This window comes from Hemitrygon akajei, unplaced genomic scaffold (assembly GCF_048418815.1).
Source record: "Hemitrygon akajei unplaced genomic scaffold, sHemAka1.3 Scf000104, whole genome shotgun sequence".
In the NCBI taxonomy this organism is placed as follows: Eukaryota; Metazoa; Chordata; class Chondrichthyes; order Myliobatiformes; family Dasyatidae; genus Hemitrygon; species Hemitrygon akajei.
Genome location: NW_027331990.1, coordinates 2,363,566 through 2,507,744, shown reverse-complemented (window position 1 = coordinate 2,507,744; position 144,179 = coordinate 2,363,566). Strand labels below are relative to the sequence as shown.

Genomic DNA, 144,179 nt, shown 5'->3' with positions numbered 1-144,179 from the left:
AAAAGCATCGTCACCCACCGCCAGGCACTCAGGCCTGCAGCAAAGCATCAAGAAAGACACAACCTTGCAGTACCCCTAACACTACTAGTTCACCCACTATTCAACCTACCAGAAAAGTGTCTTGCGTCGCTTCTTCCGAGATCTGTGTCCAAAGGCCTTGGGTCTCTGGGCACACAGCCAGCAGCCAGCTCGCTACGTATGATCTTGCGTCTCCAACGACGCATCAGGAGGCGGCGGCGGCACCGGCCTTTCATCGGCTCAGCTCCAGGGCCACTGAAATCCGGAACCCTGAATATACGCTACTCTTACAGGCCACATCTCTTGTTTATCGAAATGCGGCCGGTCGTGAGGCCACGAGGGCAGATCCCATTTCCGCCAAGACCCGAAGTCAGCTTGTAACCCCAGGTCCGGGTCTTCAAAAGAACCTTGAAATGGGAAAAAGGGAGATATAAAAAATAGAAATAAAGCTGTTTCCGAAAATGCAGCAAAACATTCGCCGTTGGGGCCAATGGTCTTCCTTAGATTCACCCATGGATGTGAGCTGAAACCGCGAGCGGACGGGCGTTGATGTTTGACGAATTTCACACTTGATCAGTGCCACGCAACGAGATGTAGTCAGGACATTTGGTCCGTTGTCCAGCACGCTATGGAACCTGAGTCATTGTGCTAAATGTCTGTTACGCTCTTACCGAGTTGTGGAGAGTTCTGCTTGTGCGTGTGAGGGGCGAATAGGGGGATGCGTTCGGGTTTCTAAATTTTGTTCTGCCTCTCATCCTTTGGCGTACGATTCTGTTACCGTGGTTGTCTGCGAAGAACAAGAATTTGATGCTCATTTCCCTTCGATTTTACTCGTTGATTTTTTTTCCTGTTACATTAAACTAAGAATAATCACTCGATGCAATACATAGATTGTGCAATTAATCACCTTGTTTCGATGTCACTCCTCTTGTCTCAATAACAATCGGGATTCCTGATAGATTGGTGCAAGCTGTTACAGAGGGCATGATATGGAACCGAACACTACAAAAGACACGACGACCTGGTGTGAATTACATTTTTCATGGTCAATGTCAGAATAATCCTGCATGGAGACATTATCATGATATTTGGCTCTTCTTTGAATTTAATGTGAGTAACCGCTGAAGTAACGAGGTTTACAATGGAAATGATGTGCGTGAGCATGTTTCCGATTTGTTCAGTGATATCTGTGGGGGAATATTGATCGAGATCTGAATTCCTGGGGAAGAATGGGATAAAATGTTTCTCAGATGCTGTCAGATTAAGTAACATGACGGTGCCCGATAGAGTGAAGAGCAATATTATCTATTGTTTTCTGCTCACAATGTCCAGGTCACGAGAAGTCACATTCCGGTAATTCCGCAGCTCTTTTTTGCGATGTTCTGGCCTAAACTTCATCCTTTACAAGGAAATATTAAAACAAATGCACAAAAATACCAAAGATAACTTTTAGACGCGGTACCGCGGCAAATTAAGTTCAGAATATGTCACGCAGATTAATTTCAAAACCCCATGAAATATTCCGAATTATTGACAGAGTTTGAAATACATCAAAGAAGGAATGTTCTCCAAGGATATCAGCGTCTGACTTTCTGTTGTAAGGATCGTCACATTTCTTGCTGTGGTAAGTAAATGATTAATGAGCCTTTAGTAATCAATGTCTTCCTTCGTACAGCTTCTTGGATCAATTATTCATGAGTAAGTTCTAACGGACCCATCTCAACCACAATCTTTGTTCACTCATGAGACCAATCCGCTTCAACCAGTGTTTTTCGGCTTTTGCATACGTTTTCCTTGTTGCAAAAGGCTTTTAATTCCGCTTGTCCGTTTTGCTTTGGCTTCCGGTGTTATACTGTTGTATTATTTTGTGATCTGTTATGGAAGTTATTGCTCCGCGCTGAATCCGCTCCGCTGCTGTGATTTTGGCTCAGGCCTCCTCTACATTTCCTGACAGATTAAACGGCAATCATGTTAAATAGAGAAGACATCTTTCCGTTTATATTATAGCCACTCTTGAAATGACGTTCATTATATTCCATGAAATGACATGAAATTTTAACCCTTAATTTGAACAGTAGCGGAGCCAAATCTGTAAGGATAAATGCTCCTGATATTAGATATTTTGGAATGACACACAAAACATCACAAAACATGTATGAAAGCGTACCATGGCAGATGTTATCACGCCGAGGAAAATCGTAATTAAAGGAAGAACGCTATATGTCGTGTTTTTTTTTATTACGATCTTTTAAAGGAAAGAGGAAATTTGTCAAAAATCACATTCGTGTTTACCTGTTATGTCTAAAAATGGGTAACAAAAGCCTGTGGCAGGAACACATACTGGCGTTAGCATAAATGTGCTTTGGTGCGTTTAGCTGTTGGCAAGTATTCAATTGGTCAGATCACGGAATGGCCGATAGATATTCTTTAAAATCTATCTTTCCCTGATTTACTTTCTGTGGATAATGAGTAAATTGCATGCCATCCTGAGAAATTTGCACTTTACGGAGTTCAACTCTTCTGCGGTGAGTTAATTCATGCAGCTGTTGAATCAGAAAAGAAAAATAAATGTTTTTTAAAATATTTTCTTTACAACTAAACCCGTACATGTCCGCACACTACAGTTGTACAAAAAGTTCCGGAGTATGGAACCTGATGCTGCTTCCTTGGATGCAAAGATGTAGGGTGAGAGGACCGGTTTTAGCCAGACGTATCTGTCCCGTGCTTCGACCTGACCTTGTAAATATTGACAAGCAAAATAGTTGTAAACATTGTATTTGCACAATTTGCTCTCCATGAAAGATGACAGAAATCCAATTACAGCAAGTGCACGAAATCTGAAATAAAGCACAACTCAGGTACAGAATCCCAGAAGGTATTAATGTTCCAATTCCTAAAGTAAACATTCTTAGCGAACAGATATAGAAACGGAGACCCAAGCGGATACTACCAACTAAGATATCCTCATTTGCTTCGCGTTGGACTTTATACCGTTAAAGCCTTCCTATCTATTGACTGTCTAATTACATTTTAAATGTTGCGAAAGTGTTTACCTCAAACACTTCCTCGGTACCGCTTTCCATAAACATACTCACTTAATTGGTCGAAGTGGTCCCTCCACATCCTATTAATTCTCTCTCGCCACTTTCATGTACATCGTGCACTAAATAAGTATCACATCTGATCTTTAGCAGAGCACAATGACTCCCTGTTAATGACAGGGAGTTTCTTTTAAGCGGGTAATATGAAGTAAATGTATATTGTGCAAAAACAAACAAGGAAATCTGCAAAATAATTATGATTACGACCGGAATTATATGAGAATGTAGGAACCTGCACCAAATTTCAAGCGTGTGAGGATGGTTGATCAGGATTTTCATTTGGAGTTATCTAAGGACGCAGGGCTATTTACTTGCTAGAAAGTGTTGCTCTGCCAACTCTGCTACAAAATTCCAAAAGGTATCTTTCCGGTGAATACAATTACTGTCATTGCACCTTCCGGAACACATATACATACATTACATTTTTACCGCTTAAAAACATTCCCGGTCATTAACAGAGATTCATTGTGCTCTGACAAAGATCAGATTTGACACGTATTTAGTACACGTTGTACATGCTTTTGAAAGTTATTATTTATCAATATGTCTCAAATTAGCAGCTTCAATTTCGTGACAAAATAAAATCTCAAAGACATTCATTATAAAATGTAATAAACAGTTAGCCCGCTGGTGGCGTAGTGGCATCAGTGCTGGACTTCGGGGCGAGACGGCCCGAGTTGAATCCAGCCGACACGCATGCACGCTCTCCATCTTTGCTGGGTTAAGACAGCTGTTGATCTCTTAAAAAAAACTCACCCGGCCAAAGGCAGTGGCAATCCACTGTTGAAACTTGCCTCGTACACAGTTTCCCAATACGGCAGAGCGGCGTGGAAGGAAATCGTTCGCTAACTGGAAAATTCCAGATGTGACATATCTTTCGTAATATGAAGTTACTGTATATGTGTTCCTGAAGATGGGAAACCCACGATATACACTGAGCCGTTAGTTGGAGTTGATGATATTCAATAAATGTTTGCGATTTTTAGTGGAACAGTGCAAAATCAGCATTTTCAGCGTGAGAATGGCAGGAGAGACGCCATCTGGAATATTGTAGCTTGGTTGGCAGAACTACACTTTCTGGCAAGTAAATAGACCTGCGTCCTTAGACAACTCCAATTGAACATCCAAATCTACCATCCTCACAAGCTTGAAATTTCGTGCAGTTTCCTGCATTCTCAGTGAATTAAGATAGTAATTATCATTATTTTGCCGTTTTCATTGTTTGATTTTGCAACCATTTGCCTCACCTTTGATCGACTAAACGATATTATCACCCTGAAATAATTATCACCGGATGAATATTTCTTGATATCAATGTCTCACTTTCTGGAGAATTTACCTTCCTCCAGCGTCATAGACACATAGAAAACCTACAGGACAATACAAAGTCTTCGTCCTTCAATGCTGTGCAGAACATGTCCTTACCTTGGAAATTACCTGGAGTTACATATCACTCTATATTTCTCTAAGCTCCATGTACATGTCCAGGAATCTCTGAAAACACCCTACCGTATCAGCGTCCACCACCGTTGCCGGCAGCCCATTCCATGCAATCGCCATCACGGTGGAAAAGAAAAACTTACCGCTGACATCTCCTCTGTACCTACTGCCAAGCACCTTAAAACTGGGCCCTCTCGTGCTAGCCAATTCAGTCCTGGGAAAAAGCATCTGGCTATCCACATGATCACTATTCCATACACGTCGATCAGATCACCGCTCTTCCTCAGCCGCTCCACAGAAAAAAAGGCCGCGTTCATTCAACCTATTCTCTTCAGGCATGCTCCCTAATCCAGGTAACATCTTTGTAAATCTCCTCTGCACATTTTCTATGGTTTCCACATCCTTCTTATAGCTGGAGTAAAAAAAAAGATCTTCATGTTGTTACCTAACACACCTTCAGCACTCCTCCTCCGTAGCTTCCTCCGTCTCCAACGGGGATATAATTCCCTACAAGGCCCGCAGCCCGTTCTGCAGGTTCTGCGGGTATCACGTCACTCCCTTGTCCACTATCCTTCCCGACTAATCTCTTCCCTTGCACTTATCGGTGCGTTACATGTGCCCTACCTGCAACTACACTTGCTCCCTCATTCCAGATTGTTTAGACCCAATATACAGTAGATTCCGGTACTGCATTGTGGAACACTATCGCTTCACATTCACCCTCTAAAATCCATGCTTATTGACATTGGCGAATGAATGTGTAAACATTCCCCAGGGTTCCTATCCAGACGGATCTGCGGCCGGTCTATCAGAATTGAGCCCAGTGAATCCCAGGTAGATTGGCAAAATTAGTTTGAAACTGCCTTGCAGAAGGATTAATAGATTAACATTGGAGATCTGCTCTGTGATTTGCCTTCTACCATGTCCTACTTTGTGTCCACGGATGACACGGAACAAGAGTATGATGGAATATTCCACACTTAAATCTTCAGCAAGTCAAGAGGAATGTTGATTCCATCCAGTGAAGGACCGCGCTTCATCACATTTCACTCTGCAGTGTGAACCGTGTTCAGTGCTCGTCCAGGCAGCACCTCCAGTTTCTGAGCATTGACCACATTTGCCGGGAAACATCACCACCTCAGAGTTCCCGTGAGAGTCAGAAACCTGCTTTGCCGAGAAATACATCTCCGTCCGTCACTGTTCTTCACCCCGTCTTCCCGTTCGCGACTTGAAAGGCTGCAATCCTAAAAATCATTGCCATCGGAGGCGCAACTGGAGACAGATAACAAATGACACCTTGGTAAGAATACAAATATCGCAGAAATCAACAAATTAAAACTTGATACGAGCGTTGATGTATTGATGAATGAAACGGATGTATTGATTACTGGCGGAGTAGGGATTGAAGTGAATTGCTGTCGCAACAAATGGCAGCTGTTTCCGAACTACTGATAAAAAACAATTTAAAACAAAAGGTGAATCAGACGGTGAGGACAGCGCAGTCAGCGCAATCGTATTCAAAGTGTGAAAGTGGAAAAGCGTTTGATCAGCACTGAGATCGTCTAAAATAAGCCGAGAGCCACGCATCAGTTAGAGTTCCACAATGGATACAGAGTGGTGAGTCAGCCCACGGTGATAATAACAGTCCCGCACATCGCACATCGATACCAGTTCCACAATGGATACAGAGTGGTGAGTCAGCCCACGGTGATAATAACAGTCCCGCACATCGCACATCGATACCAGTTCCACAAAGGATACAGAGAGGCGAGTCATCCCCCAGTGAGCCGTGGGCCGCACATCGACACCAGTTGCCCTGTGCAGGAAGGCACAGAGTCGACTGTACTTCCTTAGATGGTTGGCGTCATTCAATGTCTGTAGTGAGATGCTGAAGATGTTCTATAGGTCAGTTGTGGAGAGCGCCCTCTTCTTTGTGGTGGCGTGTTGGGGAGGAAGCATTAAGAAGAGGGACGCCTCACGTCTTAATAAGCTGGTAAGGAAGGCGGGCTCTGTCGTGGGCAAAGTACTGGAGAGTTTAACATCGGTAGCTGAGCGAAGGGCGCTGAGTAGGCTACGGTCAATTATGGAAAACTCTGAACATCCTGTAGATAGCACCATCCAGAGACAGAGAAGCAGTTTCAGCGACAGGTTACTATCGATGCAATGCCCCTCAGACAGGATGAAGAGGTCAATACTCCCCAATGCCATTAGGCTTTACAATTCAACCGCCAGGACTTAAGAACTTTTTAAAAGCTATTGTTAATGCTTTTTGAGTAAATGATTTAGATGCATATCATATTTTTTTTACTGAGTTAAGTATTGTATGTAATTAGTTTTGCTACAACAAGTGTATGGGACATTGGAAAAAAGGTTGAATTTCCCCATGGGGATGAATAAAGTATCTATCTATCTATCTATCTATCTATCTATCTATCTATCTATCTATCTATCTATCTATCTATCTATCTATCTATCTATCTATCTATCTATCAGTTACACGATAGATACACACGTGAGGCTTTCTCCAGGCAACCGAGGGCTACACATTAGTACAAGTTCCACACTGGATGTAGAATGGTGAGACCTTGTTCTTCCAATAAGCCGCGGACCGCCCATCGGTCCGAGTTCCACTAAAGACACGGAGAAGTTTCTAACACAAAAGCAGAAGAAAATGGGATTGAAATGTGAGTTTGAACACACCCTCTGTTCTGCACATACGAAACTGGCGTCGAGGTGGATAATGAGAAGGCACTGAATGGAGAAATGGAACAGAGATAGTCATGGTCACCGATTATTACTGCAGAGAAATAGGCTCTTCGGTGCATCTCGCTCATCCCTCTATGATCTTCCGCTGTGCCCTATTTATCTGCATCCTCCGCTCTCTCTCATCCACGTACCGACACAACCTTAACTGAAATGATACAATTGAATCCGAATCTACCAGTTAGGCTTGCAGTTCCTTCCACACGCGCTCGACCCTCGGAGTGAGTAACTACATAGACTTCCGGCATATTTTAACGTTCTCCCCAGGCCCATGAGCTCTAGTTGTTGATTCACTCAGAGGACAGAATAGGGCACATAGAAATTTACAGCATATTAACGGCCCTACGGCAATTCTGTGCCGTATATGTAACCCACTCTAGAATCTCCCTAGACTTTCCAGAGCGCCTCTCTCTCTATTTTTGTAAGCTCCATGTACCTGTTTAAAAGGCTTTTTAAAGACCCAATTTTATCCGTTTTTACCACCTCCGCCGGCAGTGCATTCCTTGCACACACCACTCTCTTTGTGAAAAACTTACCCCTGGTATGGTCTCTGGATGTATGTCCAAGCACCTTAAAACTCTACCCCCTTGTGTTAGCCACTTCAGACCTGACGAAATAAAAAGAATGTCTGCTTATGCACATGATCAATGTCTCTCATCATCCTATACACCTTTTTCAGGTCACCTCTCATCCTCCGTTACGACATGGAGAAAAGGCCAAGTACACACAGCCTGTTCAGCTAACGTACGCCCTCCACTCCAGGAAACATCCTTGTAACATCCAGGAAACTTGCACTGTCTCTCTAGTATCCACACACCCTCTCTATAGTGTTTGTATTATTGACCTTGGATGGGGAAAATCTGCCTGCATTCACCATATTTATCTCCGGAACTCCTCCTTGCAAATTGTTGAAGCTTGTTGATATTTCAAAACTGTTAGTAGGTGGCCAGAGGAGCCCACGATATTCTGTCTGTGGCCTTACCAATGTGTTGTGCAGAATCAACATAACGTCTAAACTCGAGTACACAGTGATCTGATTGTGAAGGCCAATAGGATCAGAGCTCAATAGGAGCCGAACTGCCCGTGACGCCGATTTGCTGTAATTATCGATCTCTACCGCCAGGTCTCTTTTTTAAATGCAGCGCACTACAGTCTACATATTCAATATGTGCTTCGAAACCTGTTGTACCTTTCTGCACAACGCAGATCATCTCACACTTTTGTGCGTTAAATGCCACCTGCTTTTTTTCAGCCAATTTCCTAGCCAGTCACATCAAACTACAAGCTTGGATAGAGTTCCTGGCTGAAACAATGCTCCCAACCTAGGAGTTGTCATAAAATTATTCTGATTCTGATATCTACATCGACATCTAAGTCATTAGCATACATGATAAATAACAACCGGACTAACACCAATCCGTGCTGCAGACTTGTCAGAATCAAAGGATCAACCATCGACTCTCTGCTATTCCAGAAAAGAACCTTCATCAAACCGTCATGAAGCCGTATCTAAATTCGCTTGGGTGTATAACTTCTTCTTAGAAAGGGCCCTGGCATATTACTCTCGATCTCTTTGATGATTGTTACAGGATGATTGTCTACGTTAGAACCAACACTTATCAGAAAATCTCCCATTTCGGCAGCTGACGTCAGATGTCTTGGAAAGTACATTGGCAACGTTCATATTATCTTTTGTTTAAAAGTTAACAACTTGTAACATCCCTTGGGGATACGAATTCATGTCAGGGTAATAGAGTCAGAAAAACACTTTTATTAACAGTTTTTGTAGCTGCTTGTCCCTCATGCGACAGATATCATAACCACACTAATTGCCTCAGTGGGATTGCTCTCACTTATATATAACTCTGTAACACCAGTGAGCAGTTGGATCGTTCCGTACAACTGAGCGCTGCCTCTGACGGAATATGGGATATCCAGCGATTTACTACATCGCCAGCGTTTTCTATCCTGCAATTGTAGCGATCGGTATCCCTGGTAAGGTACTGGAGCTGGTCACTCAGTGTATGGTCTCGTCGTAATTTTGCTTTTGTTCCGCTGCACCGTTTAGACTTTTACTGAGCACAGATACTAATTTCGTCTGAAATTTGTTTCCAGAATTGAAGACTCAAGCACATGATAGCTTCTTAATCAGATTCCATATCTTTTCTGCTTTATGCCTATTATTTCGTTTTGTCAATTGCGTTGGTGCTGATATTGCCATAGTTCTATAGTTTCACTTGCTCGGCTTTCTGAGCTGACAGGGGTCGCTTTTCCTGATCCAAAGTTGTTTCAACTGACCGGCCCGTCGATTAAACACAGCCACTAAATTATAAATTATGCATTAATTCTCATGATTTAACTACAATTATTCCCATCAGTTACTTCACCTCAAATAATGGAAATGGTGTTGCATATGGAACGATCGACCTTCACTGGTACGTGAGACGTGAAAATCAGAAGCCCGGCTCCAATCTATCGGAAAGTCGCCAACCCATTGCTAATTCTGTCTATTATTGTCCAGCCAGAGTGCACGGGCACAATCCGCACAAATTAGATTTCTTGTTTTCACTGCCAAAAATAAAACATACCATTGGAAAAAAATGGTGGGACTTCAGACAAATGCAGCTAACGATAATTCTGTATTGTTATTTTTATCATTCTCCAAATTTCTTGCAGTTAATTTGATAGCGATTGTGATCCTACCACGGGGAAAATGCGGACTGTCCAAATGCATCACCCGTTACCTGGTTGGAATGGCAACAGCGGATCTGATGGTGATTATCGTTCATGCTTTACTGGAACAGAGCAACAATATCTACATTTATTCTAGATCTCTGCTCATCACTCCTGTATGCGCTCTGATACTTACATTATTTGCTATCACGAGGGACTGGTCTGTTTGGTTTACGGTCAGTTTTACCTTCGATCGTTTCATCGCAATATCTTGTCGAAAGCTCGGGGAAAGATACTGCACTGAGAGAACAGCAACGGTGGTTATGGTGACCGTGGTTATACTGAGTTGCGGAAAATGTATCCCGTATTACTTTGCCCTTGAACCTTACGTCATTATTGACAACATAGGGTGGCGTTGCGCCTTCTCACAAGAATACGCTACTTTACCCGTGTGGAAAGGATACGAAATGTTGGATAGCATTGTTACACCTGTGCTACCAATCGGCATAATTCTTGTCTTCAATGGGTTAACAGTCAGACATATAATTGCGGCAAATAGAGTCCGCAGAGGGCTTCGGAAGAGCAGCAATAGTACGAAAGATACCGAGGTAGAAAACCGCAGAAAATCGATGATGTTATTGTTTGTAATTTCTACTAATTTCATATTACTTTGGATGCCCTATGTAGTCCATTCTCTGAAATGGCAAGCAAAAAATTACTTTTACCAGGACAGATATTTGAGTTCCCCGGTATATGTGCTACAGCAATGTGGGTTCATGTTGCAAACTCTCAGTGTGTGCACCAACACTTGTATCTATACACTGACCCAGAGGAAATTCAGACAAGAGCTGAGGAATGGAATGAAGTTTGTGCTCACGTTAAATGGTCATCTGTGTAGAAAATTGTGTCATAATTGTTATTCAGCGGAGTTTTAGATTACATCAGTAGGTTTGGCAAAATGTCATAAAATCAAACAATCATTTATCTGGTCATCCTGAAATGAATGATTTCCAAACTATCGCAGAGACTTCACAATCATCCTGGAAACGGTACCGCAGAATAAAAGGCAGGACCAGCAGGCTGCAGGACAACTCCATCAACCAGGCTACCAAACTGATTAACTCACGCTGATTTGTGTGTTTTTTTCTATGTTACATTGACTGTTATATTTATTATAAATTATTATAAATTACTGTGAGTGTAAATTACACATTTAGACGGCGACATAACCTAAAGGTTTTTATTCCTCATGTATGCGAAGAATGTAGGATATTAAGTCAATTTAATTACAAGGGGCGGAATGACCTCCGGACATCTCGGGCTTCCGATGTTTCAAAATGCTCATAGTCGGGTAAAAGAGAATAAAGGGAAAACGTTTTAAATACAGAGACAGTGCGATAGTATCACAACTGCAGAAAGGGAGGACATTGTGATGGGATTGTATGTTAATAGACGGTGAGCAGAACTCAGAAATAAGAAGTGAACTGTTACGTTCCCCAGTAACCGGGTGGGTTTCCAGCAAAGATAGATGGATGTACCGAAGTCTGATGCTACTATTTTCAAACGTTTTTATTTATAAAGGGGCACAAATGTATGGTTAATACAAAACATTCAGATCATATACGTCGTCAGCACTCAATCTAAAGCACAGGTATAGTAATAATCAATCAGAAATAAGCTCTACAGTTGTCTAGGGGTAATGGAGATATATATTGTTTACTGGATATTTGCGGTCTTTTTGCGGTCACTGCAGTTCCACCAGCCGCCGTCGGTTGTGGTGTCGCGTTGGTGCACTTTTGTTAGAAAGAGAGAGAGAGCATGAAGCATTTACCCGACAGGTTTTCCAACCTGTAGGAGGTAGTCGGAAGTCTCGTTGGGGGAATGGACTCTCATCTGTGGCTTCCCCTGTAGCTAGGCCGTCTTCCGTGGTGAAGTCGCCAATCCCAGGCAAGGGAAGGACGCACACGAACCCCACCACCGGCTGTCGCTCTCCAAAACGCAGTCGCAGCAATTCTCGCGTATCTTCTGGTGCGTCTGAGGCCCCGCCTCGGCAGCCCACCTTTTTATCTGGACTGGCAGGGTTGTAGATGTCCATCAGGGTAGGGGGGCGAGGCAATCCTTCCCCCATCACCCATCTCACATTGCCCTGAGATTTTGCACGTAGGCCAATTCCTTATCCCACAAAGGTGTCTCCCAAGACAATGGCTATGTCCGAGGCTTTTGTCTTGTTGAGCGGCCAACCCACATTCCAGACCGTAAGGCTCTCTCTCTCTGGCGATTCTCCCAAAGGAGGGGGCTGAGGACATAACAGAACAAAGACTCGTTTGAGAGTATTCTGTACAGAGATCTCATCACAATACGAAAACAACACACAGAGACAGTGACAGATCGGGAGATAGATTTTGCACAGATGTAACACGGCTGTTGTCACAGGCAACCTCAGGGGAACTTCCTCTGGTTAATAGATTTAGACGTGACAAAGTTTGTCAGTTGTGTCCAGGAAGGAGTCCTGGCACAATAAACGGGCAGGCGGTCGAGCGAACAATCCATCCTAGAACTATTACTGGAAAGTGAAATGTGTCCGTTAACAGATCTCTCCGCGGGTCAGTATTTCAGAACGATAGAGCACAGCTATTCCACATTTACTAATACCTTCCACAAGGATAGTATATTTCCCAGTGAGTGCAACATTGATGAAAGTGGATACAGCGAAAGAGGGCAGTTGCACTGGGACATGCAGACGCTTAGAATTAAGAGCTGCATATTGGGAAATATTTGATTTGTGCTTAATGTGCTCCTACAGAACTACAAATAAAGGAGCCCTTCGACACATCAGACCGTTTGAAGGGCTTCGGACGACATTACAGATATATTATATTAGTCCCATACCGCCCACTCAAGGAGGTTACAGATATACTCTGGTACTAATAGATACTCTTACGAAGTTTCCCTGGTTTCCCAGTTACCACAAACACAGCAAAGCCCTCTGCAAAAATACATTTAGTAAAGTAATTGCTCTTGCTGGGGACTATCCCGGAGTATCAATTCCACTTGCTGGGGTCTATCCCGGAGTATCAATTCCACTTGCTGGGGACTATCCTAGTGTATCAATTCCACTTGCTGGGGACTATCCCGGAGTATCAATTCCACTTGCTGGGGTCTATCCCGGAGTATCAATTCCACTTGCTGGGGACTAGACCGGAGTATCAATTCCACTTGCTGGGGTCTATCCCGGAGTATCAATTCCACTTGCTGGGGACTATCCCGGAGTATCAATTCCACCTGCTGGGGTCTATCCCGGAGTAACAATTCCACTTGCTGGGGACTATCCCGGAGTATCAATTCCACTTGCTGGGGACTATCCCGGAGTATCAATTCCACTTGCTGGGGTCTATCTCGGAGTATCAATTCCACTTGCTGGGGACTAGACCGAAGCAACGAAACGGATTAAGGCACATATATCACAACTCACATAATGGAGGATGTCATGGCTCTTTTAGGGATCTAACAGAGATTTCATAAACACTGTTAACCACAGTCAAGAGAAAGTGTAGAAGGATGAACCAAACATTGAAAAAATATGATTGCAAAAGTGGTGGAACATCATGGAACAACGTGGCTTGTAGCTTTGCCTTTTGCCTTGATGATAATATGGAATACATTAGCCTATTCAACAGGTTACTCACCTTATAAACATTACTGAAAGAGACATAAAATGTTTGTGGATTAAATTTGTTAGACAGGAAATCGATGGGATTTTGTCAGGAAAGTGGGTACAAAAATGAGAGAAATTGTGAAAGAGGCCAATTATGTGGCAATCCACAAAAACTGGGAGATGAAACAACAGAGCCTACTTTGAGTCACAGGTCAGTCTGGATTCTAAATTCTTCAGGACAAAGCGTGATGATTAGAATACAGCAACCTTCTCTTTTTTTAAATCGAAGCTTTTGCGGAGTCTAGGAAATTATAGGCAAAACAAGTACATCAGTGGACAAAGTACAAACCGTGGGTGGTACCATATCAACGAGCTGAAATTTCTGGTGGAGATGTACATGATAGCACTGATCTGGGTGAGTTGAGGATGGGAAAAGTGTTCCAAGAAGACTGGGGCAGGTCCTATCAATGGCGTAATTGTCAGTTCCCTCGCCCTGAGAGCAGGGCCGTTCGTCAAAAAAATCGAAGGGAAAGGAAATTATCCGAGAGCCTGTTCCCCCTTTTCCGAAACAGAATTGGGTGAGTAGAAATGAATGCCTTGAGTCCAAAGTGAGTCCGTATTCGATGGTCTAGAAAGAAAAATAGAAATAATTTAAGATTTTCACTGAAAATAAGAACAGATATCACCCTTGTATTTTACTGGTTTCATTCAATATGATGAGAATGTTGTATTTTGTTGTGATGTCATTAACCATGATTGGGCCAGAGTCAGTTTGTTCTAGGAATAGTATGGCGGACATTTATGTTAATAGTGATAACATTGTTTGGAAAACACTCAGTAAACCCAAAAGAAATCCTCACAACAGACACGGGTGATACGAATTAACAAAAGAGAAACAGAGGATTGAAATATGTTTTATACAAATGTAATGTAGGAGAACTTCCACACCCAACGCACTGATACCGATGAATACCTGTGGGAATATGTGGCCACCAATCCCTCACTTGGTGCAGACTGGACACCTGTTGTGGAGGCGGCCACAGAAATAATCCATCACTGGACGGAACACACTAAACTAATAAATACACATTTGCTTTCTGGTAAAGCGAACAAAGTGTTCAGCTGCCCAGGGTTTTAAGGTACGTTTAGTAATTGTAGGACAGATGTTCAAAAGTATCCGTGGATAAGAACAGTAACACACGCTGTTGTAATACTATTTTATGTACCGTCATAGATGATTGCTCAATGCATATCAAACGAGAAGATGGAAGGCAGAACTAATGGAAAATAAAAGCGGATAATTATTTCAGGAAATAAAGAGAATGCGGTCAGTATAAATTCGGTGAATTTAGTTCGTAAACGTTAATATTTCATACAGAATGTAACCACTCCACACCTACTGGGGTTCCGTAGGAGTCCTCTGGGCATCCAACCGCATGAATGGGGGATAGTGATTCCAAGATAAATATCTTTGGATGAAGAAGAGGCAGATGTTGGCCAGATGAAACTACAGTGTAATCAAGGACGGAGGAAGCAAACAAACAGGTTGTCTTTGCTTTCCAAAGATTTGGTTGTCTCTGAATTGATTCTTGCTCTGGGATTATGCAAATTGAGCAATTTAACGTGGACGCAAGAAGCTTCGTATAATGACTTGCTAATCCCAAGACCATTCTCAGACAAGTAGTTATTTAATCAAAGCAACTGCGTGAGTTCACAAGGAATTTAAGTTAATGTCTGCTAAATCTGAGACCGTTCTCACAGGAATAGCTATGTAAACTGCCAGACCTACAAAAGAGGCAACCTGTAATCTCATTAGACTCTGTCTGTTGCCCCCACTTAGCTGGTTTAGACCAGTCAGAGTTAAACCAATTATAAATTGGAAAGGCAGGAGTGGGCAGAGTCATGACACAGTGTTGGCTTTAGCCCTGTACAATGACCAGTGAGAAGGTGATCTAAATAGCTCAGGTGACCGGGAGTCAATGGGATGCAGGTCCACATGATGAGAAACACTATAAGAGCCAGGAACTCCAAATACACCTGGACGATAACCCTTCAGCAACGAGAGTCCAAACATCTCCGAAGCGGAGAAGCCCACGGACACTTGGAGATTGGGAGCACAAGGAATGTCTGGCCAGCGTAAAGTGCTTTTCCCAGTAGGGAAAACTGCTGGGGACTCGGTTCATTCCTTCTGTAACCCCACTGGTTACGCCTTCTGACATTGAAAAGGGCCCATTAATTCCGTCTCTCTGCCTTTAACCAGCTAATCAGTTTTGACTCCACAAAAGTGCATTACCCACAATCCAATGTGCTTATCAGAAAATATTTTACATATCACCCACACCACATTCATCTTCCCAATTTTCCATCTGTTTATCCTTTACAGAACCTAGCTTATTCTGCCAACGCTATTGTTGCTGCTCATCCAGCCCCGTGGGTGGGGATGTGGGGTCTGGGTCTGTGTGTCTGCCTGTAGCACCCTGTGTACAGAAAACAATGAACGATTCACTGTCTGTCTTTCAGTGTATTGAAAATGTGTGTCTGCATCTTGGGCTCAGTGTGGGACAGAATGAGTCTGCTGTCTGTGAGTATGGAAATGATGAGCTGCCGGTCATCTTCTGCTCTGTGACACAACTTGTGTGTGAGAGAGGAGCGGCTGCCCTCAACCTTGTCCCTTGACAGGAGGGGAAATCGGATTTGAATGAACTCTTTCTCTGTGGGTAGGAGAGAAAAACTGGGTCGATGAGGGAGAGGTAAAATTCAGATGGCCGGTACGCGCGCGCTCGCACTCACACACACACACACACACACACACACACACACACACACACACACACACACACACACACACACACACAGAGTCACATATCGATAGTCACTTATCTGTCAGTGCGTCTGACGCTTGTCATTCATTTCCAGCCATTCTACATGTATTCATATTACAATTTATAGTACTGTTTTTATTACTCTCCGGTCTGCAATTCGATCGTGGACTGAAACATTTATTCTCTATTTTAATGTGACCTCTGGCAGATTGGAAATGCTGAAAATATTGGAGGATTTCAGTAGAGATTCTCCAGCACGATCTATGTGTAGCTTGGATTTCCAGTATCTGCAGAGTTTTTTTGTGTGTGTGTTCCCCACATGGGCTCGTGTGTGGCCAGGAGGGAGTTGAAGTACAGAAGGACAGTTAAAATGGGAAACCGCGGGGCAGATATGTAGGATCGGTCTATCGGTGTTGGTGAACACTGTTTATAGCTGTATAATTAGTGAACAAACAAACTGAAATATGTAAATGCGGCCGCTCCTTGACAAAGCTTTGTCTTTGTGTTTGGAGCCCTGCCGTTATTTCCAGCAGATGAATCACTGCTGCTGTCGTGCCCAAGTATTGTGATGCATTTGCCTTTAATCGGCCCAATATTTACATCGGAGCTAATAGTGCTGAACTAAAGTGCTTGGTCAAGTAACTGTAACCAAGCAAATTATTCAGAGGTGCAACCATATCTCTGGAACTTTTGAATAAATCAAAGACGGTTGATTGCATCAGCTGAGAGTGTCTGCTGGATCTGTGAATTCAGGAGTAACAAAATTCATATATTCTCACTGTAATGGCATATCCGGTCATATTGCTAATACAGGAAGTTTACTATTCTTTTATTTTAGTCTTTGGAATTCTCGGTTAAGCCACAGTGTCAGCTGCCCTTGGTGGGAATTTATGTTAAATCCAATGTTGTGATAACTTCTGTTGCTGATTTCCACTGTTACCTGTCCAGCCCCCACCGGGGATGTTGATTCAAGGATCTGCATCGAAATCAGACTGATGCAGTAATTTAGCGAATCAACCTGGGCCTGTGTGTTGGTCTGTCGGTCTGCGTGTGCCTGTGTGTTAGTGTTCGCGTACATATGTGCATGGCTGTGAGTGGCCAGCAGTGGGTTGAAGGCCTGAAGGAGAGTTCAAAATGGGAAAGCGCAGGTGCAGAATGTCAGATAAGTTGGTGTCGGTGATTTTGGTTTAGAAATGAATAATTAGTCAACAAAAATCTGGAATCTGTAAATATGGCTGCTCCGTGACAAAGCTCATTCGCTGTCATTAGAGCTCCGGCATTGTTTGCACCAGATGAGTTACTGCTGCGGTAATGCCCAAGAATTTTGATGCATTTGTCTTCAATCGGCCCAATATGTACATCGGAGGCAATGGTGTTGAACTAAAGCGCTTTTTCAACTAACTGTAGCTTTGTCAGGCATATCATCACGTCTCTGCAGACTTATCCTCTGCATAACTCAGGGTCGTTTTGAACGCATCAGCTTAGAGTGTTTGCCGGAGCTGTGAATTTAGGAGTCATAGAAGTCACAGATTCTCACTGAAATGGAGTATCCAGTCATTTATCGGATACAAAAAGTTTACTATCCTTTTATTTCAGGCTTTATAATTCCTTGTAAGCCATGGTGTCAGCTGCCCCTGATGGGAATTGAAATTTGGTTCCAATGTTGTGATCGCTTCTGCCGCTGCTATCCACTGTCACCTGGTCAGTCCCAGTGTTCTGCATTTCAGGAATGGAATGGAAATACCATTCAAAGTGGATTATGGGATCTGTATCGGAAACAAACTGCTGCAGGAATTTAACGATTCGGCTAACGTCTGTGGAATTCAGTGGATTAGGCAGCGTTCCTTCAGATGTTTGTGATCAATCATGGGATGTTCGGGACTCCGTGCTTTTGGTCCTGTAGCAGCTACACTGTATTTATGATTATTCTGTTAGCACAGCTCGCCGAGTTTGTACCAATTGTTTGTCTGTGTTTGTATGTGAGCGGTTCTCTGAGTTGGGTGTAACACTGAAACCATCGATTGGTAGTAACAAGTGAACAAATGTGAGCAGTTCCATGTTGTAACATGAAACTTGTGGATTTTCAATGAAAGTGTCTGTTGTGACTAAATGTGAACCAGTTGATGGGCAGCACAATGAAGCTGTTGCAGAGCCACGTGCTGCTTCATATTTATCAATACTGGGAATTGTATTATGTTACATCTACATCTGACACGGTTACAGACATCTGACTACCGAGCTTGCTGCTGGCCGTAGAATTCCTCTCCTCTGCTTTCCTGAAATAAATTCCGTGGGGGGCGTCATGTCTGTCTTATGGTTCTACATTTTGCATGTGTTAACAGTATAGCTGGTAGTGTGCGCAGTAAGGCTGAATTTGTACTAGTCTGTTCCGTTTCCTGCGCCCGCTCTCTGCAAAGTCCTTCCCATGTGTGCCGCTGCTGCAGAGAATGGCAGCTCACCCGGAAGGCGTTATGTTGACGGGACATATGTAAACCGTTTGAATATCCTGTGCCTATAGAATCGGTAAGTGGATGAAAATACAAATAGTCTGTCGATGGAGAAACAAGATTTATTTCAGGTTGACCCTCTCTCCTCATTTAATTCACATTACTGCCAATCCAGTTGCCCTTACAGCCGCTTACTGTCACCGTCCGGTGCGTTACCTTCCAAAGCTTCCCAAAGAATGCATCTCTTCAACTGCTTTTAAATAATGTTATTGTACATGACTACACCTTTCCTGACTGTTCATTGCCTACGAATGCCATTTTCATTGAATGTTATCCAAATTTAAGGGAAAAAAACTGAATGTATTCATCCTGTCGATACTCCTCGTTATCTTAGACAGATCCATATGTTGACCGTTCTTTCAGCTCCGCTTCAAACAATAATATTCTTGCTGTCCAACTTCTCTCTCCCTGGAATTCTTTATCCCCTAGTAACATGTTAATAGATCACTCCTGCACTGCATTCAGCGTAATACCATTTTATTCTATGGCTGGCCGGGTATTACTGAACACACCAGTCCAAGTACAGCCTTACTTGATGTTGCACTGCCGCTTTTAGGGAACAATAGACTTTTACTTCCCCTGTTCTACTGCAATCGCCAGGGACAAACCGTTTATAGTGGATATTCCTCATTGATTGACTCTCCCAACTGCATCTCCGCCTCATCCGAATTGAGCCGCATTCCACACTCCTCGGCCCACTTACAGAGCCGATCCACATTTCTATGGAATTCGGTATCACTATATAACCTGTCCACTATATAACCTGTATTGGTAACAGCCATACCTGTAAAATGTCGGACAATGTCTTGTATTTTGTTTTCCGACCCCCGATTCAGAAGACAGAAAACAATAAACCAAGTATAAATACCTGAGTCATATCATTAGTCAGTCCCTTTAGTCCGAAAAAAAATCTTTCCATCACCCTCTCCCCTGTACTTTGAAGCCAATTATATATCAATTCAGCCAATTTGCATGCCAGCTAACTATTGAGAATAACTTACCCTCTGGAAGGTCTCCACATGTATCGGACACGCCCACCGATCTGCCCTCGTTGAACGGTAGACCGCGACGACTAGTCCTGAGCAGCTCTGGTGAATTACAACGCAGCGGGCAGCTTGTCTGTATGGACTCCAGGCGTGCAACTTGTGCTCCATACTGAGCCTCTCTCTCACGCTTCAACATCAAGGCATTTGCCAGATTTCCCTGAGAGTATGGTTCGGTCAGGGCACACATACGACCTGTGCACATGAGCATCATTGATTACCGCTAATCCATCCTTTTGTATCTGATAGGCTCACGGAACAGCCCTCCGATTTCGAGTTACTCCGGGCTCTCCACCCCCGTCTCTCCCGTCACCTGGTGATCAGCCTCACTGCTGAGTTGTTGACCGACTTGCCAGACCACCGGCCCACAATCTCAGCTGAGTTCATCTGCTAAAACCTTAGAGACGAATTAAACCCTGGAGCTCAGCCAGTTCCCAGAGGAAAATCAGGACTTAGCCAATGCCTTCAGTAAATGGAAACCCAGTACCTTGCCTCCTCCCTGACAATACGCTGCGCGATGGACTGCTCAGCCAACGCGCTACTGCACAGCTTTATTCGCCCATAACTCTCAGAATGGTCCTCCCTTCATTAGACCGGATCTACGGAGTGTGTAACAATGGATCTCCATCACAGCTTTATTCGCCCATACTACTCCGCAGCGGGCACCGGAGCGGGTGTAAAACACCTCAGAATGGTCCACCCTTCACTAGACCGGATCTACAGGCTGTGTACAATGGGTCTGCATCTGCCAGTTGATGTGTGGAAGAGGGTGACCATAACGCCAGTGGTCACTACGAATGTCTGGAGATGACCTTCCGACTTCCCAACAATCCAGCTGTTTTCAAAACCTCCATGAACGAGATGCCTCTCGCCACAGGTAGTTTCTCGTTTGATTATAATCTGCAAACCAACGGTCGGTCATTAAGAACAAATCAGCACATGAACAAGATTGTGCGCTGTTTTGCCGACGAACCAACATTAAAGTTGTACTTTCTCTGACCCGGGCTAGCTCACGGTGTACACAGCTCCTCTGCAACGGGTATGTGGCCTTTTGCTATCTTCATGGTTACCAATCCCGGCATCCCCTGCGAAGGTGTCTAAGGTGGAAGACCCGGTGGTCAAAGATCTGCCTCTCCAACTGCCTGAAGAGGGCACGGTGGACTGTCCGGACTTCCAACCGCACCTACTGCCACCATGCCAACCCTCTTCGGCGCCCAGCCAGACTACTGAAAACTGGGGAACATGTATGAATGTCCACAGCTGAAATTTGTTCATACATGGTAATTTCAAAATATGGATGTCTTAGGAATATATTTCAATGAATGGCGAAGCTAGCCGGGACGTCATCACTTTGATCGGTTGAAGCTGTAGAAGCAAGAATATTATCACTATGGTTAACGATAGTCAGTAGGATTAGTAATGGTGCTATTCGACTGGGTAACGGTGATATCATTTAGCTCAGTGATAGTTTAAGGGAAGTAGTGAAAACATCAACGTGGTCAGTGACATTTTAGTAAAGCACTGACAACTCTGCTTATAGAACGGAAGTGTCTCTACGAACTATACAAACAATTGTGTAATCGTTCTGAAGTTTTAGCATTACAGTCAATGTGTCTGCTGTCGTCCAATCCAATTCTAGGCATTGTCTCTCCTGTAGCTGAGACACATGACCGTGTGTGCGCGGAATGGAACATTCGTGCACATTCAATCGGCTGTGTTTCACATTACTGCCCATCTAAGTTTTTATGAAGACCTCTTTATTCTGTTCCTTGCAATGTTTTGTCTCATTCTAGCAAAATGCAGACATTATTTCAATTTTTTTTTTGGAAACAGAAGCTCCTCATGTTATTTTGCATACATTTATAATTGGAAATATCCCGTAGTTCTGAAAGTGCCGAAATATAACGGGTTAACTGCATCTCATTTTGACAGTAATTAATCTGATCAGTGAAGTGCAATAATTATCGCTTGCTGTTTTCACACTGTCCAAATGAAAGAAAAAACAACACGCATACACATTTATTCGCAGCATTCAGCACATTTTTTTATTCAATAGTTATGTATGTTAAACGTAGGTTTACGTGTGCACAGGGCATTTTAACAGTTATATTCATTATTTCATTCCTGGCATGAGATATCAGAGAAAAAAAAACATGACAGTTGTGTAAAGCTGTAAATTATGATGGATCTCCATTCTTATGTTCCCCGATGGGTTCCATTATCTGAACCTAGGGAACACAAACTGCATCTATTTTCGCCATTGAGGTTCTTACCGTGATCCACTGAACGATGTCTGGATTTATTTTCGTGTGAATGGCTAAATAAAAGAGTATAAACACAGGCATATAAGTATCGCCGAATTGCATATAGATGTACGAACATAAAAATGTGCCCGTGCCTCGAAATATCCAATGTGATGATAAAAGATGGGTTTATATTTCTCCTTAACCAGCGGGTGACTTCTGAGATCAATATGAAATCATCAATAATAGCCAAGGTTCCATTCGTCTCTCTTCCACTGCTGTTTCGGTCAGTTGCTCGTACATTGTCCGATAATCTGAGACTTTCTCTGCTGTATGCCCCCAATTTTGAAGCAGTCCCGATATTTTTTTTCTGATCCAGCTGTCTACATTGACAACCAATCACTGTTATAGATAATAAATAACAACGGGAGTGACCGTCGTCCCTCCTGCACACTAGTCACAGACAAAAAATCAATCATCCTCTCTCTGCTAATCCGGTGTTGTACCGTGACAACCAGAACAGCGAACAATAACCTAAGTGTGACATAACCAATGATATGCAACATTGCAATATAACATCCCAGCTCTGAAATTCTATGCAGTCTCTCCAATGACAAAACATTCTTACTGAGATATGGAGCCCAGAACTGTTGCCAATACTCCAAATGTGGTCTGGCTAGGGCCTCATTGAAGTCTCAGCATTATCTCCTTGCTTTTCTATTCCATTACCCTTGAAATAAATGCCATCATTGCATTTGCCTTCTTTATCACAGACTAAATCTGTAAAGTAACCTTTTGGGAGTGTTGTACGAGGATTCTCTGCACCTCTGACGTATGAACCTTCTCCCCATTTAGATAATTGTCTGCACTATTGTTCCTTTTGCCGAAATGAATTATCCTACACTTGCCAATATTGTATTCCATCTGCCACTTTTTTGCCCATTCTTCCAATTTGTCTAAGTCCTGCTACAATCGCATTGCTTCCTCAGCACTACCCACCCCTCCACCTATTTTCGTAACATTCAGCAAATTTTGTCACAAAACAATCAATTCCATTATCTAAATTATTGACAAACAATGTCCCCTGAGGATCACCACTAGTCACCGATAGCCAACAAGAAAAGGTCCCTTTTATTTCCACTCGATGCCTCCTGCCTGTCATCCATTCAGCTATCCATGCTCCATGCCAGTATCTTTCCTGTAACTCCATGGGATTTTATCTTGTTCAGCATCCTCATGTAAGATACCTTATCAAATGCCTTCTGAAAATTTTCTAAGCATCAAATCATCGAGCTGACTCAAAGAAGAAGAATAAAACCTTCAGTAGGATTTTGATTTTGTGAAAAATCGATGACAGAAATGCAGGGAAGATCTAAATTGGGAGAACACAGAAAGCAGGGCGTGACGGGCGAGTGTGCGGAGAGTAGAGCCAAAGCATCATAATTCTCATGCCAATGGAAGTGTAGTAGACGGCTATATAATCGTGTATTCTGTAAACACATTCTAAGCATGGGAGTCGGGAATGTGAAAGATTTTTGTTGTTCTGGTTCGAGGCTGGAAAAACGTGACACTTCCTGCATTGCGAGTAAGAACAGTTAATTTACAGAAATAAAAAAAAAACATCCAGAATAATTTAGATAAAATTAGCAAGGCATTTATCGGATTCCCACATGGATGGTCAGTAGGAAAAGTTCAGGGGCTTGACATTTTGGATGAGGTGGCAAATTGCCATCGATATCGGATTCGCGGGATAAACCAGCAAGTTGTATAAGGTGGTTTGACCCTCTGACTGGAGATCAGTGACTAGCGGGGTGCAGGGTTTGGTGCGGGGTGCATTGTTGCCTATTACCAATATCAAAATTTTGTTTATAGTTCGTCAAATAGTTATTATTTTGTTTTGTTTCATCAACAGGTTATTTGCAAATGCTTTGGTCTGTAGTCATTAAATTGGGTTAGTAACTCTGTAGTCAGAGGCTTTCTGCTGAACACACTGCACAAACTTGGCCACTCAGCCAATCGACCTTCATGGATTCACGGCTCTCGCTCTGCAATGCCGCCTGCCGCTTTCTGTAACTAGTCACACCTCAGCCTCCCGCTGTTCGTTGTGTATCAAAGTACTGAAAACATCAAAGTATGTGTTTCTACACGACATTTTGGAGATCAGGTCGAAACGCCCACAATGGACCCTGTCAGAAAGAGAAAACAACTTGCATTCCTGGGCAATGACAGGTTTTGGAGACAGAACACATGTTGGTTCAACAGCTTGTCGCACCGTTGCTTTGAATCCGTAACTACGGGTGAGAGATAATTTATTAATCTTGACATAAATTGTGGAGAATTTCAAACGTGCAGGCAGGAAACAATGGAAACACAAACGCCTCCACCACCATAAGTGAGTTACAAAAGAGTAAATGACATCTTGATCACTGACCCGAAACACATACCATGAATTGCTTGGAAATAAAGACCCGAAATAATGTAAGCATCAGATGTTGAACAGTTATCACTTTAATTCACCAAGAATGCTTTATCTCCATGTGGATATATTTTCAAGCGTTTATTAATTCCAAACGGCAGCGTGGGATATTTAGTAGATATGAGGGAGAGGGCAGTTTCGCTGTTCTCTGAGACTCACAGAACACTCTCTGTGCAAGCTGCTGCCTGTCGGCAGGGCCGATTCCGACGTGCAGACATTCCTCAGAAGCGGCGAGCAGCTTCTCTGTTGAAGACAGATCCAAACAGCTCGACATTCCGCGCTCAGCTTCAACCGTGAAAGAAGCTTGCTTAATATTGCATCTAAATAGTTCCTTTACAGAAAAAAATGACACACAGAAATCACGAAGATATAAACATAAAGTTGTCCGCGTCTGCAATCCCGGTGTCCACGTCTGACAGTTGTTATCAGACTCTGCGAGTTTCCAGTATTTTATTTTGCATCGAACAACCTCATCTGAAGTTTTAATATATATTTATTTGGGATTTAATTAAATAATTCGAACAGCGGAATTCTCAACTGCGACGTTATGAACACTAAAATATCACAGTCATTCTGTCTTTTGAGTGGTCAGTTATTGTGTGTGTGTGTGTGTGTGTGTGTGTGTGTGTGAGAGAGAGAGAGAGAGAGAGAGAGAGAGAGAGAGAGCGAGAGAGAGAGAGAGAGAGAGAGAGAGAGAGAGAGAGAGAGCGAGAGAGAGAGAGAGAGAGAGAGAGAGAGAGAGCGAGAGAGAGAGAGAGAGAGCAGACGAGAGAGAGATCGGAGACGGGCCCTTCCCCTTCCGAAATTTCCGTTATCACTATTAATGCGAAAGGTTCTTCAGCACGGACTTAGTAGATACAAACAACAGAATGTTTGAGATTGAAGTTAACGAATTCGTGTTGTTTAAAATCCATTTGTCAATAATTAATCTGTTAACTCGAACATTTCAGAGCTCTTTTAATCCATGAACTCTCCTCCCAATTGCCCCAACCCCCCAGCAAATAAGAGCCGAACCCCGCTGTATACGTTCACTATTCTGGAGAATTACAGACAACACCTGATTCGGATGTTGAACCGGACCAAACTCAGACCGCTGTGCTCCTTCCACTCAGAGATAACTGTCTGAGCTGCGGCTCTCGAGACTATTCGGTGATAAACTCTCCGTCACTCATTCGAGATACAGTAGTCCGAATGAGCCGTGTAAATATAGATGGCCGCAGTTCATGACTAATAAACTCTCACCGGAACATGTCTGGCAGCAGAAGGAGAGTGGACTAGGGCAAGTAATGAAGGAAACACAAACAGGAACATCAACTCTGCGTTAACCTTCCCTCGAGGTGCCAAGTAGATTATGTCTGGATTTCCCTCCTTACTCTTACAATTTACTCTTACCTCTTACCTCACAATTTCCCTCCTTACTCTTCCATCACAACCAACGAGGTGGATGTTCTCCTCTTAAATCAGCAAATCCCCGCCTGCTGATTTGATCCAGCTTGGGTTCTGGAAGTTTCTGGGCTCCACACTGTGTCGGAACGGGGTCCTGCGGCGCAGGACGATTTTCAGCTGCAGCATCGCGCCCCTGTCCCAGTACAGGGTGTCCCTTTTCTGCTGAAATCTAAGCAAACACGTTCACAATTTACCCCCACAGCAACATTAAGAGGTTATTGACATTCCCTCTGGGCAGCTGTTGACACAAGAAGCCCCGACGGCTGTGGTTAACAGTGGGCTTCATGCCATAAGTAGCTTTTCTTGATGCACACCCCATCGGAAACAGTCGTCTACTCCATTTTGCCAGAAGTTTTCACGAGGGAAGGATTAGTGGCCTGGTTGAAAATCGGCACCATCGATCCACGGTCACAAATACTTACGATGTTAAGAGTGGCTCCAAATGAAATACAGATGAACTGACTGAAAATTGTCACTGAAATGAAATTGACCGACAGGTCGGTAATGACGTTCCGTTTCATATTGATCAGTAGGGCGTAAGTGGGATGCTGATTTAAAATTGGGAGCCGGGTATGGATTAATTTCCCGTTTCAAACTGATCACCAAGGAGGGAGTGTCAAATTGATTGAAAATTGTTATCAGGGGGGCAGTGTCACCTTATTGGTCCAGATCCCACTGCAATCTCTGAAAGTCCTCTTCTCTTTCCTCTACACGCTTTAAGTTCGTGTAATCCGCAAGAGTGGCGATCTAGCCAACCTGGTCTCGTATCCAATTCACTGTCTCACTTTAAATGCCAAGCGACTGAACTTCCTTGACCGACTTCCCATGGGACAAAATCTCAACCAGAAGCTTGTGGATTGTCCACTGCCTTGGCATTAAACGTTTTGATTAACATTGTCGAAATATTATATAAGAATGGTTAAACACGACCTGCCCCGCTCAAAGCTATGCGACTATTCCTGATCAATCTTTCACTATACAAACGTTATATATTCGGCCTCTCAGAATGCCTTGCAATGAGGTTCATTGCAATTATTTTTGTTAGTATCAGTTTCGCTGACCTACCACTTCCTGGTTCATTTTGAGAGACCAACATATTTCAAATTGCCTAATGGGATATGGTTTGTTGAAGGTTTTCTGTAAAGTTATCTTAATTAGTACAGAGATGTTCCAACGAGAGAATGTGCAGTACTTGGTCTGCCAGTAGGGAAAGAGACAGAGCAGGTAGCGGAAGTTTGTGCAAAGGAAAACTGTGGTAACAATGCCTTTAGTTTCAAAAGAAATACGTACACATAAAGATAGGTCTGCTCCGCGGTTTTGAATTCTAAATTGGAGGAAGTCCGATGTCGATGGTATCAGAAAGGAACATGCAAGTAGGAATTGTGGCAGCCTGTTTTCTGGCAAAAGTCTATTTGGCAGCTGGCAGGCCTTCAAAAGTAAAATTCTGAGAGTACAAAGATCATAGGTGCCTGCCAGAATATGAGGTAATGTTAACAGGTGTAGGGCACTTTGTTCTTAAGAGATATTGAGACCTCTGCGAAGAAGCAAAAGGAGATGCTTAGCAGATCCAGACAAGTAGGACCAAATGAGGTATTTATGGACCATGGGAAATTCAGGAGAATACTTAAAAAATAAATCAGGCTGCTAAAAGAAGTCATGAGGTTACCTTAGAAAACGTGGTTAAAAAACAAGCCAAAGGTATTCTACGGATATAATAAGAGCACAAGGTTAGCCCGGGACAAAATTGGTTCTTTGGAATATTAGATGGCATTACCTGTGGGAAACTGAATGGAATGATGAAGAACTAAATACATTTTGATGCGGTAATTACTCAGGAGACAGGCACGGATTATTAAAGTCAGGCAAAGCGACATCAACCTCGTGGACTGTGTAGAGATTACAGAGGAGGAGATGTACGCAAAGTAGTGTGCATTACGGTTGACAGCGTGTTACTACGGACCTGAAGGAAGCGAATGCAAACATTTCGGCGTCCCAGCAGCGATATTTACATCATCCTTAGTGACAGATCAGGTAGGAGAGGATTGGAGGACAGCCAATGTTGCTCTTGTGTTCAACCAAGTGTCTAAAAATACCCCATGATATTATAGGCCACTGAGCCTGATATCAGTAGCGCGAAATCTTTGAGTGTATTATGAAGCGATCCGACATGTAACTATTTCATTAATCATAGACAGATTACGGATTAAAGGCATGGTCCACTGAGTAGTAGGACATGTCCTATTAATCAGTCCTGCGCCTGCAGTTATTTGTCATCTACGTTACCGACCTGCATCACAATGTGGTCAACTGGACAGCAGAGTTGCGGATAACTCCAAGATGGGGGTGTAGTAGATAATGAGGAAGGCTATCAAGGCTTGCAACGGGATCTGGATCGAGTAGAACAAGCGGATAAAAAAGGTAGATGAAATCTAGTGCAGATATGTGCGAGGTGGTGCACATAGTTAGGACCAACCGAGCTAAATCTTAAACAATGAACTGTTGGGAGTGTATTAGAACAAATGGAGCTGGGAATAGAGTTCGGGAATTCATGGTAGGGTGCCGTCACAAGAAGATGAGAATGCATTTGGCACATTGTCCTTCATAAGACATGCTAGTGAATAGAGATGGAATGTTATGTATAAGTTCTGTAGATATTGGTACGATATTGGTGAGGCGTAATTTGGAGTTTCGTGTACAATTTTCTTCACCTACCTACCTGGGATAGATGAAAATAACATTGAGCGATTAAAGATAAAATTTGCAAGGATGTTGCCGGGCCTGAAAGATCAGAGTTATAAAGGAATTTGGAACAGATTAAGACTTTATTCCTTGAAAGGGCAAGCACTGAGGGGATCTGATCGTGGTATACCAAATTATTAGCTCAAATGCAAGCGGTTTTCCAGGAATGTAGGATGGGACTACAAAAAGCAGTCATGGGTTAAGGTTGAAATGTAAGTAGCTTAAGTGAATGACGAAGGTAAATATCTTTACCTAGAGGGTTGTGAGCGTGTGGTACAAGTTGATAGCACAGCTGATGCATGGAAGCGATTTCAACCTTTAAGAGAATGTTGTATGGCCTAATGGATGGTTGGGATATGGAGAGCAGTGGTGCCGTTCCAGTTCGATGGAGAAGTCATTGTAAATGGTTCGGCACGGACTGCATGGGCCGCTCAGTCTGTTCCTGTGTTGTACTTTTCTATATCTCTGACTCTGTGAATCTATTTGCTATCCTCCAATCTTCAGATGCATCATCTATCGCAAAGCACTTAATTTTCTCTGCTAAGGCCCGCAAATATTCTGCATTTGCCATCCACAGAGTCCAGGGGATATCTTGGCAGGAACTGGAGATTTATCCACCCTCAGAAATGGCCTACTTCTCTGTAAAGTAGATAGGACTTACGGCTTTACTTCTGCATGTTCCCACTTTTAATTTTATGACCGCCTCCCGTGATCTTCCACATTTATTTTGTGTCCACACATAGATTACTATTCGGAACTTCCACAGGACCAATCTTGTACCTTGAAACCCTTTTACTCTGATCATATTTATAGAATCCTCGTGGGATATCCTTTATACTGTCTGCTAGGAAAATAATATATTTATTTTTTCTGCTCTCTAGATACATTGCTCTTGAATAACTTAAACTACATAAGTACCTCAACTGCTCCTTCCTCCCTTCCTTCCCATACAACTTTTGTTCCTTAAGCAGTGCCTCAATATTTCTTGAGAATGAAGGCTCGCTAAACCTCATCCAATTTCCTTTTATTCTGACAGTGACATACTGGCTTTGCACTCTCTATATTTCTCTTTTGAAGACCTCCCACTTTCCAAGTATACCTTTGCCAGAAAACAATCTGTTCAAATCCACATTTGCCGGTTCTTTTGTTCATCATGCAAATTGCCTTTTCTGCAGTCCTGGGGGCCACAATGTCTTTTCCCATAGATACTGTGAAATTAAAATGAATTATGTACAGTGGATCCAAAGTATTGCCCTAAAGAAATTTATTTCACCAAACCTGTCTTACTCGCTAATAGGAGATCTAGAATAACACAGTCTCTGGATGGGACTTCTCTGCACTGACGAAGGAAATCTTCCTGAACGCAGTCGACTAACTGTATGCCTTTTGTGGTCTAGGAGTCCCAGTCAATATATAGAGATTAAATTACCAACTATAACCTCATGTGTCTCACAACATGCTGCGATTTTTCTTCAAATGCGTTCCATCTAAACCTCATGGACTTCTCTATACAGCCTCTCCCACCTCTCCCATTTCTATCCCTCCTCTCTCTATCTCCACACCCCCTTCGGTCCCAGCTCTTTCCCCTTTCTCTACCTCTATCGCATCGTCTGCGACCTTTTGTCTCATACTCTCTCTTCTCTTCTCTCTTCGCTCTACCTCGTCGACTTTGCCTATGTCTACACCTCTCTCACTGTCCTCCATCCCTTACAAAATCTCCCTCCCTCTTCCTCTCCATAATCTTACCGTCTCGCTCTCCATTCCTCACCCTCCACTCTCAATGTTCAACTTCTTCTCATCCACAGCACTCCAACGCATTCCCTACCCACCACTACCCTGGATCCTCGCCATCACTATCACTTTCCAACTCGACCACTCCCTCACACTCAAACTCACATGCATCCTCCTGCGTCCGTATACCCAACATCTCTTCCCCCGTTCACACTGACTCTCAATCATATTGGTCCTTCTGCATTGCACTACAGCACACTCTCCCCGTGTCAGTCAGCCTCCCCCTCCCAGCCACTTCCATGCCCTCAGATTCGTTTTACATTCGACCTCCACATCCTCGCGCGCGCTCTCCCCTCACCCTTCCCTTTCACTTCTCCTCGCCACCAACCTCACTCTCCACTTTCCCTAAACCTCAACTTCAGAATTTCTCTCATCCTCATTCTCCCCATCATCCCTCACACTGACGCTCCCTTATATCAACAACATTTTAAAGGTAAATGGCGATTGTATCTGGGAAAAGTTGGAGCTTGAATACCATGAGCAATCTTATTTATTTTGAGAAGTGTCTTTGCTGAGAATGCAATGAGCTGGTTTATTTAGAAGAGTCAGGAAAATTCTCTTTAAAGCCCCTCCAGATGTTTCGAGTCTAATTTAAATATAAATTGACCCTTGGTTATGTTCTTCAATACAGGTTCAAGTGGTAATTTGCTGCAGCAGAAATGGTTGAATACAAGATTAAAGCGACTATGTTCACATCTGAACGTCAGTGTTTTCTCGAACCGATTAGACTTGTCTTTTTTACAGGACGGCCTCTCCCTGTTCTGTGGAATTTGCCGGGGCAGGCAGCCAGTTACACACAAACCCTGAGCTCCGACTATCACAGAAAAACAACAACCCGCAGCTTCGAAATCAGTCAACAATCTGGCAGCGTCACGCTTCATTTCCAGCCCATGAAAGCTATCGGCCTCCAACATCGGCTGTTCACTTTCCATGAACGAATGCAGCCTGATCAAATGAATTCTTGCAGCTTTTTGTGTATTTCATGTTTACGAAATGTTCGAGAAGGCGCGTATGAGGCAGGGAGTGGGCAAAGAAACGACTTGAACACATCGACAGTGTCAGAATATTTGTGGGGAATTGAGATGAGAATAACTCAGCTACTGATATTTAATTCATATCTTTGTTTCAAAGCACCCAATATCACTGTTTTGTCTCAGTGATCAATAAGTTGTCAACGAATAGGTTCAATGGGTACATTTACTGTCAGAGATTTGTTTACAATATACTTCCTGAATTTATATTTTTTTCTTCGCAAACATTCACCGAACACAGATTACTGTCTCAAAGAATGACAGTAAAATGTTAGAAACCAGCTCCCCCCTCCCACGCATAAGCAGCAGCAATCCTCACGAGCAAAAAAGCATCTGCAACTTCTACCGAGCATTCAAGCGTTTAGCAAATTATCAATAAAGCTACATACTTGCAGTATCCCGAAAACTACTCGTTCGCAGAGTATTTCTATATAACACAGGCTTTCTCCCCCTGCATAATAAAGGAAGGAACGGTGTCCCTGTTTCGCAGCGGGAGGGGAGACGTAGCAAAACAACTCGTCGATTGATGGTGTTAAAATCTGTTGCGTTGTGAAATATGTATTTTTATAAAATTCTGTGAGTATTTGAAAATTCTCACAATGGCCAACTGAAGCAAATGTTCCATTACGTTCAAGGACCATTTGCTGATTGGAGTTGGGGTGAAGAGCTGTAAGGAGATAGACGTGCCGAATGCGGGATGAAAGCGCACATATTTCAAGCTAAGTTTTAATCAGCTTATTGTATGGAGTAGCAGGTATGAGGGGCCGAGTGGCTTACTACGCAGTAGCATGTTCAGAAATGTCCAGGACAATTGAATTAATGTAAATCGATCAGATGAACGCTCGCGAAGGCACACGAGTATTTTTCTTTGATTGAACGTAGCAGCCTCTGGGTGCAAATATTTCCTTCATCTCCCCCATTGAACTGTTTCTCCCACTATACAAATACAAATAAATTGTCCTGAATCGTGAAGCTCTTGGAAAATCTTTGAACAAAGTTTTTCACATGTGCTGTGGGGGTAAATTGCGTGACGTGTTTGTTTTGATTTCAGCAGAAAGACGAACCCCGGAACCGGGAGAGTTGTGCAATATTTGAGGCGGATCTCTTCCAGCGCCGGGAAGTCCCGTTCCCACACCGGGTGGAGCTTAGAACCTGCAGAACCAATCAAATCAGCAACCTGGGATCCGCTGAGCCAGAGCCCCGCCCTGTTGGTTCTGTTTGATCAGCAAGGAGGAAAAGTGTGAGATCGACACGGAAATACAGACAGACCCTACGCGAACGCGGGGGAAGGTTAACGCAGCGTCTGTTATTCCTGTCTGTGATTCCTCCATTTACTCCACTCCCCTCTCCTTCCGCTGCCGGTGAGGGTGTGTTGGACCTGAACTGACCCGGGTCCGCACTGCACTCCGACCTGCTTCAACAAGCGTGGTAAGTGTTGTCTCCGATAATCCCGAATCAGATGACCGTTTACAGCTTATTCCACGATCGGGAGAATTTAATAAAGACGGGAGCTCTGAACTGTTCATTACCGAATTTATTATTGATCAAATAGATTAAAAGAAACGACGTCGTTTCCTTCACTCGCACTCTGCAGTTGGTTTCTACAGTCAGTGAAGAAGAACTTCCCTAAACCATAGTGATATTCGAAATGCCCCATGTTTTACGGGCCGGTCTCCCATTTCTCTCTCTCTCTCTCTCTCTCTCTCTCTCTCTCTCTCTCTCTCTCTCTCTCTCTCTCTCTCTCTCTCTCTCTCTCTCTCTCTCTCTCTCTCTCTCTCTCTCTCTCCTCTCTCTCTCTCTCTCTCTCTCTCTCTCTCTCTCTCTCTCTCTCTCTCTCTCTCTCTCTCTCTCCTCTCTCTCTTCTCATCCCTTTCTCTCTCTCTCTCTCTTTAATTCTCTCTCTTGTCTCAATCACTCATTATCGCGCACACACAGTCACATGAATGACTTCAAACTGACTACAAACTGACCACAGAATTACAGCGACCATGATATTTTACTGTTGGAACTTCGCAGTTGAAAGTGCCGTTGAAGGTGAGTGCGGAATCTCGAACCATTTGGATTTACTTTCAGCAGAGAAGCTGCTCGTTGCTCTGAGGAATGTCTGCATGTCGGAATCGGCCCTGCAGACAGGCAGCAGCTTGCACAGAGATAGTGTTCTGTGACTCTGACAAAACAGCGAAACTGCCCCGCTCCCTCATATCTGTTAAATATCCACCAATACATTCTTGGTGAATTAAGGTGATAATAGGTCTGGTAATTCATAGCATTTCGGGTCTTTATTTCCGATAACCCCCCGTGGCATGAGATTCGGGTCTGTAATCAAGAAGTCATTGCTCTCCTGTTACCCACTTCGGGCGGTGCTGGCCGTTGCTTTACTGTAGTTTCCTACCTGCACGGTCAATAGTTTCCACAATGTATGTCAAGATTAAAAACAATCTTCCAACCACTGGTTCCGGTTTAAAGCCATCGTGCGACAAGCTGTGCAGCCAACATGTGTTCCGTCTCCGAAACTTGTCATTGCCCAGGAATGCATGTTGTTTGCTCTTTGTGCCAGTGTTTATTGCGGGTGTTTCGAACTGATCTCCTCAATGTCTTGTAGAATACTGGGATTCTGTTCAGGATCTCAATACACAACAAACAGCGATGGTGGGATTGACCAGTTACATAAAGTGGTAAGCGGCATTGCAGAGCGAATCCACTTTCTTGGCAATATATAAACACGAAAGACTTTGACTACAGAACACCTATAAACCAATTTAATGAGTACGGATCAAAGCATTTGCAAATAACCTGTCGATGACAAAAAATATTGTACTGAGCAAATCATCCTGATTTGTTGATATCGGTTATAAGCAACAATGGACCTTACACTGACCCCGCTCTGCTCTCCTTGTCCACCCCCATCCATACACTGCTGTCTGTATGTTCTTAATTTTACGTTTTCTCTTCGTTTCCCTCACTGGCTGTTCACAAAATCGAAAAACAACTTAAGATTTTTATTCTTCTTCTGAGTATCAGCTGGATGTTTTGCAGAAATTTTTCCAAGTTCTTCCAGCTTTCCATATGGAAGCTTCAATTTTCTTTTCTTTATTCCGGATGAACATTTAAGTCTTCCCGAATAGCGGTTACGGAAGCGAGAATGCAAAATGACAGGATGCATGGGCACAGAAGAGGAAGAGTCCATCATGAAACGAATACCTAAGACCCGCCTGCCCTCACCCCTCTAGAGTGGGGATTATTGGTTCAGAAGCACTAGCCAGATGCTGGGAAGTGACGGTGGGTCAACGATTTCCGGGGACAGGGGGAAGGGGTAATATAGGTTAGATGTTCACCCTTCTTTTTCCCGATTATTCTTAGACGTTGCAGTGAAGGTCATCTCTGGACGTTTTCCATCTGTCAGAACATAAATCTGTGAGAAGGTTGTAACATCTTAAATTATATGCAAAAATATTTCAAAACAAATGTATAGACAAACATGAAAGGATTTTATTTGCACTGCCGTAGGCTGAATCTGACAATGAAAGTTATGAAATGGGGATGGAAATAGTGGAGTTGTGTGTTGGCCAGTGGCCATTGACTGAGCTCAGAGGCTCATGTCTCCGGGACATGAGCAGCGTTTCAAGGAGAGCAGAGCGGGATCAGTACAGGGTCCATTTTTGCTTGTAACCTATATCAACAATCAGAATGATTTGCTGTTATCTGCAGCAGCGTCCGGAATTCAAGTGTCCTTTCCGAGCAGTAGGAGCGAGTATGCTTTGAAAAGCCTGAGATGTGATTTTGAACAGATCCCCAAACAGGCAGTGTCCTGATTCCGGCTATGTGCAGAGTGAAATGAAGGAGATGTCTTACCATCACTGACGAGCGGAGCAGTGCCTCCCGGTGGCATTCTTCTCTAAATCTGTCTGAGTGATGGGGATGTGGTCTTTGTCATTGGGGAAAACAGAAGAACAAAACCATATCGTCTTTATCCCACCCAAACGACGACAGGATCAGGCAGAGTACTGTGCTCTTCATCTTGATGAGGTTAAACGCTGAGACTCGGTTGACGATCACGCAACAAACAGTGCGGCTAAGTTAATCTCTGGTGGGTTGGCAGACTACGTGTCGTCGTAAGTCACGCCCAGTTGTGCTCAGGTCGCAGAGGGTCGTGGTAATGTGGTCACAGGTAAAATTTCCGAAATTTCTGCTCACACTAACAACAAGGTGGTAGCTGTGAGTGAGTGGTAGAAAACATGAAAGAAGGATAACAGTAAGCATGTCTGCTTTGGTGCCGAATGCAGAATCATTACTAACTGAAGAGAGATCTGCCGATGGTGATGTCCAGATTGCGGAGCTGTGCCACCACAAACAAAAAAGAGACTGAAGACCATCCTGGGGTCTCAAATCACGAACTCACTGCCAAAATGTTTTTTTTTTTAATTCCCAGGCAGCCTGATTACTGAAGTGAGAAAGGTTCGTTCCAATTTTGCTCGGCGTTTTTTTTTTGCCGATGCAACCGGAACTTTATATACAGTATGTGGTGAAGTGTGTCTTTTTGTGGCAGCAGTTCAGAACAAAGACAGAAGAATCGCAATAAATAAAAAGAGATGGGTGGGTGGATACACGAGGAAATCTGCAGATGCCGGAAATTCAAACAACACACACAAAATGCTGGTGGAACGCAGCAGGACAGGCAGCTTCTCCTTATAAATGCTGCCTGGCCTGCTGTGTTCCACTAGCATTTTGTGTGTGTAGGGTGGGTGGATAGATTGATTGATAGATAGATGGATAGATGTATAGATAGATGCATACATACATAGATGAATGGATAGATAGATAGATGGATAGATAGATAGATAGATAGATAGATATATAGATAGATAGATAGATAGATAGATAGATAGATAGATAGATAGATAGATAGATAGATAGATAGATAGATAGATAGATACATACATACATACATAGATGAATGGATAGATAGATAGATGGATAGATGTATAGATAGATGCATACATACATAGATGAATGGACAGATAGATAGATGGAGAGTTCTCCAGTTGCCAGGGACACAGCAGGCTGGACTAAGTGTTTCGGATCATGCTTCTGCTCTGTCATCTGGAGGTGATGTTGTCCAGCTGACTCCGGGTGAGCTATATTACCACTGACATCTCAAGCAACGCGGTTTGCTTTGTTGCAACGGTATTGTGTGAAGACAGGAACTCTGTAAATTGGAATAAATAAATATTTCGGCCAGACTCCAGATGTGTAAAGAGGAAGTGGTGACATTTTCATTCCAGTAACCTTCACTGGTCCTGAGGCGAGATGGAAAAACAATTAGTTTGGGTACTGTAGAATGTGGGACACCATTGTAGGAAGATACTGAATTTCTCTTTTCAGGTGAAAGTCGATTACCACATTCTTTTATCTCATATACAGAGATTCTGTGAAAAGCGTGTTATGAACCACACAATGAGTCTCTTCCTCCCGCAATTTTCTCCCCTCCCGTTTCCTCGCCCATCCTTTTCCTCTTCTTCTAGGCCTTCTCTCTCGCCGTCCTTCCTTCGCTTTCCCCACTGAACAGTTTGGATTTATTTTCCTAGTACGGAGGAGATTGTATAAGGTATTCTACCTGATGGAGAGAATGGATAACGCAGACACTGGGAATCGATTCCGATGTATAAGATTTTTCAAATAGAACACACTATAGATTTAAGGTGGGGAGTGAGAGTTTCAGCAGAATTGTGGAGTGTTCATCTTCAGCCAGTTGTGTTGCTGGAAGAAGGGCTGACGGCTGTACAACTCTGTAAATGGTCCTAAGGCACTGGCAAGTGCTAAATGGTGACTGATCCTGTTTCCTGCAGGGTGAAGATGCTGCCTGTCTACTTACTGATTGCCTCGCTTGTCATTGGGGCTGACTCGAGTGAAAGGTAAGGACTGAGCGAAGTTCCATCCGTCACTCTGTCCCAATAACTTGCCCAGCTCCACTTCCTGTCGCAGCTGTACCTAGACCCGCATCTTATCCTTGCCCTGCTTTGCTCTCCAGCACGGCATCGGTCATCAAACCAGCCTCCTTGCAAACAACCTGCCCCCCATGTACCCGGTTCACCCCACTGTATCCCTGTTACACTTGTGTTTTATTTTTTTGTTCACCGAGTCCATGACCTGCGCCGGCTCACTTCTGATGATCCACGGTCCTCTGAAGTCTGAGGGATGTCTGATTCAGGTGTTGGAACTGAGCTGTTTATTTCTCTCAATGTGTTTCTGCTTTCAGTCATTGTCTGGGGTCTGATGTCCTGTGTACCACTGCGGATTATCAGGTAATGAGATCACGAATATCACTGCCCCCCCCCCCTCCTACAGACAGAGCCACCCTCTCTCCTTCAGTCGTATCAGTTCATCTATCCCATAACCCGTTTCCAGTCGTGTATCAGAACTCAGCGTCTTCATTTGTGCCTCCAATTACCAGTCAGTGCCTGGCACAAATCACATTCTTCAGGAACAGCCATGAGCAGCTTCCTTCTCGTCACGCAGCATCAGGAACTAGGGTGAATAGCATCGATCCTTTGCCACTGGGTCTGAACACAAATACACCTTACCCCTCATACTGGGGTTTCAGCAGCAACTGAAGGACTACAGGCAATTACCTCCAACATTAGCCAGGGAGGGAAGGTGTGAAGAGCAAAGTAAAAAGTATAGGTAGTTTGTCCAGTCTTTGGAAAGGGTACAGAAGAGCTATAGTAGGATGTTCACTGGATAACATGAGAATAGGAGGATATGCACATAGTTTAGTGAGTGGGACTTAATTCACAGCCAATTAATAACGAATTAACCTTGTTCCACCCTCTCCGCCCGGCTCTGAGCCTCACACCACCGTTCCCCTCTTCCAACTCAGTAGAATAACAACACCATCGTCTATCAACAGCTCCGTCGTTACAAAGAATCCGTCTGGGTTGGAACACACGTGGATGTCAGCATCAGCCCCAAGGTTGACACTTTCATGCAGCTCCTAATCAGCTATACAAGAGGGGAAAACTCTGCAGGTAGGTGGGGAGCGGGGATGGGGTGGGATATCAAGAAGGAAGCGGTGAGTGTCACGGCCCTATTGTAGGGGAGCTGCCCGTTCTGCGACTGCAACATTTCAGAGCCACTCAGTCTGTGTCTCTGCATGCGTCTTCCTCTCGAGAAGAGCCCGGCCAGTCCTGTCGAAATGAAGATGAAACAGAATGGTTACAGACAGTTCATCAATCAGTTGAAAACAGCGGCGGGATTACCAGAAGGAACAGAGTGTTTGCAGTCCAGAGGGCTGATCCACAAACCCTGGTGAATTCAGGTTTAGTAGTAGCATCACATTCCAAGGTAGGGTTTGTGAATGTGGAAAGCATATGGGGATCAGATAATTAGACTGGATCGAAAACACAGCCGAGAGTAGCTGTCAGTTTAATGAAGAGAAAATTACACCATCATCAACCTGAAAAATACAGAAAGCTACAGACCCTCCGGCGCATGATGCTGTGCCGAAATTTTAACTACACTGACATCAATTTAATCCTTTCCTCCTACACAGCCCTTCGTTTAAGCTGTCGTCCCTGTGCCCATCCCGGAGTTTGTTCAATGTCCCTAAAGTATCTGACACTTTCTACGCCATAGGAAGCGCGTTCCACGTACTCACCACACTCTGTATGTAACTCTGCATCCAAGGTATGTGTTCCTCCAATCTCACTCCGGTTCTGCTTCTTTGTGTTAGTCCTTTCTAAGATGGGTAAAAGTCCAAGTGGTCTTTCTTCTTCTTGAGCCCACTGTCCCATACTGGGACACAGGCAACTGACAGGAGCACGGAGAGTTCTTTATCCTTGACTAGACATTCAAACTGTCCCCATGAGAGAGATGATTTATTATACATCCCTAACCCATTCTCCTGCTTTTACCACACTGGCTATTCAAAAATCCACCAACCTCCGCTTTCAATATACTCAATGACTTGGATTCCTAGTACGGGAAACATCATCGTCTCGTCCACTCTATCAAGTCCTTTCAATATTCGATATCGTTCAATCAGATAACCCCTTATTCTTCTGAACTCCAACGAGTACAGGCGTAGATCAATCAGATTCTGGTCATTTGTTAAGCCCTTCATGCCCTGAATCATTATTGTGAAGCTCTCCTGTACCGACTCCAATACCAGCACACCATTCCTGAGATAAGGAGCTCCGCACTGCTCACAGTACCCCAGGTGAGGCCTGACCAATGTCTTCTCCTGCCTGGAACACTGTTTTCTCGTCCCGTAGAAATGGATGCTCTAGGACACTACCTATTGGAGACGTTCTCCCCCTCTGAATTTTGAAATTGCACCGTTTTTTTTGAAAATATACTTCGGATTTATTCTTTCTACTAAAGTGCATGTACACGCATTGCCTATGCAACATTCCATCTGCCACTTGTTTACTCATTCTCCCAAACTGCATAAGTCCTCCGGTCGTTCAGCTTTCTGAGTAGCTTCTTGCAATAGCAACTGTACTCATTTATTTTCTCCCAAAGTCATTCCTCACCCAGAAAAAAATTCAGTGATCCAAGAACCTGAAGCCCCTGCACCAGCTTCTCAGCCACACAAATATCTGGCAAATCATCTTTCATCGATCCGCACTGGCGCGTTGGACAGTTTGCAATACAGAAATTGCTATCCTGCGTCCCAGCATTCTGCCTAGCTCTCTAAATTCTCTCTTCAGCACCTCTTTGCATTGCCTTCTACGTCATTGGCATATATAAGTGCCAAGGTAGTTCGCTGCTCTCCTTCCTTCTCCAAAATAACACCGAAGCGATCCCATACGTCTCTTACCCTTGTACCCGAGAGGCAACGATCCATTCGGGTGTCTCGTTCACGTCCAGCGAATCTCCTGACTGCCCCTCCGACTATTGAATCCTGATCCACAGCCTTTTCTCCCTCTTTCCCTTCTGCACACGGACACATGCTTAGTGCCAGTAACCACATGTCCGTGCATTCTCCTGGGAGGTAATCTCCCATAAGGTGCGATGCGAAACTTTAACTCACAATGAACAGGGATCAGAAGGTAAATGCGCCAGAAATTCAACAATCCAATTCATTGGAGTATAAAGCAAAAAGAAACGATCCTAACATAGTTCCAATTGGAACACCATCAGACATCGGCAGCCAAAAAGAAATGGCTCCTTTTATTCCCTTTCATTTCGTCTTAGCAAACAGTCACTGCTTTAACCATGGTAGAATCTTTCCTGTAATACCACGGGATCGTAGCTTGAAAACCAGCCTTGTGAGTGGCAACTTGATAAAGTGCTGCCTAAAATCCAGGTACACTGCATCATCGGATTTACATTTTTCAATCCAGGTTATTATATATTTTTTAATGCAAATTACCATAGTGTCAAGAATATTAGATGGTTAAATTCGTAGCTCAAGGATGAGAGTGGGAGAACTGGTCTGAAATCATGGGAAATTGGGAATGGAAGTAGCCATAGCAGTGTGATGGGCTGAACCTGGACCGTATGAATCACATAACTAGGGCTGTGGACAGGACCTTAAATTAATCTGTAGAGAAGTGATTCTAGAAATGCGGATAAAGTAAAAGGAAAAAGGACCTTGGTGACAAAACGCATTGATGAAGTTAGAGCAGTAGATGTAGTGTATACGGTTTTCAGCAAGGCATTTGACAAGATACGCCATTCAAAGCCTATTGAGAAAATAAGGAAAATAACGCTTATTTAGGAAGTAAAGAGACATGGGATCCAAGGGGACATTGCCTTGTGGATCCAGAACTGACTTGCCCATATAAAGCAAAGAGTGGTTGTAGACGGGTTATATTCTACATAGAGATTGGTGACTAGTGGTGTGCCTCAGGGCTCTGATCTGCGACCTCTGCTCTTCGTGATTTTTATAAATGAGTTGGAAGAGGAAGGGGAGGGATAGTTTGGACAACTTGCTGATGACACAGACGTTAATGGTGTGGGATAGTGTGGAGGTTTGTCAGATGTTATAGCGGGACACTGATAGAATGCAAAACTTAGCTGAGAAGTGGCAGATTGAGTTCAACCTATAGGACATTCAAAGCTGCTACGCAGATTATCTCTGGTTAAGAAATCATACGGTGCATTGACATTCATCAATCGTGAGATTGAGTTTAGGAGCAGAGAGGTAATCTTGCACACGGATGATAAATTAAACGTAGGGCAGTGTAGGATGAAAGGGTTAAATTGATCTCAGTGTCGGTGGAATGTCGGCACAACATCGTGCGCCGGCGGGTCAGTACCGTTCTGTACTTTTCAGGTCGACGATAGTGTAACTTTCCCTTCAGGAAACTTATATCGAGCCCTGTCGATAGAGGAGAACAGATGGGCATTATTTTCCATGCGTTGCAGAAGGCGTTTGATACATGAGAGCGGGATGCAGATTGTTGGGAGTGATATATTAGGATGGATAGAGGATTGGTTAACTCAGAGAAAGCAGAGTCAGGATACATAGGTGTTACATAGGCGAGATTCTCCTTTGTCTATCCTAATAACTTTTTAAATACTTATGCAAATTGGCAGACCATCAAGAATATTAGAGAGTTAAATGCGTAACTCAATTTTCAGTGTGGGAGTAGTAGGATTGAATTCATGGGAATTTGGCAACAGTTCTTGGGAAGGAGGGAGCTGTACCTGAACCGTGATCGGCCCTGAATCCTAGGGGATCACATAACTAGGGCTGTGGACATGAGTCTAAACTAAATTCTAGGATAATGGTATCGTTAGTTTGAATAAGCATGGATAAAGTGAAAAAGTGTGGATAAACATAATGACATGTAAATGATAAAAAACAGAAATTTAAGAGTTGAGTGAGAAAAAGTCAAGCACAAAAGTGTAAAGGTTTGCAAGATTTTAAAAGCACAATGAGTGTAAGGGCACTTCATTTGAATGTGGCTATAGGTTCATCGAAACTTCTGCAGAACTCAGCAGGTTTGGTAAGAATGTCTGTGGTGTGTTGGTCTTCCTTGTCTGGCGTCGTCGCAGAAACAACAGGAATGTTTTTGTGAAATTATTTTTAAAAATCACCTGAATGGTATATAATGCGGTGGTCTATGTGGGAGTGGATAGTTAGGTTGATCTTAAAGTAGGTCATAGTGCATTCAGAAAATGGTAGGATGGAGTTCCTCCTTCGCTTTCTATTGAAACTCCTGTTTCCGTTTCCAGTGAGAAGTATAAATCTTTTTAACTTTCTTCATCACCCCTAGGATTGAGGATCCAAAGCAATGGACAATTTCTCATTTCATTCACCGGAGATGGAGAGATTACAATGTATTTGTTGGTTCCCGAAGAACTTTGGGAAAACCCTCCAACACCAACAAGCCCACAAGTGAGTACTAGCTGGAACCTGAGCGGTCATTATATTTTGATTGACCCGCAGGCCGAGGGCGAAATGTGGTCGGGAACTAGATGGGGAGGCCTGCTCAATGGGGTGCTGGTTACATTTTTGTCTGCCTTTCAGCTATTGAAGCTGGAGACATGCTCAGGAGGGAGGAATGCTGGCTTCGACGAATATGTGGGATATTTAGGACCAGAGTATGTAGATGTTTTTCAGGACGCGGGAAACACTGCTCCCTGTGATGCTTTTGATGTTCAATATTAAAGGAGAGGGTTTTAGTGTACTGAAATGCAAACAATAAAGTACGTCGAATTCAGCACAGTTTCCTCAAGGGAAAATTACACCCTGCAAAGTAGTTCGGATTCCTTGAGGACACAACAGACAGGATTGACAAAGGCGAGTCAGTCGTTGATAAATGAATGTATCTGAATCAGAACCTGAGACCGCACTAGGGTCAGTGGATGTGGCAAATCAGGAAGTTGGAGGCACTGGCGGACGGGATAAAGGTGAAAGCATGTTTCATTTGGGAATTCTCGGGATCAGGAAGGGACTGCAAGGGAACGTGTCGCCCGTCAGGAGAGTAGGGTGAGTTTAAGCAAAACCGGGAGGTCATCTCAGATATGACCTTACACCTGAGTGAATAGTCGGACAGGACCGATAAATGGTCGTGTATCGTATTTTTCCTGTTTCAATTTCTAAGGTGTATCTATCCTGCAGGCGTTTATAACTCGTTTCCCGACAATGGACGTGCTCTCCAGGAGGATTCGGTGGAATGCCATGACCCAGGCAAATGACTTCAATCGCACGCTCACTGAGCAGAATGCCAAATTCAACAACTCCTTCTTCTTCATGTCTTTCTGCAAAGGGTAGGTAACACACCGAGGCGTGTAGTTGAGTCTGCTGCGCAGCCAGTGCCTACCGGGGCATAGCAATGTCTCTCCTCGCCGTTTGCCAGGAGGGAGAGTACCTGCATTCTGGTCGCAGACTACGACTCTGATGGCGAATCCTTGTGGATTTGTTATAGTCATGGAGAATTGTATTCCATCTTTCTGCTTCTCAAATTTTCCTTGCAGACTTCTGAAAAAAAGCGTGCTGACTTCAATTCTTTTTATTCGATGCGTCAAAATAATTCTAAATGTCAGCCTCAGAAAAATTTTGCCAGCAACTTAGTTAGACGAAATGACACTGAAATATTGCTCATAAAACGAGATGATGAAGGAGGTTTTGGGCCAAGTGGCTCATCGGGTCTGTTGACAGTTAATAATGTCTGATTCATTATCTCCCTCAACCCCATTCCACTGTCTTCTCCCTATAAACTTTGATAACTTTGCTAAACGAGATCGTATCAACATTCACTTTAAAGGTCCACAAGAACATGGAGTCCACGTCCATGTATAGCAGTGAATTCTTTGGATTCACCATCCTCTGGCTGAAGAGATGATTCGTCATCTCGAAACTAATGGGATGTCCCTCTATTCTTAAGTTTGCACTCTAGTCCAGTCTATGTCGGCAGTTCAGCAAATCCCTGCTCATTGTTCTAACCTCCTGCGAGTACAGGGGCAGTCCCATGCAACGCTCCTCTGAGGATAACGCTTGCATTTCCGATAGCATTCTTGTGATTGTCCTCCTGAACATCGCCAACGCCAACGCACACTATGCAGTGTAAGGAGTCTACCGCTGCTAGCAGTACACTGAATGTATTGTGATCAGTGAGTCATAAATCCTCAGCATTACCTCTTTACGTTAGCATTTTAATCCTCCCGAATTGAATGCTGACACTGCATTTGCCATCCTTGCTGTCAACAGACCCTACATGTTAACCATCAGGGAATCCTGCACGAAGATACCAGCATCCATTGGCACATCTTATTAATGGATTTTCACACGGTTGAGGAAGTTGTTTGCACCTTTATTCATTCTTCAAATGTGCATGGCCATCCATTTCCTAAAACTGTATTCCATCTGACAAATCGTTGCCTCATTTCCAAATCCATTTTGGTACTTGTGAATTTCTCCGACTTCCTCAAACTTCGGCAGCAGCCGCCCCACCACCAACCACCCTTCTCACTAACCTTGGTATCGTTTGCAAAGGTGGACACAAAGTCAGACATTCCGTATTCCAAATCATTTACATATTACGTGAAAAGTCCCGATGGCAACACCGATTCCTAAGGAACAGTTCGATAAGCCTCTGGCGAATCAGATAAATCCCCGTTTGTCCAGCTCTTTCCCTCCTGTCACCGGTCTCATGTAGGAGACATTGGTAACCTGAAAATATACCTTCAGGCATGGACCAGGGCTTATGTACCTTCAGGTACGTCAGCCTCCCGATCCACCTCCAGTCTATTCAGCTTCCCGATCTACCTTTTCGTCCTTTTCCTTTCCCGATGTAACTTCAGACGATTTAGCCTCCCGATCTATGTTTACACCTTTGTTTCCGGATCTACCTGTGTCATATCTTCCTGATGACTTGATTTCACTTTTTACCAGTAGAGCATTACCATCCCCTTTGCCTTCCTGCCTACACTTTCGATACAATATGTATCCTTTTGACATTAAGTTACCAGTACAGTCAATCTTTTTTTTTGCCATGGTTGAGTGATGCCTGCAAAAACATACTCGCCATTCTGGAACTGTGCTTCAAATTCATCGACCTTACAAAGTACACCTTGGGTATTAAAAAAACGCACCCTCAGTCCTCTAGTCACCCTTTTCAATTTCACATTGCTGCTAATACTGTTAACTGCAAATTTTTTCTATTATCAGACTCTCCTTGCTAGCCGCCTCACTATACATCGCCTCTGTTTTAAAACCAACTGCCACGGGTTTGGCGCTATCAAACGGTTCTCATCACCCTGCTGAATTAATTTAAACATACATGTATCCGCAAGCACTTTGGATTCCTTCGGTCTCCGGGTGTAACAGTCCCTGTTGTACAGGTCATGTCTTCCCCGGAAGATATCTCAATGATCCATAACTCTTGCCAATGCCCGTGCACCCGATAGTCAGTCAGGCATCGACCTGTAATTACATTCTATTCTTACCTTCATTGGTACGTGGAATAGGCCGCAATCCGGCGATTATTATCCTTGAAGTCCTCTTTATCTGCGTTCTACCTAATTCCCTAAAACCCCTCTTTATGACCTCACCACTTCGCCTACCTATGTCATTGGTGCCAATATGCAGCAGGACTTCTGGCTGCTAATCATTGACCTTAGAAACATTGAAAATTTACAGCACGACACCAGCCCTTCGACTCACAATGCTCTGCCGAACATGTCCTTATTTTAGAAATATCTAGGCTACCCTACCGTCGTCTATTTTTCTAACCTCCTTGTACCGATCCAGGAGTCTCATAAAAGACCCCATTGTTTTCGCCTCCACTACCACCGTCAGCAGCCCATTCCACGCACTCACCACTCTCTGCATAAAAAAACGTAACCCCGGCATCTTTCTGCACATACTTCCAAGCACCTTAAAACTGTACCTCTCGTGTTAGCCATTTCTGCCCTCGGGAAAAGAAAGCCTCCGACAATGCACATGATCAATGCAACTCATCATCTTTTACTCCTCTATCAGGTCACATCGCATCCTCTGTCGCTTCAAAGAGAAAAGGCCGCGTTCACTCAATCTATTCTCATAAGGCATGCACACAGATCCAGGCAACATCCTTCTAAATCTCCTCTGCACTCTTTATATGGTTTCCATATCATTCCATTAGTGAGGTGATGATAACTGAGCACAGCACTCCAAGTGGGGTCTGACCAGGGTCCTATATAGCTGCAACATGACCTTTCGGCTCTTGAACTCAATCCCACAGGTTACGAAGGTGAACCTTGTTACCCACAGAGTCAACCTGAGCAGCAGCTTTGAGTGCCCTGTGGGCTCGGATCCCAAGATGCTGGATGGATGGGTGGGATCCTTAGTTATACCAAGCGCCCTGCATATGCATCACTCCTGATAGGTTCCCCAGATGAATATTAGCGATTTCCGTATGAACCTCTTAGCCGTTCTTACTGTCAGTTGTAGTGACTCCAGGGCCAATTCTCCTCTGCTCCTATGCCAGATGGAGAAACAATTGTCAAGATGTTCGCAGTCGTACTCCTTTAATTTGCAGTTCAGATGGGGTTGGGAGCTTGGCTTGCCCCAGTCTATTTCGGATTGAAGTTGCAGCTGTATTTCCCTGTTCAGGTGTTATTAATTCACCAGGTGAGGTCATCGCTAATGTGAACTCCAAGAAACATCATTAATGAGTAAACGCGAGGAAATCTGCAGATGCTGGAAATTCAAACAACAACACACACAAAATGCTGGTGGAACACAGCAGGTCAGGCAGCATCTATAAGGAGAAGCGCTGTCGACGTTTCGGGCCGAGACCCTTCGTCAAAGGCACTTCTCCTTATAGATGCTGCCTGACCTACTGTGTTTGACCAGCATTTTGTGTGTGTTGTTCATTAATGAGTACTCATGTTAACAAACAAAATTATTCTCAATTTGAGAATTCTTGGGAGAGGCGTGTTACAGGGGGAAGGCAAAAGCGGTGTACCTCTCCCAGAATTCTGTGCACTCTGCTCAGAAGGCTCCGGAGCAATAGTCGGAGGATTTACTGGAACTTTGCGAGTGTTTGAAGCCGACATGGCAGGAAAATGGGAACCAGTATAATAGAGCTGAGACGGAGTCAGCAGGTTTTGAAGTAAATGATGAGTGTAACATGAATATAAGAAAAGACACGCCAATGGTTGCGTACAAATGGAGACCGAATAAGCAGCTAAATTGTACCTCACAGGGATAATTCAAAACAGCAAAAAATGCCGGACTGGACGTAATGTAATTGAACGGACATAGTATTTTGAACAAGGTAGACGAACTCATGGCGCAATTAGAAATTAGTCGGTATGATATAGGGGACGCCGCTGAGGCATGGCTAGCAGAAGGCCGTAGTTCAGAGATCAGTATCGAAGGATACTCTTTGCACAAATTGACAAACAGGAAGGCATAGGCGGTGGTGTGGCTCTATTGGTAAGAGATGGAATTACATCTCTAAGAAGAGAATAACGACAAAAGATTTTGAATCTTTGTGGGTGGAGTTAACGAAATAGTAGCGTAAAATACCAGTTAATAAAACTAATAATAGTAGCAAAGGAGTTGGGATAAGATTGCAAAGGAGCTGAAAAAGGCATACAATAATGGTAATGTGGGAATTTAATATGCAAGGGTTTGGCGAAATTAGTTGGTGTCGGATCGCAAGTGATGACATTTGTTGAATGCCTATGAGAGGGCTTCTTAGGGCAGTTTGCTCTCTAGGCAATTAGGCGAAGGCTATCTCAGATTGGATGTTGTGTTTTAACGAACATCTTATTCGAGCGCTTAACGTATAGGATTCCTTAGGAGGCTGTGATCAGAACATGATTGAATTCGGACTGAAATTGGAAAGGGAGAAGCATAACTCACATGTATCAGTATCGCAATGGAATAAAGTGAGTTACGGAGGCATGATGCACGAGCTTGCTCAGGTGGATTGGAGGGGCATACGGGTGGTGATGACGGTAGAGCAGAGATAGCTGAAGTTTCAGGGAATAATGTATAAGGCACAGAATAGTCATGTCCCACAGATGAGGATGTTCTCAAGTGGCAAAAGATATGCTCTGCATGGAAGCCCTGCTAATGAGAAGTTGGCTGATTGGAAAGCGTATGAAATCCAAATAAATGGCAAGAAAACAAGCTATAAGGAGCGAAAAATGGAATATTAGAGCATAATCTGAAGCTGGGATACTAGAATTCCTTTCTTGTTATATAAAGATTAAAAGTGTGTTGAGAGTTAACACTGCACCACAGGAAATGATGCGAGTGAGGTAGCAGTGGGCAAAAAGAAATCGCAGATGAACGTAATGTGTACTTTGCAGTATGCCAGATGTCCATGAGGATTAGGCAGCAGGCATGATTGCGGTGCGCATTACAGAGAAACAAGTGCCAGGGAAACTTAAAGGACTTAAGCTGGGCCAGATGGACTAAATGCCGGTCCTGAGAGAAGGTGCGAAAGAGATATGGTCATGATCATACTTGAATCACTTGATTCTGACATGGTGCCGGGAGACTGGAAGATTGCAAACGTCACTCCACTCTTTAAGAAGGGAGAAAAAAAAGGAAAGTAAAGGGAAGGTAAACTGGTGTTGGTGGATGGGAAAAGGGTTGGTATAGATTATTAATGATGCGATTTCGAGGTCTTGGAGACCAATGATAAAGTCAGCATGGATTCTATGAAAGCAAATATTAATTGAAAAATCTGTTAGAGCTCCAAGAGAAAGTAACAAACAGGGTGGGCAAAAGATAAATACTGGATGTCATTAACTGGATAAGATGCCACAAGATAAATTAACAGTGGACAACAAAGATTTTGCTTCCTGAATAAACTTTAGGTGTATCTTATGAATTTGCAGTTTATCATCTTGAAAATCACCATGACATTTCCCTATCACGCACCATTATTTTTTTTGCTTATTATTTCAATTCATAATTCAAGTCAATTAAAATCTTGCCTACATTGTAAACTGGAAAGTGTCCTATCTTGTCCAGGCATGCTTGGGCATCCTTAGGCAGGGCAAGTTTTAGGAGTAATTATTGTGTTCTGGACTGTAAGGACAGAATTTGCTATCATCAGGCACAAAGGTTTTTATGAATGATTTTGATATTTGAGACAGATGCTTCCGAGAATAACTGATGCAAATGTTACGGAAAGCGTTTTTATTGGTGCACAAATCAAGCAGGTCATCAACAATATTTCTAGTGGGAATGGAGAAAATCACATGGCAGGCATTCAAGAAAATTGTTTTTTTTTTCTCGACATCTACAGAGCACCAAACGACATGCAGCTGGTTGAAAGCATGTTTCAAGCATACAAAACCATGAACTGCAACAGGTCACTAAAGATTCATTTTCTGCATTGCCATTTATACTTCTTCCCTGCAAATCTTGGTGCTGTTAGTGACGAGCATGGTGAAAGTTTTCACCAGGACATTGCGGTCATGGAGAAAAGATACCAGGGCAACTGGAATCCATCAATGCTGGCGGATTATTGTTGGACACTTAAGGGAGAAATTCCTACGTTGAACAAGCATAGTGAAATTATATTTGTGTTCATCTACAAGCTGTCTTTCACAAACAAAAAAAAATTCTGAGGAATCAACACTTTTGCAAAATATTTGTTGTGCTGTGTGACCTGTGGCGTTCCAGGAAAGACGCTGGCATGAATAGCTGAATGGCGGGAGGCAGCGACTAGGAATAAAAGGGAACATTTTACTGCTGCTATTCACGCTGTTGTCCATGACTTCAATCGTTGAATTGAATGCTTCGTGGCAACGTTTGGGGATGATACGAGGACAGGTAAAGGGGTAGGTAGTGCTGAGGAAGAAAGGCGATTGAAGCAGGACGTATGCAGATTGGAATAATGGGAAAACAATATGACAGATGGAATACAGTGTTGGGTAATGCATGATAATGCATTTTGCAATCCGTGTGTACATTTAAGGTACAAGTTGAACGGTTCCTGATCGGGCGGGACACTAAAGGGTATGGCAAGAAGGCAGCTGTATAGGGTTTAGTGGGATCAGGAAACAGCCATTATGGAATGACAGAGAATCGTTGGACGACTTGGCTTAATAATTTCCTAAGTCGTATGGCATTCTGGCCTTATGGGACCTTGGTCTATTTAATCCGCAGAGGATTATGGTTTGACCGCACTTTTCTAAATTTTGTAATTGTGCCTTACAGCGGATCTCTTATTGTCTCCTCATCTTAAAAAAACTTCCCTCCCAGGGTCCATTTCTTGTCCGTCTTATTCGCACAAAGTGCGTTATTGAGATCTCACATGATCGTCCACAGCTAGCTTTTTAATCCAGTCCATGTGCTCAGCCTTTTTCCATGTTTCATCGCTCACCCGAGATCTGGTCCGGCTCTGAACTCTCATCTCTGTCCCCGCCCATCGCAGTTCTGCGTCGCTCAGCATCCCGCTTTGCTGGCAGGTCCTCTAATTCTTTGTTAACTTCCTATTCTTCAAACTCATCCCTTTTCAAGTTGAACCGATTTGACGTTCTGACAACGAGTCAGAACAGAGGGACGCTGTGTCAGGATCGGGAAATTGTTCACAGGATAGAATAATGAGCCGGGTAGCAGATGCGTTCCAAGTAACTGAGATATAATTATTTATATTTTCCCCACAGGAAGGTCAGACGCAGCATACATGGACATGAAATGGATTTTGCAATGCAGGGGTAAGTGAAAGTTGAAGACTGAGTCTGTGCGCGGGGTGATACGTTAACCAAAGTTTCGCTATACGCGTTGGGTACTCAAACTGATGAACAGGTCGGATGCGCTCAGCTAACACCATGCGACCGTAGCTCGTTAAACTGCTTCATGTGCGGCGCCTTGTGAAAGCCTTTCTGAAAATCTAAGGACACAGCAACAATTGACTTTACTTTCCTTTCAGCTGGGAATGAGCCAGCGATTTCAGAAGTAGATGATATGTGTGAAAAATTCCTGTAAGGGAGCATAGATCAATGATTGAGAACAAATACAGACAAAGAGATAAATTCTACTGCAAAATTCAAAGTGGTGAAGAGTACAACACTGAAGGGGATGTATTTAAATACGCTCAGCATTCAGAGTAAGATGGATGAACTCGTGTTGCAATGACGTCGTGGTCAGTCCCAACTCTTACTTCAGAATGCAGTTCATTGACTTCAGTTCAGCATTCAATACTGTGATCCCCTCCAAGCTGATCGCCAAACTTCGCCAGCTTGGTATCAGCTCATCCCTCTGCAATTAGACCTCGGACTTTCTAACAGACCCGAATTTGATAAGTTAGATAATCTCTCCTCGTCCACTCTCATCCTGAATACTAGCGTTCCTCAAGGCTGTGTGCTAAGCCCTCCTCTGTGCTCCCTTTTCAACTATGACTGCGTTCCAGTACATGATTAAAATTCTGTATTCAATTTCGCAGACGTCACCACGGTGGTTGCCCTGATCACAGGGACAAGGTACAACACCCGGCTGCGTGCTGTGCCGAGAGGAACCTGGCCCTTAACACCCAGAAGACCAAGGAGATCATTATGAACTTCGGGCATGCTAGGAGCCACACATGCCCCCATCGGCATTAACGGAGCTGTAATGGAGCGGGTATCAACCATCAAATTATTTGCTGTCTACATTTCCGAGGATCCTATCTGGTCACTGAACTCCTCCATCCTCTGATCAAAAAGGCGCAACAGCTCCTTTATTTCCTGAGGAACATCAAAAAAGTTCACCTCCGTCCCAGGTTACTGACGGTCATTTAACGATGTACTACTGAGAGCATACTCACCAACTGCATCTCAGTGTGATATGGCAGTTGTCCAACCTCGGACCGTAAAGCACTGAGCTTGTGGTTAAAACAGCCTAACGAATTAACGGCACCCAATTGACCGCCATTGAGAACATCTACCATAAACGCTGCCTCGGCAGGGCGAAACGCAGTATTAATGATGCATCTCACACTAAGCATGGACTTCGTACTTTCCTCACATCCAATGGGTGCTAGAGGAGCCCCTGCTCCACAACCAGCAGGCTCAGGAAGAGTTTCTCCCCGAGGCAGTGACCCTGCTGAAACTCACATCACACCGCTAAACAGTTTTGCACCCATATCGTACTGTCTTAGCACTTTTATATTTGTGTGTTGTAGCACTTATTTTAATTCGCAGTTATTTATTAAATAACACTATTCTTTTGAACTTCTGGTTAGAAACTAATTGCTAGAAACTCTGTTTTTTTTAATCTGATGTATCTACCTGACTGAATACACATCTCGGTTTACTCACTGCTATTTGCTGATTGGTCACTCCTTGAATCTGAAAAGAACTGCCAGAAATCATTACAATCAAAATGTCGATGTCTCTGAATGAACTAAATATTTTCACGCATCCCTGATGTGAATTGTCCACGTAGTACAGCAGTACAGAGATTAGTACCCTGGTGCTCCTATTTGTTGGCTTTCTACAGAACTCACGAAAATTCCCTTCAAAACTCCCTCACCTTGTCTATCTATCTCGTTGATGCCAACGTACACCAGGAAGTGTGCTTGCTTACCCTCGCCTGGGGACCCAAAGACCCGATCTGAGGTATTCCTGAGCCTGGCAGTAGTCAGACAACACACCATCCCGGTATCTCGATCATGTACACAGAATTCCTTCTCTTTCCATTTCAATATCGAATCTCCTATTAGCACTACAGACCTTCTCACCTCTCTGCTCTTCTGAGTCACAGCACCAATTCTGTCTCAAAGGCCCGGTGACTGTGCGACCGCATGGTTGACCGCCCCCCTCAGAAATTTCTAACGTTGTACCTACTACTTACTACTGAGGGCAATGGCCACAGGTGTACTCTGCCTTGGCTGTGAATTCCTGTTACTTTTCCTGAGTGTCACACTGTCACTGCCTCCTGCAATATGGATCTGCCTAGCCCCCTGTAGTTTGTATCCATTATCTCCACATTCTTCCATATTAGTTGAGGAACATCCCCTGCTTCTCCAGTTCCTTAACACGGGGAGGCTGGGAGTCTTCTAGACCTTCCGCACCACAAAAACAGTACAAAACACTGTCCCTAGAGCAATCCTCGCTAGTGAACGAGAGATGGAGAAAGAAGAGCACAATAACCATATGACCAAATAACAATTACAGCACGGAAAAAGGCCATCTCGGCCCTTCTGGTCCGTGCTGAAACCTTACTCTCATCTAGTTCCAATGGCCTGCACTCAGCCCATAACTCTCCATTTTTTTCTGTCCATATACCTATCCAAATTCACTTTAAATGACAATACCGAACCTGCCTCTACCGCTTCTACTGGAAGCTCGTTCCACACAACTACCAATCTCTGAGTAAGAATTTTCCTCTCATGTTACCCTTAAACTTTTGCCCCCTAACTCTCAACTCATGTCCTCTTGTTTGAACCTACCCTACTCTCAATGAGAAAACCCTATCCACGTCAAATCTATCTATCACCTTCATAATTTTAAATAATTCTATCAAATCACCCCACTCAGCCTTCTACGCTCCGAAGAATAAAGACCTAACTTGTTCAACCTTTCCCTGTAACTTAGGTGCTGAAACCCCGGCAACATTCTAGTAAATCTTCTCTATACTCTCTCCATTTTGTTGATATCTTTCCTATAATTCGGTGACCAGAACTGTACACAATGCTCCAAATTCGGCCTTACCAATGCCCTGTACAATTTTAACATTACATCCGAACTCCTATACTCAATGATTTGATTTATAAAGGCCAGCATACCAAAAGCTTTCTTCACCATCCTATCCACATGAGATTCCACCTTCAGGGAACTATGCCCCATTATTCCTAGATCACTCTGTTCTAATGCATTATTCAATGCCCTACCATTTACCATGTATGTCCTATTTGGATTATTCCTACCAAAATGTAGCACCCCACACTTATCAGCATTAAACTTCATCTGCCATCGTTCAGCCCACTCTTCTAACTGGCCAAAATCTCACAGCAAGCTTTGAAAACCTACTTCATTATCCACAACGCCACCTAGCTTAGTATCATCTGCCTACTTACTAATCCAATTTACCACCCTATCATCCAGATCATTAAGGTATATGACAAACAACATTGGACCCAGTACAGATCCCTGAGGCACACCACTGGTCACCGGCCTCCAACCTGTAAAACAGTTATTCACCACTACTCTCTGGCATCTCCCATCCAGCCACTGTTGAATCCATTTTACTACTTCAATATTAATACCCAATGATTGAAACTTCCTAACTAACCATCCGTGCGGAACTGTGTCAAAGGCCTTACTGAAGTCCATACAGACAACATTCACTGCTTTACCCTTGTCACATTCCTCGTAAACTCTTCAAAAAATTCAATAAGATTTGCCAAACATGACCTTCCACGCACAAATCCATCCTCACTGTTCCTAATCAGACTCTGTCTATCCAGATACTTATATATATCAACTCTAAGATAGTTTCAATTAATTTACCCACCACCGACGTCAAACTGACAGGCCCATAATGCTATGTTTACTCTTAGAACCTTTTTTAAGCAATGGAACCACATGAGCAATACGCCAATACTCGGGCACCATCCCGGTTTCGAATGACATTTTTTATATTTCTGTCAGAGCCCCCGCTATACTACACTAAATTCCCTCAAGGTCCTAGGGAATATCCTGTCAGAATCTGGAGATTTATCAACTTTAATATTCCATAAAAGCGCAAGTACTTCCTTCTCTTTAATCGTCATAGTTTCCATAACTTCCCTACTTGGTTCTCTTATCTTACACAATTCAATATCCTTCTGCTTAGTGAATACCAAAGAAAAGAAATTGTTCAAAATCTCCCTCATCTCTTTTGGCTGCACACATAGCTGTCCACTCTGATTCTCTAAAGGACCAATGTTATCCTTCCCTATCCTTTTGCTATTAATATAACTGTAGAAACCCTTCGGATTTATTTTCACCTTACTTGCCAAAGCAACCTCGTATCTTCTTTTAGATATTCTAATTTCTTTCTTAAGCTTCTTCTTAAATTCTTTATATTCCCCAAGCTCCTCATTTACTCCATGCTGCCTATATATATATTGTAGTTATCTCTCTTTTCCCTAACCAAGTTTCCAATATCCCTTGAAAAGCATGGCTTTCTCAAACATTTAACCTTTCCTTTCAACCTAACAGAAACATAAAGTTTCTGTACCCTCAAAACTTCACCTTTAAATGACCTCTATTTCTCTATTATATCCTTCCCATAAAACAAATTATCCCAATCCATTCCTTCTAAATCCTTTCTCATCTACTCAAAGTTAGACTTTTTGCAATCAAAAATCTCAACCCTGGGTCCAGTCCTATTCATCTGATAATTATATTGAAACTAAATGGCATTGAGATCACTGGACCCGACGTGATCCTCAATACATACTTCTGTCACCTGACCTATTTCATTCCCTAACGGAAGATCCAAAACTGCCCCTTCTCTAGTCGGTACTTCTATGTATTGCTGCAAAAAAAAAAACTAGCCTGCACACATTTTACAAACTCCAAACCATCCATCCCTTTTACAGTATGGGCGTTCCAGTCTACGTGTGGAAAATTAAAATCTCCCACAATCACAACCCTGTGCTTACTACAAATATCGGCTATCTCCTTGCAAATTTGCTCCTCCAATTCCCGTTCCCCATTAGGTGGTCTATAATACACCCCTATAAGTGTTACTACACCTCTCCCATTCCTCCATTCCACCCAAATATTTTACCTAGACGAGCCCTCTGATCTATCCTACCAAAGAATCGCTATAATATTTTCTCTGACAAGCAACGCAACACCGCCTCCTGTTGTCCCTACGATTCTATCACGCCTGAAGCAGCGAAATCCAAGAATATTTAGTTGCCAATCACACCTCGCCTGCAACCATGTTTCACTAATAGCTACAACATCATATTTCCGGGCATTAATCCATGCTCTAAGTTCATACACCTTTCTTACAATACTCCTGGCATTAAAGTAAATGTATTTAACAAATTCTCCGCCTCCTCCTCTCTGTTTGTCTCGAACAGTAGAAAGAAATTTACTGTCTTCTTTTTCTTCCTTATCCCATACATCTGTTCCTACACTCTGGTTCCACTCAACACCGCCCCCCCCCCCCCCCCAACACCGGGATCTAGTTTGAATGCACTGGAGCCTATCTAGCAAACCTACCGGCAGGAATATTTGTCCCCCTCCAGTTCAGATGTAAACCGTCTCGTAGGAATAGGTCCCAGCTTCGCTGGAAAACTGCCCAATTATTTATCAGTCTGAAGCCCTCCCTTCTGCAACATGTCTCAAGTCATGTGTTGATCTGCACTATCTTACTATTTCTAAACCGGCCTGCACGTGGCACTAGTAGCAATCCTGAGATTGCTATCCTGGAGGTGCTGTCCCTTAACTTGGCACCTAGCTCCCTAAACTCACCTTTCAGGACCTCCTCACTCTTCCTACTCACGGCATTGGTCCCTACATGGACCACAACATCCGGCTCTTCACCCTCACTCTTGAGAATACTGAGAACTCGGTCCGAGATATCGCGGACCCTGGCACCAGAGATGCAACAGACCATCCGGGATTCTCGATCTCTTCCACAGAACTTCCTATCTGTCGCCCTAACTATGGAATCCGCTATCAGTCCTGCTCTCCTCTTTCCCTCCTTCCCTTCTGAGCTGAGGGTCCAGTCTCGGTGCCAGAGACGCAACCACTGCAACTTGCTCCTGGTAGGCCGTCCCCAGCAACAGTATCCAAAGCGGTATAGTTATTATTGACGGTAACGGCCACAAGTGTGCTCTCTTCATTCTGACCATTCCCCTTCCCTCTCCTGACAGTCACCTGTCTCCTGACTCCTAGGGTTGTCTATCTCCCTGAAACTCCTGTCTATTTCTGCCTCTACCTCCCGAATGATCCGAAGTTCATCCAGCTCCAGCTCCAGATCCCTAACACGGTTTGTCAGGAGCTGCAGCTGGATGCACCTTTTGCAGGTGTAGTCATCAGGGACAGCTGTGCTCGCCCTGACTTCCCACATACTACAATGATAAAGTTGACAAATGTTTTTAGCTCGCCAAAGCTTCATGATCTTAGACAGGCGCACTCTAAAGGGATTTCCGCGAAAACGGGGCGTGAATTTTCCGCTATTTCTGTTGAGTCGCTCTCTGTTGATTGGTCGCCGCACAACCCATTAGTTTCAGATGCTGGTCAAGGTACTGGTGTCATCCACAGTGAAGACAGATGCAAAATACCTATTGCGCTCATCCATCCATCATTTTCCTGACTCGCATTCAAACCTCTCCAGCAGAATTTATAGTTGTGTCGTCTCACCTGTCGTTTGTTGTTTCCATATCTTTAAAGCTGTTGTTTCAGGGTCCTTTTGCTGTTCGACTTAATCGCACAAAGCGCTGCACTGAGATTTCACGTGATCTCCACAGCTATGAACTTAGCCTTCTGCCCTGTTTAATAACTCACCCGAGATCGGACAGAGCTTTGACATCGTCTCTCTGCACCGTGCCCACCGCAGTTCTTCGTCCCTGAGACACGCGCTTTGCTGACAGGTCCACTGTTTCCTTGTTTTCTTCACATTCTGCTAACTCACTCGCTTTCGCACTAACCTGCTCAAAGGTTCTGGATAACGAAGATATAATTATTTCTACTTTGCCTACAGGTCCGGCGGACGCGCGACAACTGCATCTCCAAGAGCTTCTCGCCGTGGCAGGTGAGTGGAAATGGAAGGCTGTGACTGTGCCCGAGGTGAAACAAAAGTGTTGGTGTATCGCGTGGGTGCTCAAACTTACGGTTTGGTCGAGAGCACGCTGGTAATGCCATGCAAATTAGCTCCTTAAATGGCTTCAACCGTGGCACCTTGTTAAAGCGTTTCTGACAGTCGAAGAAAACAACATTTGGCTTTTCTTTGCGTTCAGATTTCCTAGAGCTGTTCGGTGAGTTTAAAATATTATGGCAGAGATAAGGGATCGAGTATGATACAATTGATGATGAGTCAGCAGATTTACAAGTAGAGGATGCGTGTCACATGCTGTAAGTGAGGGCAAATCAAGATTGGTTACAAATGCAGACAAAGCAAAGAATTAAATTCTACCATCGAGACAAAATTCAATGGGCGAAGAATGTAGGACTGAAGCTATCGCATTTAGATCCGCGCAGCATTCAGAATTAAGTGAACGAATTTATCGTGCAATCAGAGATTTCTCGCTATGTCGTCGTGGGCATCACTGAGTAGTGTCTGAAAGAAGGTCATAGTTGAGAGCTTAGTATCTTCGGATATACTTTGTATCATAATGGCAGATAGGAAGGCATATGCGGTGGCGTGACTGTCGCTAAAAGAAAGCATTATAAATTTAAAAAGAACCACATGTGCAGTACCTTGTTAAAATCTTTCTGAAAATCTAAGGAATGAATATCAATTGACTTTCTCAGATTTTCGAGAGTTGTTGGCAGTGGCTTAAGCATTGTCCAAGTCGCATGCCATTTTGGGCAATGACACCCATCCACTCCATAATGTACTGGTTAGGCACAGGAGTACATTCAGCCAGAGACTTATTCAACTGAGATGTAACACTGAGCGACATAGGAAGTTATTCCTTCCTGTGGACACTTAACTTAATAACTCCTCCCTCGGAGTATCAGAGACCCTGAGACAATAGGCTGCTCCTGGACTAATTTCCACTTGGCAAGATTAACTAATTATTATTATTTAATTATTTATGGTTTTATATTGCTATATTTCTACACTTTTCTTGGTTGGTGTGGCTGTAACAAAACCCAGTTCCCCTCGGGATCAATAAAGAATGTCTGTCCGTCTATCTGTTTGTCTGTCTGTAATATGGCTGAGGAATGTGAGCAAGTATGATACAGCTGAATACGAGTCAGCTGGTTTACAATTAGATGCTATGTGTAACATGTACATGCCTTTAATGAAGGAAAAAAAATCAGCGTGGTTTCTGTGAAAGGAACTCTTGCCTGAAAAATCTGTAGGTTTCTTCGAGGAAACAACCAGTAACGTGATAATAGGAGAGATGGTGGATATCATTTACCTGGATTTTCAGAAGACGCTGGAGAACGTGCCACAAGCGATGCTGCTTAACAAGTTTTAATCCTATAGCGTTACAGGAAATTTACAATCATGGGTTGCGGGTTCACTGACAGGCTGGACGCAGAGAATAGGATTAAAATAGGCCTTTCCTGATTGCCTTCCCGTAACTAGTGGTGTTACTCAGTGGTCAGTATTGGGACGTCTACTTTTCACATTGTCTGTCCATGACATAGATAAAGGAACTGTTGGCTTTGTGGTAATGTTTGCGGATAATACGAAGACGGCTAAAGGGGTGGATAGTTCTGAGGAAGTTTAGAGATTGCAGCATGACATATGCAAACTGAACGACTTTGAAAAAATGTGACAGAAAGTAAACAGTGTTGGGCAATGAACGATAACGCATTCTGGTTAAAGGATCAATAATGTGGACTCTTATCTAAATGGGGAACGTAAACATTCATGCAGAGAAACTTAGGATACCTCGTACAAATTTCCCAAAAGGTTAATTTACAGGTTAAGTCTGGGGTATGGAAAGCAAATGCAGTGGTGCCATTTATTTTAATAGGAATAGAATACAAAAGCAAAGACAAAAGGCCGACCCTGTTTAAGGCACTGGTAAGCCGTACTTGCAGATTTTTCAACAGTTTTGGGCCCCTTTTCTCAGAAAGGACGTGTTGTCATTGGAGAGAGTTAAGTGAAAATACATGAGAATAATTCCGGGACTGATGGAGTTAACATATCAGGAGCGTTTGACTCCTTTAGAGCTCCAAACCAGTAGTTGCGATCGATCATGTCATCATTCTCCTGTATGAGACGAAGGTCGTCGGTCTGTTCCTTTGTCTTCATTTGCGATGCTGGACGTCTGGCCGACTTCCCACTTTACACCCGTGTACAGAACACTATTTCTGTAGCGATTCTCACCTAAACAATATGCCCTAATGAATGAAGAATGGACAAATAAGTACAGAGAGATCAACTTACAAGACGATATGCCTCACCAAACCCTGATCTCGCCTAAGCCTGAAAGCCGAACCCTCTCCCAAAACAGGTCTTCTTGGCCCCTTTGTAATGAATTCCACTTTCTGAATGGTCGCTCCTCAATTCAGAAACAAAAAAAAAAACAGACAAAAGAAAACAGAAACTTTCCATCAAAATCTGGATCGCCGCCTAATGAAAAAAGAACTCTTTTACTGCACTCCGATGTGGAATGGTCAACTCAGAGATAACTCGCTGGAAACTCTGTTCACTTTTTTTTAATCTTCTGCGCGTTCCTGACAGAAAAGTATCTCTGTTCACGCATAGTCACTTGCTGATTGGTTACTCCATGAATTCAGAAGATCTGCCGCCAAACCATACTCTCGATCGTTCTGCTTATGGACTGGCTCTTTTCACGCACCTCTGGTGTGGATTGTCCACGTGGTACAGCAATCCGGTGATTACTGCCCTGGAGGCCCAGTTTGTCCAATTTCTATCAAGCTCGTCAAATCACTCTGCAGGCCTTCCTCACCTTAACTATCGACAACATTGGTACAAATATACTGCAAGGCATGGCTGCTTGGTGATCTCTCGGACCCGATCTGAGGCACTCCTGATCCTGGCAACAGGCAGACAACCTCCTCTGGCTATGCAGTCCCTTATCAAGACAGCGGTCATCTTTACCTCTCTGCTCTTTGAGCCACAGCACCAGTCTCAGTGCAAGAGACCAGGTGTCTGTGTCTCCCCGTCATTGATCGTCCTCCACAACAGCTTCTAAAGTTGTACTCATAATTGTGCGAAATTGCCAAAGGTCCTTGCTGTGCATTTCCTTTGCTTTACTTGACAATCACACAGCTACGATCTACTGCAAACTAGCTCCCTATTGCTCCTATCTGTCACCTCTTCATTGTCCCGAATGCGTGGAAGATCATCAGCTGCTTTTCGATTTATTTCATACTTTCTTTCAGAAGATGCAACTCGGTGCAGTAATTGTAGATTTATCTATCGAAGATGGAGAAGTCTTCTGGATCTCCCGCATCGAAAACAGGTTATATAACATTGACCCTGGAACAGTTATCGCCAGCACATAGGGAACGGAGATATAAGAACTCAATGATAAAAAAAGCCAGACACTTTTACCTCGCCTAAGCCGGCCGATCTTAGATTGGCGCACTCTCAAGCCTGGCATACTCAAATTAATTGCCTGTACACATGCAATTGAATTTTCCGCCTTATCTAACGAATCCCTCTCTGTAGATTGGCTGCCGCACTCATCATCGTACTTGAATGTTAGCCAAATTACTGGCGTCTTCCGCAGTGATGGTCAATGTAAATACTAATGGCGCTCACCCACCATGTCCCTGAACCCCATTCAAACCCCTCCAGCATCATGCTCAATTTATAGTTATTCCTTCTAGACTCTGGAATATGGTTGTTCAATTTATAATTGTTCCTTCTAGACTATTGCATATGGTTGTTCAATTTATAGTTGTTCCTTCTAGACTCTTGCATATGGTTGTTCAATTTATAGTTGTTCCTTCTAGACTTTTGCATATGCTTGTTCAATTTATAGTTGTTCCTTCTAGACTCTTGCATATGGCTGTTCAATTTATAGTTGTTCCTTCTAGACTCTTGCATATGGTTGTTCAATTTATATTTGTTCCTTCTAGACTCTTGCATATGGTTGTTCAATTTATAATTGTTCCTTCTAGACTATTGCATATGGTTGTTTAATTTATAATTGTTCCTTCTAGACTATTGCATATGGTTGTTCAATTTATAATTGTTCCTTCTAGACTCTTGTATATGGTTGTTCAATTTATAATTGTTCCTTGTAGACTCTTGCATATGGCTGTTCAATTTATAGTTGTTCCTTCTAGACTCTTGCATATGGTTGTTCAATTTATAGTTGTTCATTCTAGACTCTTGCATATGGTGGTTCAATTTATAGTTGTTCCTTCTAGACTAATGCATATGGTTGTACAATTTATAATTGTTCCTTCTAGACTATTGCAAATGGTTGTTCAATATATAATTGTTCCTTCTAGACTCTTGCATATGGTTGTCAATTTATAATTGTCCCTTCTAGACTCTTGCATAAGGTTGTTCAATTTATAGTTGTTCCTTCTAGACTCTTGCATATGGTTGTTCAATTAATAGTTGTTCCTTCTAGACTCTTGCATATGGTTGTTAAATTTATAATTGTTCCTTCTAGACTCTTGCATATGGTTGTTCAATTTATAATTGTTCCTTCTAGACTCTTGAATATGGTTGTTCAATTTATAGTTGTTCCTTCTAGACTCTTGCATATGGTTGTTCAATTAATAAGTGTTCCTTCTAGACTCTTTCATATGGTTGTTCAATTTATAATTGTTCCTTCTAGACTCTTGCATATGGTTGTCCAATTTATAATTGTTCCTTCTAGACTCTTGCATATGGTTGTTCAATTTATAATTGTTCCTTCTAGACTCTTGCATATGGTTGTCCAATTTATAGTTGTTCCTTCTAGACTCTTGCATATGGTTGTTCAATTTATAATTGTTCCTTCTAGACACTTGCATGTGGTTGTTCAATTTAAAGTTGATCCTTCTAGACTATTGCTTATGGTTGTTCAATTTATAATTGTTCCTTCTAGACTCTTGCATATGGTTGTTGAATTAATAGTTGTTCCTTCTAGACACTTGCATATGGTTTTTCAATTTATAATTGTTCCTTCTAGACTCTTGCATATGGTTGTTCAATTTATAGTTGTTCCTTCTAGACTCTTGCATATGGTTGTTCAATTTATAATTGTTCCTTCTAGACTATTGCATATGGTTGTTCAATTTATAATTGTTCCTTCTAGACTATTGCATATGGTTGTTCAATTTATAATTGTTCCTTCTAGACTATTGCATATGGTTGTTCAATTTATAGTTGTTCCTTCTAGACTTTTGCATATGGTTGTTCAATTTATAATTGTTCCTTCTGGACTCTTGCATATGGTTGTTCAATTTATAGTTGTTCCTTCTGGACTCTTGCATATGGTTGTTCAATTTATAGTTGTTCGTTCTAGACTCTTGCATATGGTTGTTCAATTTATAGTTGTTCCTTCTAGACTCTTGCATATGGTTGTTCAATTTATAGTTGTTCGTTCTAGACTCTTGCATATGGTTGTTCAATGCATAGTTGTTCCTTCTAGACTCTTGCATATGGTTGTTCAATTTATAGTTGTTCCTTCTAGACTCTTGCATATGGTTGTTCAATTTATAATTGTCCCTTCTAGACTCTTGCATATGGTTGTTCAATTTATAGTTGTTCCTTCTAGACTCTTGCATATGGTTGTTCAATTTATAGTTGTTCCTTCTAGACACTTGCATATGGTTGTTCAATTTATAATTGTACCTTCTAGACTCTTGCATATGGTTGTTCAACTTATAGTTGTTCCTTCTAGACTCTTGCATATGGTTGTTCAATTTATAATTGTTCCTTCTAGACTCTTGCATATGGTTTTTCAATTTATAGCTCTTCGTTCTAGACTCTTGCATGTGGTTGTTCAATTTATAATTGTTCCTTCGAGACTATTGCATATGGTTGTTCAATTTATAATTGTTCCTTCTAGACTATTGCATATGGTTGTTCAATTTATAGTTGTTCCTTCTAGACTTTTGCATATGGTTGTTCAATTTATAATTGTTCCTTCTAGACTCTTGCATATGGTTGTTCAATTTATAATTGTTCCTTCTAGACTCTTTCATATGGTTGTTCAATTTATAATTGTTCCTTCTAGACTCTTGCATATGGTTGTTCAATTTATAGTTCCTCGTTCTAGACTCTTGCATATGGTTGTCCAATGTATAATTGTTCCTTCTAGACTCTTGCATATGGTTGTTCAATTTATAATTGTTCCTTCTAGACTCTTGCATATGGTTGTCCAATTTATAGTTGTTCCTTCTAGACTCTTGCATATTGTTGTTCAATTTATAATTGTTCCTTCTAGACTCTTGCATATGGTTGTTCAATTTATAATTGTTCCTTCTAGACTCTTGCATATGGTTGTTCAATTAATAGTTGTTCCTTCTAGACTCTTGCATATGGTTGTTCAATTTATAATTGTTCCTTCTAGACACTTGCATATGGTTGTCCAATTTATAGTTGTTCCTTCTAGACTCTTGCATATGGTTGTTCAATTTATAATTGTTCCTTCTAGACACTTGCATGTGGTTGTTCAATTTAAAGTTGATCCTTCTAGACTCTTGCATATGGTTGTTCAATTAATAGTTGTTCCTTCTAGACTATTGCATATGGTTGTTCAATTTATAGTTTTTCCTTCTAGACTTTTGCATATGGTTGTTCAATTTATAATTGTTCCTTCTAGACTCTTGCATATGGTTGTTCAATTTATAATTGTTCCTTCTAGACTCTTGCATATGGTTGTTCAATTTATAATTGTTCCTTCTAGACTCTTGCATATGGTTGTTCAATTTATAATTGTTCCTTCTAGACTCTTGCATATGGTTGTTCAATTTATAGTTTTTCCTTCTAGACACTTGCATATGGTTGTTCAATTTATAGTTGTTCCTTCTAGACTCTTGCATATGGTTGTTCAATTTATAGTTTTTCCTTCTAGACTCTTGCATATGGTTGTTCAATTTATAGTTGTTCCTTCTAGACTCTTGCATATGGTTGTTCAATTTATAGTTGTTCCTTCTAGACTCTTGCATATGGTTGTTCAATTTATAATTGTTCCTTCTAGACTCTTGCATATTGTTGTTCAATTTATAGTTGTTTGTTCTAGACTCTTGCATATGGTTTTTCAGTTTATAATTGTTCGTTCTAGACTCTTGCACATGGTTGTTCAATTTATAGTTGTTCCTTCTAGACTAATGCTTCTTGTTTCCTTATCTAAAAATCTGTTCTTCTAGGATCCCTGTGTTGTCCGTATTAATTGTACAAAGTGAGCTCATGAGGTCTCACGTCGTCACCCACGGCCAGGACTTCAGCTGATTTCACATGCTCAGCCTTTTGCCCTACTTAATAACTCACCCGAGCTTTGGCCCAGCTCTCGGCTCCCCTCGCTGCTCGCTGACCGTCACAGTTCTGCATCGCTGAGCATTCCGCTTTGCTGGCAGGTCCTCTAAACCTCTGTTTATTTCAGATTCTTCAAACAGATCCCTTTTCAAATTAACCTGCTCGAATGTTTTGACAACGAATGAGAAATGTGGTACGCTCTGACAGGACTGGGAAATGGACGAAAGGGTGGTTTAAGAAGCTGGGAGCTGATTACGTGTTACTGAGAAAGATTTTTCTATTTTCCCCCCACAGGAAACACAGATGCAGAGCATCTTCATCTCAGGGACGTTGTCAAAAGCCCTCGTAAGTAGAACTCGAAGACCAGGTCTGTGCACGTGGCGATTAAAGTTTTGCCGTATCGGGTGGCTGCTCCAACTGACGGACGGGTCGGAAACGCTTCGGTAACACTATGCGATCCTAGCTCGTTAACCAGCTTCGTGCGGCACGTTGTTGTCCTTAATAAGTTCCCTCATAAGCTGCAGCACGGTGCACCTGGTGTAGATTTGTTTATTCGAGAGGATGGACGACGTCTAGACCTCCCGCATTGCAAAAACACCGCCGCTGTAACAATTGTCGCTAACAGACGAGGAATGGAGAAATAAGATCAAGTGATAAAGTTGCCGATAACTTTCCACCGCCTACGCTTGAGGATCTTGGACTGGCGCACTCTAAAGCCTAACACGCACAAGTGCATTTCCGCGACACATGCGCTTGAATTTTCCGCTTTCCCAATGAATCCCTCTCTGCCTCTGGGTGTCCTCACAACACATTTCCCTTGAGATGTTGCTCAGATAACTGGTGTCTTCCACAGTGAAGAAAGATTCAAAGTGCCTGTTGCGCTTATCCATCATTTCCCTGAGTATCATTCAAACTTCTCCAGCGTCACGTTCAATGTGTAACTGTGCCTTAAAACCTATCGCTTATTCTTTCCATATCTTCAAATGTGTTTTTCCAGGGCCCCTTTGTTGTCCACCTTAGTTGTACAAAGTGCGCTGTTGAGATCTCACGTGATCATCTATTGCCAGCTCTTCAACCCACTTCATGTGCTCAGCCTTTAACCCTGTTTAGTACCTCAGCGGAGATGTGGTGCAGAATTGAGCTCCGTCTCTGCACTGGGGCGGTCGCGGTTCTGCGTCGCTATACATCCAACTTTGCTGACAGGCCCAGTCATTCGTTGTTTTCATCACATTCTTCAATCTCATCCCTTTTCGAAATGATCTGTTGGAACGTTCTGATTAAAGTTAAAAACAGTGCACAGTGAGAGGACCGGGAACAAGTTCAAAGGTTGGGTTAATGAGCCGCGAAGCAGGTAGGTTCCAGATTAATAGATATCATTGTTTCTATTTTGCTCACAGGAATACCTACCTCAATCCATTTGCAGGGGTCGCAGTTTTTCAACTTGAGGGGTAAGTGGAAATTGAAGACTGACAGTTTTGCTGTATAGAGTGGGTGTTCAAACTAATGGTAGGGTCGGGTGTGCTCCGTTAACACAAAATCATCTTAGCTCGTTAAGCCGCCTCATCTATGGAACTTTGTGAAAACCTTTCAGAAAATCTAATAAAACATTAATGGATTTTTCTTTACGTCCGATTTACTAAAGCAGTTGGGCGTGGTTAAGATAAAATGGCAGAGATAAGAGATCCAGTATGATACAGTTGATGAAGGGCCAGCAAGTTTATAAGCAGATGATGTGAGTAAGATGCCTGTAGCGAAGGACAAGGGCAGACAGAGCAAAGAGATCAGTTCTACGGCAGAGGTGAATTTCAAATGGCGAGGAATGCAGGGCTGACCCTGCCGCATTTAGATGCGTGCAGCATTTAGAATGGAATGGACCGACAATTTGACACTGACGTCATGGGCATCACTGAGTACCGGCTGAAAGACGGTCTAATGTGGGAGCTTAACATCTAAGGATATCCTTTTTTGTCAACAGCACATGCAGGAAGGCACATGCGTTGGGATGGCTCTGCTGGTAACAGATGATATAACATCTGTAGAAAGATGTTAGGGTCAGAGAATGTGGAATCTTTGTAGGTGGAGTTAGGAAATTCTACGAATAAATACACATGTGAATAATATATAGAAGTCAGAATAATAGAGAACATGTGTGTATTACTTTGCAAAGGGAGCTGGGAAAGCGCATGTAGGAAGGAACTCGTGAGTTAAATAGGACAGATTCAGGCAGAAAAGGGAGGCTGCCAAGCGGAGCAGTCATCCAAGGGGCGTTCATCGGTCGAAGTGATCTCAGGCAGAACGGTGGGGAATTGGCTCATTCGGGATTCGTCGACAACGGGTCGAAGTGAGGTATGTAAACTCTGAGGAAGAGAAACAGGATATATGTCTGTGAGGCCGGTGTTCTGTACTGGGTGTGAGATGTGGGAAATCCGGGAGACACCCAGCCTGCCGGACGACTACATGCACATCAGGTGAGTCGAGTTGCTGCTCTTTAGGGACCGAATTCGGGTACTAGACAGGTAGCTCGATGACCTTCGTCCTGTCAAGTAAAGTGATGAGGTGCAGACAGGTGTTATAGGCAAACCAGGATATGACGAGCTCCCTACAGCTCTTATCTGTCACCTCCTCATTCTCCCTTATGAGTTCAAGATAATCAACTGCCTCTCCAGATCGTTCAAACGTTCTCACAGAAGCGGCAGCACGGTGCAGCAGGTGCAGATTTGATTCTCCATAAAGGTGGACGCCATGTAGACCTCCCGCATCGCAATCTCAGTAGAAAACACCGCCTCCGGAGCAATTGGCACTGCCAGATGAGAAATGGAGAAGTACAAACACAGTGATAAAGTTGTTACCTCCCTTATCTCTGAGGAACTGAGACAGGCGCACTCAAAAACTTAGCACATTAAAAGGCACTGCCGCGAAGCTGCAACTGAACTTTCCGCCGTTCCTGTTGAATCCCTCTCCGTTGACTGGACCCTTCACGACACGCATGCCTCTGCATGTTGGTCAAATTACTGGTATTTCCACCGTGAAGACAGATGCAAACTACGTATTCCGCTCATCCATCCACCATCATTTCCCTGAATTCCATTCAAAGCTCTCCAGCACAATTTGCAAAAGCCCATTGTTTTTGTCTCCGTATTTTCAATTCTGTTCTTTTGATGTCCACCTTAATCTCACAAAGTGCTCTGCTGAGATCTCACGTGACTTCCACATCCAGATCTTCAACCCAGTTCATGTGCTCAGCCTTTCGCCCCGTTTCATAACTCACCCGAGATCGGCCCCCGCTCTGATCTCCCCTCCCTGCACCGAGCCCGTCCCAGTTCTGCGTCGCTCAGCATCCCGCTTTGCTGGCACGTCCGCTGATTCTTTGTCTTTTTGTTCACATTGTTCAAAGTCATTCACTTTGGCACTAACGTTCTGACGTGAGAACAAAGTGACGCTCTCTTATGATCGGGAAATGGTTAAAATTATGGTTTAATGAGACGGGAAGCAGATGAGTTCCGGATTACGGAGATATAAGTATTTCTATTTTGTCCACAGGGCCGACGAACATACCACAACTGCACCTCCGATGCCTACTCGCCTTGACAGGTAAATGGAAATCGAAGACAGTGATTATGCGCGGGACGAAAAATGAACCAGAAGTGCTGCTGTATCGCGCGGGTGGTGTCGGGAGCGCTCTCGTAATACCATGTAATTTAGCTCGTTAAGCAATCACATATATGTCAACTTGTTAAAGGGTTTCCAAAAGCCGAAGAAAACAACAATTGACTTTTCTCGTTGGTCAGAATTACTGGAGCTGTTGGGCGTGGTTAAACGAATATGGCAGTTCTCAGGGATTGAGTATGATACGATTGATGTCGAGCCCGCAGTAGAGGATGTGTGCATTATGCTTGTAAGGGAGGACAAGTCAATGATTGATTACAAATGCCGACAGAGCAAAGAGTTAAATTCTACCACAGAAACAATGTTCAAAGGGCGAAAAATTCAGGATTGAAGATTCCCCATGTAGATCCATGCAGCCTTCAGAATGAAGAAGAGGAACTCGTGGTGCAACCAGAATCTGGTCGCTATAACGTCGTGGGCGTCATTGAGTAGCGGCTGAAAGAAGGCCACAGTAGAGAGCTCAGTATCTATGGATATACTTTGTATTTAAAGGAAAGACGGGAAGGCGTATGCAGTGGCGTGGCTCTGTTGATATCAGAGGACATTAATTATTTAGAAGGATGTGAGAGAGTAAGTGGATACTTTGTAGGTGGAGTTAGGAATCTGTAAGAGTAAAAAATATATTTGTGCTCGGGCTTACTCAAGGAAAGTTATCTTGGACTGGATTTTCTGTAACAACTCAGGTTTTACTCGGAAGCGCAAGGTAAATGAACCCCAAGGACACAGTGATTTTATTATGATTGTATTATACGTCAATTTCAGAGGAAAAAATATAACTCACATGTAGCAGTATTGCAATAGAATGAAGGGATGTAGAGGGGCATGAGAGAGGTGCTTGCCCAGGTGGATTGGAGGGGAATATCGGAGCGGTTAATGGCAGACCTGAAATGAATAAAAATTATAGTCGTACCTCAGAAGACGCAGGACACATATGAACCACAGAAGGAGAGATACACAAGTGGCCAGGATGGCAACTAATGGACGATAAGGACTGCATGAAAGCTAAAGAAAGGGCAGTTAAGGTAGCAAAAGTGAGAAGACAGTTGGAGGATTAGGATGCTTTTATATGTTTTTAAAAAATATAAAATCTATGTGAAAGGATATGTTGACATATGAGAGTAAACTAGCAAATACGATATAGCCCGGATAGTAAAAGTCGTTTGTTCAATATTTTTTTTAAGTTATATAAAAAAATGGAATTTAGAGTTGATATTGGAACACTGGAAAATGATGCGGGTGCGGAAGTAATCGGGGCAAAGAAATCGCCGGTGTCCAACAGGTATACTGCATCTTTCTTCATCGTGGAAGACACAAGCAGTGCACCAGAGATCTGTGAATAATCGGGAGCATGCGTGAGTCGAGTTGCTATCAGAAAGGAACAGGTGCCATGGAACCTGCAGGTATTTAAGTAGTGTAATTCACTTTACCCAGATGTACTACAGACCAGAGTCATGACAGAGATTCTACACTGATTTTCCGAATGCGTTTGTTAAGGTGCCAAAATGAGGCTGCTTAACTAGATAATCTCCTATAATGTTACAGGAAAGATACAATTAAATGATAACGGAATGGCTGACAGGCTGGAAACAGAGATTATGAATAAAACAGGCCTTTCAGAGCATTGAGTACACGAGTTGGGATGTACAACTCCTATAAATTGTACAAGGCATTGGTAAGGACGAATTTGGAGTATTGTGTACAATTCTGGTCCCCGAATTATCGGAAAGATGTCAACAAAATAGAGAGAGTACAGGGAAGATTTACCAGAATGTTACCTGGGTTTCAGCACCTAAGTTACAGAGAAAGGTTGACAAGTTAGGTCTTTATTATTTGGAGCGCTGAAGGTTGAGGGGGCCGTGGATAGGTTTCATTTTTCCATTGAGAGTAGGGGATATTCAAAGAAAGCATTGAGTTGAGAGTAAGGGGACAAAAGTTTAGGGGTAACACGAGGGGGAATTTCTTTACTCAGTGAGTGGCAGCTGTGTGGAACGAGCTCCTGGTGGAAGTGGTAGAGGTAGGTTCCATTTTGTCATTAAAAAATTGATTAGTATATGGACAGGAAAGGATTGGAAGGTTATGGGCTGAGTGCAGGTAAGTGGGACTAGGTGACAGTAAGCGTTCGGCACGGAATAGGAAGGCCGAGTTGGCCTGTTTACGTGCTGTAAATGTTATATGGTTATATGATTATATGGTGGGCTTCCGGATGGGGTAGATTCGGAGCGAGGGTCCAAAGGATAGCGACGATTGGTGGAGGCCGATTTTGAACAGTTGTCCTATGAGGGAGCTGTAACTTGACGCACAGACTGTTTAATACGATATATAAATATATATATATATATATTTTTTAAATTTCGTTTCTCTACTAACCAGATAGTCAAAGGAAAAGTTATCAGGCTTAATTGTTTAGACGCATATTGTGTATTGTCTGTTATTTCGGGGTACTGATTGGTAACAGGGGACAGATCCTGCAGCATCCACCCAAAGGAGAGTTCTTAAGTTTGGCCAGGCCGGGCGGTATCAGCCCCTCTATTAAGCCGCTAGGCGAAGCGAGATTTACAAGTGTGGGGGCTCGTCTTGGATTGACTCCATTGAATGCGTTGATTACCCTGAGCAATGAACGAGTGGCGCAGGTATTTGTACTCCGGATGAATTGTTAATTCCGCTGTTATTACCCTTAAGGTTGCGATTCTCAGTGGAGGTTTGATGAAAAAGCGGGCGCAGGTGTCGTTGTAATGCAGACCAACGCTGAGTTAGCTGGGGGCGGGTTCTGTCATTTCTGAGGAGTGCGGGGAAAGAGTGTTCGGATTTGGAATGTTGAAATAGACCACGTCCCACGTGAAGTATAAGAATATCCGCCCTTAATTCTCTGAAGAATAAATGGAGAAATCAAATTTAAAGACCCGGCTGTGGCAGGTTCCGCCTATACACTGGATTAACGCCCACTCCTGAGATGAGGGCGGAAGGGACTCTCAGTTATTAGATGAGTGGCAGTGCAGGATGATGAATGGTTGAATGATTGAATGGGCGGGCCGCTGACGCTGTAAGAGCCGTCAGGTTAAATTATGCCGTAATGACAGCTGTCAATTGTCTGCAAGCACTGGACCATGCTTTTGGTCCGACTGGAGGCCCACTGGAGCTCATGGTGTGGTTTCAAAACATGCGTCAGGAGAAGGGAGAGAAGCGTTCTGATTTTATTTTTCTTCTAGAGAGGCAGCTAAATTGCTTGCGGCGCAGAGGGGTCATTCGGGAGGCTGAGTTGGATGAGTTAAGAATGGACCAGATAGTCAGGGGCACCCAGTCCTATGGCCTGATTTCGTGGCGTCTCCTGCATCTTTTGTTGAACTGATCAGAGAGGTACAGAAAGAGGAGAACGCGGCGAAGGCGCGGGAGGACTCAGTCAGCAGTGTACACTCCTCGTTAGTAGTCCCCTGCGGTGAAGTGACCACAGATACCCTACACCGGGGAGCCGTTGAGGAGATTGTGGGAGAGTTGAGAACGGAGATACGTCGCCTGTAATCAGCGGGTGTGACCCCGCCCCCATTAGTTGCAGCTGACGGGGGCGGATTCCCCAAGGGGTCGAACAATGCAGGTGTCACGCCAGAAGGAGAGTGAGCCCCCAGGTACCTCAGCAGGGACAGCCGTACGGAAAACTTAGAGGAGACACTGAGAGGGAGCGGCCTAGTATCTCTAGGGAACACCTATCCGGCAATGTAACAAGACTCCCCAAAGCAACAGATCCTATTCCCGAAGGCTTAGTGGTTCCACGCTCCAGTGTGTCACTGTGGATAGAGAGTAATTACGATAAAGCCATACTCGAAACCAGGTCGCAGGTCACGTTTCTGTACCGTTCGTTTTACAACCGGTATCTGACGCACATACCCTTGACACCATTGGACGCACTGGAGATTTGAAGACACAGTGCTGTTGATCATCCATACGACGGTTATTTGTCAGTGAAACTGGAGGCTGATGTGGGAGTGTCTGGGGTTCTTGATACAGTGGTCCTGTTTTGTCCGGAACCTGTTGAGAAGGGCGGCGTTTCAATACTGGTACGGACCAACACACCTCTAGTAGACCCGGTATTTCGAGCTGCTTTTGAGGAAGTGTGTGGCAGCATTGGTCTGGATACCTAATTTAAGCAAGGGACTGTGTGGTTCAGCCAGTCGAAGCTAATAGTGGTACCGCCTGGGGAAGAACAGAGAGTGATGGGGACCCCCACATTTCCCGGAGTGATTGAGAGCGAAACCCTCTTTGTGGATGTTCCGGAAGATCACGAGGGGAAGTCCGGATTTCCTGCTTAGGTATTGGTGAGGTCCGAACTTCTGAAGCTCTCGATTGTACAGGCAAGCAGGATGGCAGTGATTTTCAGGAACACTACGAATAGGGAGGTCAGCTTGCAGCTGGTGATGTCCCTGGCGCATTTTATTCCCGGTGACGGTAATGTCTAGTGTCACTGTCAGGCACGCCGGGGAGGGACTATTGGAAAAGGGGTGGGTGGAGTTGATCGCTGAGTCAATCAACTCGGGAGAATGCCCGGTACCGCCGGGTTAAGGAAAGGAGTCTGGTAGAGAAGATGTTGAAGATGAAAGGTGTCTTTTCCATTGGCCAGTGTGATGTGGGTCGTTCCAAGAGCACTGCACACACTCTGCGGGTGACCGAGGACACGCCTTTTAGAGAGAGGTCGCGGCGACTGGACCCTGCAGACGTGGAAGACGTGCGGCAGCATTTGTGTAAACTGAAGGAAGCTGGGATCATCACTGATTCCCGAAGCCCCAAGACGCCCCAGTAGCAGTGGCCCAGAAGAAGAACGGGAAGGTACGCATGAGTGTGAACTATAGGACTCCGAACACTGCACCGTCCGTGACCAGTATACAGTCCCGAGTGTCGAAGAGGTGCGAGGTGGTTTAGTGTGCTCGATTTGAGTAGTGGATATTACCAGATCCCGATGGCTGATGACGTCATTTATATGTCCCCTGGGATTCTTCCAGTTCGAAAGGATGCCCCACGGCATATTGGGAGCCCTTGTAAACTTCCAGCGGTTCATGGAGAAGACTGAGGGGATATGAACTGGTTTGAGGTGTTGGTGTATTTGGATGACCTCATAGTATTTGGATTCAGCTTGGAAGAACATGAAGCGAGGCTGCTGAAGGTTCTTGGCCGCCTGAAAGCTGAAGGGTTAAAACTTTACCTGGACAAGTGCCGGTTCTGCTAAACGTCTGGTAACTATGTCTGAAACAACCTCACGGAATGGAGCAGCGACAGACCCGGCAAAGATAGAAGCGGTGACCATTTGGGCAAGGGCTCAGGCTGTGAACGCTCTGCGCTCGTTCTTCGGGTTCTGTGGAAAAATATCGGAGATTCGTGAAGGGAGACGCCAAAGTGAGTCACACATTGACTCAGCTTCTGTGTGGTTACCCTCCCGTGGGGAGAGCGAAAAATTGAAAGCAGCCCTTTGCACAGAGGTGGGATGTAAACTGTGAGGAGCCCTTTCTGTCGCTGAAGGAGCAGCTGACACAGGCGCCGGTGCTGGCTTTTGCAGAACCCCGATTGCCGTATGTACTGCACACATATGATGGTCAAGAGGTTTTTTTAGGGTGCATGAGGGAGTGGACAGTGACGGAGAGTGGGAGAGCATTCCTGACCCTGGGGTGAAGGCCGCGTGTCAGTTTGCAATAACCATGAAGGATAGGGAACAGAAAGACAGGATCGTGCGGTGAATCATCTGGCAGCTTCTGATAACGCCATTCCCCAGGTTTACTGTTATCTGACTGCTCTGAAGACAAATCAGCTGCCGGAATTGAGTTCTGCTGAACGAAATGTACTGGGCATTTGCACTATTTGGTCAGTGGTCGAAAAGAGAGACATGGCTCAGGCTGTGAAGACGAAACACGCTTCGGTGCCTCCATGACTGAAAGAACGCCCTCATTTGGAGTTGAAGAAAAGATACCAGTTCAGGTCATCCCCGGGCCGACTGAATGAAATCAAGCCGTGCATTCGCAGCAGACGAATTTTTCTTTACGTCCGATTTACTAAAGCAGTCGGGCGTGGTTAAGATAAAATGGCAGAGATAAGAGATCCAGTATGATACAGTTGATGAAGGGCCAGCAAGTTTAGAAGCAGATGATGTGGGTAAGATGCCTGTAGCGAAGGACAAGGGCAGACAGAGCAAAGAGATCAGTTCTACCGCAGAGGTGAATTTCAAATGGCGAGGATTGCAGGACTGACCCTGCCGCATTTAGATGCGTGCAGCATTTGGAATGGAATGGACCGACAATTAGACACTGACGTCATGGGCGTCACTGAGTACCGGCTGAAAGACGGCCGAATGTGGGAGCTTAACATCTAAGGATATCCTTTTTTGTCAACAGCACATGCAGGAAGGCACATGCGTTGGGATGGCTCTGCTGGTAACAGATGATATAACATTTGTAGAAAGATGTTAGGGTCAGAGAATGTGGAATCTTTGTAGGTGGAGTGGGAAATTCTACGAATAAATACACATGTGAATAATATATAGAAGTCAGAATAATAGAGAACATGTGTATATTACTTTGCAAAGGGAGCTCAGAAAGCGCATGTAGGAAGGAAATCGTGAGTTAAATAGGAGGGCAGATTCAGGCAGATAAGGGAGACTGCCAAGCGGAACAGTCATCAATGGAGAGTTCATCGGTCGAAGTGATCTCAGGCAGAACGGTAGGGCATTGGTTCATTCGGGATTCGTCGACAACGGGCCGAAGTGAGGTATGTAAACTCTGAGGAAGAGAAACAGGATATATGTCTGTGAGGCCGGTGTTCTGTACTGGGTGTGAGATGTGGGAAATCCGGGAGACACCCAGCCTGCTGGACGACTACATGCACATCAGGTGAGTCGAGCCGCTGCTCTTTAGGGACCGAATTCGGGTACTAGACAGGTAGCTCGATGACCTTCGTCCTGTCAAGTAAAGTGATGAGGTGCAGACAGGTGTTATAGGCAAACCAGGATATGACGAGCTCCCTACAGCTCTTATCTGTCACCTCCTCATTCTCCCTTATGAGTTGAAGATAATCAACTGCTTCTCCAGATCGTTCAAACGTTCTCACAGAAGCGGCAGCACGGTGCAGCAGGTGCAGATCTGATTATCCGTAAAGATGGACGCCATGTAGACCTCTCGCATCGCAAACGCAGTAGCAAACACCGCCTCCGGAGCAATTGGCACTGTAAGATGAGAAATGGAGAAGTACGAGCACAATGATAAAGTTGTTACCTCCCTTAAGTCTGAGGAACTGAGACAGGCGCATTCTAAAACTTAGCACACTAAAAGGCACTGCCGCGAAGCTGCAACTGAACTTTCCGCCATTTCTGTTGAATCCCTCTCCGTTGACTGGACCCGTCACGACACGCATGCCTCTGCATGTTGGTCAAATTACTGGTATCTTCCACAGTGAAGACAGATGCAAACTACTTATTCCGCTCATCCATCCATCCATCATTTCCCTGAACTCCATTCAAAGCTCTCCAGCACAATTTGCAATAGCCCATTATTTTTGACTCCGTATTTTCAATTCTGTTCTTTTGATGTCCACCTTAATCTCACAAAGTGCTCTGCTGAGATCTCACGTGACTTCCACATCCAGATCTTAAACCCAGTTCATGTGCTCAGCCTTTCGCCCCGTTTCATAACTCACCCGAGATCGACCCCCGCTCTGATCTCCCCTCCCTGCACCGAGCCCGTCCCAGTTCTGCGTCGCTCAGCATCCCGCTTTGCTGGCACGTCCGCTGATTCTTTGTCTTTTTGTTCACATTGTTCAAAGTCATTCACTTTGGCACTAACGTTCTGACGTGAGAACAAAGTGACGCTCTCTTATGATCGGGAAATGGTTCAAATTATGGTTTAATGAGACGGGAAGCAGATGAGTTCCGGATTACGGAGATATAAGTATTTCTATTTTGTCCACAGGGCCGACGAACATACCACAACTGCACCTCCGGTGCCTACTCGCCTTGACAGGTAAATGGAAATCGAAGACAGTGATTATGCGCGGGACGAAAAATGAACCAGAAGTGCTGCTGTATCGCGCGGGTGGTGTCGGGAGTGCTCTCGTAATACCATGTAATTTAGCTCGTTAAGCAATCACATATGTGTCAACTTGTTAAAGGGTTTCCGAAAGCCGAAGAAAACAACAATTGACTTTTCTCGTTGGTCAGATTTACTGGAGCTGTTGGGCGTGATTAAACGAATATGGCAGTTCTCAGGGATTGAGTATGATACGATTGATGTCGAGCCCGCAGTAGAGGATGTGTGCATTATGCTTGTAAGGGAGGACAAGTCAATGATTGATTACAAATGCCGACAGAGCAAAGAGTTAAATTCTACCACAGAAACAATGTTCAAAGGACGAAGAATTCAGGATTGAAGATTCCCCATGTAGATCCAGGCAGCCTTCAGAATGAAGAAGAGGAACTCGTGGTGCAACCAGAATCTGGTCGCTATAACGTCGTGGGCGTCATTGAGTAGCGGCTGAAAGAAGGCCACAGTAGAGAGCTCAGTATCTATGGATATACTTTGTATTTAAAGGAAAGACGGGAAGGCGTATGCAGTGGCGTGGCTCTGTTGATATCAGAGGACATTAATTATTTAGAAGGATGTGAGAGAGTAAGTGGATACTTTGTAGGTGGAGTTAGGAATCTGTAAGAGTAAAAAATATATTTGTGCTCGGGCTTACTCAAGGAAAGTTATCTTGGACTGGATTTTCTGTAACAACTCAGGTTTTACTCGGAAGCGTAAGGTAAATGAACCCCAAGGACACAGTGATTGTATTATGATTGTATTATACGTCAATTTCAGAGGAAGAAATATAACTCACATGTAGCAGTATTGCAATAGAATAAAGGGATGTAGAGGGGCATGAGAGAGGTGCTTGCCCAGGTGGATTGGAGGGGAATATCGGAGCGGTTAATGGCAGACCTGAAATGAATAAAAATTATAGTCGTACCTCAGAAGACGCAGGACACATATGAACCACAGAAGGAGAGATTCACAAGTGGCCAGGATGGCAACTAATGGACGATAAGGACTGCATGAAAGCTAAAGAAAGGGCAGTTAAGGTAGCAAAAGTGAGAAGACAGTTGGAGGATTAGAATGCTTTTATATGTTTTTAAAAAATATAAAATCTATGTGAAAGGATATGTTGACATATGAGAGTAAACTAGCAAATACGATATAGCCCGGATAGTAAAAGTCGTTTGTTTAATATTTTGTTAAGTTATATAAAAAAATGGATTTTAGAGTTTATATTGGAACACTGGAAAATGATGCGGGTGCGGAAGTAATCGGGGCAAAGAAATCGCCGGTGTCCAACAGGTATACTGCATCTTTCTTCATCGTGGAAGACACAAGCGCTGCACCAGAGATCTGTGAATAATCGGTAGCATGCGTGAGTCGAGTTGCTATCAGAAAGGAACAGGTGCCATCGAAACTGCAGGTATTTAAGCAGTGTAATTCACTTTAGCCAGATGTACTACAGACCAGAGTCATGACAGAGATTCTACACTGATTTTCCGAATGCGTTTGTTAAGGTGCCAAAATGAGGCTGCTTAACTAGATAATCTCCTATAATGTTACAGGAAAGATACAATTAAATGATAACGGAATGGCTGACAGGCTGGAAACAGAGATTATGAATAAAACAGGCCTTTCAGAGCATTGAGTACACGAGTTGGGATGTACAACTCCTATACATTGTACAAGGCATTGGTAAGGACGAATCTGGAGTATTGTGTACAATTCTGGTCCCCGAATTATCGAAAAGATGTCAACAAAATAGAGAGAGTACAGAGAAGATTTACCAGAATGTTACCTGGGTTTCAGCACCTAAGTTACAGAGAAAGGTTGGACAAGTTAGGTCTTTATTATTTGGAGCGCTGAAGGTTGAGGGGGACGTGGATAGGTTTCATTTTTCCATTGAGAGTAGGGGATATTCAAAGAAAGCATTGAGTTGAGAGTAAGGGGACAAACGTTTAGGGGTAACACGAGGGGGAATTTCTTTACTCAGTGAGTGGCAGCTGTGTGGAACGAGCTCCTGGTGGAAGTGGTAGAGGCAGAATCCATTTTGTCATTAGAAAATTGATTAGTATATGGACAGGAAAGGATTGGAGGGTTATGGGCTGAGTGCAGGTAAGTGGGACTAGGTGACAGTAAGCGTTCGGCACGGAATAGGAAGGCCGAGATGGCCTGTTTCCGTGCTGTAAATGTTATATGGTTATATGATTATATAGTGGGCTTCCGGATGGGGTAGATTCGGAGCGAGGGTCCAAAGGATAGCGACGATTGGTGGAGGCCGATTTTGAACGGTTGTCATATGAGTGAGCTGTAACTTGACGCACAGACTGTTTAATACGATATATATATATATATATATATATATATATTTATTTTTAAAATTTCGTTTCTCTACTAACCAGATACTCAAAGGAAGAGTTATCAGGCTTAATTGTTTAGACGCATATTGTGTATTGTTTGTTATTTCGGGGTACTGATTGGTAACAGGGGACAGATCCTGCAGCATCCACCCAAAGGAGAGTTCTTAAGTTTGGCCAGGCCGGGCGGTATCAGCCCCTCTATTAAGCCGCTAGGCGAAGCGAGATTTACAAGTGTGGGGGCTCGTCTTGGATTGACTCCATTGAATGCGTTGATTAACTTGAGCAATGAACGAGTGGCGCAGGTATTTGTACTCCGGATGAATTGTTAATTCCGCTGTTATTACCCTTAAGGTTGCGATTCTCAGTGGAGGTTTGATGAAAAAGCGGGCGCAGGTGTCGTTGTAATGCAGACCAACGCTGAGTTAGCTGGGGGCGGGTTCTGTCATTTCTGAGGAGTGCGGGGAAAGAGTGTTCGGATTTGGAATGTTGAAATAGACCACGTCCCACGTGAAGTATAAGAATATCCGCCCTTAATTCTCTGAAGAATAAATGGAGAAAGCAAATTTAAAGACCCAGCTGTGGCAGGTTCCGCCTATGCACTGGATTAACGCCCACTCCTGAGATGAGGGCGGAAGGGACTCTCAGTTATTAGATGAGTGGCAGTGCAGAATGATGAATGGTTGAATGATTGAATGGGCGGGCCGCTGACGCTGTGAGAGCCGTCAGGTTAAATTATGCCGTAATGACAGCTGTCAATTGTCTGCAAGCACTGGAGCATGCTTTTGGTCCGACTGGAGGCCTACTGCAGCTCATGGTGTGGTTTCAAAACATGCGTCAGGAGAAGGGAGAGAATCGTTCTGATTTTATTTTTCTTCTAGAGAGGCAGCTAAATTGCTTGCGGCGCAGAGGGGTCATTCGGGAGGCTGAGTTGGATGAGTTAAGAATGGACCAGATAGTCAGGGGCACTCAGTCCTAAGGCCTGATTTCGTGGCGTCTCCTGCATCTTTTGTTGAACTGATCAGAGAGGTACGGAAAGAGGAGAACGCGGCGGAGGTGCGGGAGGACTCAGTCAGCAGTATACACTCCTCGTTACTAGTCCCCTGCGGTGAAGTGACCACAGATACCCTACGCCGGGGAGCCGTTGAGGTGATTGTGGGAGAGTTGAGAACGGAGATACGTCGCCTGTAATCAGCGGGTGTGACCCCGCCCCCATTAGATGCAGCTGACGAGGGTGGATTCCCCAAGGGGTCGAACAATGCAGGTGTCACGCCAGAAGGAGAGTGAGCCCCCAGGTACCTCAGCAGGGACAGCCGTACGGAAAACTTAGAGGAGACACTGAGAGTGAGCGGCCTAGTGTCTCTAGGGAACACCTATCCGGCAATGTAACAAGAATCCCCAAAGCAACATACCCTATTCCTGAAGGCTTAGTGGTTCCACGCACCAGTGTGTCACTGTGGATAGAGAGTAATTACGATAAAGCCATACTCGAAACCAGGTCGCAGGTCACGTTTCTGTACCGTTCGTTTTACAACCGGTATCTGACACACTTCCCCTTGACACCATTGGACGCACTGGAGATTTGAGGACACAGTGCTGTTGATCATCCATACGACGGTTATTTGTCAGTGAAACTGGAGGCTGATGTGGTAGTGTCTGGGGTTCTTGATATAGTGGTCCTGTTTTTTCCGGAACCTGTTGAGAAGGGCGGCGTTTCAATACTGGTACGGACCAACACACCTCTAGTAGACCCGGTATTTCGAGCTGCTTTTGAGGAAGATTGTGGCAGCATTGGTCTGGATACCTAATTTAAGCAAGTGACTGTGTGGTTCAGCCAGTCGAAGCTAATAGTGGTACCGCCTGGGGAAGAACAGAGAGTGATGGGGACCACCACATTTCCCGGAGTGATTGAGGGCGAAACCCTCTTTGTGGATGTTCCGGAAGATCACGAGGGGAAGTCCGGATTTCCTGCTTGGGTATCGGTGAGGTCCGAACTTCTGAAGCCCTCGATTGTACAGGCAAGCAGGATGGCAGTGATTTTCAGGAACACTACGAATAGGGAGGTCAGCTTGCAGCTGGTGAAGTCCCTGGCGCATTTTATTCCCGGTGACGGCAATGTCTAGTGTCACTGTCAGGCACGCCGGGGAGGGACTATTGGAAAACGGGTGGGGGGAGTTGATCGCTGAGTCAATCAACTCGGGGGAATGCCCGGTACCGCCGGGTTAAGGAAAGGTGTCTGGTAGAGAAGATGTTGAAGATGAAAGGTGTCTTTTCCATTGGCCAGTGTGATGTGGGTCGTTCCAAGAGCACTGCACACACTCTGCGGGCGACCGAGGACACACCTTTTAGAGAGAGGTCGCGGCGACTGGACCCTGCAGACTTGGAAGACGTGCGGCAGCATTTGTGTAAACTGAAGGAAGCTGGGATCATCACTGATTCCCGAAGCCCCAAGGCGCTCCAGTAGCAGTGGCCCAGAAGAAGAACGGGAAGGTACGCATGTGTGTGAACTATACAACTCCGAACACTGCACCGTCCGTGACCAGTATACAGTCCCGAGTGTCGAAGAGGTGCGAAGTGGTTTAGTGTGCTCGATTTGAGTAGTGGATATTACCAGATCCCGATGGCTGATGACGTCATTTATATGTCCCCTGGGATTCTTCCAGTTCGAAAGGATGCCCCACGGCATATTGGGAGCCCTTGTAAACTTCCAGCGGTTCATGGAGAAGACTGAGGGGAAATGAACTGGTTTGAGGTTTTGGTGTATTTGGATGACCTCATAGTATTTGGATTCAGCTTGGAAGAACATGAAGCGAGGCTGCTGAAGGTTCTTGGCCGCCTGAAAGCTGAAGGGTTAAAACTTTACCTGGACAAGTGCCGGTTCTGCTAAACGTCTGGTAACTATGTCTGAAACAACCTCACGGAATGGAGCAGCGACAGACCCGGCAAAGATAGAAGCGGTGACCATTTGGGCAAGGGCTCAGGCTGTGAACGCTCTGCGCTCGTTCTTCGGGTTCTGTGGAAAAATATCGGAGATTCGTGAAGGGAGACGCCAAAGTGAGTCACACATTGACTCAGCTTCTGTGTGGTTACCCTCCCGTGGGGAGAGCGAAAAATTGAAAGCAGCCCTTTGCACAGAGGTGGGATGTAAACTGTGAGGAGCCCTTTCTGTCGCTGAAGGAGCTGCTGACACAGGCGCTGGTGCTGGCTTTTGCGGAACCCCGATTGCCGTATGTACTGCACACATATGATGGTCAAGAGGTTTTTTTAGGGTGCATGAGGGAGTGGACAGTGACGGAGAGTGGGAGAGCATTCCTGACCCTGGGGTGAAGGCCGCGTGTCAGTTTGCAATCACAATGAAGGCAGAGGGAACAGAAAGACAGGATCGTGCGGTGAATCATCTGGCAGCTTCTGATAACGCCATTCCCCAGGTTTACTGTAATCTGACTGCTCTGAAGACAAATCAGCTGCCGGAATTGAGTTCTGCTGAGCGAAATGTACCGGGCATTTGCACTATTTGGTCAGTGGTCGAAAAGAGAGACATGGCTCAGGCTGTGAAGACGAAACACGCTTCGGTGCCTCCATGACTGAAAGAACGCCCTCATTTGGAGTTGAAGAAAACATACCAGTTCAGGTCATCCCCGGGCCGACTGAATGAAATCAAGCCGTGCATTCGCAGCAGACGAATTTTTCTTTACGTCCGATTTACTAAAGCAGTCGGGCGTGGTTAAGATAAAATGGCAGAGATAAGAGATCCAGTATGATACAGTTGATGAAGGGCCAGCAAGTTTAGAAGCAGATGATGTGGGTAAGATGCCTGTAGCGAAGGACAAGGGCAGACAGAGCAAAGAGATCAGTTCTACCGCAGAGGTGAATTTCAAATGGCGAGGATTGCAGGACTGACCCTGCCGCATTTAGATGCGTGCAGCATTTGGAATGGAATGGACCGACAATTAGACACTGACGTCATGGGCGTCACTGAGTACCGGCTGAAAGACGGCCGAATGTGGGAGCTTAACATCTAAGGATATCCTTTTTTGTCAACAGCACATGCAGGAAGGCACATGCGTTGGGATGGCTCTGCTGGTAACAGATGATATAACATTTGTAGAAAGATGTTAGGGTCAGAGAATGTGGAATCTTTGTAGGTGGAGTGGGAAATTCTACGAATAAATACACATGTGAATAATATATAGAAGTCAGAATGATAGAGAACATGTGTGTATTACGTTGCAAAGGGAACTTGGAAAGGGCATGTAGGAAGGAAATCGTGAGTTAAATAGGAGGGCAGATTCAGGCAGATAAGGGAGACTGCCAAGCGGAGCAGTCATCAAAGGAGCGTTCATCGACCGAAGTGATCTCAGGCAGAACGGTAGGGCTTTGGTTCATCCGGGATTCTTGGACAACGGGTCGAAGTGAGGTATGTAAACTCTGAGGAAGAGAAACAGGATATATGTCTGTGAGGCCAGTGTTCTGTACTGGGTGTGAGATGTGGGAAATCCGGGAGACACCCAGCCTGCTGGACGACTACATGCACATCAGGTGCGTCGAGCTGCTGCTCTTTAGGGACCGAATTAGGGTACTAGACAGGTAGCTCGGTGACCTTCGTCCTGTCAAGTAAAGTGATGAGGTGCAGACAGGTGTTATAGGCAAACCAGGATATGACGAGCTCCCTACAGCTCTTATCTGTCACCTCCTCATTCTCCCTTATGAGTTGAAGATAATCAACTGCTTCTTCAGATCGTTCAAACGTTCTCAGAGAAGCGGCAGCACCGTGCAGCAGGTGCAGATCTGATTATCCGTAAAGATGGACGCCATGTAGACCTCTCGCATCGCAAACTCAGTAGCAAACACCGCCTCCGGAGCAATTGGCACTGTAAGATGAGAAATGGAGAAGTACGAGCACAATGATAAAGTTGTTACCTCCCTTAAGTCTGAGGAACTGAGACAGGCGCACTCTAAAACTTAGCACACTAAAAGGCACTGCCGCGAAGCTGCAACTGAACTTTCCGCCGTTCCTGTTGAATCCCTCTCCGTTGACTGGACCCTTCACGACACGCATGCCTCTGCATGTTGGTCAAATTACTGGTATTTCCACCGTGAAGACAGATGCAAACTACCTATTCCGCTCATCCATCCACCATCATTTCCCTGAATTCCATTCAAAGCTCTCCAGCACAATTTGCAATAGCCCATTGTTTTTGTCTCCGTATTTTCAATTCTGTTCTTTTGATGTCCACCTTAATCTCACAAAGTGCTCTGCTGAGATCTCACGTGACTTCCACATCCAGATCTTAAACCCAGTTCATGTGCTCAGCCTTTCGCCCCGTTTCATTACTCACCCGAGATCGGCCCCCGCTCTGATCTCCCCTCCCTGCACCGAGCCCGTCCCAGTTCTGCGTCGCTCAGCATCCCGCTTTGCTGGCACGTCCGCTGATTCTTTGTCTTTTTGTTCACATTGTTCAAAGTCATTCACTTTGGCACTAACGTTCTGACGTGAGAACAAAGTGACGCTCTCTTATGATCGGGAAATGGTTCAAATTATGGTTTAATGAGACGGGAAGCAGATGAGTTCCGGATTACGGAGATATAAGTATTTCTATTTTGTCCACAGGGCCGACGAACATACCACAACTGCACCTCCGATGCCTACTCGCCTTGACAGGTAAATGGAAATCGAAGACAGTGATTATGCGCGGGACGAAAAATGAACCAGAAGTGCTGCTGTATCGCGCGGGTGGTGTCGGGAGCGCTCTCGTAATACCATGTAATTTAGCTCGTTAAGCAATCACATATATGTCAACTTGTTAAAGGGTTTCCAAAAGCCGAAGAAAACAACAATTGACTTTTCTCGTTGGTCAGAATTACTGGAGCTGTTAGGCGTGGTTAAACGAATATGGCAGTTCTCAGGGATTGAGTATGATACGATTGATGTCGAGCCCGCAGTAGAGGATGTGTGCATTATGCTTGTAAGGGAGGACAAGTCAATGATTGATTACAAATGCCGACAGAGCAAAGAGTTAAATTCTACCACAGAAACAATGTTCAAAGGGCGAAGAATTCAGGATTGAAGATTCCCCATGTAGATCCAGGCAGCCTTCAGAATGAAGAAGAGGAACTCGTGGTGCAACCAGAATCTGGTCGCTATAACGTCGTGGGCGTCTTTGAGTAGCGGCTGAAAGAAGACCACAGTAGAGAGCTCAGCATCTGTGGATATACTTTGTATTTAAAGGACAGACGGGAAGGCGTATGCGGTGGCGTGGCCCTGTTGATATCAGAAGACATTAATTCTTTAGAAAGAGGTGAGAGAGAAAGTGGATACGTTGTAGGTGGAGTTAGGAATCTGTAAGATAAAAAAAATATATATTTGTGCTCGGGTTTACTCAGGGAAAGTTATCTTGGACTGGCTTTTCTGTAATAACTCAGGTTTTACTCGGAAGCGTAAGGAAAATGAACCCCGAGGAGACAGTGATTGTATTATGATTGTATTATACTTAAATTGCAGATGAAAATGTATAACTCACATGTAGCAGTATTGCAATGGAATTAAGGGATGTCCAGGGGCATGAGAGAGGTGCTTGCCCAGGTGGATTGGAGGGTACTATCGGAGCGGTTAATGGCACACCTGTAATTAATAAAAATTATAGTAGTATCTCAGAAGACGCAGGACGCATATGAACCACAGAAGGTGAGATTCACAAGTGGCCAGGATGGCAGCTAATGGACGATAAGGACTGCATGAAAGCTAAAGAAAGGGCAGTTAAGGTAGCAAAAGTGAGAAGACAGTTGGAGGATTAGGATGCTTTTAAAATATATATATTTTTTAAAACACCCAATAAGCTATGTGAGGGATATATTGACATATAAGAGTAAACTAGCAAATACAATATGGTCAGGATAGTAAAAGTCGTTTTAAATTTTTTTAAAAGTTATATAAAGGAAAAATGGAATTTAGAGTTGATATTGGAACACTGGAAAATGATGCGGGTGCGGAAGTAATAGGGGCAAAGAAATCGCCGGTGTCCAACTGGTATACTGCATCTTTCTTCATCGTGGACAACTCCTATACATTGTACAAGGCATTGGTAAGGACGAATTTGGAGTACTGTGTACAGTTCTGGTTACCGAATTATCGGAAAGATGTCAACAAAATAGAGAGAGTACAGGGAAGATTTACTAGAATGTTACCTGGGTTTCAGCACCTAAGTTACAGAGAAAGGTTGACAAGTTAGGTCTTTATTATTTGGAGCGCTGAAGGTTGAGGGGGCCGTGGATAGGTTTCATTTTTCCATTGAGAGTAGGGGATATTCAAAGAAAGCATTGAGTTGAGAGTAAGGGGACAAAAGTTTAGGGGTAACACGAGGGGGAATTTCTTTACTCAGTGAGTGGCAGCTGTGTGGAACGACCTCCTGGTGGAAGTGGTAGAGGCAGGTTCCATTTTGTCATTTTAAAAAATGGATTTGTATATGCACAGGAAAGGATTGGAGGGTTATGGGCTGAGTGCAGGTAAGTGGGACTAGGTGACAGTAAGCGTTCGGCACGGAATAGGAAGGCCGAGATGGCCTGTTTCCGTGCTGTAATTGTTATATGGTTATATGATTATATGGTGGGCTTCCGGATGGGGTAGATTCGGAGCGAGGGTCCAAAGGATAGCGACGATTGGTGGAGGCCGATTTTGAACAGTTGTCCTATGAGGGAGCTGTAACTTGACGCACAGACTGTTTAATACAATATATATATACTTTTTTTTTTTAAATTTCGTTTCTCTACTAACCAGATAGTCAAAGGAAAAGTTATCAGGCTTAATTGTTTAGACGCATATTGTGTATTGTTTGTTATTTCGGGGTACTGATTGGTAACAGGGGACAGATCCTGCAGCATCCACCCAAAGGAGAGTTCTTAAGTTTGGCCAGGCCGGGCGGTATCAGCCCCTCTATTAAGCCGCTAGGCGAAGCGAGATTTACAAGTGTGGGGGCTCGTCTTGGATTGACTCCATTGAATGCGTTGATTACCCTGAGCAATGAACGAGTGGCGCAGGTATTTGTACTCCGGATGAATTGTTAATTCCGCTGTTATTACCCTTAAGGTTGCGATTCTCAGTGGAGGTTTGATGAAAAAGCGGGCGCAGGTGTCGTTGTAATGCAGACCAACGCTGAGTTAGCTGGGGGCGAGTTCTGTCATTTCTGAGGAGTGCGGGGAAAGAGTGTTCGGATTTGGAATGTTGAAATAGACCACGTCCCACGTGAAGTATAAGAATATCCGCCCTTAATTCTCTGAAGAATAAATGGAGAAAGCAAATTTAAAGACCCAGCTGTGGCAGGTTCCGCCTATGCACTGGATTAACGCCCACTCCTGAGATGAGGGCGGAAGGGACTCTCAGTTATTAGATGAGTGGCAGTGCAGGATGATGAATGGTTGAATGATTGAATGGGCGGGCCGCTGACGCTGTGAGAGCCGTCAGGTTAAATTATGCCGTAATGACAGCTGTCAATTGTCTGCAAGCACTGGACCATGCTTTTGGTCCGACTGGAGGCCCACTGCAGCTCATGGTGTGGTTTCAAAACATGCGTCAGGAGAAGGGAGAGAAGCGTTCTGATTTTATTTTTCTTCTAGAGAGGCAGCTAAATTGCTTGCGGCGCAGATGGGTCATTCGGGAGGCTGAGTTGGATGAGTTAAGAATGGACCAGATAGTCAGGGGCACCCAGTCCTATGGCCTGATTTCGTGGCGTCTCCTGCATCTTTTGTTGAACTGATCAGAGAGGTACAGAAAGAGGAGAACGCGGCGGAGGCGCGGGAGGACTCAGTCAGCAGTGTACACTCCTCGTTAGTAGTCCCCTGCGGTGAAGTGACCACAGATACCCTACCCCGGGGAGCCGTTGAGGAGATTGTGGGAGAGTTGAGAACGGAGATACGTCGCCTGTAATCAGCGGGTGTGACCCCGCCCCCATTAGTTGCAGCTGACGAGGGTGGATTCCCCAAGGGGTTGAACAATGCAGGTGTCACGCCAGAAGGAGAGTGAGCCCCCAGGTACCTCAGCAGGGACAGCCGTACGGAAAACTTAGAGGAGACACTGAGAGGGAGCGGCCTAGTGTCTCTAGGGAACACCTATCCGGCAATGTAACAAGAATCCCCAAAGCAACAGATCCTATTCCTGAAGGCTTAGTGGTTCCACGCTCCAGTGTGTCACTGTGGATAGAGAGTAATTACGATAAAGCCACACTCGAAACCAGGTCGCAGGTCACGTTTCTGTACCGTTCGTTTTACAACCGGTATCTGACGCACATACCCTTGACACCATTGGACGCACTGGAGATTTGAGGACACAGTGCTGTTGATCATCCATACGACGGTTATTTGTCAGTGAAACTGGAGGCTGATGTGGGAGTGTCTGGGGTTCTTGATACAGTGGTCCTGTTTTGTCCGGAACCTGTTGAGAAGGGCGGCGTTTCAATACTGGTACGGACCAACACACCTCTAGTAGACCCGGTATTTCGAGCTGCTTTTGAGGAAGTGTGTGGCAGCATTGGTCTGGATACCTAATTTAAGCAAGGGACTGTGTGGTTCAGCCAGTCGAAGCTAATAGTGGTACCGCCTGGGGAAGAACAGAGAGTGATGGGGACCCCCACATTTCCCGGAGTGATTGAGAGCGAAACCCTCTATGTGGATGTTCCGGAAGATCACGAGGGGAAGTCCAGATTTCCTGCTTGGGCACTGGTGAGGTCCGAACTTCTGAAGCCCTCGATTGTACAGGCAAGCAGGATGGCAGTGATTTTCAGGAACACTACGAATAGGGAGGTTAGATTGCAGCTGGTGATGTCCCTGGCGCATTTTATTCCCGGTGACGGTAATGTCTAGTGTCACTGTCAGGCACGCCGGGGAGGGACTATTGGAAAACGGGTGGGTGGAGTTGATCGCTGAGTCAATCAACTCGGGGGAATGCCCGGTACCGCCGGGTTAAGGAAAGGTGTCTGGTAGAGAAGATGTTGAAGATGAAAGGTGTCTTTTCCATTGGCCAGTGTGATGTGGGTCGTTCCAAGAGCACTGCACACACTGTGCGGGTGACCGAGGACACGCCTTTTAGAGAGAGGTCGCGGCGACTGGACCCTGCAGACTTGGAAGACGTGCGGCAGCATTTGTGTAAACTGAAGGAAGCTGGGATCATCACTGATTCCCGAAGCCCCAAAGCGCTCCAGTAGCAGTGGCCCAGAAGAAGAACGGGAAGGTACGCATGTGTGTGAACTATACAACTCCGAACACTGCACCGTCCGTGACCAGTATACAGTCCCGTGTGTCGAAGAGGTGCGAAGTGGTTTAGTGTGCTCGATTTGAGTAGTGGATATTACCAGATCCCGATGGCTGATGACGTCATTTATATGTCCCCTGGGATTCTTCCAGTTCGAAAGGATGCCCCACGGCATATTGGGAGCCCTTGTAAACTTCCAGCGGTTCATGGAGAAGACTGAGGGGATATGAACTGGTTTGAGGTTTTGGTGTATTTGGATGACCTCATAGTATTTGGATTCAGCTTGGAAGAACATGAAGCGAGGCTGCTGAAGGTTCTTGGCCGCCTGAAAGCTGAAGGGTTAAAACTTTACCTGGACAAGTGCCGGTTCTGCTAAACGTCTGGTAACTATGTCTGAAACAACCTCACGGAATGGAGCAGCGACAGACCCGGCAAAGATAGAAGCGGTGACCATTTGGGCAAGGGCTCAGGCTGTGAACGCTCTGCGCTCGTTCTTCGGGTTCTGTGGAAAAATATCGGAGATTCGTGAAGGGAGACGCCAAAGTGAGTCACACATTGACTCAGCTTCTGTGTGGTTACCCTCCCGTGGGGAGAGCGAAAAATTGAAAGCAGCCCTTTGCACAGAGGTGGGATGTAAACTGTGAGGAGCCCTTTCTGTCGCTGAAGGAGCTGCTGACACAGGCGCCGGTGCTGGCTTTTGCGGAACCCCGATTGCCGTATGTACTGCACACATATGATGGTCAAGAGGTTTTTTTAGGGTGCATGAGGGAGTGGACAGTGACGGAGAGTGGGAGAGCATTCCTGACCCTGGGGTGAAGGCCGCGTGTCAGTTTGCAATCACAATGAAGGCAGAGGGAACAGAAAGACAGGATCGTGCGGTGAATCATCTGGCAGCTTCTGATAACGCCATTCCCCAGGTTTACTGTAATCTGACTGCTCTGAAGACAAATCAGCTGCCGGAATTGAGTTCTGCTGAGCGAAATGTATCGGGCATTTGCACTATTTGGTCAGTGGTCGAAAAGAGAGACATGGCTCAGGCTGTGAAGACGAAACACGCTTCGGTGCCTCCATGACTGAAAGAACGCCCTCATTTGGAGTTGAAGAAAACATACCAGTTCAGGTCATCCCCGGGCCGACTGAATGAAATCAAGCCGTGCATTCGCAGCAGACGAATTTTTCTTTACGTCCGATTTACTAAAGCAGTCGGGCGTGGTTAAGATAAAATGGCAGAGATAAGAGATCCAGTATGATACAGTTGATGAAGGGCCAGCAAGTTTAGAAGCAGATGATGTGGGTAAGATGCCTGTAGCGAAGGACAAGGGCAGACAGAGCAAAGAGATCAGTTCTACCGCAGAGGTGAATTTCAAATGGCGAGGATTGCAGGACTGACCCTGCCGCATTTAGATGCGTGCAGCATTTAGAATGGAATGGACCGACAATTAGACACTGACGTCATGGGCGTCACTGAGTACCGGCTGAAAGACGGTCTAATGTGGGAGCTTAACATCTAAGGATATCCTTTTTTGTCAACAGCACATGCAGGAAGGCACATGCGTTGGGATGGCTCTGCTGGTAACAGATGATATAACATTTGTAGAAAGATGTTAGGGTCAGAGAATGTGGAATCTTTGTAGGTGGAGTGGGAAATTCTACGAATAAATACACATGTGAATAATATATAGAAGTCAGAATAATAGAGAACATGTGTATATTACTTTGCAAAGGGAGCTCAGAAAGCGCATGTAGGAAGGAAATCGTGAGTTAAATAGGAGGGCAGATTCAGGCAGATAAGGAAGACTGCCAAGCGGAACAGTCATCAATGGAGAGTTCAGCGGTCGAAGTGATATCAGGCAGAACGGTAAGGCATTGGTTCATTCGGGATTCGTCGACAACGGGTCGAAGTGAGGTATGTAAACTCTGAGGAAGAGAAACAGGATATATGTCTGTGAGGCTGGTGTTCTGTACTGGGTGTGAGATGTGGGAAATCCGGGAGACACCCAGCCTGCTGGACGACTACATGCACATCAGATGCGTCGAGCTGCTGCTCTTTAGGGACGAATTAGGGTACTAGACAGGTAGCTCGGTGACCTTCGTCCTGTCAAGTAAAGTGATGAGGTGCAGACAGGTGTTATAGGCAAACCAGGATATGACGAGCTCCCTACAGCTCTTATCTGTCACCTCCTCATTCTCCCTTATGAGTTGAAGATAATCAACTGCTTCTCCAGATCGTTCAAACGTTCTCACAGAAGCGGCAGCACGGTGCAGCAGGTGCAGATTTGATTCTCCATAAAGGTGGACGCCATGTAGACCTCCCGCATCGCAAACTCAGTAGCAAACACCGCCTCCGGAGCAATTGGCACTGTAAGATGAGAAATGGAGAAGTACGAGCACAATGATAAAGTTGTTACCTCCCTTAAGTCTGAGGAACTGAGAGAGGCGCACTCTAAAACTTAGCACACTAAAAGGCACTGCCGCGAAGCTGCAACTGAACTTTCCGCCGTTCCTGTTGAATCCCTCTCCGTTGACTGGACCCTTCACGACACGCATGCCTCTGCATGTTGGTCAAATTACTGGTATTTCCACCGTGAAGACAGATGCAAACTACCTATTCCGCTCATCCATCCACCATCATTTCCCTGAATTCCATTCAAAGCTCTCCAGCACAATTTGCAAAAGCCCATTGTTTTTGTCTCCGTATTTTCAATTCTGTTCTTTTGATGTCCACCTTAATCTCACAAAGTGCTCTGCTGAGATCTCACGTGACTTCCACATCCAGATCTTCAACCCAGTTCACGTGCTCAGCCTTTCGCCCCGTTTCATAACTCACCCGAGATCGGCCCCCGCTCTGATCCCCCCTCCCTGCACCGAGCCCGTCCCAGTTCTGCGTCGCTCAGCATCCCGCTTTGCTGGCACGTCCGCTGATTCTTTGTCTTTTTGTTCACATTGTTCAAAGTCATTCACTTTGGCACTAACGTTCTGACGTGAGAACAAAGTGACGCTCTCTTATGATCGGGAAATGGTACAAATTATGGTTTAATGAGACGGGAAGCAGATGAGTTCCGGATTACGGAGATATAAGTATTTCTATTTTGTCCACAGGGCCGACGAACATACCACAACTGCACCTCCGATGCCTACTCGCCTTGACAGGTAAATGGAAATCGAAGACAGTGATTATGCGCGGGACGGAAAATGAACCAGAAGTGCTGCTGTATCGCGCGGGTGGTGTCGGGAGCGCTCTCGTAATACCATGTAATTTAGCTCGTTAAGCAATCACATATATGTCAACTTGTTAAAGGGTTTCCAAAAGCCGAAGAAAACAACAATTGACTTTTCTCGTTGGTCAGAATTACTAGAGCTGTTAGGCGTGGTTAAACGAATATGGCAGTTCTCAGGGATTGAGTATGATACGATTGATGTCGAGCCCGCAGTAGAGGATGTGTGCATTATGCTTGTAAGGGAGGACAAGTCAATGATTGATTACAAATGCCGACAGAGCAAAGTGTTAAATTCTACCACAGAAACAATGTTCAAAGGGCGAAGAATTCAGGATTGAAGATTCCCCATGTAGATCCAGGCAGCCTTCAGAATGAAGAAGAGGAACTCGTGGTGCAACCAGAATCTGGTCGCTATAACGTCGTGGGCGTCTTTGAGTAGCGGCTGAAAGAATGCCACAGTAGAGAGCTCAGCATCTGTGGATATACTTTGTATTTAAAGGACAGACGGGAAGGCGTATGCGGTGGCGTGGCCCTGTTGATATCAGAAGACATTAATTCTTTAGAAAGAGGTGAGAGAGAAAGTGGATACGTTGTAGGTGGAGTTAGGAATCTGTAAGATAAAAAAATATATATTTGTGCTCGGGTTTACTCAGGGAAAGTTATCTTGGACTGGCTTTTCTGTAATAACTCAGGTTTTACTCGGAAGCGTAAGGAAAATGAACCCCGAGGAGACAGTGATTGTATTATGATTGTATTATACTTAAATTTCAGATGAAAATGTATAACTCACATGTAGCAGTATTGCAATGGAATTAAGGGATGTCGAGGGGCATGAGAGAGGTGCTTGCCCAGGTGGATTGGAGGGGACTATCGGAGCGGTTAATGGCACACCTGAAATTAATAAAAATTATAGTAGTATCTCAGAAGACGCAGGACACATATGAACCACAGAAGGTGAGATTCACAAGTGGCCAGGATGGCAGCTAATGGACGATAAGGACTGCATGAAAGCTAAAGAAAGGGCAGTTAAGGTAGCAAAAGTGAGAAGACAGTTGGAGGATTAGGATGCTTTTAAAATATATATATTTTTTAAAACACCCAATAAGCTATGTGAGGGATATATTGACATATAAGAGTAAACTAGCAAATACAATATGGTCAGGATAGTAAAAGTCGTTTTAAATTTTTTTAAAAGTTATATAAAGGAAAAATGGAATTTAGAGTTGATATTGGAACACTGGAAAATGATGCGGGTGCGGAAGTAATAGTGGCAAAGAAATCGCCGATGTCCAACTGGTATACTGCATCTTTCTTCATCGTGGACAACTCCTATACATTGTACAAGGCATTGGTAAGGACGAATTTGGAGTACTGTGTACAGTTCTGGTCACCGAATTATAGGAAAGATGTCAACAAAATAGAGAGAGTACAGGGAAGATTTACTAGAATGTTACCTGGGTTTCAGCACCTAAGTTACAGAGAAAGGTTGACAAGTTAGGTCTTTATTATTTGGAGCGCTGAAGGTTGAGGGGGCCGTGGATAGGTTTCATTTTTCCATTGAGAGTAGGGGATATTCAAAGAAAGCATTGAGTTGAGAGTAAGGGGACAAAAGTTTAGGGGTAACACGAGGGGGAATTTCTTTACTCAGTGAGTGGCAGCTGTGTGGAACGACCTCCTGGTGGAAGTGGTAGAGGCAGGTTCCATTTTGTCATTTTAAAAAATGGATTTGTATATGCACAGGAAAGGATTGGAGGGTTATGGACTGAGTGCAGGTAAGTGGGAAGAGGTGACTGTAATCGTTCGGCACGGAATAGGAGGGACGAGTTGACCTGTTTACGTGCTGTAAATGTTATATGGTTATATGATTATATGGTGGGCTTCCGGATGGGGTAGACTCGGAGTGAGGGTCCGAAGGACAGCGACGATTGGAGGTGGTCGATTTTGAACGGTTGTCCTATGAACGAGCTGTAACTTGGCTCACAGATTGTTTAATAAGATTGGGCTTTTTTCCCTTTTATTTCGTTTCTCTACTAACCAGATAATCAAAGGAAGATTTATAAAACTTAATTGTTTAGACGCATATTGTGTATTGTTTGTTATTTCGGGGTACTGATTGGTAACAGGGGACAGATCCCACAGCATCCACCCAAAGGAGAGTTCTTAAGTTTGGCCAGGCCGGGCGGTATCAGCCCCTCTATTAAGCCGCTAGGCGAAGCGAGATTTACAAGTGTGGGGGCTCGTCTTGGATTGAATCCGTTGGATGCGTGTGATTGCCCTGAGCAATAAACGAGTGGAGAAAATATTCGTACTCCGGATGAATTGTTAATTCCACTGTTAATACCCTTAAGGTTGCGATTCTGAGTGGAGGTTTGATGAAAAGGCGGGCGCAGGTCTTGTTTTAATGCAGACCAGCGCTGAGGCAGCTGGGGGCGGGTTCCATCATTTCTGAGGAGTGCGGGGAAAGAGTGGTCGGATTTGAAATGACTAAATAGACCACGTCCCACGTGAAGAGTAAGAATTACTGGTAATATCCGCTCTTAATTCTCTGAAGAATAACTGGAGAAATCAGATTCAAAGTCCCAGCAATGGCAGGTTCCGCCTCTGCACTGGAATAACGCCCACTCCTAAAGGGGCGGAGGAGTATGAGATGAGGGCGGAAGGGACTCTCATTTGTTAGATGAGTGGCAGTGCAGGATGATGAATGGTTGAATGATTGAATGGGAGGGACGCTGACGCTGTGAGAGCCGTCAGGTTAAATTATGCCGTAGCGACAGCTGTCAATTGTCTGCAAGCACTGGACAATGATTTTAGTCCGACTGGAGCCCCAGTGGAGCTCATGGTGTGGTTTCAAAACGTGTCTGGAGAAGGGAGAGAAGCTAAATTTTATGTTTTTAGATTTTATTTTTCGTCTAGAGAGGCGGATAAATTGCTTGCAGCGCAGAGGGGACATTCGGGAGGCTGAGTGCGAAGGGTTAAGGGTGGACCAGATAACCAGGGCACCCAGCCCCATGACCTGATTTTCTGGGGTCTCCGAAAGTCTCAAAAGTCGCGCCCCCTCCATCTTTTGTTGAGCTGATCAGAGAGGTACGGAAAGAGGAAAACGCGGCGGAGGCGCGGGAGGACTCAGTCAGCAGGGTACAATCCTCGGTAGTAGTCCGCTGCGGTGAAGTGGCTACAGATACCCTATCCCGGGGAGCCGTTGAGGTGATTGTGGGAGAGTTGAGGACAGTAACGTCGGCTGTAATCAGCAGGTGTGATCCCGCCCCCATATGATGGAGCTGACGGGGGGGGGGGGTGGGTTGTGCTGTATCGCCAAGGGGACGAACAATGCAGGTGTTACGCCAGAAGGAGAGTGAGCCCACGGGTACATCAGCAGGGAGAGTCGTTTGAAAAACTTACAGGAGACACTGAGAGGGAACGGCCTGATGTCTTTGGGGGAACACCTTCCCGGAAAAGTACCAAGAATTCCCGGAAGCAAAAGACCCTATTCCTGAAGGCTTAGTGGTTCCATGCTCCAGTGTGTCACTTTGGACAGAGGGTAATTACGATAAAGCCATACTCGACACAATGTCACAGATCACGTTACTGCACCGTTCGATTTACAACCGGTATCTGACGCATTTACCCTTGACACCATTGGACGCACTGGAGATTTGAGGACTCAGTGCTGGTGATTATCCATACGACGGTTATTTGTCAGTGAAACTGGAGTTCTCGGAGGCTGATGTGGGAGTGTCTGGGGTTCTTGATACAGTGATGCTGTTTTGTCCGGAACCTGCTGAGAAGGGCGGCGTTTCAATACTTGTATGTTCCTCTGGTGGACCCAGTGTTTCGAGCTGCTTTTGAGGAAGTGTGTGGCAGCATTGGTCTGGATACCTAATTTAAGCAAGGGACTGTGTGGTTCAGCCAGTCGAAGCTAATAGTTGTACCGTTCGGGGAAGTACCGAGGGTGATGGGGACCCCCAAATTTCCCGGAGTGCCTGAGAGCGAAACCCTCTTTGTGGATGTTCCGGAAGATCACGAGGGGAAGTCCAGATTTCCTGCTTGGGTACTGGTGAGGTCCGAACTACAGAAGCCCTCGTTTGTACAGGCAAGCAGGATGGCAGTGATTTTCAGGAACACTACGAATAGGGAGGTCATTTTCAAGCTGGGGATGTCCCTGGCGCATTTTATTCCCGGTGACGGTAATCTCTAGTGTCACTGTGAGGCACGCCGGGGAGGGACTATTGGAAAAGGGCTGGGGGGAGTTGATCGCTAAGTCAATCAACTCGGGGGAATGCCCGGTACCGCCGGGTTAAGGAAAGGAGTCTGGTAGAGAAGATGTTGAAGATGAAAGGTGTCTTTTCCATTGGCGAGTGTGATGTGGGTCGTTCCAAGAGCACTGCACACACTCTCCGGGTGACCGAGGACACCCCGTTTAGAGAGAGGTTGCGGCGACTGGACCCTGCAGACGTGGAAGACGTACGGCAGCATTTGTGTAAGCTGAAGGAAGCTGGGATCATCACTGATTCCCGAAGCCCCAAGACGCCCCAGTAGCAGTGGCCCGGAAGAAGAACGGGAAGGTACGCATGTGTGTGAACTATAGGACTCTGATCACCGCAACGTCCGTGACCAGTATACCGTCCCGAGTGTCGAGGACGCCCCGGCCTGTCTGAGAGGTGCGAAGTGGTTTAGTGTGCTGGATTTGAGTAGTGGATATTACCAGATCCCGATGACTGATGACGTCATTTATATGTCCCCTGGGATTCTTCCAGTTCGAAATGATGCCCCAGGGCATATTGGGAGCCCTTGTAAACTTCCAGCGGTTCATGGAGAAGACTGCCGGGGACATGAACTGGCTTGAGGTGTTGCTGTATTTGGATGACCTCATAGTATTTGGATTCAGATTGGAAGAACATGAAGCGAGGCTACTGAAGGTGCTCGGCCGCCTGAAAGCTGAAGGGTTAAAACTTTCCCGGACAAGTGCCGGTTCCGCTAAAAGTCTGGTAGCTATGTCTGACACAACCTCACGGAATGGAGCAGCTACAGACCCGGCTAAGATAGAAGCGGTGACCATTCGGGCAAGGGCTCAGACTGTGAACGCTCTGCGCTCGTTCTTCGGGTTCTGTGGGAGGCTGAAGGCCTGAAATTTTGAGAGTTCAGAGTTTGTATGTTCCTGGCAGGGATAAAGGCAAAGTGAATAAGGATCAGGAATCTTGATTCTCTAGGGATATTGGATCTCAGATAAAGAAGAAGAGAGAGATTTATGACATGTATTGGAAACAGAGAGCAAATCAGGCGCTTGTGGAATATAAACAGTGCAGAAAAATAACACTTAGGAAAGAAATCAGGAGGGCTAAAATAAGACATGAGGTTGCTTTTGCAGTCAAGGTGAAGGATACTCCAAGGAGCTTCAACAGGATTATCAAGAACAAAAGGATAGTAATGGCTAAAATTAGTCCTCTTGAAGATGGAGTGGTCGGCTATATGTGGAATCAAAAGAAATGTGGAAGATCTTAAATTCTGTTTTTTTGCGCGTCTGTATTTCCTAAGGAAACTGACATGAAGTCAACGTAAACAGGGCAAAAAAGCAGTGAGGTCATGGAACCTATACAGATTGAAGAGGAGGAGGTGCTTGCTATCTTGAGAGAAATCAGGGTAGCTAAATCCCCAGGACATGGAAAGGTTTTCCCTCGGACCTTGAAGGAGACTAGTCTTGCAATTGAGGGGCCCTGGCAGATATATTTAAAATGTCGGTATCTACGGGTGAGGTGTCGGATGACTGGAGGATAGCTCATTTTGTTCTGCTGTTTACAAAAGTCTCTGAAGTTAATCCCGAAAATTTTAGGCCAGTAAGTTTGAAGTTGGTAGCACGTAAATTATTGGAAGGGTTACTAAGAGATAGATGTACAAGTATTTGGATAGACAGGGACTTAATAGGGAGAGTCAGCATGGCTTTGTGTGTGGTACGTCATGTTTCACAAATCTATTAGAATTTTTCGAGGAGGTTACCAGGGATGTGGATGAAGGGAAGGCAGCGGATGTTGTCTACATGGACTTCAGTCAGGCCTTTGACAAAGTCCTGTATAGGAGGTTAGTTAGCAATATTTTCTGTCGCTAGGTACACATGGCGAGGTAATAAACTGGATTAGAGATTGGCTCATTGGGAGAAGCCAGAGAGTGGTAGTAGAGGGTTGTTTCTCTGAGTGGAGGCCTGAGACTAGTGGTATGCCACAGGGATCAGTGCTGGGTCCATTGTTATTAGTCATCTATATCAATGATCTGGATGATAATGTGGCAAATTGGACCAGCAAGTTTGTTGAACATACAAAGTTTTGAGGTGCAGTGGACGGTGAGGAAGGTTTCCAAATCTTGCAGAGGGATTTGGACCAGCTGGGAAAATGGCGTCAAAAATAGCAGATAAAGATTAATACAGACAAGTGTGAGGTATTGCACTTTGGAAAGACAAACCAAGGTAGAACATACAATGGTAGAGCCCAGAGGAGTACAGTAGAACAGCGAGATCTGGGAATACAGGAATAAAATTCTCTAAAAGTGGCGTCACATGTAGATAGGGTCGTAAAGAAGCTTTTGGTATGTTGACCTTTATAAATCAAAGTATTGAGTATAAGAGTTGGAATGTTATGGTTAGTTTGTATAAGGCATTGGTGAGGCCGAATTTGGAGTATTGTGAGCTGTTCTGGTCACCTAATTACAGGAAGGATATCAATTAGTTCGAAAGAGTGCAGAGAAGGTTTACAAGGATGTTGCTGCGACTTGAGAAAATGAGTTACGTAGAAAGTTTGAATAGGTTAGGGCTTTATTCCCTGGAGCGTAGAAGAATGAGGGGAGATTTGACAGAGGTATATGAAATTATGATGGGTATAGATAGAGTGAATGCAAACAGGATTTTTCCATTGAGGCTATGGGAGTAAACAAAAGTGAACATGGGTTAAGGTTGAAGGGGGTAAAGTTTATAGGTAACATGGGGGGGGAGCTTCTTCACACAGAGAGTGGTGAGAGTGTGGAATGAGCTGCCAGTTGAAGTGGTGAATGCAGGCTCACTTTTAACATTTAAGAAAAACTTGGTCAGGTACTTGGATGAGAGGTGTATGGAGGGATATAGGCCAGGTGCAGGTCGGTGGGACTAGGCTGAAAAATGGTTCAGCACAGCCAAGAAGCGCCAAAAGGCATGTTTTTGAGCTGTAGTGTTCTATGGTTCTATGACTGTTGTATGCATTCTAGCCAATCGGGATTTTGTCGCCCTGTCTTTTGAAGCTGGTAGGAGTTGATTTTGAGGGCTTATGCCAGAGAGGGAGGGACATGAGGAGAGAAGGCGCGAATGGAGAGATTTGGTAGACCGCCGGACGGGGTGGACTCGGAGCGATGGTCCCAAGGGTAGCGACGATCAGAGGAGGTCGATGTTGAACTCCTGTCTGCGCTCTGAAACTTGTATGCAGCGTAAGACAGTCCAGAGATCCCAGGAATTAACCTCGTGAATCTACGCTGCACTTCCTCTACAGCCAGGATGTCCTTCCTTAACCCTGGAGACCAAAACTGTACACAATACTCCAGGTGTGGTCTCACCAGGGCTCTGTACAAATGCAAGAGGATTTCCTTACTCTTGTACTCAATTCCCTTTGTAATAAAGGCATGGCTGCTTGGTGATCTCTCGGACCCGATCTGAGACACTCCTGATCCTGGCAACTGGCAGACAACCTCCTCTGGCTACGCTGTCCCTTATCAAGACAGCGGTCATCTTTACCTCTCTGCTCTTTGAGCCACAGCACCAGTCTCAGTACAGGAGATCCGGTGTCTGTGTCTCCCCGTCATTGATCGTACTCCACAACAGCTTCTAATGTTCTACTCATAATTGTGGAGAAATTGCTACAGGTGTATTCTGTGCTTGCTGTGCATTTCCTTTGTTTTACTTGACAATCACACAGCTACGGTCTACTGCAAACTAGCTCCCTATTGCTGCTTTCTGTCACCTCTTCATTGTCCCGAATGCGTGGAAGATCATCGGCTGCTTTTCGATTTATTTCATACTTTCTTTCAGAAGATGCAACTCGGTGCAGTTTTTGCAGATTTGTCTATCGAAGAGAGATTCGTCAGATAAGGCGGAAAGTTCAATTGCATGTACTCAAGCCTGTACACATGCAATTGAACTTTCCGCCTTATCTAACGAATCCCTCTCTGTAGATTGGTTGCCGCACACATCATCGCACTTGAATGTTGGCCAAATTACTAGTGTCTTCCGCAGTGATGGTCAATGTAAATACTAATTGCGCTCATCCACCATGTCTCTGAATCCTATTCAAACCCCTCCAGCAACATGTTCAATTTATAATTGTTCCTTATAGACTATTGCTTCTTGTTTCGCTATCTAAAAATCTGTTCTTCTAGGATCCCAGGATTGTCCGTCTTAATTGTACAAAGTGCGCTCATGAGGTCTCACGTCGTTATCCACAGCCAGATCTTCAACTCATTTCAGGTGCTTGGCCTTTTGCCCTGTTTAATAACTCACCCGATCTTTGGCCCAGATCTCGCCTCCCCTCGCTACTCACTGACCGTCACAGTTCTGCATCGCTGAGCATTCCGCTTTGCTGGCAAGTCCTCTAAACCTTTGTTTATTTCAGATTCTTCAAACAGATCCCGTTTCAAACTAACCTGCTCGAATGTCTTGACAGCGAATGAGAAATGTGGTACGCTCTGACAGGACTGGGAAATGGACCAAAGGGTGGTTTAAGAAGTCGGGAGGTGATTACGTGTTACTGAGAAAGATTTTTCTAATTTTCCCCACAGGAAAAGCAGATGCAGAACATCTTCATCTCAGCGACGTTGTAAAAAGCCCTCGTAAGTAGAACTCGAAGACCAGGTCTGTGCACGGGGCGACTAAAGTGTTGCCGTATCGGGTGGCTGCTCCACCTGACTGACGGGTCGGAAACGCTTCGGTAACATTATGCGATCCTAGCTCGTTAACTAGCTTCGTGCGACACGTTGTGTCCTTAATAAGTTCCCTCATAAGCTGCAGCTCAGTGCACCTGGTGCAGATTTGTTTATCCGAGAGGGTGGACGAGGTCAAGACCTCCCGCATTGCAAAAACACCGCCGCTGTACCAATTCTCGCTAACCGACGAGGAATGGAGAAATTAGATCAAGTGATAAAGTTGCGGATACTTTTCCACCGCCTACGCTTGAGGATCTTGGACTGACGCACTCTAAAGCCTAACACACACAAGTGCATTGCCGGGACGCACGCGCTTGAATTTTCCGCTTTCCCATTGAATCCCTCTCTGCCGATGGGTGTCCGCACAACACATTTCCCTTGAGATGTTGCTCAGATTACTGGCGTCTTCCACAATGAAGATAGATTCCAAGTACCTGTTGCGCTTATCCATCATTTCCCTGAGTCTCATTCAAACCTCTCCAGCGTCACGTTCAATTTGTAACTGTGCCTTAAAACCTATCGCTTATTCTTTCAATATCTTCAAATGTGTTCTTCCAGGGCCCCTTTGTTGTCCACCTTAATTGTACAAAGTGCGCTGTTGAGATATCACGTGATCATCTATTGCCAGCTCTTCAGCCCGCTTCATGTGCTCAGCCTTTAACCCTGTTTAGTACCTCAGCGGAGATGTGGTGCAGAATTGAGCTCCCTCTCTGCACCGGGGCGGTCGCGGTTCTGCGTCGCTATACATCCAACTTTGCTGACAGGCCCAGTCATACGTTGCTCTCATCACATTCTTCAAACAGCCCTTTTCGAAATGACCTGTTGGAACGTTCTGATTAAAGTTTAAAACAGTGCACAGTGAGAGGACCGGGAACAAGTTCAAAGGTTGGGTTAATGAGCCGCGAAGCAGATAGGCTCCACATTACAGAGATATAATTGTTTCTATTTTGCTCACAGGGTTGGCCAGTTCAGTCCACTTGTAGGGATGGCTGTTTTTCAACTTGAGGGGTAAGTGGAAATTGAAGACTAACTGTTTTGCTGTACCGAGTGGGTGTTCAAACTAATGGTAGGGTCGGGTGTGCTCCGTTAACACTATGTCATCTTAACTCGTTAAGCCGCCTCATCTGTAGAACTTTGTGAAAGCCTTTCAGAAAATCTAATAAAACAATAATTGATTTTACTTTACGTCTGATTTACTAAAGCAGTTGGGCGTGGTTAAGATAAAATGGCAGAGATAAGAGATCCAGTATGATACAGTTGATGAAGGGCCAGCAAGTTTATAAGTAGATAATGTGAGTAAGATGCCTGTAGCGAAGGACAAGGGCAGACAGAGCAAAGAGATCAGTTCTACGGCAGAGGTGAATTTCAAATGGCGAGGAATGCTGGACTGACCCTGCCGCATTTAGATGCGTGCAGCATTTAGAATGGAATGGACCGACAATTAGACACTGACGCCATGGGCATCTCTGAGTACCGGCTGAAAGACGGTCGAATGTGGGAGCTTAACATCTGAGGATATCCTTTTTTTGTTAACAGCACATGCAGGAAGGCACATGCGTTGGGATGGCTCTGTTTGTAACAGATGATATAACAGCTGTAGAAAGATGTTAGGGTCAGAGAATGTGGAATCCTTGTAGGTGGAGTTAAGAAGTTCTACGAATAAATACACATGTAATACATAGAAGTCAGAATAATAGAGAACATGTGTGTATTACTTTGCAAAGGGAGCTCGGAAAGCGCATGTAGGAAGGAACTCGTGAGTTAAATAGGAGGGCAGATTCAGGCAGATAAGGGAGACTACCAAGCGGAACAGTCATCAATGGAGAGTTCGTCGGACGAAGTGATCTCAGGCAGAACGGTAGGGCACTGGTTCATCCGGGATTCGTGGATAACGGGTCCAAGTGAGGTAAGTAAACTCTGAGGAAGAGAAACAGGATATATGTCTGTGAGGCATGTGTTCTGTTCTGGGTGTGAGATGTGGGAAATCCGGGAGACACCCAGCCTGCCGGACTATTACATGCACATCAGGTGAGTCGAGCTGCTGCTCTTTAGGGACGAATTAGGGTACTAGACAGGTAGTTCGATGACCTTCGTCCTGTCAAGTAAAGTGATGAGGTGCAGACAGGAGTTACAGGCAAACCAGGATATGACGAGCTCCCTACAGCTCTTATCTGTCACCTCCTCATTCTCCCTTATGAGTTGAAGATAATCAACTGCTTCTCCAGATCGTTCAAACGTTCTCAGAGAAGCGGCAGCACGGTGCAGCAGGTGCAGATCTGATTATCCATAAAGGTGGACGCCATGTAGACCTCCCGCATCGCAAACTCAGTAGAAAACACCGCCTCCGGAGCAATTGGCACTGCCAGATGAGAAATGGAGAAGTACGAGCACAATGATAAATTTGTTACCTCCCTTAAGTCTGAGGATCTGAGACAGGCGCACTCTGAAACTTAGCACACTAAAAGGCACTGCCGCGAAGCTGCACTTGAACTTTCCGCCATTTCTGTTGAATCCCTCTCCGTTGACTGGACCCGTCACGACACGCATGCCTCTGCCTGTTGGTCAAATTACTGGTATCTTCCACAGTGAAGACAGATGCAAACTACCTATTCCGCACATCCATCCGTCCATCATTTCCCTGAACTCCATTCAAATCTCTCCAGCACAATTTGCAATAGCCCATGGTTTTTGTCTCCGTATTTTCAATTTTGTTTTTTTGATGTCCACCTTAATCTCACAAAGTGCTCTGCTGAGATCTCACGTGACCTCCACATCCAGATCTTCAACCCAGTTCACGTGCTCAGCCTTTCGCCCCGTTTCATAACTCACCCGAGATCGGCCCCCGCTCTGATCCCCCCTCCCTGCACCGAGCCCGTCCCAGTTCTGCGTCGCTCAGCATCCCGCTTTGCTGGCACGTCCACTGATTTTTGCCTTTTGTACACATTGTTCAAAGTCATTCACTTTGGCACTAACGTTCTGACGTCAGAACAATGTGACGCTCTCTTAGGATCGGGAAATGGTTCAAATTGTGTTTTAATGAGACAGGAAGCAGATGGGTTCTGGTTTACGGAGATATAAGTATTTCTATTTTGCCCACAGGGCCGAAGAAAATACCACAACTGCACCTCCGGTGCCTACTCGCCTTGACAGGTAAATGGAAATCGAAGACAGTGACTATGCGCGGGACGGAAAAATGAACCAGAAGTGCTGCTGTATCGCGTGGGTGCTCAAACTGACGGTAGTGTCAGGAGCGCTCTCGTAATACTATGTAATTTAGCTCGTTAAGCAATCACATATGTGTCAAATTGTTAAAGGGTTTCCGAAAGCCGAAGAAAACAACAATTGACTTTTCTTTTTGGTCAGAATTACTGGAGCTGTTGGGGGTGGTTAAATAAATATGGCAGGTCTCAGGGATTGAGTATGATACGATTGATGTCGAGCCCGCAGTAGAGGATGTGTTTCAATATGCTTGTGAGGGAGGACAAGTCAATGATTGATTACAAATGCCGACAGAGCAAAGAGTTAAATTCTACCACAGAAACAAAGTTCAATGGGCGAAGAATTCAGGATTGAAGATTCCCCATGTAGATCCAGGCAGCCTTCAGAACTCGTGGTGCAACCAGAATTTGGTCGCTATAACTTCGTGGGCGTCATTGAGTAGCGGCTGAAAGACCAGCTGGAAAATGGACTGAAAAAATAGCAGATAGAGATTAATACAGACAAGTGAGAGGTATTGCACTTTGGAAAGACAAACCAAGGTAGAACATACAATAGTAGGGCACTAAGGAGTACAGTAGAACAGAGGGATCTGGGAATGCAGGTACAAAATTCCCTAAAAGTTGCGTCACGGGTAGATAAGGTCATAAAGAGAGGTTTTGGTATGTTGGCCTTTATAAATCAAAGTACTGAGTATAAGAGTTGGAATGTTACGGTGAGGTTGTTTAAGGCATTGGTGAGGCCGAATTTGGAGTATTGTGTGCAGTTCTGGTCACCAAATCACAGGAAGGATATCAATTAGTTTGAAAGAGTGCAGAGAAGGTTTACAAGGATGTTGCCGGGATTTGAGAAAATGAGTTTCAAAGGAAGTTTGAATAGGTTAGGGCTTTATTCCCTGGAGCGTAGGAGAATGTGGGGAGATTTGACAGAGGTATATGAAATGATGATGGGTATAGATAGAGTGAATGCAAAGAGGCTTTTTCCACTGAGGCTAGGGGAGAAAAACAATGGACATGGGTTAAGGGTGAAGGGGGAAAAGTTTATAGGTAACATGGGGGGGGGGAACTTCTTCACACAGAGAGTGGTGAGAGTGTGGAATGAGCTGCCAGTTGAAGTGGTGAATGCGGGCTCACTTTTAACATTTAAGAAAAACTTGGTCAGGTACTTGGATGAGAGGTATATGGAGGGATGTAGGCCAGGTGCAGGTCGGTGGGACTAGGCTGACAAATGGTTCGGCACATCCAAGAAGCGCCAAAAGGCCTATTTCTGTGCTGTAGTGTTCTATGGTTCTATGACTGTTGTATGCATTCTAGCCAATCGGAACTTTGTCGCCCTGTCTTTTGAAGCTGGTCGGAGTTTATTTTGCGGGCTTTTGCCGGAGAGGGAGGGACATGAGCAGAGAAGGCGCGAATGGAGAGATTTGGTAGACCGCCGGACGGGGTGGACTCGGAGCAAGGGTCCCGAGGGTAGCGACGATCAGAGGAGGTCGATGTTGAACGATCGGCCTGTGACTGAGATCCAACTTTGCGCTCTGACTGTTTAATAAGATTTTTTATTTTTCTTTTGTTTCGTTTCTCGACTAACCAGATAGTTAAACTAACAGCTATAAAGATAAATCGTTTAATCGCATATTGTGCAGTGTTTGCTATTTCGGGGTACTGCTCTGTAACAGGGGACACATCGCGCAGCATCCACCCAAACGTGATTCCTTCCGTTTGCCCGGGGCGGGGTTTATCACCCATTATATTAAGCCGCTAGGCGAAGCGAAGATTGCATAAAAAACTGCTCTTTTAACGCACCACGATGTTGAATGCTCAATTCGAAGAAAACTTGCTCAGAACTCTGCTTATTGTTTTAATCCTACGCGCGTTCCTGTCTGAAAGGTATTCTGTTTACGTATACTTGCTTATTGATCGGTCGCCCCATGAATTTAGAAAATCTACCGTGAATATAGAGATTCACGATCTCGAAAATCCTGCTCATGGACTAGCTCTTTTCACGCACCCCCGGTTTGGATTGTCCACGTGGTACAACAATCGAGAGGATACTGTCCTGTAGGTCCGGTTTGTCAACTTTCTATCGAGCCCCCTTAAACTCTCTCTGCAGAACCTCGTGTTTTTCTCTCTTTATGCTATAGAAACAGAACGATACAACACTTCGCAGGTACTTCGGCCCGCAATGTTGTGCCGACGTTTAAACCATGCCTCTTATATAACCCTCCTCCTTAAATTCCTCCATCTACCTGTTTGCTTGTCTCTTAAACTTCACTAGTGTATCTGCTTCCATTACTGACTCAAGCAGTGCATTCCACGCACCAACCACTCTCTGAGTAAAAAACCTTACTCTAATATCCCCCTTGAACTTCCCTCCCCTTACCTTGAAGATATGTCCTCTTGTATTGAGCAGTGGTGCCCTGGGGAAGAGGCGCTGGCTGTCCACTCTATCTATTCGTCTTAATAAGCCATTTGTGCTTATATACTCCAAGACATTGCTTCTCTCCCTTGCCGTTGATCATCTCTTGACCCGATCTGAGTCATCCCTCACCCTGCCAATGGATAGGTAACATATCATCCGGGTATCGCAATGGTGCCCACAGAGTCTCGTCTCTATTCTATCACACTGCAGTCATCTTCACCATTCTGCTCTTCTGAGCCACAGCACCACTCTCGGTGCCAGAGACCCGGTGACCGTGTGTCTGTCGTGTTTGACTGGCCTCTTCTTATTGCGTTACAGTTCTGGTCACCGAATTATAGGAAAGATATCAACAAAATAGAGAGATTACAGAAAAGATTTATTCGCATGTTACCTGGGTTTCAGCACATAAGTTACAGAGAAAGGTTGAGCAAGTTAGGTCTTTATTCTTTGCAGCGTACAGGGTTAGGGGGGACTTGATAGAGGCATTTAAAATTATTAGGGGGATGGATAGTGTTGACGTGGATAGGATTTTTCCATTGAGAGTAGGGGAGATTCAAACAAGAGGACATGAGTTGAAAGTTAGGGGGAAAAAGTTTAAGGGTAACTCGAGGGGGAATTTCTTTACTCAGAGACTGTTAGCTGTGTGGAATGAGCTTCCAGTAGAAGTGGTAGATGCAAGTTCAGTATTGTCATTTAAAGTAAAATTGGATGGGTATATGGACGGGAAAGGAACGGAGGGTTATGGGCTAAGTGCGGGCCAGTAGGTCTGGGTGAGTGTAAGGGTCGGCATGGACTGGAACGGCAGAGATGGCCTGTTTCCGTGCTGTAATTGTTATATGGTTATACTGTGGGGAAACTGTCACAGGTGACCTCAGTCCTTGCTGTGCATTCCCGTGACGTTACTTGACAATCACACAGCTACTGTCTCCTGCGAACAAAGTACCCTCCTGAGGTCTTGCATGGTCATCCACAGACAGCCCTTCAACCCAGCTCATGTACTCAGCCTTCCGCCCTGCTTAGTAACTTACCAGAGCTCTGGCCCAGCTCTCGGCTCCCCCTCTGCTCACTGTCCGTCGCAGTTGTGCCTCGCTGAGCATCACGTCCGGCTGGCAGGTCCTCTAATCCTTCGTTTACTTCACACGCTTCAAACGGATCCCTTCTCAGGCTGACGTGCTTGAAAACTTTGGCAGCGAATCAGAAATGCAGGTCGCCGTGGGTAACATGACCGGGAAATGGCCAAAAGGATGGTTTGATGACAGGGGAAGCGGATTACGGATTCCAGATCACGGAGATATAATCATTTTGTATGTTTCCCCACAGGCTCAGCAAACGTAGCATACGCACACCTGCGGGGGCCTTTACCAGTGGCGGGTAAGTTGAAATCAGACTCTGTGACTATGATCACAATGAAGCTCCAGTTCCGCCGTATCGGGTGGCTGCTCAAACTGACGGAAAAGGTCGGGTGCGCTTCGGTAACACCATGCGTACTTTGCTCGCTGAGCTTCTTCATGGGCGGCAACTTGTTGAAGCATTTCTGAGAATCTAAGGAAGCAATTGATTTTCTCAGATTTACCAGAGCCGTTGGAAGGTGTGTAAACTAATATGGCAGTGGAACGGGAAACCGGATGTATTGCTGAGGATGCGCCCGCGGGTTTATATGTAGATGCTGTTTGTAGCATTAACGTAAGGGAGGAGATGTCAATGGTTGCGTACAAATGCAGACAGAACAAAGAGTTAAATTCAGGCACAGAGGCAAAGTTGCAAAGGGCGAAGAATGCAGAATGGAAGGTGCTGCATTTAAATGCGCGTGGCATTCAGAATAACGTGAATGAACTCGCGGCGCAATTTGGGATCGGTCGTGGCTGAAAGAACACCATAGCTGGGAGCTTAACATCAAAAGATATACTCTGTATTGAAAGGAAAACCAGGGAGTTTTAGGCGGTGTTATGGATCTGTTGGTATCAGTTGGAAATGCATCTTTAGAAAGAGGTTGCAAAGAGTCCTGGACCGTTGAATCTTTGTAGGCGGAGTTATGAAACCGACAGGTTATAAACAAAAGCTATTTGGGATGCATATACGGAACTCAAAATAGTAGCCGTGTTTTTGAGATTGCAAAATGAGCTAGAAAATTAGTATTAGAAGTGTAAACTCTCATTTATAATGAAGGTTTTCAATATGTAAGGTGATTGGTGGAAAAGGTTGGTGTGGGATAACAACACAGGGTATTAGTCGATCGCCTAAGAGATGGCTTTTTTAAGCAGCTGTAGGTTACTCAGGGAGAGGCAATATTAGATTAGTTGTTGTGTAATAAACCAGGCCTTATGAGGGAGATTAAGGTAGGACAAAAAAACCTTCAGGAGAGAGTGCTCATAATATGATTGAATTTATACTACAATTTGAGAGGGAGTCGTGTAACTCACATGAATCAGTATCGCAATGAATTAAAGGGATATAGAGGCCCATGGGAAAGGAGCTTGCCGAGGTGGATTGGAGGAAGATACTGGCTGACTTGACGGGAAATCAGAGATGATGTTTCTGGTTTTAATTTTCCAAGGCACAGGACAGATGTGTACCGCAGAGGAAAATGTTATCAAGTCGCAGGGTTAGTCAACCGTGGCTGACAAAGGGCGGTAAGGATTGCATTACAAAAAGGAGAGGACATATGAGGTAGCAAAAGTCAGCGGTAAATTGGATGCTTCCGCTGTTTTTAAAATATCCAGCAAAAGGCAACTAAAAGTGATAAAAAGGGAAGAGATGAAATTTGGTGGCATGCTAGCCAATAATATAATGCACGATACCAAAAGTTATTTTCTTCCCGGTTACGTTAAGAGGTATTCACACTGACATTTGAGACGGAGAAGCTAGAGTCATATGTATCATCATTACCACGGCGGAAATGGAATTGCAGTGGCATGAGAGAGGAGTTGGCTAAAATTGAATGGAAAACTGCACCGGCAGCTTTGAAGGCAGAGCACCAATGGCTGGAATTTCCGAAAGAAATTCGGAAGGCGCTGGTTATATACACCCTTCAGAGGAAGAAGCATTGTAAAGTAAATGAGTGACATCCATTTCTGTCAGGAGGCGTCAAAAGCAACACAAAAGACAAAACGAATTCTTATAGTAGAGCAAACATTAATGGAAAGTTAGAGGACTGGGAAAATGTAAAAACCAGCAGAAGAGAAATAAATATTAATTGAAAAGAGAAATTTGGAACGCGAAGACGAACTACCCAATAATATTAAATACGATGTCAAAGGTTTATTCAGATGCATACTGTGTACAAGAGTGACGGGGGTGGATATCGGACTTTTGGAAACAAAGCTGCAGTGTTGGTAATGGGGGACAGGGAAAAGGCGGACGAACTGAACAAGTATTTTGCATCACACGTTACTGTGGAAAACTTCAGGGGATAGAGAGTCACAGCGGGCAGAAGTGTGAGAAGTTGCCATTTCAAAGAAGAAAATTCTAGGAAAGGGGTAATGTGGATGTCACCTGTTCTGGATGGCATACATTCCAGGTTTCTGAAGAAGAACTGAAGAGATTCTGGAGGCATTAATTGTCCTGGTTCCGAAATAAATCCTCAGACATGGATACGGAGGAATTGAAAATTGCAAATTGCAAATTGCAAATAACTCCTCAAGAAGGGAGATGCGTACATTTAAAGAAATTATAGACAGGTTAACCCGACATCAGCGGTTGGTAAGGATGTAGTTCGGCGAAGTTGCAGACCCATGATAAAAGAGCCCCTGATCAGCAAGATATCCTCAAGGGAACCTCCTGTTTGAAAATCTGTTGTTTTTTTTTGAGAAAATAAGAAGCAACATAGCCAGAGGGGGATGATATATACATAGACTTTCAGAATGCCCTCAAAAAGGTTCCGCTCGTGAGTTTGCTTAACAACGTAAGAGCCGATGGTATTACAGAAAATATACTAGCATGGATAGGCAGAAGGCAAATTGTGCGAATAAAGCGACCCCTTTTTGGTTGTCTGCCGGTGACTATGGTTGCTCCTCAGGGACCAGTGTTTGGAGAGCTTCTTTTAAAGTTTCGTGTCATGAATTGAATAATAAACTGATACCTTTGTGGCGAAGTTTGCAGGTGATACGAAATATGTAGACTTTCAGACAGTTTAGAGGAGATTAATGGGCTAGGTAAAGACTTAGTCAGATGAAACGAATGCACAAACAAGTGGCAGATAGAATACTTGTCAGAAAGTTGATGGTTATGTAACTTGGCAGAAGAAATAAATGGGTAGGTTACTTTCCAACGGCAGAAACAAAATCAAAGTTTCAAGGGGCAAAGGATTTCGGGTGTCCTTGAGCAAGAATATAAAGTCAGGTTTCCTTGCCGAATCGCAGGTGCGGAAGGCAAGTACAATGTCAGCAACTATTTCAAGAGAAGTAGCATAGAAGAAAGCAAGGCCGTAATATTGAGGCTTTCTATAGCATTGAGGAGGACTCACCTGGAGTTGGTACGCAGTTTCGGGCCTCTCTTCTAAGGAATGATGTGCTGACATTTTCGAGGATTCAAAGGACGTTCAGGAAAATTTGTCTGGGATTGGAAGGACTGTCATGTAAAAAACAAACAGGAGGAAATCTGCAGATGCTGGAAATACAAATAACACACACAAAATGCTGGTGGAACGCAGCAGGCCAGACAGCAACTAACAGGAGTAGCACTATCGACGTTTCGGGCCGAGACCCTTCGTCAGGACTAGCTGAAAGGAAAGTTACTAAGAGATTTCAACGCGGTGGGGGTAGGGGGAAATGCGAAATGATAGGAAAAGACCGGAGTGGGTGGGGTAAAGCTGAGAGCTGGAAAGGTGATTGGCCAAAGTGATACGGAGCTGGAGAAGGAAAAGGATCATGGAACGGGTGTCCTCGGGAGAAAGAAAGAAAGGAAGGAGGAGGGGAGCACCAGAGGGAGATGGAGAACAAGCAGAGTGATGGGCAGAGAGAGACAGAAAGAGAGAGAAAAAGAAGCAAATAAATATGCCAGGGATGGGGTAAGAATGCGAGGAGGGGCATTAACGGATGTTAGAGAAGTCAATGTTCATGCCATTAGGTTGGAGGCTACTCAGCCGGTATATAAGGTGTTGTTCCTCCAACATGAGTGTGGCTTCATCTTGACAGTAGAGGAGGCCATGAATAGACATATCAGAATGAGAATGGGACGTGCAAGTAAAATGTGTGGTCACTGGGAAACATCTGATTGTTCTTGGCCTCTCCTCATTAGAGTTCAGAAGAGCGAGGGTGTCCGAATTCAAACCCATTGAATGTTGAAAGTTCTTCGATAGAGATAATTTGAAGGTTTACGTCCAATTGTGCCGGAGTCTCAGACAAGAGGAAACAGCAGAATAGAGGGATGTCCTTTAGAAGTAAATCTGTGGACTTAGTTGCCACAGGCAGTTGTTGTGCCGAGTTATTTAGTATATTACAGACACAGCTACACTGAATGCTGATTAGTCAGGACCTGAAGGGATACGTGAAAAGACAGGAGATAGTGGCCGAAAGGGAACACAAAATGGATCAGCTGTGATAAAATGATGCAACAGACTCAATGGACCAAATGGGCGCATTCTGCGCCTGAACGTTACGGCCCTGTGCTCTTCTAATCTTCTCGTAATGTTACAGCCAACAGACAGATAAGCGACCACTGAACCGAATGAACAACACGTGGAAAGCCAAAATGGAAAATAAGAAATCGTAATACTAACAGCTGAGGAAGCAATAAATGTCGATATGCAGATTATCAGATACAGAGTCATTGGGAGTGTGCATAGATTCTGAGAACAGTTTAGCAATGGGCGAGTAAATTGAATGAAGTAATCTCTTCTGGTTCGAGAACCAGAACCTGAACCAGGCTCTGTGGTTTGTAAGGTGCCTGTTCCTTCTTAAATATGACAACAGCGAGAATACAGCATGAGCAGACTTGTAGGGATCCTCGATGATGGATGCTGATCTTCTGCGTCAGCCTCCATCCAGAAGTTTTCAGCGGTTGAAGGCGGGGTAATATTCGTGATCGACTGGGTGGTGTCCACTACGTTTTCAAGGATATTCCGTTCAAGGGCATCGGTCTATACACTGCAAGGTGTAAGGCAGCCAGTTGAGATACTCTAAATACACACCTATAGAAGTTTGTCAAAATCTTCAGATGTCCTGCCGAGTCTTCGTGGGCACTATCCTGCAATCAACCTTGTACCATTATCAAATTTCCTAACTCACTGTTGCACCTGCTGATCTAAATCATTTATAAATATCACATGGAGTAGGGCTTCAAACACAAATCCCTGCGGAACGCCAGTGATCACCAAACCACCCGCAGCTTTCTGTGGGCAACCAGCGCAGCGCTCTCACTTTCTGTACGAGTTCACCAAGGGGATACAGTAATTTTCCAAGCTCTTGGAAGGACTCTCAAACAGCTCAGCGCAGCCAAGGTCGGATAACTGCCCACGAAGCAGCTGACGTCTTCCCCGCTCCCCTGGTCAAAAGCGCAGTGTCACATTCACCATTTATAATCTTCTGATACTTTTCCTAACAATGCCTCGACGATGTATTCCGCTGTGCCTTTCTGAAGCCTGACGTGAAGTTAATCTAACCCAGGTGATTTCCTCACTTCCACACTGCTCAATCCTCCCACCAACTGTTTTTTTGTGATGGCCGTAATACTCGCTCTGATTCCGATATCTCGTGCATTTCGAGCATATTACTGGGGTCTTATTGAATGAAAGCAGCTGCTCAGTACACAATTCATCCCACAGTAATTTTCCCTGTTCTCCGTTCCAAACTCTTCACCGTCAATTTCAATCTGTCAAATATTCCTTGGGGCCCAACGTTTGTTTTCTTACGTAAAGGTATATATCTTGTGGCCCCTCTGGACTGCACACTTTCCACAGCTGTGTTCTCCCCTAATCATTCGAGCCAATGCTTCCACTCCCTGTAGATGCAACACGAGAATTGTGCTCACACTTTTGTCCTTTTCTATGAGAACCAGAAGATCTGACCCAGGGTAACACTACCATTCTCTGCCCACAACACTGATGCCTTCCTATCCAATGTTGTTATACTTACCAACTCTAGAAAATAATCAAAATGAAATACAAAGGTGTGCAGATAACTTGTCTACTTAGTTTTCTATTAACTAATGACGTTATTGGCATACTAAGAACGTATGCCATTCATGTACCTCCCACACATAGCCCATAATGAATTATGTAAATAAAGAATGCGTATTAATAATATATGTACAGTTTTACGAAAATATTTGCAACGCGCTCGGTCTCAGAAATTCTGCGTTCCCTCAGCCTCTCTTTACTTCTGAGTCTCCATAACATATGGACACTCTGTATCGTCACATTTAAAGGGAGCACCTCAACCCGCACCGTGCACTGAGAGAAGGCTGAGTGAACACTGCACCGTGTCTCTGAGCGTTTTTCACTGAACCATTTTTGTTAACTTCTTCACGTCCTTCAAATAGGAGATCCTTCTGGGGAACAGAAGTCTCTATGGGCGGGTAAGTGGAATTCGAAAGCTGTGTCTGTGAGGAGGCGTCAAATGAACCAAAGGCATCGCGACATCGGGTGTGGTTTCATGCTGCTGGAAGGGTGGCAGAGACAGAACATAGAACACAGGAGCGTACAGTATTGCAACAGGCCCCTCGGCCAACAATATGGTGCCGAACTGAAGAGTAAATAAAACCTCTCCTAAACCAAATCCCTCCAACATACGCAATGTCCATAATCTTCCACGTTACTCACAATCATGGAGCTTCATATCTAAGCGTCACTTATAACCTCTGATTTATTTGCCTCTACTATCTCACCAGACCGTACAGTCCAAACATTCACCAATCTCTGGGTTAAAAAAAGTTACCCCTCACATCACCCTCGAACCTACCCCCTCTCAACCTACAACCTCTAATATTAGATATTTCTGCCCTGGGAAAAAGATACTGTGTATTCCATCTATGCGTCTCATAATTTCTACTCAGCCCCTCCGCTCCAAAGAAAACAACACAAGTTGTTGTATCTCTCAAGTTAGCACATGGCCTCTGAACCAGGCAGCATGCTGGTAATCCTGTTCTGCACCCTGCCCAAAGCCTCAACATCCTTCCCATGGTGGCATGACTAAAACTGTATTCAATACTCTAGATGCGGCCGAACCAGATGTTTATAAACTTGCAATATAACCTACTCGCAATTATACTAATTCCTCAACTAATAAAAGCGAACATTGCTTAAACCTCCTTAGTCGCTTTATCGAACTTTATACCTGTTACTGACGAGCTCTCAACTTGGACCCCAAATTCTCCCTAAACTCAACACAGTTATTGGTCTTTCCTTTTGGAGTGTACTTTCTCCTAGCATTTTCCCTACCAAGGTGCAACATCCCACATTTATGTGGGTTGAACTGCTTCTACCATTTTTCTGTCTATATCTGCAACTGATCTATGTTGCGCTGTACGTTTTGCAAGTCCTTCTACACAATCCACAACTCCATCAATTCTGGATATCATTCACAAACCTACTAACACACCTGTTGATATCTGCATCCCGGTTATTTATTCACACCACAAACAGAAGAGGTCGCAGCCCAGATCCTTGCTGTGCTTCACTAATTAAAACTCCAGGTTCAATAAGGCCATTCAATAATTAGTATCTCACTGGAATGGAACTAACCTGAGCCTCAATGGTAAATAGTTTCCAGGAATTCCCTTTTTTCGCTTTTCATGAAGATGTAAAACTTTAGCCATTCGCCTGTCCTCTGGCATCTCGCATGTGGCTAGAGAGGATATTTTTCCATGGATCGTGCAATCCCGTCTCTTGCTTCCCTCACTAACCTATGGAACTCCCATCATGTCCTGGAGACTTATTCACCTGAAAAATCATTCCGAGGCCCGAGGTGTTTCTCCTAATTTTGCTCTAAACACCTAACATATTTATAAACAGAACACCAATCTGCTGCTCCTCCATGTCTTTTACCCAGATAAATACGGAAATAAAATACTCAGTGAATACGTCACTCACATTTTCCGCATTAAAGCAAACCTAGCCTCCCGCCACTCCGAAAAAATTCAATAATCATACACTGTCCATAGTCATTCGTTTGTTCCTGACATTTGTATGGAATGTTGCTTAATTAAATTCATCCTAATCCTGCTTGCCAAGGACTCTTGGTTCTCCTCATTCTTTTTTTCCCTACATTACTGGCTTCGTTATACTCCTGATTTGCTCCGTTTGATCCGAATTTACGGAGCTTTACTTATGTTAGCTTTTTCAGGTCGGCACCTCCTCTCGTTGGACGGTGCACATATTCATTTAATAAAGCATCCAGTTAATAAATTCTCCCCATCTAATCGCCTTGCATTGAGAATGTACATTTTTGTATTGGGGAAGTTGAAGTTTCCAATGAGATCAAAAATTTAATTTTACACAGGTTGTTGCGTTCATTACCTGGCTGTTCATTAATGTTCTAGCAGCTAATGCAGACCCTGTACTGCAAACCAATCAGTGTGATCGCACGCTACCTATTCCAGAAGCATCTCTCTTCACATTGCTCCTCCGAAGAGTGAAACGGTGTAACTGCTGCATCGTGTGTGTATGTGAGAAGGGAGGTAAGCTGGGGCAGCGCCCACAGTGAACTGCAGCAGGGTTCTCTGGTTTGGAGTAAACTAAGGAAAGGAGTTTGGTTGAAGAGTTGAACTTGATGTTAAATCCGGAGGTCCAACGTGTCCCGGTGCTGCCTCTGAGCACATCAGGAAGGGATCAGTGTTGAGTGTGAGTGAGATGTGGATTGTGGATTGTTAACTTCAAGATGTCGGGCCATTAATTACTTTTTCTTATTTTTCCACCATCTCCATCAGGGTATCGTATGACTTCAGCTCGATGCCGGCAGGGTAAGTGGCATTGGAATGTTGTGTCTGTGATTGCGCTAGTTGATGAACCAGAGACGTTACAGTACCAGGCTTGTGCTCATGCACGGTGGGGGTGAGGAGAGCGGGGTGTGGGGAGCGCTACGGTGGCGAGAAAGAGAAAAAAAATCTCCTCACTCTGCTCCTTCGAGGGAAGGAACGGTTTTGAACAGCTTCCTTTCGCTGTTTAGTGAGTCCACGAAACTGGTGTGGTCAGTGACCCCTGTCCCTACCTTGTGCTCCTGAAACGTTGCCCAGGCATGATCTTCCCTATTATAAACTGTGCGGACCATCCTAGTTCATCACGTACGTAGATAAGAAAACATTGAACAGGACATCTTTTTGTTGGCCCTTTGGTCCTTGATGTTTTACCGACTCTAAACTTGTTCTCCTCCAGAGCCTTCTATTTCTCCATTATCCTTGTGCTAAGAGAGTCTCTGAAATGACCCTAATGTGTGTGTCTATACCACCACCATTGATATTGCGTTTCACACACTCACTACTATAGGTAATAACGCACCGCTGGCTGCCCCTATACATACCCCCAAATCGCTTTAAAATTCCCTCCCCTTGTCAAACTTATCCACTCTACGGTGTAGTACAAAATTCCAAATGTGGTTTAACCAGAGTTTTATAAAGCTGCAACAGTACCTTGCGGCTACCGAACTTGCTCCCCCGCCGAATTATCCCAAATCATTCATACACATCCTTAACTACCCTATTAAATGGCGCGGAAACTTTAAAGATTAATTGACGTCAAGGCTGAAAGATCTTCTTCTCCTCAATATTTTCAATTACCCTGTCATAATCCATGGATTCTGCATTCTAATTCGACCTTTCTAAGTGCAATTCTTCTCTCTTCCCCATACTCAACTTGACTCGCCATTTCTCAAACCAGTTCTGCATCCATCAATGCCCATTTGTAACTCTCGACAACCCACCACATTATCCATTAACATCCATATTTTGCCTGTTATCTATGTCTATTCATTTCCTCATCAAAATCATTTGTAAAATTCAAAAAGACCAGGAGTCTCAGATCAGATCTCTACGGAACACAGAATCTCACTGAACTCCAGGTGGAATAATCTCCAACTGCTAGCACACTCTGTCTTCGGCAAGCCAGTTCCCTACCTACACGGACAAGATTCTCTGCAATCCCTATCACATGACTTTCTGAATGGGCCAACAATGAGGAATCTTATCAAACCTCCTGATAAAATATATGTATACACCATCATCGTACAAGCCTGCAACGTGGTTTGCAGCACCCGGACGAATTTAATCGCATTCTTGAGACACGACCTGCACTTGGCAAGACCATGCTGACTACCTCTATTCAGACTATATTTCTTGAAGTGCCTACATATCTACTGCAGCAGTTCGCACACAACGACATAACCTTTAGAACCATAGAACCATAGAAAACTATAGCACAGTACAGGCACTTCAGCCCTCCATGCTGTGCCGACCGACATAATCCTTAAAAAATGTACTAAACCCACACTTCCCCATAACTCTTTATTTTTCTTTATTCCATGTGCCTGTCCAAAAGGCTCTTAAATACCTCTAATGTTTTAGACTCCACCACCATCCCTGGCGAGTCATTGCAGGCACTCACAACCCTCTATGTAGAAAACTTACCCCCGATGTCTCCCCTAAACTTCCCTCCCTTAATTTTGTACCTATGCCCTCTGGTGTTTGCTATTGGTGCCCTGGGAAACAGGTACTGACTATCCACCCTATCTATGCCTCTTTTAACCTTGTAGACCTCTATCAAGAGCCCGCTCATTCTTCTATGCTCCAAAGTGAAAAGTCCCATCTCTGATAACCTTGCTTCATGTGACTTGTTCTCCAAACCAGACAAAATCCTGACAAATCTCCTCTGCACCCTCTCCATAGCTTCCACATCCTTCCTATTATGAGGTGACCAGAACTGAACACAATACTCTAAGTGTCTCAACAGAGATTTGTTGAGTTGCAACATGACCTCTCTACTTTTGAAATCAATCCCCTTGTTAATGAAGCCAAGCATCCCATAGGCCTTCTAAACTACCCTATCAACCTGTGCAGCGACCTTGAAGGATGTATGGATTTGAACCCCAAAGTCCCTTTGTTCATCCACGCTCTTAAGTAACTGACCATTAATCCTGTACTCAATCTTCTGGTTAGTCCTTCCAAATTGCATCACCTCACACTTATCCGGATTGAACTCCATATGCTATTTTTCTGCCCAACTCTGCAGCTTGTCTATATCCTCTGTTAACATTCGACAACATTCAGCTCCATCCACAACTGCTCCAATCCTCGTGTCATCCGCAAACTTACTCACCCATTCTTCCGCCTCTACATCAAGCTCATTTATAAAAATTACAAATAGCAGGGGTTCCAGGGCAGATCCCTCCGGCACTCCAATAGTCACCGAACTCCAGGCAGAATACTTTCTTTCCACAACTACCTTCTACTTTCATCCTTTAAGCCATTTTATTTTATCCAAGCAGCCAAGGTTCCACTTATCCCATGCCTCATAACTTTCTGGATAAGTCTCTCGTGAGGAACTTTACTGCTCTATCATTCCCATCGTTTTCACTATTAGATTCTTTGAAAAAACGGAAAACATTTGCAGCTTACAATCCCCCGGTACGACTGAAGAGGGTAATAGGAATGCAAAGTCCATCGCCAAAAGCGCGTAATATCCTTCGGGTGCTTCCCGTAGAAAACTGGAGTATATCTCCTCCGGCACCAGGGATTAACTGTCCTCAAGTTTTTGAAAGGATTCAGCTCATAAAACCAGAATATATAATAGAGATCCGGGACATCGAGCCTGCTACGCCATTCAATCATAGGCTGATCCAGTTCTTCCAGTCATCCCCTCTCCCCTGCTTTACCCCATCCCCTTTGATGTCTTGGCAAATTCAGAATCTATCTATCTCTGCCTTAAATGCACCCAATGACTTGGCCTCCACAGCCGCTTGTGGCAACAAATTGCACAGATTTACCACCTTCTGAGTGAAGTAATTTGACGTCATGTTAGTTCCAAAAGGAGGTCTTCAATCCTGAAATTATGCCCTATTTTCCTAGATGCCCTTACCATGGTAAATAACTTGCCATATCTGATCTTTTCGCGCCTTATAATGTTCGAAATGTTTCTATGAGATCCCACCTCATTCTCCTGAACTCCAGGGAATACAGCCCAGAGCTGCCAGATGTTCCTCATACATTAACATTTTCATTGCTGGATTCATTCTTGCGAATCTTCTCTGCACCTTCTCCAATGTCAGTATATCCTTTGTAAAATAATGAGTCCAAAACTGCAGACAATACTCCAAATAAGTTCTCACGTATTCCTTATAGAGCCTCAAAATCACATCCCTGCTCTGATATTCTATGTGAGGTGAGGTGCGATAATAGCAGGGGTGTTGTGGTGAGAGATTTTAGTTTCCCAAATATTGATTGGCATCTCCCTAGAGTGAGGGATTTAGAAGGGATGCAGTCTGCTAGGTGTGTTGAGGAAGGGTTCGTGACACATTATGCAGATAAAACTACAAGAGGAGAGGCTGTACGTGATCTGATATTGGGATATGAATCTGGTCAGTTGCCAGTTATCTCTGTGCGAGAGCATTTTGGAGATAGTGATCACAATTCTATCTCCTTTACCATAGCATTGTAGAAGGACAGGAACAGACAAGTTAGGGAAACGTCTAATTGAAGTAAGGGGAAATACGAGGCTGTCAGGCAGGAAAATGGAAGCATAATTTGGAAACAGATGTTCTCAGGGAAATGTACGGAAGAATTCTGAACCCCAGGCTACTCTGAGAAGCGAACGAAGAGATCGATGCGCCTGTTGGGATGAACTTCGCATTATCAATGGAGACGGGAGAGGTTCCAGACGATTGGAGGTTTGCGGATGTTGTTCCTTTATTCAAGAAAGGGAGTAGAGACAGCCCAGGAAATTATAGACCAGTGAGTCTTACCTCAGAGGTTGGTAGGTTGATGGAGAAGATCCAGAGAGGCAGGATTTATAAATATTTGGAGAGGTGTAATATGATTAGGAGTAGTCCGCATGGCTTTGTCAAGGGCAGGTAGTGTCTCACGAGCTGATTGAATTTTTTGAGTATGTGACTAAACACATTGGAGCAGTGGATGTAGTGTACATGGATTTCAACAAGACATTTGATAAGATACCCCATGCAAGGCTTACTGAGAAAATAAGCATGCATGGGATCCAGGACTGGCTTACTCACAGAAGACTAAGTGTTGTTGTAGTGGGGTCATACCCTGCATGGAGGTCGGTGAACAGTGGTGTGCTTTAGGGATCTGTTCTGGGACCCCTACTCTCCCTGATTTGTATAAATGACCTGGATGAGGAAGTGGAGGAATGGGTTAGTAAATTTGCTGATGATACGAAGGCTTGGGGCGTTGTGGATAGTATGGAGGGCTTTCAGAGTTTACACCGGGATATTGATAGGATGCAATTCTGGGCTGAGAATTGGGAGATGGAGTTCAACCCAGATAAGTGTGAGGTTTCGCAGATGTTAATTTTGGTAAGTCAAATATAATGGCAGATTATAGCATTAACGGTAAGACTCTTGTCAGTGTGGGGGATTAGAGGGATCTTAGGGTCCAAGTCCAGATGACACTCAAAGCTGCTACGCAGGTTCACTGTGATTAAGAAGACATACAGTGTATTGGCTGTCATCAGCCGTAGCATTGAGTTTAAGAGCAGAGAGGTAATGTTGCAACTATATAGGAACATGTTCAGACCCCACTTGGAGTATTGTGCTCAATTCCAGTCGCCTCACTACAGGAAGGACGTGGAAACCATAGAAAGGGCACTGAGGAGATTTACAAGGATGTTCCCTTCATTGGGGGTACGCCTTATGAGGATCGATTGAGTGAACTCGGCGTTTTCTCCTTGCAGCGAAAGAAGATGAGAGATGGCCAGTTAAGTGTGTACAGGATAATGAAAGAAATTGATCATGTGGATAGTCAGAGAATTATTCCCAGGGGTGAAACGGGTAGTACGATAGGGCATAGTTTTAAGGTGCTTGTACGTAGCTACAGAGGAGATGTCAGGGGTAGGTTTTCATGCAGAGAGTGGTGAATGTGTGGAATAGGCTGCCGGCGGCGGTGGTGGAGAGGGAAACGATAGGGCTTTTTAAGAAACTCCTGGGTAGGTGCATGGAGCTTCGAAAACTAGGCTATGGGTAAGCCACGAGAAATGAATGTCAACACAACATTCTCCTTGTTTAAAAACCGACTCAACCTGGAGGTTAACCTTTAGGGTATCCTGCACAAGGACTCCCACTTCCCTTGCATGTCTGCATTTTGAATTCTCTCCCGATCTAATTAATAGTCTGCCCATTAATTTCTGCCATCTAAGTGCAAGACCATAAACTTACCAACATTGTATTTCTTTTGACAACTCTTTGCCCATTCCCCCAAATTACGCACGTCTCTCTGCAGGCTCTCTGTTTCCTTAACACTACCCGCTCCTCTGCTTAACTTTGCATCATCGGCAAATTTAGCCACAAATCCATTTGTACCTTAGTTCAAGTCATTGACATGCATCGTCCATATGGACGGTTCCAACAACGACACCTCTGGAACTCAACTGGTAACCGGCAGCCAGCCAGAATAGGATCCCTTTATACCCAATCTCTGTTTTCTGTCGATCAGCTAATTCTCCACCCTGTAACTTCCCTGAAATTCCATGGGCTCTTATCTTGCTAAGCAGACTCATGTGCGGCACCTTGTCAAAGTCCTTCTGAAAATCCAAGTAAAGCACGTCTACTGTATCACCGTTGTCTACTCGGCTTGTAATTTTCACAAAGAATTGTGCTAGGTTTGACAGGCAGGATTTTCCTTTCAGGAAACCGTGCTGGTTTTACCCTATCTTGTCATGTGCTCCAGGTACTCCGTAATCTAACCTCTAACAATCAATTCCAACAACTTCCCAAGCACTGATGTCTGACAAACAGGTCTGTAGTTTCCTTTCTGCTGCCTCCCACACTTACTATATAACGGAGTAACATTTGAAATTTTCCAGTCATCCGTTACCATACCAGAATCTATTGATTCTTGAAAGATCATCGTTAACGCCTCCACATTCTCTCCAGCTTCTTCCTTCAGAACATCAAGGGTACATTCCATCATTCCAGGAGATTTATCCACCCTCAGATCATTAAAAGTCCTGAGTACCTTCTCAGTCGTAATTTTCACTGCACATTCTTCACTTCCCTCTCATTGTTGAATGTCCGGTAAACTGCAGACGTCTTCCACTGTGAACACTGATGCAAAACACGCATTCACTTCCTCTGTCATCTCTGCATCTCTCATTGCAATATCTCCCGCGTCATTTTCTATTAATCCTATATCTACCCTCGACTCTCTTTTACCCTTAATGTACTTAAAAAATCTATTAGTATCTTCACTGATATTAATCAATAGCATCCTCTTGTAATTCATCCTTTCGTTCCAAATGATCTTCTTTGTTTACTTCCGCAAGTTCTTACAAGCTCCTCAATGTTCTATCTTCCCACGAGCTGTGGCTTCCGTTTATGCCCCGTCTTTTGCTTTTCCTTCGGCTCTGACTTCACTTGTCAGCCACGGTAGTGTCCTTTCCCCTGTGAAAATATATCATTATTTTTATTTCCTGCAAGTGTCCCTTTCCAATCAACTTTGGCCAGTTTCCCTCCCCATGCCATTGTAATTTCCTTTATTCCAGTGACATACCGACACGTTGGATTTTATTTTTCCCTCTCAAATATCAATACGAAATTGATAATAATGTGATCTCTGTTTCCTCAGTGTTCCTTAACCTTGAGCTCTCTCACCACTTCCAATCATTGTACAACAGCCAAACCAGCACAGCCGATCCACTAGTGGGCTCAATAACAAGCCGTTCTAAAGAAAATCAGCCCTTAAACTTCTACAAATTCTCTCTCTTGAGTCCATCAGTACTGACCTGGTTTTCTCAATACGCTTCCATGTTGATATTCCCAATGATTATCATGACATTGCCTTTCTGACACGGATCTTCTGTTTCCTGCTGTAATTTGTAAACCGACACCCCGGCTGCTGTTTGGAGGCCTGTATATAACTGCCATTAGGGTCCTTTTACCCTTGCCATTTCTTAACTCAACCCGTGGTGACTCTACACCTTCCAATCCTATGTCACCTCTTTACAATTATTTAATATTATTTCTTATACACAGAGCCACAGCACCCCCTCTGCCTACTAACCTATCTTTCCGATACACCGTATATCCTTGGACGTTCAGCTCCCGATGGCAGCCATTCTTTAGCCGAGTTTCAGAGATGGCCACAACGTTATATTTGCCAATCTGTAGCTGAATTTTCAGATCGTCCATTTTATTCCTTATGCTGCGCGCACTCATGCTACTTAACATCGACCTGTTCAGGCATATCAGCCTGTTCTAGTTGGGCTCACATTTGTCAAGGTCTTTCTGAATCGTGAATACTGAGAAAAAGTATTCATTAAGGACCTTTCCTACCTCTCCGATACCAGGCCCATGTTTCCTCTGTTATTCCTGATCAGTCCTGTCGTGACTCACGTAATCCTTCAGTTCCCAACATCCGTGGAAAACACCTGGGTATTTAATCTCCTTCCTAGCGACATTTTAACTCTGTCTGATCGTAGATTCCATGCTTTCTAACTGTAGGAATGCGTTGCCCAGCGCATCTGTGCCGCCGGCTCTCCACACTCACCCGGCCAAGCACTGCCGCTTTCTGAGATCGGTTCTCTGCTGACCAAAACAATCCCGTCAATAAAGGGACAGCGGTTGCACTGAGGAACTCTCCCCTCACCTCTCTCTGTTTCACCTTTCAGTAACGAGGTCTGGTTTGTTGCCACTGGCGAAATGGATTGCCCACTCATGTGAGGACGAACCCTGGATCGTCCGCCTTGCTTCCTATTAATCACCGCTTTCGGCACGCTCTCCACTAACAACGTGTTCCCATTCCGCTATTCAGTAATCACAGCAATGGCCTGTTCACCCAGCCTGGCTGCGGCACCCTGTAATCAACCAGTGACGGATCATAACCCACTCTCACAGTAACCGCAATGTGGCGAGATTAGGAGACCTTTTCGAGGACTTCCGGCCACCATGGTCCTCCAGTGACACAGGAACATCGGACCGCGTTGATAAGGGAAGCAGCCCTGAGATGTCGGGAACAGACAGATGTGTCCTGCTCCGGGGTCCTTTGCATCCCTGGGCAGAACGGGCAGCGGGTGTTCGATGTGATATGCCTCTGTCTGTATGTAGCTACAATAATTCTCCTGTGCTCTGATGATGGGAAAGGGTTACAGTTTTCCGGTGTTCACATTCTCTGGCATCGGTACTGACTGTACACTATCCCGCTGATCGCTGCCCCGCCGTAGTATAACCGTTACTCCATCCAGCTGCATAACTCAATAAAGCTGACGCTGTTTGCATTAAACTGGTCTCGGTCTCTTGACCGAACCTTGCTGTATTCGGTACCGGCGAACCTTTGGGAAGGCCTGTCAATCTCTACCGAGCGCATTGAGCAGCCTGCTCCCAGAGCAGACAATGCAGTGGCCTGAAACAGCCGATCCCACTTCCCTCCCAACGCCTAGTCACTCTGAGGCAGCTACCAGCTGTTGGTGAAGCCGCTTGGAGAGTGGGAGTGTGGGAATGCATAGACACACCGACGCAGATAATGTCACCAGTGGGATTTCTCTCAAGGGCCCGATGGGCTAAACAAACTCCTGCTATGATGATGTCACCTACCGTGGAAGTATTCTTGACTGAAGCTATGGCTGAGGTGGGCAGAGTTTAGCTGAATATTAGTCGGTTGACAGACAGGGTCTCCCCCATTCCGGGGCAGAAGGCTTTCTCACACTCCTCCCCCTCCAGCCCCACGCACTCAAATCATCACGGGGTCAATCACCGAACCCGTCTTACTGGGAGACAGTAACACCAGGGACGGAGGACGGGGCCGGTGAATGCGTGGGACTCAGGGTCATTAATAGTCACTGTGGAGGAGGAGCATTCACTGCGGGACAAGGAGAAGAAGGCTGAGAGTGAGGGCGGGAGGCGGAGATAAATGACTGCTCGGGAAGAGAAAAGGGTTGGATACAATGTAAGGGTGAATGCTCGGAAATGTGATTAGTAAAGGTTATGTGATGAGGGGGTGATAGAGGTAACTATGGAGTGATTGGGGGGTATGGGGGGCTTTTGAGAGACGGTTGGCGAGCGTCTAGGGAGGAAGTGGCATGAGGTTGTCGGTAGGATGGATGGAGGTGGGTATGGCGGTGATGGCGTTCGGAGAGACCGATCAGCCAAGGGTCAGGGGGAGAGTGGCGTGGGGTTGACGATGGGTAGTGGAGGGGAGTTGTAGGTGGGTATTGCGGAGAATGGGATGTGTCTGAATGTGCGGAGATCAGAATCAGAACTAGGCTTAATATTGCAGTCCTATGTCTGGAATTTATTTTTTTCCGGCAGCAGTTCAGTAAAGTAATTCCTGAAATGTTTTCCTAAAATAAGTGTTTTAAGGTAAATATGTAGTTCTTAAACAGAGGGTAAATAGTGAGGTAGTGCAGAGGGGTTCATTCTCCAGTTAGAAATCTGGTGCTGGAGAGAAAGAAACTGTCCCTGAAACTGGGGATGTGGGTCTTCAGAATCTGTCACTTCCTCATTGACGTTGGCAATGAGAAGAGGGAATATTCAGGATTGAATATCCTTAATGATGGATGTCCCGTTTCTAATCATCAATTTTCGAAGATGGCTTCGATGCCGGAGATGATGTTTCCCGTGATGCACTCGGGCTGAAATTTCTGCAACTGTTTTTATTATTTTACTGGAAGTGATGGAAGTTCGGCCGGGTGATCATTGAAGTTTCAGGGCGGAGTTTTTGTTTTGGGAGTTTCACCGCCCGTTAGCACAGTGAGGGGCGCGGACGTAAGACATAGACTGTGACCCTCAGAACACCGATATCCCGGTCCGACCTGTTCTCCCAGAGCTCACAGTTGTTCTCAGCAGAGGATGCCACTCGAGCCCTCCAAGCAGCCCCACCATTCTCTGTGACGATGGGTATTCAAACCTGAGCAAAGCTCCTCGTCTGCACAGCTGACTTTGGCAATAAATTCCACAGTTTCATCACACTCTGGCAGAATAAATTCCACAGTTTCATCATACTCTGGCAGAAAAAATTCCACAGTTTCATCATACTCTGGCAGAGTAAATTCCACAGTTTCATCACACTCTGGCAGAATAAATTCCACAGTTTCATCATACTCTGGCAGCATAAATTCCACAGTTTCATCAGACTCTGGCAGAATAAATTCCACAGTTTCATCACACTCTGGCAGAATAAATTCGACAGTTTCATCATACTCTGGCAGAATAAATTCCACAGTTTCATCACACTCTGGCAGAATAAATTCCACAGTTTCATCACACTCTGGCAGAATAAATTCCACAGTTTCATCACACTCTGGCAGAATAAATTCCACAGTTTCATCATACTCTGGCAGAGTAAATTCCACAGTTTCATCACACTCTGGCAGAATAAATTCCACAGTTTCATCATACTCTGGCAGCATAAATTCCACAGTTTCATCAGACTCTGGCAGAATAAATTCCACAGTTTCATCACACTCTGGCAGAATAAATTCCACAGTTTCATCATACTCTGGCGGAATAAATTCCACAGTTCCATCATACTCTGGCAGAATAAATTACACACAGCTTCATCATACTCTGGCAGAATAAATTCCGCAGTTTCATCATACTCTGGCAGAATAAATTCCACAGTTTCATCATACTCTGGCAGAATAAATTCCACAGTTTCATCACACTCTGGCAAAATAAATTCCACAGTTTCATCATACTCTGGCAGAATAAATTCCACAGTTTCATCACACTCTGGCAGAATAAATTCCACAGTTTCATCATACTCTGGCAGAATAAATTCCACAGTTTCATCATACTCTGGCAGAATAAATTCCACAGTTTCATCATACTCTGGCAGAATAAATTCCACTGTTTCATCATACTCGGGCAGAATAAATTCCACAGTTTCATCATACTCCGTCAGAATAAATTCCGCAGTTTCATCACACTCTGGCAGAATAAATTCCACAGTTTCATCATACTCTGGCAGAATAAATTCCAGAGTTTCATCATACTCTGGCAGAATAAATTCCACAGATTCATCATACTCTGGCAGAATAAATTCCAGAGTTTCATCACACTCTTGCAGAATAAATTCCACAGTTTCATCACACTCTGGCAAAATAAATTCCACAGTTTCAACATACTCTGGCAGAATAAATTCCACAGTTTCATCACACTCTGGCAGAATAAATTCCACAGTTTCATCATACTCTGGCAGAATAAATTCCACAGTTTCATCATACTCTGGCAGAATAAATTCCACAGTTTCATCATACTCTGGCAGAATAAATTCCACAGTTTCATCATACTCTGGCAGAATAAATTCCACAGCTTCATCATACTCTGGCAGAATAAATTCCACAGTTTCATCAGACTCTGGCAGAATAAATTCCACAGTTTCTTCATACTTTGGCAATAAATTCCACAGTTTCATCATACTCTGGCAGAATAAATTCCACAGTTTCATCACACTCTGGCAGAATAAATTCCACAGTTTCTTCATACTTTGGCAATAAATTCCACAGTTTCATCATACTCTGGCAGAATACATTCCACAGTTTCATCATACTCTGGCAGAATAAATTCCACAGTTTCATCATACTCTGGCAGAATAAATTCCACAGTTTCATCACACTCTGGCAGAATAAATTCCACAGTTTCATCATACTCTGGCAGAATAAATTCCACAGTTTCATCACACTCTGGCAGAATAAATTCCACAGTTTCGTCATACTCTGGCAGAATAAATTCCACAGTTTCATCACACTCTGGCAGAATAAATTCCACAGATTCATCACACTCTGGCAGAATAAATTCCACAGTTTCATCATACTCTGGCAGAATAAATTCCACAGTTTCATCACACTCTGGCAGAATAAATTCCACAGTTTCATCATTCTCATGCAGAATAAATTCCACAGTTTCATCAGACTCTGGCAGAATAAATTCCACAGTTTCATCATACTCTGGCAGAATAAATTCCACAGGTTCATCATACTCTGGCAGAATAAATTCCGCAGTTTCATCACACTCTGGCAGAATAAATTCCACAGTTTCATCATACTCTGGTAGAATAAATTCCACAGTTTCATCACACTCTGGCAGAATAAATTCCACAGTTTCATCATACTCTGGCAGAATAAATTCCACAGTTTCATCACACTCTGGCAGAATAAATTCCACAGTTTCATCATACTCCGTCAGAATAAATTCCACAGTTTCATCACACTCTGGCAGAATAAATTCCACAGTTTCATCATACTCTGGCAGAATAAATTCCACAGTTTCATCATACTCTGGCAGAATAAATTCCACATTTTCATCATACTCTGGCAGAATAAATTCCGCAGTTTCATCATACTCTGGCAGAATAAATTCCGCAGTTTCATCATACTCTGGCACAATAAATTCCACAGTTCCATCATACTCTGGCAGAATAAATTCCTTTTCGCCTCCTTCCTTCTATTTTGAGGCTGTGTTCTCCCAAGAAGTGGTCCCGCTGACCAGTAATCTGAATCCGTGCGCCCTGCAGAAGTTCCTCTGCCACGTATTTACATGCCAAATTATTCTCTTCTCATCCTCCGTACGGTTCCGGGAGGTTTCCAGAGGTAACAATCGTTGATGACCTGTTCTGCCTTTTTTCACTTAGCATCCTACAGTCTCTCTTCAGACCTCCTTACTTTGATTATAGGTGTTGACATGTATTAAGATATCTGACTGCCTACACTTCCACGTCAATGCCCTAGACCCTACCTGAGTAAACTTGACCTTTGCATCTGGGAGGGAACACACCATCCGGGTGTTTCTAAGCACCCACGGAATCTCGACTCTGCTGCTCCGGTGTTTTAATCTCCTTTCAACACCGCAGTCCTCTTCACTACTCTTCCTAAAAATAAATGAGTTAAATGAGTGTTCACGGAGAGAACGGGTCAAGTAAGGGTGAAAGCTCGGAAACTTGTTCAGTAAAATCGGAGAGGTGGGAGTTTGGAGGTGACTATGGTGGTGATTGGGGTCACAGGCGTTTGAAAAGACCGATCTGCGGGGGTCCAGGGAAGAGACGGCGTGTGGTTTCCGGTGGAAGGAGGCCTTGGAGCTGACGGTGGTGGTGATCGCTGGTGGTGGGGGGCGTGCGTGTGGCTGACGTTGGGTAGGGGGTGTGGTGGGGATTGTGAAGGTGATTATGCGGGTTGGTGTGGTTCGTAGAGATCGGTCGGAGAGGTTCAAGGGAGGGAGTGAAGTGTGGATGACGGTGGGAAGATCAGAATCAGAACCAGGTTTAATAACACCGACACGTGTTGGACAATCTGTTGTTTTACGACAGCAAGTTAGTAAAATACATAGTTAGGTCTGAATATAAAATAAGTATTTCTATTAAATATTTAGTTCTTATAAAGATGATAAATAGTGAGGTACTGTATATGGGTTCGTTGTCACTCAGAAGATTGATGTTGGAGGGAAATAAACTGAGCCCGAAACTTGGAATGTGGGTCTCCAGGCTCCGTTTACTCCTCCTTGACTGTAGTTTCCAAAGTAGAAAATCATTCATGGTGGATGCCGCCTTTCTGATCATCGCGTTTGGCAGATGACTTCTGTGCTGGAGATGCTGGTGCCCGTTATGGAGTTGGCTGACATTTCTGCAGTTGTTATTTCTTCCCCGGGGAAGTGATGGAAATTCGGTGGTGTGATCATTCAATGTGCAGGGAGGGTTTGCGGTTTTGGGAGATTCATTGCTCATCCTGCCCATTAATGCAGTGAGGGACGTGGAGGCGACCGGCAGCTTGTGATTCCCAGTACCCTGAAGCTAAGTCCCTGCACGGTTCTCGCAAAGCTTGCAGTAGATCACAGCAGAGGATGCCACTCGATCCCTGAACGCTGCCCTGGATAATCAAACCTGATCAACGCTCCTTGTGTATTCCGGGACCCCACTGACATCAGTTCCGCATCATTTAAATAATCAGCTGTCTCCACTTTAACTCTTCCCCATAGACCGTTCCGATTACCACCACAGCCACCAGATCAGGGTTTAGAATATTCCGCAGATAAGACCATAAGATACAGGAGCAGAACTAAGCCAATTGACCCAGCGTGTCTGTTTTGCATTTTCATCATGGCTAACTCATGTTCCCTCTCAGCCGCAGTCTCATGTCTTCCCCAGTTTCCCTTCACGTCCTACAATCTATCAAAGTCAGACTTAAATATACTAAATTAACTGGCCTCCATTGTTGATTATGACAATGTATTTCACAATTTCACCAAGTTCTGGCTAAAACGAAATTCTTCTCCTCTCCATGCCTCTATTCTGCGGCTGTATCCTCCCAAGAAGAGATCTCACTGCCCTATAAGTCTGAAACCCTGTCTCCTGCAGCGGTAACTCAGCCACACATTCATCTGCCAAATTATCCTATTCTTATGCTGTCTGCCGTGTGGCACGGGAAGGGCTCCAAAGATGACTACCATGGATGTCCTGTTCTACCGCTTTCATACAAACACATATATAAAACATAGAAACATAGACCTACAGCACAATCCAGACCCGTCGACACACAAAGTGCTGCCGAACATGCTCCTACCTTAGAAATTACTAGGCTTAAACATAGCCACCTATTATTCCTAAGCTCTATGTACCTATCCAAAAGTCTCTTAAAAGACCCTATTATATCCGCCTCCACCACCGTTGTCGGCAGCCCATTCCACGCACTCACACACTCTGAATAGAAAAAAACAACTTAACTCTGACATCTCCTCTGTACCTACTCCGCAGGACTTTAAAACTTTGTCCTCTTCTGGCAACCTCCAGCCCTGGGGAGAAAAAAAAACAAAAGCAAGCCTCTGACTATCCAGACGATCAATGTCTCGAGCAACCCAAATTCATCCAGCAACCTAAAATCTCTCCTCAGTACCTCTTTATCTTTTAAATCGATGTCATTCGTACTGATAGGTACGAAGACATCCGGCTGCCGACGCTTCCACTTCAGAACTCCATGGACCCGATCTGAGACAGCTCTGATCCGGGCACCTGAGACGCAACAGACCATCCGGGAGTCTCTATCGCGCCTGCAGAATCTCCAATCTGCTCCCCGGACGTTTTAATTTCCTCTCAACCCTGTAGTCCCCTACAACACTCTTCGTGCCTAAGCGGCAGCACTAGATTCAGTGCCAGAAATCCGGTCTCTGCGACCCACATTCCTCCCTTGTAGGCAGTCATCAACGGTGTCCACAGTGTATTAACACAGAGGGGAACGGGCACAGATTACTCCGCTGTAGCTCCCATTTCCTTTCATTCTACTGACAATATTGTCACTCTACTAACAATAAGTCTGACAATAATTCAGGGAAGCTACAGCTAGTTGCTTTTGATGGTAATGTGGTTATCTGTGAGACCATATCTGACGCACGGAACAAAACACTGCCACCGGAGACATTCTCTCCGCACTATTGTGCTTACATGGACGAGGCATGAAGAATTATGAAGAAAAATAGAATCACACCTGATAATTAGCTCACCTAATTGCAGAATAGGGAGCAAGAAGACAGCCGAATTGTAAATCTTTATGTCATTCATTTCTGACGTTTCATGAGCTTCAACACAGGATTCAACGGGAATCTCACCGCATTCTTTAGTTCCTCCCGGAATTTGCTTTGGGTCAGGACGTAAATGCACGTATTAGAACAGGAGCTGAGAATCTGCAGCATTCAGGATGTCGTTTCTGTGATGTAACGGGGATCAGTAACAGAATAAGCAAAACTCTTTGAAATCATTTGAAAGATATAAAATATCACTTGTGTTACCCACAACAATATGAAACTACCGGTAATGCTGAAGAGCAAAACGATGGATTTTCGTCGGTTCTCCATCTCCCGGTCCTTCTCATTCTCTGCACTCTTTTGTCCCCGGAGCCCCCTGCGGGCTCGACTGGCCACTAGAATTCGTCTGACACTCAAAATGTTGAACAACTAAATCAAAAAGAATGGGACATAAGGTGTACAAATGCGGTGAAATATCGCAAATGCAGCCCATGAGAGAGGGATTTTGTAGCTCGGTGTAAGAACACAATACCAGGGAACACCATTATTTATTACCTTATGCTCTGATGCAAAGACCCAGGGGACATTCTACAATGAGGTCAGCACACTCACTGTCCCGATGACCACAGCGGCCGTTCTCTCGGTGCAATATTTTGTTTCCAGCTTCTCACAGCAAATAGCCACAAATCGATCGACGGTGAAAGCGACAGTCAGCCAGACAGAAGTCGCAGTTCTCGCAAAAATCAACCCGAAATGGAGTTTACCCACGGGACTGATGATCAGGAATGATTGGGGAAAATAATACCAAGCAGTCCACCTCAGCAGCGGATCGGAAATAACGACCAGGATATCGGCCAGGGCCATTCCCACCAGGTAGCGAGTGACACATTTGGAGAGACCGCATTTCCCCGATACAGGCTTGCAATCGTCATCAAGTTCGCTGGAACAGAGGCAGAGAAAAGCAAGAACAGAAAATACAGAGCAGAAACTAATTCAGCAGTTTGAGGGGATCCTGCAATATTTCCAGTTCATTGTCGCATTTAGTGAAATTGCCAAGAGAGAGCGCATGTCTTCCAGAGACAGAAGAGAATTTTACACTGTAGAATGAAGTCAAAATGATGCCTATACCAATTCCGAAATCTGAAGTGACAGAGGAAAACTAAAGCCCGGTTTTCAACCTCCTCAAAGTCATTTTTTTTTTACAGCTGCCTTCGCGTCACGTTGGATGAAATTAGTAAATCCGGACGCTGATGGCGGGATTCATAACTGCCATGGCGCCCCTTGTCAGCGGCAGAACAGGCGGCGTGCGGAACAATGGCGGGCAATGTTCCAGCCGGAACAGAATATTTGGAAAACATTTAAATTGTCTCTTCTCAGAAACACACAGACACACACACACACACACACACACACACACACACACACACACACACACACACACACACACACACACACACATACACACACACACACACACACACACACACACACACACACACACACAGAGATAGGAAAGAGAGAACAAGGTCGGGTGACAACGGTCAAATGACGATGTTACTGTTGCACAAACTGAAGAAAATGTACAGAAATGGGAGGTCCAAGGCAACACACAGTGAAAAAAGGAACATATCTGCTGAGAATTGTGTGTGTGATGTTGCTGATGTAAAAGCTGCCTGAGGTCAGACGAAAGTTGTGAAGAAAAATTTCAGGCTGTCAAGTAATGGGCAGTCTGGTTAAATAATTCATCCTGTACCTGTCTGTCTTTTCTACAGTGTGAGAACGTAAGGTTCATACACTTTTACAAACTTCGTCCATAAATCTGGCACTGAATCATCATTTGTGATTATCTTCATGTTTTCTTCAATTTACATTTTACAAAACTATATTAATCAGTACACCCATGCACACACCCCAAACATGTTATCCCCAAGTGCGTGAGCATCCCATATCCACGTTTTTGTGGGTGTATCTGGGTGTTCAGGCGGATTTGGCGTGATCTTGATATGTCTGCGGATGTGGCGGTCTCCTCATGGATTTTGAGATGCCTGGGGTTTTTGCTGCCAAGGCAGCCATCTCGTGTTTGAAACCATCCTGTGCCTGGATCATCCAATGTGTGGGTTGAGGTGTAGATGCATTTTGGGGTGAGCTCTTATTTAGAGATCGGCGAAGACTTGGGGGTTCACACGGGTTTCCGTGATCTGTGCATATTTAGGTGTGTAATCTTGAGTATGGGAGTACACAGGGGTTTGTGGTGAGAAGCAAATTTCAGTGTGTCTGTCAATCTGTAAACATTTTTGGGGCATTTGTAAGGATTTTTTAATGTCGAGACAGCCATTTTCTGAACTTGTTGAAATGATTCCTGCTCTGAAATAATCCATTATGCATTTGGAGGTGACAGCGTGTTTTCGGTGCGCACTGATTTGGGGATTGCGCAGATTTATAGGGATGTTTTCGGAATTCTGAGATCTCACAGAGTTTTGGTGTCTGCGGATTTGGAGTTGTGACCTGTCTAAATTTTGCATCATTTACAGATACTTCCATAATAGATTTAGGACGTTACCTACAAATTTGCAAACCACAATAATTTACGAAGCCATCATGTGCACGACTCGAAATGATTATTTTCTGGGATTATGTAAAACGCATTTGAGGTTCCCAGCGGGTTTGATGCACACGTGGTTTTTCGATGTGCTCTTTTTGAACGATCTGTGCGTATTTGGGGTGCACATGAGTTTGAGATGCGAACTCAATTGGAAGTTGCGCAGACTGAAGGGTTTCTTCTCCGATAAAGGGATGCAACCCGATTGGGGGTTTGTACATCTACACTCCATCCGCCGAACAGACGGTATCTCCAAGTGGTCACCCATTTTAATTCCACTTCCCATACCCATTGTGATATGTCCATTCATGAGTTCCTCCACTGTCACGATAAGGCCACACTTAGGTGCGAGGAACAGCAGCTTATAATCCGTTTGGTTAGCTTCCAACCTGATGGCATGAACATTGCTTTGTCAAACCTGTCCTTCACCATTTTTCACCTCTTTGTCACTCTCACTTAATATCTCCTTGCCCGCCAAAGCCTCCCTAGAGTCCTGCGCCCCTCGCCCCATTTTCTCTCTTTCCTCCATAGCCTTCTGTCTCTTTCAGCAATCAACTTCCTAGCACTTTGGGTCATCCATCCACCTCCAAGTTTCACCTGTTGTCTGGGGTTTCTCTTTCCCCTCACACTATCTTTCAAATCTACTCCTCTGCTTTTTTTTCCCTCCAGTCCTGCTGAAGGGCTTCGGCCCGAAACGTCGACTGTGTTACATTCCATAGATGCTGCCTGGCCTGAGAAGTTTCTCCAGCATTTGGACTAATCCCGCCCACCACCCGACCTCCGTGTTGTTAGGTATTCAGTTATATGGGGCAGTAATGTACAGCATACACGACTGCATATACTGGTGCCTTCGATCCAGCAAATCGCACTCAGCCGACTCAAGGAGTTAAGTAAATCTCCAGTTGAATTCCATGGACAGGGGAGGAAGTTAAAATATGGGTGTCTTACGAATGCATTCCTGTGAATGACTGGGACACGCTGTTACATTATCACACCGGTCAGTGTTAAGGCTCCAGGGAAAATAACATTATCATCAGGGTCAAAGATGGTCAAATTCATGTGCACCATCATACTCAGCAGCAGTATGCACGTATCTCGAAAATGCGTGCGAATCCCAAAATCTGCGCACATCCCCAGGTAAGGACGCACATTCGATGACCCAGACGAAGAATCATTTCAAACACAAAATGGCTGCCATGTCACTAAAAGCCCCACGCATCCCAAAGGTCGTGAGCATATCACCAAATCCGCCGACACACACAGATCAACTCAAATCCTTATGATCTCCCAGATACACCCACAGAAACGTGGCAACTCCATATTCGCCGACAAACCCCCAAATATGCTATCCCCAAATACGAGCGCATCCTCATATTCAAGAACAAACCCCAAAATCCGTGTGCATCCATGTGCACCCCGAGACCCTGTACAACGCGTTTTCGCTGACACGCCTAATTTCTGCTCAATACCCAATGCAGCGCGCACCCTAAACCCGCTGACACCCCCACATGCCCATGAGATTTTTCCGAGCAAGATACATTCGAAACAGTTGAGAAATTGGCAGCCTCGACGTTAACAATCCGCACTCAACACATTCGGGTGCAAATCCTGATCCGCCAACACACCCAAATCTATGTGTATCCCCAAATACGTGTGCACGGCCATGTCTGAGACTAAATTTCGAGTGATGTCTAAGTTCTTCCTGAGATGTCACTGGCGGTTCTCTTCTCGCATTCCCTTCAAACTTGCAGCAATTTCTAAAAGCACAGCGCAATACCTTTAAATGCAAATTTAAAGTATGTTACATATTGATAAAGAATTAGACCAATAGTCTGTAAGGTTGCCCAGTGCTCCGGATTATCGGAGCTTACTTTAGCAGATGCTTTGCATTGCTAAAACAAAACTGCCCACCATGAATCCACAAAACCTGTGCACATCACCAAATCAGTGCGCATTCGAAACACGCCGAGCCGACACACCACATATATGATAAATTATTCCAAGGCAGAATTCATGTCCAACATTTCAGAAAATGGCTGTTTCGGCATTTAAAATTCGCACGCACCCCAAAATACGATCACAACAGTCGATCGGTCGACAAATAACTCCCGGAATATACGAACATCATAACATCTAATTACGCCCCCGTAATTGACTACAAAACCCAAAATTTGCGCGTATCCGCAAATCCTTGTGCATATTTGCCGCCAACCCCTAAATCTACGAACACCCGAAATCAGTGCTCACCACCATATTTGAAGATTCAACTTTAAATCCGTGCGCATTCTCAAATCCAAGTTCACATCATAATAGTGTGCACCACTTATTCTCAGACACTGCCCAATATCTGCGCGGCCCAATTCAGTGCGCACCCCAAAACCGCTAACATCCTGACTTGCAGTTTAGAATCCTTTCAAGAATTCAGAAAATGGATGCCTTAACATGAAAACGCGCACACAGCCCAAATTCCACGTGCAACTTCTGATCCGCCAACACGCCCAAATCTTTATCTCACCCCATATCCGTGTTTACATGTACACAATCCCGAATCCATATACACCTGAAATATGTGCACCACCACTAGGTGCGCACCCTAAAATTCATGCGAATATCATACCCGCGGAGAAACCCACTTGTACTTTAGATTATCCCAGAGGAAGTATCATTTAACATACTTTATGTCAAATTTCAAATTACATTCATTATTCACGTGATCTAAATGAGACAACTTTGAGATTTTGCACACATCCAAACTGCAGACATCCCAAATACGTGAGAAATCCATGTGCATCTCCAAATGCAAATACATCCCCACAACTTCAAAACCGTGTACACACACACGCTAATTAAATTATCTCAAAATAATAATTTCAGACATACACAAGATGACAAAATCTGTGTACAACGAGCCCCACAAATGAATTTGGGGGTTTCAGCGTGTTTGGGCTGTGCATGGATTTGGTGATGCGCACCAATTTGACGAAGCACATGGATTTGGTGATGTTCGCTGATTTGGGTTGCCTTTTCAATCATGAGTTTGACGGATCAAAATTTGCGTGCGGATTATTAACGTCGAGGCTGCCATTTTCTCAATTGCTTTTATTGATTGTTACTCAGGGAAAATCTGATGTACAAGTGGCGGAGTCCGTGGGTTTCGGGTTCGCACTGAATTGGCGATTGGGCAATTGTATTTTTTGTCGTCGAATTTTTTGGGTTCTACACGGTCTTGTGGTTCATATGGATCTGGGGTTGTGCATGGAATTAGGAGCGTTCTCTAATAAAGGATTGCAAACTGATTTAGGGGAGTGTTCCGATATAAGGGTGCGCACCTTTTTAGGGATAGCAAATTTACGGTAGTTAGCGAATATGTGAGTCTCCACGTTTTTGTGAGCGCATATCGATTTGTTGACTTACGTAGGGACTCTGGGATACGTGGTGGTTTTTACTGTTAAGACAGCCGTTTTGTGTTTGCAATGATTATCCGTCTGGGTCATCTAATATGATTATCCGTCTGTGTGCTCTCGTATTTGAGGATGTGCGCAGATTTGGGGGTGAGGACGGATTTTAGTGATCAGTGTCCAGTTCGGGGTGTAATCTTGAATATGGGGCTACACACGGATTTGGGTTGACATGCAGATTTGGGTGTGTCGCCGATCTGCAAAAGGATTTTGGCGCACATATGGCTTTCTAACCTCGAGACATTTTCTGAATTGATTGAAATGTTGCCTGTCTGGGATAATCCATTATGAATCTCGGGTGTCAGCGGGATTGGGATGCGCACCGATTTTGGGTTTGCGCAGATTTAGGGCTGTTTCGGCAAATATGGGTGGCAAATGATTTGCGATGCGAAAAGATTAACTGAAAACAGCCGATTTGGGGGTACATACAGATTTGGTCTCTTTAGGAGAGTTTCGGCGAGGACGTGTGCACAGTGATGGGTGGATTTGGAACCACATACGTATTCGATGGTGCTTTCTGATTGGGAGGTTGCACAATCTTAGGAATGTATCAACCAATATGGGTGCACAGGACGTCAGTATGGATTTGGGGTGCACACGGGTGCCTGACGATTGGGGATGAGATCAGGTTTAAGTGTGTGTCGGCGCATATAGGTGCACATGAATTTGTTGGTGTCGGTCGATTTAGGGTTGTGGTAAATCTCAAAGTCATTTCATTTATAGTGTCTTCAATAATAGCTGCACTATGTTCTCGCGATTTCTTTAAGGTGAATGCTGTCACTCTAAAGTGACTCTTCCTTTGGGAAAATCAAATGTGTATACGTGGGTGTCAGCAGGTTTGGTGGTGTACACGATCTTAGATGCTCCCGGATTTGGGGGTGTCTTTGGATTTAGGGTCCTGACAAATCTCGCGGTTGTTTCATTGATAGGTTCTTTATTAATAAATACACTTTCATTTTTCTACTCTGCTCTTGCTGTGACTTTTAAGTTGGAGGTTGTTACTTTGTGAACTATTTGAAATTATTTCTCCTCTCTGATGACCTAATCTGAAAGTGGGAGGTGTTGACGAGTTCGGAGTGGATTTTTAGATGTCGCAGGAATTGGGTATAATGGCAAAATTCAAATTGTTTCTTTTACAGATACTCGGATACACATTGGACTTTAACGTTGAGTTTTGTTCTTGCTGCTTTTAATGTGAATTAAGCTCTCTTGTGAAATGTTTGTAATGATTTTTGATCTAGGATAAATAATTGTACATGTAGGGGCGGACTCGGATTTGGGGGTTCTCAGAGATTTTAACAAGTGCGCGGCGAGTTTGTGTACACACGGATTTGGGTGGCGGTGGATTGGGGAGCGTGACGAATTACAAGGTTGTTTCACTTATAGATACTTTAATAATAGAACTTGGAACTTTGTTCTAGAGTTTTGAACGTGCAATTGTTTTGTGAACTGTTTGACCTGACTCGTGATTTCAGATAATCCAGCGTGCATGTCGGTTTGTGGTCAGGACTGGGGTGCATATGGATTTAGGGTGAGCTCTTATTTGGTCATGCACACAGATTTATGGTTGAATACGGATTTGGGAATGTGCGCAGATTTAGGCGTCTGTTGTCTAAAATGGAGCTGCACAGGTTACACCCAGATTTGTGCGTGTCAAACGATCTGGAGTTACAGATGCATTTCGGGATGAGTGCCGATTTTAATGTCGAAACAGTCATTTTCTGCTCGATTTGAAATGATTCCTGCTCTGAGATAATCTGTTATGCATGTTGGGGAGTCAGCGTGTATGGAGTGAGCACTGATTTTTGGGATTACGCAGATTTAGGGCGGTGTCGGCAAATATGCTCTCACACGCCAGTCTGGGGATGCGAACAGATTTAGTGATGTGTACGACAATATAGAGGTGCGCACTTATTTGTAACGCTTATTGATCTAGGAGCATGCAGGCCAGTATGTGGATGTTTACAGATTTCAGCAAATATATCATCACACACTAATCTGAGGATGCGAACAGATTTAGTGATTCGGAATTATTAAATATCTGAAGGTTGTTCCATTCATAGATAATGTCAGAATCAATGCACCTTGAACTTTCAGCATTATTCTTGTAATTTTATGCTGGAGGCAGGCATTTTGTGAACTGTTCGAAATGATTCTTGCCCTGTGATACTGTACGGTGCATGTACGGGTGTCAGCGGGTTTGTGATGCCCATTGAATTGAAGATTACACAGAGTTAAGGCAAAATCGTCAAATATGTAGTGTACACAGTTTTGGCACTGCTCCTGGATTTAGGCATGCGGCAGATTTAGGGGTGTGCTCTGGAATATGGGGTGTACACGGATTAGTAGATGAGCACAGATTCGGGTATCTCGGCGGATTTAGGATAGCACAGCATTTTTGTGTGCGTGCGCATTTGCGGTGTATTTGGGATTGTGACGAATATCACGGTTCTGTCACTTGTACATTGGTGTATCTACAGATTTGGAGGTATGACGAATTTCGAGGCTGTTGCCTTGTGGCAGTAACCTTGTGCGCTCTCTGAAATGATCCTTGCTCATGGATAATCCAATCTGCATTGGAATGTGTCAGAGAGTTTGGGGAGAACGAATTTGTGGTTGCATGTGGATTTGGGGGAGCACACGAATTGAACTGTCTGTGGATTTTTGTTTCCAACTCATGTGGGGGTTGCTTACGGATGTGTTGCTGCGCACAGACTTGGGGAAGGAACTTGTGTTTTGTGCACATTGATTAAGGGATGCACAAAGAGTTAGGGATTTGTCCGCCAACGTGGGTAGCACCATAATTTGGAGAAGCACTAAGATTTAAGGATAGGTATGCCAAATAAATTTGCACATATTTCATGTTTTTTTAAGTGTTTCTAAGTGTTTTGGTGCACTTAGATCGGGGATGTGCACAGATTTGTGCGCCGCGGCTGGTTTAGGGGTGCACACGAATTTCGTGATGTCGGTCTATCCTATGAGCTTAAATAGGAATTATGGAACTGTATTCTCAGATCCCTCTGCTCTCCCTCATTCCTCAATTCCCTAACAATTATTGTATAAGTCTACCCAGGTAGCTCCGGCCAAAGTGCAATGGTTCTTGATCCCATCTGGATGGAATGTCACATTAGATTCCAACTGCAAAATGTTCGGTCCGTTTTTCCAGATGCTTCACTGACGCTGAAAGTTTTCATTAACTACTTCGCAGCCCACTCACGCTCTGAACCCAGGTGTCATCTGCAAATCAGATTTCTCATATTACAATTGACTTATATAACCTGTTCCTTAGAATGTTTCTTAATAATTTTGGGGGCGCACACAGATTTGGTATTGTCGGTGTATTTGAGGTGCATACTAATTTGATTTACGGACAGTGTGCAGATTTGGGTGTGTACGCATATTTTGTCATTTTGTGAAATGGTTTTGGGATAATCTAGTTTTCAAGTAGGTGCGTCCACGGGTGTCAATTTGTACATAGACATAAGGGTACACACGGATTTGGAGGTGCGCTCGGATCTCAGTGTTCTCACAAATTTGGTGTGTCTGCGGATTTGTAGGTATGGCGAAGCTCAAAGTTGTTCCATTTATAGATAGAACAACAAAAATGTAATTTGAACTTCGACACCTATCCTTGTGTTTCTTGTTTTCTTCTTTTTTGGCAGCCATTATGTCACAATTTGAAATGATTCTTAGTCTGAGATAATCGAAAATGCATTTGGGTTTCTCAGCAGCTTCATACAGACACACACACACAAGTACACACACACACACACACACACACACACACACACACACACACACACACACACGGGGTTTGGGGGGCGCTCTTACTTGAGGATGTGCGTATATTTTGGATTACACACGGATTTGGGAATGCGTACAGATTTAGGTGTATGTTGTCGAGTATGGGGATGCACGTGGATTTCGGGTTACTCACAAATTTGGTTGTGTCAGCGGTTTTGAAGTTGATCACGAATTTTTGGCTGCGTGCGGTGTTTAAAGTCCAGGCAGCCATGTTCTGAACTGTTTGAAATTATTCCTGCTCTGGGAATATCTGATGTGAATGGGAGAGGAATCAGCGGGTTTGGGGTGCATACTGAATTGGACATTGAGCATATTTAAGGTTACCTTCTCGAATATGTGGATGCAATTCTATCTGGCAGTTGAGCAGATTTGGGGGTGTGTTCTCCTGTAATGGACGCACACGGAAATGGTGCTGTGCGTAGATTTACGCTGTGTTGTCGAATATGGGGGAGCACACGGATTTGGGATTAACTGTTTAAAATGTTTCTTAATCTGAGATAATCTAATGTGCATATGCGGTTGTCAGCGGGTTGAGTGCACATGGAATTTGGGGCTGCGCTCTTATTTAGTGACGTGAGCAGATTTGCAGGTGCACACGGATTTGGTGATGTGTCTGGATTCAGCGCTGCATCGTCTAATACAGAGATTACACTGATTTGACGATGTGTACAGATTCAGCGGTGTGATGTCGAATACAGGGGTGCACACTTATTTGGGGATGTGCATATATTTAGGGGTGTATAAGCCAATACCGGGATGTTTACCGATCACGGGCTTCTCAGAGATTTGTAACTTTTGTCGATTTATAGTTGCGACGCATCTTAAGGTTGTTGTATTTAAAGATACTTCTAAAATAAATGCACTTTGAACTTTCAACAGTAATCTTGTTATTCTATGCTGCAACCTGCTATTTTGTGAACCGTTTGAAATAA

At 44.4% G+C, this 144,179-nt stretch overlaps 1 protein-coding gene across 2 annotated transcripts; it reads left to right on the top strand.

Annotated features, from left to right (window-relative positions):
• Positions 1-33,012: 33,012 nt before the first annotated feature.
• On the top strand, positions 33,013-126,112 carry LOC140723190 (uncharacterized). 2 transcript variants are annotated; one of them, XM_073037799.1, is made up of 21 exons: positions 33,013-33,176; positions 37,595-37,660; positions 38,005-38,050; positions 38,656-38,773; positions 42,974-43,095; positions 43,822-43,970; positions 51,321-51,371; positions 58,342-58,392; positions 66,007-66,057; positions 67,110-67,160; positions 69,253-69,303; positions 77,316-77,366; positions 85,386-85,436; positions 93,114-93,164; positions 102,017-102,067; positions 103,118-103,168; positions 105,260-105,310; positions 109,112-109,162; positions 115,268-115,303; positions 117,653-117,685; positions 125,553-126,112. In XM_073037799.1, exons 2-21 carry the CDS (start codon positions 37,602-37,604, stop codon positions 125,602-125,604), a joined length of 1,227 nt encoding a protein of 408 aa, XP_072893900.1. In that variant the 5' UTR covers positions 33,013-33,176; positions 37,595-37,601; the 3' UTR covers positions 125,605-126,112. The 2 variants fall into 2 exon arrangements, with proteins under 2 accessions (XP_072893900.1, XP_072893901.1); XM_073037800.1 differs by lacking the exons at positions 77,316-77,366; positions 93,114-93,164.
• Positions 126,113-144,179: the final 18,067 nt, after the last annotated feature.

Bases quoted from the DNA above. Each gene is read 5' to 3' on its own strand.
- LOC140723190 (XM_073037799.1), top strand. From the start codon at position 37,602: ATGCTGCCTGTCTACTTACTGATTGCCTCGCTTGTCATTGGGGCTGAC. The intron at 38,051-38,655 runs GTAATGAGATCA...GTCTATCAACAG, and splicing joins GTACCACTGCGGATTATCAG to CTCCGTCGTTACAAAGAATC. The intron at 109,163-115,267 runs GTAAGTTGAAAT...TCCTTCAAATAG, and splicing joins GGGGCCTTTACCAGTGGCGG to GAGATCCTTCTGGGGAACAG.